This window comes from Lepisma saccharinum, chromosome 17 (assembly GCF_977018435.1).
Source record: "Lepisma saccharinum chromosome 17, izLepSacc3.1, whole genome shotgun sequence".
NCBI classification, from domain to species: domain Eukaryota; kingdom Metazoa; phylum Arthropoda; class Insecta; order Zygentoma; family Lepismatidae; genus Lepisma; species Lepisma saccharinum.
In genome coordinates, this window is record NC_139245.1 from 21,720,679 (window position 1) to 21,832,236 (window position 111,558).

General features: G+C 37.6%; 2 protein-coding genes across 2 annotated transcripts; one reads left to right on the plus strand and one right to left on the minus strand.

The window, feature by feature from the left end:
• Positions 1–14,887: 14,887 nt before the first annotated feature.
• Cog4 (conserved oligomeric Golgi complex subunit 4) lies at positions 14,888–30,761 on the minus strand. Its single transcript, XM_083139086.1, has 12 exons — positions 30,482–30,761; positions 27,598–27,795; positions 26,986–27,163; positions 25,290–25,483; positions 23,702–23,858; positions 22,802–23,055; positions 20,797–21,044; positions 20,124–20,346; positions 18,650–18,916; positions 17,633–17,818; positions 17,202–17,422; positions 14,888–16,490 (listed from the first exon to the last, which is right to left on the minus strand). The coding sequence occupies exons 1-12, from the start codon at positions 30,572–30,574 to the stop codon at positions 16,448–16,450; spliced, it is 2,262 nt and encodes a 753-aa protein (XP_082995212.1). The 5' UTR covers positions 30,575–30,761; the 3' UTR covers positions 14,888–16,447.
• A 288-nt stretch (positions 30,762–31,049) lies between these two features.
• On the plus strand, positions 31,050–96,707 carry Glg1 (Golgi apparatus protein 1). Its single transcript, XM_083139087.1, has 18 exons — positions 31,050–31,412; positions 38,285–38,323; positions 69,915–70,214; positions 72,991–73,230; positions 75,951–76,131; positions 76,576–76,796; positions 77,663–77,784; positions 78,854–79,118; positions 80,208–80,377; positions 81,216–81,333; positions 82,220–82,428; positions 82,925–83,132; positions 84,214–84,399; positions 85,281–85,481; positions 90,123–90,242; positions 90,403–90,637; positions 90,992–91,098; positions 93,950–96,707. Exons 1-18 carry the CDS (start codon positions 31,098–31,100, stop codon positions 94,115–94,117), a joined length of 3,405 nt encoding a protein of 1,134 aa, XP_082995213.1. The 5' UTR covers positions 31,050–31,097; the 3' UTR covers positions 94,118–96,707.
• The last annotated feature ends 14,851 nt before the right edge of the window (positions 96,708–111,558 follow it).

The following is a 111,558-nucleotide window of genomic DNA, read 5'->3' on the forward strand; positions in this document are numbered from 1 at the left end:
CGTTGTGATTGCATTTTTGCTTTCAGAAACAAATATGATGTTCAAATGTATTATGTCTCTTGTTATAAATCTAGGATGTTCCGAAAAGACACTTAAGTCACAAAGTGCGATTTTCTGTTGCTTCGGACTGAATCATTTAAAGAAAATATTACAAGCAAGTATGACTTTATATAAGGCATGTGTAATGATTCTAAACAGTGATGATCCAACATGTAAATTTATCTCATATCTGTAATGTTTGCTATTAAAAGAGACGGCAAACTGCAATTTTCCACGAACAGCCTACAATTGTTGCCAATGTCAGATATTTTCTTGATTGTCATATTTTTTGGCCACGTGTCAGGACGTCGTTAAGGGGAACCCGGAAGGGGTGGCATAGTCCTCCGAAGCGTCGCCATGGCCGCACCTTAAAATTTTTCGTGGGTTAGAGCAAAACATGTACAGTTCGAGTTTAAAACGGTAGCTCTCGGTACTGTTTGTGGAACTTTAAAATAAATAACATAAATATTTAGTAAATGTGTGTGTACATTAGGGATACAGTCAATGCCAAAACAGACCGATATTTCAATAAGAAACCTTAGCACGGACATTGCGCCACATTTAATCGGTGGCATTTCCTTATCCGGTGGAATTTTGTCCGCAGCTACAAGTGTCATCACCACGTGCCTTTACCCTTTCTTCTCGGTTCCTTCAAAGGTCAAATGAACTGCGTCATGCAAGAAATGTGCAGTCTAAATTTTCACTGTTTTGTCTCCTTCAAAGGCTTGTCGGCTACTGTACTTTCCCCTTTCCCCGTCGCGGATAATGTAAAGATACAAATAACAATAAGCATCCAACGCGTCCATCTTTAAGACCCATCCTTGCTTTCCCCATTTTCAACTTATATACAGGGTGTTTCAAAAATAATCAGTAATATTTAAAAAGGCTATATATTTTTTTATTTATCAAACCAGGAACTTGGAATTGCTTTTAAAATACACAGCTATACATACATTTTTACATAAAAAATGTTTATAAGTGCTCAATGTGACCCCCCTTGGACGCAGCATATGTCCATACGGTAGGAGAATTCGTCCCATAGAGATGCGAGCATGTCTGGAGTCACTGCTGCCACTGGTGCTGTGATCCGATTTCTCAGTTCATCCACAGCAGTCGGAAGTGGAGGCACATAAACAGTGTCCTTAATGTACCCCACCAAAAAAATTACACACAGTGAGGTAGGGCGACCTAGGAGGCAATGCATGCAATTCTCCTCATGGTTTGGACCCTTACCGCCTATCCATCGTTGAGGAAGTGTTTTGTTCAAGAATCTTCGAACATCCCGGTGCTAATGCGGTGGAGTTTCATCCAGTTGGAAAATGAAGTCATTGGAATCAAGCTGTAACTGTGGGAAAAGCCAGTTCTCACCATACTGCCACCGAAATTCACGCTGCACTGTTGTAACAGATTCACACATTTCAAAGAGCAGTACACAGAAAGCTTTTTGTTGCGACGTCGCCATCTTGTTGAATCTGATACGAGCGGGAAGGGGGGGGGGGCACTACTGCTACCTGCCGGCAATCATGTGAAACTCACGAATATCCTGTTCCTAACAGTACGTTGTTCGATGTGTTATTAGCGAACGGTTACTGAGTTAAATGACTTCGAAATCGGATGATTCTTTTTTAAACAGGGTGTATTTATTATTTTCATCAAGGGGGTGGGACAATTTTGTATCTATACAAATCATTAAAGAAGCAACAGTGATTAATTCCATAAACTAATGACGAACAGAAATTAACAAACTGAAATTTAAAAAGTTCTTATTATTAAAGAAAATTGATTTACACGCAAAAGAGAAAGAAGAAAAATACAGTCTATTAGTTTTCTAGCAATTATAAGGCCAACCAACAGCATACCACGTGCCGCTTTCTATATACAAAATGTCAACGCGCCGTGGGTTCGGCACCCCTGTCCTAGAACAAAACAATTTTCAATCTAATTAATGAAGTGAAAGGCTTATTTTATATCTGTGTATATAGGTATATATCCCCAGGATTCTTGCCAGGAGTGGGGAAGCAGTTTTTTAAACAAACATTGCCCCGCCACAAAATTGCTTGGATTTGAAATTCTGTAGTTTCATTGAAATGAAATTAAACCTGTGAAGTATGTAATTTCCATCTAACATTCACTTTCAAGAGGGCGTAGCCCTCCTCTCCCCCTCCGGACTTTCATGTGTGTGTTCATCATAATATAAACAACACTCTTACTCCATTAAGTAAGAGAATTGAACGTTGAATGAAAATAAATGTATAAACTGCGCAGTGCTTTAACAAATTTCCACTTTCTTAAAAAAAAGTTACATAAACTGTGGAAATAAGTGTTCGAAAAATCGCAAATCTCCGATTCACTTTCACCCGGAAGCGGCTCGCTCGCTTGCTCATTGAAGCGAAGCGAGTCTCCGCGATTTTTTCTTTTCTTTCTCACTCCCTTCGGGTAACGGAAAGACGACAAAAAAACGAAAGCAAAGGAAGAAGAATAGACAAACAGCACATTGGTGGAGCCTCGGTGATCGACCTCCCCACTCTCTCGGCAACATTAGCTCGCTCGGGGAATGCTGGGTAAATTAACTGTACTTGGAAGCACTGCTCCAGGGAAGTTCCCGCTAGCGTTCATATTTTTTCCGCATATAATGACGATATGTGATGATACTCATTTTCGTTTTTATTCTTCAAACGAATCATCTAAAATATATTAACATTCTTTCTATTACTCAAACGTTAGGAAGTGTGTGAAATAACGGGGTGATTCTCCCCGTAAAAAAAAAAAAAAAAAAGCTTTTTTCCCCTGCCAGGTATGCTTTCATTCCCCGCAAAGAAAATGGGATTGAATGCATAGAATATATAATTTCTTAATTATGTAACAAACACAATTGAAAAACCATTTGTGTCCATCTAATCATCACAGATTTCCCTGTCGAAAAGTATACAGCCTCGTGGATTAAAAAAGGCCACAATTCTATTCTGAAACTGACCTACTTTACTGAGCAAGCTGATTTGCATTTCAGTTTTCATAGTGATATCAGCATAGTGCTGATATTTTCTAAGTATTATTGATTGATTGATTGAGTTGGTGTTTTAAGTTCGCTTTATGCACAGAAAGGCTAATCGGGAGTGGACCTACAGTTTAAAGTGGGATCCGGACCACTATGTGCGTCCAACGGGTATCGAACCCGGGACCCCTTGATTACAAAGCGGCGACGCTACCACTGCGCCATCTGTTACATTGTTCACAAGAAACTAATAGGTACAGGGAGGTTATTTCAGTCGTTTACCGTGACAGCGCCGGCCGCTCAGCAGCCCCTTCATGCAACAGGTCCCGGCAAATTCATTGCAGGAAGTCCGTAACAGAAACAGCTTGTTTTGTAATGTTTCCACTTTTCACAATTACAGTTACAATTACAATTGAAATAAGCACGTACCTTGTCGCAAGGATGCTGGAAGAGGTGTCCCCCCAAATACAAATATTTCTGACATCTAATCTTAGATGAGACATCGATACTTTATCCTCAGTTGACAGAAAGGGAAGACAGCATCCCAGCGTATAAAGCAAACCGAAAGCGTAAAATGATATTTAAAAGTAATAATAATGGTCACTAATATCCTGTGTTATAAGAGATGTTGAAAATGACCTCCTGCAACAGCAATACAACACGTTAGGACATTAGGTTTGAACTTGGCAATAGCAATTTTGTCAAGTTTGCGGTGTTACTAGTTCGATATCTCTTTTTTTGTGTGTGTAGGTTTGACTTTTCTTCTTCATTTGGTTCTACAACCCTATGTGAGACTTGAGTGCACATCTTTTCCAATTCTTTATCTTCATTGTTCTAAGATATTCTAGCACACCATCTTCCCACTTAATTTGTGGTCTTGTTGAGATTTGTTTCCACGAGTTCATTTTCTTTGTTACTCTGTTTTGTTACATTCTTTATATGTGCCAAGTCCAAGCAATTCCTCTATCATTTATTTCTTTTGCAATATTGTTGTGTTTAATTAAGCATAGGTCGCTACTGGCTTTACAATGGTATTATACTTGGAATGTTCTAATAGATGTTTTATTCCCTGCAGCAACTCTCTTCTTTATTTCTTCGTCTATGGCATTATTTTGGTTTACAATTACTCCAAGATATTTGAATCAGGGCTCGAAATGGGATTTTTCACGAAACGGAACGCTTTACTTTCGTTAAAATGGTGTTGTATCTTGTCTCCGATTACGACAGTGAACGGGAAGGTTCCAGATATTATTAAAGAACCGGAACGTCATTGCGGTACATTTCGACCCCTGATTTGAATGAATTTACATTTACTATTTCTGTCCCTTCTATTAAATTGTTCTGATTTCCTAGACCTGCGGAGTCACTTACAAAAAAATCCCGCTTATGCAACCTTCAGTTTGGGTCATATGCGTTGGTGTGTTGCATATTACAGCAGGCGCGACTTCTTGTAAATAAGCTCCAGATTCGGTGCACATCGTGTTTGTGTGATTACCATAGATGAAAGAGTAAGATAGTAGTGACATCACACTTCCAGAGAAAATACATTTTTACGTCTTCTCTGTCCTTCATTGCGAGATTAACGACAGTCGACACGTGATCTGAAGGTGCTTTAAAAAGCACGTCAGGGTTGGGGGAAACGACATTGCTCGCGCGGTAAATCCGCAATTTGTCGCTTTTATTGGAATTACGCGCTCCTTCCTTCCAAAACGGACGCGTTTATCGCTTCTCGTCAATGACATTTTGCTTCCTTTCCTTTTCGGCGGATGCCGATGATGTCACCTCAGCTACCGCTCTGTTCAAGAAGTTCGAAATGGCGAACTCGTTCGGTTCAGCCGCCGAAGAAAAACCCCGGAGCGGAAGAAAACAATTTGTTGCTTCCTGCCTTGCAAACATCCTCGGCAGGAATGCTCCGTTTGCTGGGCCTTCTGGGAATACCTGGAGGTAGTTGACGTGCTCCCCCTTTTTTTTTCTCTCGCACGTTTGCACGGAGATCTAATTTTAGATATTCGTGCTAAAGACGTTTCGGTTCTTTCATTCCAATGAGTAATCTTCCAACTCTGAATTGTACATTACAAACATTTGTTGATCTGTGTGTTCGCAACAAAGCAAGTAGGCCTATTTCCCTTATTAGGAGTAATTTTTCAGCCACTTTTGGCTAATTGCGAGGATGAATGACAATGATAACTTGATGAAATTGATGAAGCGCAAAGAAACACCAGCGCTCATGCTGGGACTCGAACTTGGATTCTTCGGTGGCAAGACCCCTTGAGACAGCACAAGCAAGTGATTCAGTACTAAAATAAGAAGTGTCGGAAAGACGCGAATAATATATTCATGATGAGAAAAAAAAATACTCTTGGTACATAAATCTATACTTTACAAGCAATAAAAAATCGGTATAACTACTCTAAAAATTATTATCAGCTAGAAATCATTTACGTAGAAATTTTTCAGCGAGAAATGCAAGCTCGACCAGGACTCGAACCCGGGTCTCTGGCATACCGTGCCGTTGCTCTAATCACTTTTTTTAAAAAAGGAAATACCCCCTACACGGAGGTATCCCCCACCATTCACACTTTTACGGTTTTCAATTGTTACATTTTCTTTGTTTCTTATCATCTGGACAAACACAAATACCCACGCCTTACCCGGGACTCGAACCCGGAACCCCTGGCGTTGGAGCGCGCTCTGCTAACCACTTCGCCACGAAGGTCGACCACTGAGCTACCGAGCCGGCCTGGCCTCACCTGATATTTCGCTATCGCTGTTTTACCTGCGTGGAATCGTCTCTGCCAGTGCTACTGCAAAGGGATCTGCTGCCTTATACACCATTGTAAATGTTATTGTGATATAAAATAGTTTGTTATTTCTTATCACAATTTATTTTATAATAATAATAATAATAAAAAATGCTGTTATTTAGCACGCGAGGTTACTCTGCCACCTAAAGCCCTGTCTGTATCCACATTGATAACAGCACACGTAAGCAATAAAGGCATAGAAGTACAGAAAGGAACAGCGATTTCATAAAACAAAAGAAAAACATATCGGTCACATAAAGCTACCTTTAAACATACACAGTGTTACAAACGACAACAATAATAGTGGTATTTCAAGAATTTCCGGTGAAAGTGAATTCCAGTAACTTCTTTTGAAATATAGAAATATTTACACACATGGAAATCAGAAAAGGCTAAATACGAGTATTTACAACCAGAGAGGGTATGCAGCATTCAAAGGGGGAATTCCCCGTCACCACCCAGATACTAATTGCATAATAATAATAATAATAATAATAATAATAATAATAATACAGACATGGGAATACAGTGTTGATTTATAAAGATGGATTTTGAAAGGGGGTTTGGGTGGCTACAGCCCCGGACCTCCATATGCATAGGTGTATCCACTGGGGAAAATGCTTTGAAAAGGACCACAAGATGAAGTTGGAATTAGGCACTGGAAACTTACGTGGAAATAATACATATAAAAATAATACATGTAAAAAATACATAATCATGGACGCCCAGGAAGGGAAAAGCAAGGTATTTTTTTTTCTGAATGGGTAGACGAGGTATATCCCCCCCCCCCCCCATAACACTGTTGCCCTCTAAAAAACACCTCTCCTTCAATTTGAAGTTAACATTTTCCTGGAACGCCCTTATAATAATGAACACTTTTAGCTTGACATTTTCTCCAGGGGGGCGTGGTCCCCTTTTCGCACGCCCATGAACATAACAAGTGTGGAACGTGACAAATTTTCAGTCCGGGGTTGGAAGGGATTTCATTAACTTTTCTTGAAGCATTGGGATATCATATTCATGTATAAATACCTAAAGTTAGCACCCGAGGGGGAGCGGATTTCCCCTCATTTGCCTTCAAATACTATCCTGTGTATCCTTACCCCCCCAATTTTTTAGATGTACTAAGGTTTAGAAGCTAATGGTATTTTTGTTAACTCTTGGGACACGAGGAGTAAAGTAATGAGTATTTTTTTTATTTCACAAATGTAACCGTTATCAAAATAGTACATTTTTATGGAAAAGAAAAATTTTCCATTCTGCCCCCACCTCCCACTGAATAACTCGGCCTGTTAATATAATAATTATACTGTGCAGCTTCATTTCCCGCGATTCTAACACGAAGGAATGACGCAATATTACGTCAACACATCGCTTTGTGTTCATTCGATTGTTTGATACCTCATTCCTAAGCTTCGAACAGGTTACAATTCGGGGAAAGGGTAGTGCGGAATGTGCGATACCAGGAATTAGAATGTTTTGGATCTTTGCCCTATAACTGCACATGAACTTATCAGTTCTGAACGGAAAGCGGTCATCAAGTTTTTTTTTTCTTCCTGAGGAAGTTTTCACTTTGTCGTAACTCACTTGATAAATTGCATTATTTAAATGTCAGTGAATACGAATTCTTTTCCTATAGGTCACGTACATGATTCTAAGTATTTGTTAACATGGTCAGTCGAGACGTCCGTTGCAAAATAATTACTCCCTCCTCCTTGCATTTTCAAATATTGGGAAAACGCAGATTTCCAATTACTTATGTTCAGGGTGGTATTTATGAATTTTCCAGTGGGGGGATTCTACTGACTGTCTAGAGACAACATGATATAGCTAATGCTTTTGATTGATTGATGTATGTAGGAGGAGAGGTGTTGACTCCCACCCCCAGAAATCTAGTCTGGGACATACCTTTTGGGGATATGAATCGAATTTGAACATAACTTTAGGGGGTGGGCGAATCAAAAATTTTTCTACGACCCCATAAAAATAGCGCCCAAGACTACTTTGTTAAATTACGGTTACATTTGCGAAATCACAAAAATTACTCATTAACTTGCTTAACCCAAGTCCCATTAGCTTCTTAATTTTGAAAATTTGTTAGGTAGGCAAGTGAAGTGCCCCCGCCAAGTTACGCCCAATTAGTCAGGGAGGGACTTGTTCAATACAAGACAAAATAGCTATTACCGCTACTACACATCTAACACCAATCATTGTGTACGTAATTTCAAAAATTCCACGTAGCTGTCTTTGTGTAGGGTTCCACTTATAGAAATACGGACGCTATGTGGCGACAAGTTCTAGTCACGTGACAACTCATTTGTAACTTTCACATTGGAGGGTGACATTTGTGTACAAATGAAAGGGAAGAGGAGAGAGAGGTGGTCTTCAATCCTAGCCACATGCTTGACAGTTCCAGGTATATGGAGGCGCTTGAGGTCACATCTGCGTTTGCCAAATGGAGCTTCGCGTTGTCTGACAGAAAAGTGTTGCAATTGGATTGCGAAGTGGGGAAAATTAACTAAATTGCCAATAATTTGTTGTTTCCCCCAGGGATAAAATTTGTCAAGCAGAGAGGGGGACGGACACAAGTATCCAGAAGGGGGAATTCCCCCTCATCTTCCCTACAAATACCACCTTGCTTATGTTTTAAATAATTCCGAAAAGGATTACGCAAAAGAAAAGCAAAAAATCAAGAGTTGAATTATTTCTTCCCAGCCTTGTTTTTCCCTTCTGCAACGCTAGTGTGACATGATATAAAATAAGAGCGTATGGGGGAGGACAAGATGGGCCGCAACCCGCATGGAAAATAAATATCGGGCTCAAATTAAATATTTCCTGGACACTACTGTATAATTTCCTTTTCAGCCTGTTAAATTTGAGTTTATATTTATTATTTGATATATATAAAAATGGATGTATGTTTATATGTATGTTTGATTGATTGATAGATTTAGTTTATTTTACTTCGCGTTTTGTGCCTCTTGGCTAATTTGCGAAGATGGGGATGAGTGATGAAATTGATGAATGGACATTCACAAACAACCAAGCCCGACCGGGATTCGAACCCGGGACCCTTGGCGTCGCAGCGCGATGTGCTAACCACTCGGCCACAGGGTCGGTCCTTTATATGTATGTTTGTTCCGACATAACTCTCAAACGTCTGGAGCGATTTCAACCAAACTTGGTACGCATATCACTTAAAATCTGGAAAGAAACACTGTGGGGGTAAGACACCCCTATGGGTGGGGGTGGGAAGGGAACATAAGATAGTATTCTGTTGCGTGGCATTTCCGTGTGTCATATCCTGCAAGTTATGTTTCCCGTTACTCAGCACAGCAAATTTGGTTGCCTACCCAGAAGGTGCGAATTTTTCGGGGTCGCTAAGATGAATAGTGACACTCCCAATGCCGTTCAACTCCAAGTTTATCATCTATTGGCATGGGTGTGAAAAATCACCTACATAGATTAGTGTCGAATCCATAGTTTTCTAAGTCGCTAAGCTAATTGGTGACATTCACGATGACCAAACTTGGTACACATATGACTAGAGCCCGGAAGTTTGGCAAAATGCCTCTTTTTATCTACTGCATATCTTGATAACATTTTCCGGATATACGTTTTTTATGTTGTTTCGAATGTTTTAGAAGCCTTTTCATTTTGCCTATTTGGGACCCCACTGCCTATTTTTAATTATAATGCCTTTTTTTGCCTTTTTCAATGAAATTTCACCATTTTTTTTAAAAAAATGTGTATATAAATTATTTTTCTCCCAAAATACGTTGTTGGCATTTATTTTTCTTCCGTTTATTATGTGAATAATTTTCGCCTTATTTAAGTAATATTGAACTCATGCATGTTTCAACATTGCTGAAGGAGAAAAGTGTGAGAAAAATGTATTTCATGCTCAGTTAGGATATTGCCTTTCGGTTAACATTTCCTTGTGCATGATTGACTGCTGAAGTGGACAGGTTGATTTCGAACACAAAGAAGATATTTCTGAAATCTCCCTCTCGAACCCGAAAATTTAATAAAGTTGCATCTGATCTTAGTTTACCTCCACAACCAGTCTTGACCAGATATGGAACCTGGATATCTGCAGCTATATATTATGCTAACAACCTTGAAAAAATTAGTGAGGTGATAGATGCTCTTCCAGAAAATGAAGCGGCTTCAATTCGTGAAGTGAAAAAACTCCTGTGCTATTCAAGTTTATTTTTGCACATTATGGTGCATTCCCAGAGACAATTACAATTATAGCATCCATGAAAATCTACGAGGAATCTATGCAGCAGATGATGGAAGTGCCAGGAGAAAAGGGATCAGCTGTTGCGGAAAAGTGCAAACGGGTAGTGAGTGCAAATGAGGACTTGAAACAATTGAAAACAATTTGTGAAATTCTAAAAGGTGAAAATGCTGTTAACGAAATGAGTCCAGCTACATTAGCTTGTTTTATGTATGCTCCAATAACTTCTGTCGAAGTAGAAAGATCATTTTCTATTATGAGAAACATAACAGACGACTATCAATGAATGTTGAGAACTTAAAAAACACCTTGTAGTTAGTTATGTGCAATCAAGACGGAAAAATTAAAATGCTCTTCCCAATGTAGATCTTAACATTTTGCCAGAAATTATAGATAAAAGTAAGCGACTTCCAAATGTGCCTTTTTTTTACATTTTTAGTGCCTATTTTCCACATTATAAATGCCTTTTTGACTGCCTATTTTAATGAAAATAAATGCCTGAACTTCCGGGCTCTACATATGACGTACAATCTGGAAAGAAATACTGTGGGGCTAAGACACCCATGACAAGTAAAAAAAACGCTGGGTAATCAGCTAGTTACAAAAAAGACTGGTTCAGATTATTTCAGGAATGCGATGACTCCTTGAGTTTTTTGTTTTTTTTAGGGGGAGAGTGAACCCTGCTTGCCCTCTCCCCTCCCATCTAGAATTTTTTTTTGCCGACTTCAATGATAAAATGTAAACGTTTTACTTTCTACTTCCAGCTAGGGAATGGCCTTCTCTTCCAAGATTTTATGATTAGCTAAAATATTAGATGAGAAATTATTTTATCATTTATCCTCATCACTGTCATTAACCAATAGAGGCATGAAAGGCAACATTAGAAGTGTCTTCTCCACAGCAGCAGCGCCAGGGGGACGCGAGGGGGTAATTCCTCCGCACCCCCTAGGTTAAACTGAAAACACTAACCCAGAGTATATTATGCCATGTCGTCATATTGAGCACATTGAATGTTAGGTACTGAAGTAAGGCTGTTATTATTGTATGCAACAGGCAAACACTAAAAGAGATGCCGATGCCAGATATACCGACTTTTCTGTACTGGCAGCAACCTCTATAAAGATGAGCGGCCATTTTTTCGTCAGCATTGTTGTTAGGAATTTTTCCATCTGTGTTTCTTCAAGTGGTCTGTTCGTGGTTTTTGATAATATGCTTAGGCTATATTTTTTTTGCATTGTTGATAAACGATTTATTTTTCACCTACTTGTTCTTCCTCGTACTGGAGCAATCATTTCAGCTGCTTTCAAGGTATCACCAGGTCGTGGCGAGTTGTAACATGCATGAAATGTAGTTTTCTTGCTAATACGCTCTATGTATTTGTTCCACGTAACATGTCTACTAAACGTACAATTTCAGGCTTTTTCGAAAACAGTTAGGAAGAGGCCCAATGTTCACAAATAAATTTTTCAGTTCGTTGTTGGGGATAGTGCGGCAGAAGGGATTCTAACGAAGACGAAGTTGCTGTGCACTTCGCGTTTTGTCCTGACGTGGCAGATGGAAGGTACATATTATGTACTATGTAGAATGTACTGTGTATTTTATACCTCCATTGCTTACATTGAAAAGGCTCAAAAATTGTGTTCTTCAAGGAAGTATAATTACTTTTTTGTATTTCACTGCATAGTTCAATAAGACTGTAATTTGTATCTGAATGTTTACACTGTATGGTCACTTTCTTGGGTTTAAGACAATACATATCATCATGGATGTCCTGGGGGAGGGCAAGGGGGGGGCGAAGGCTTCCTGGAAAATGAATGCCACTCTAAAGTTATATATTTCACACGTACAATTTAGTTTCAGTCAATAATTTATGTCAATCAGTGTCGGCGATTAGGGGTGTTGTTGCCCCCTACCCCCCCCCCCCCTATTTGCTATTTTGGCTCTGCACTATGCTAAACCTTATCTACAAAGGGAAAGTAAACTGTCCTTGTCCCCCCCCCCCAAAGTTTTGCCACCTTGCTCACCCAGTTTTGAAGGGTTGCCTGCCTGTTTTATGTTTTCCTTATTTTCAGCATCGTACCCCCTAAATTCCTTTTGGCACTCCTACATGATTAATTATGACGCCGCCCCTGCTTCTCCAAGGCCGTAGTGACACGTGGGCCTACCAGTGTTTCTTAGGGCAAAAATCTGAGTTATTTTTATACCGTTATTGTAATGTTATTTCTAGGCGTACATACTTTCACATTGAATAAAGTATTGTAAAGTTTGGATGAACCAAATTTTATAAACATGATAAATGTTAGTCTTCTGCTGTATGAAATGAATGAATAAATATATTCAATTTGGTTACGTACTTTATTGTACAGTAAATATGAAATATTAATTGAATAAAACAGTGTGGTGCAGGAAAGAACAGCCCACCTCCACCCAGACGACTCCCGTCTCATCTGGCACTAGGGCCTCCCTGATGGTGCAGTGGTCATGTCGGTGCCTTGTAATCAAGGGGTCCCGGGTTTGATACCCGGTGGAGGCATATGCACAGTGGTTCGGATCCCACTTTAAACCATAGGTCCAGTCCCGATTAGCCTTACTGTGCATAAAGTGGACTTAAAACACCAACTCAAACCAAGCTCATCTGGCACTAGATAGGTGTCTGCGGTCATGTCTTGTTTGCTGGAAATAAATTTTGTAGTGGCAGTGTACTGAAGTGGTCAATTTGTGGCAGTGCACCTGAAGCAATGACGTTGCAAGAAAGAATTGCAATAGTGGAAGAGTACATGTAAACAGGCTTCATCAAAGAAACAGGGAAAAATTTTGCGGGCATTTCCTGTGGACAGCCAGCTAAAAGAAGCATCCAGAAGTTAGTAAAAAATGGCGCACAACGGGTTCTGTTCGTAATGCAACCAAGAATAGAGACCCTTGTGTACGCAAGCCCCGGACTTTAGTTGTTGTTGTTCTTTATGACAGATGAAGCATGGTTCCATTTGTCAGGTCATGTTAATTCACTCAACATACACTACTGATCATCAGAAAGCCCCACATGCTGCATAATCAACCTCTCCATGATGAGAGAGAAAGTTTGTGTTCGGTGCACAACTCTAATATTGAACTGAAGTTGAACACTGAAAATGTGATATGGAGAATCGATGCCATGACATTGCAAGTGTGTTCATGAACATGCTGAAATTGGCACAGACCTGAATTGATGCACACGGATATCACCAAACCTGTTTATTTTTCTCCTCAGCACATAGTGAAGTCGTTTTGGTAGAGATGGGCTACTTTTTTTTTTGCAACAGTCTGTATTACACAACTCTTTCAACACAATTATATCGGTATTTACAGATTTCAGTTTCACATAATAAAATTCACTGTTCCTTGTAATTCACTTTGGAACTCAAATTCATCAGATAAGGACGATACGCTGATGACACCATAGTCATATACAAAAAACCTGAAGAGATCAACCTGTTGTTGGAAAAACTAGATAGCATCCACCCCAGACTAAAATTCACCATATAACATGAAAAGCAGGGCAAAATCAATTTCTTGGACCTCAACATCAGTTTTCAGAAAACCAGATGCAGGCAACCAATATATCCATGCACTTACCCAACCATCCACCCAAGCAAGAGGCCAACGTATGGCTAAACTTCTTCCGAAGAGCCTTCTCCTACTGTTCCAGAGAAGAAGGCCTGAGGGACGAGATAGCAACCATCATGGAACTGGCACTAAAACATGGATATACTGAATGTCAACTCCCCATATGGTGCAGCAAAGCTGAAATCCAAGTCAGACAACCCGCTCCAGCATTGCAATGAGGTCCCAGTAACAAAGCCAAGTGGTTTGCCTTTCCCTACCATCCTACCACTTCGAACCACCTTACCAAAGCCCTCTGGCCCCTACAACATCCAAATAGCACACAAACCAACCTCCAAAATAGCTGACCAACTAAACAAACATAAATGGTACTTCCTCTCCCCCCCTCAACAATCCAGCGTCTATGATGCTAAATGCAAATGTAAGGCTCATTACATCGGCAGATCCATCAGGCCCATCTGTGAGAGAATTCAGCAGCACCTATCAAATGCAAAAACTGCCCAACCCACCACTGGACTTGCCAAGCATATCAAATTCCACAACCATAACATTGAGAAAGTACATGTCAAATACAAAGCACACACCCTCATAGACACAAAAATTAAAGAAACACACATCATCATGCACTACAACCATGAACTGAACATAGATAGTGGACAGGCACACCACGCCTGGCTTCAGTTACTTCGGTAATTAACACTGGTGAACAGCAGACGGCATATATGCAGACATACAGGCGACAGCAGCACACCTAGTGGCGATTTAGGAAAAAACAACAGAAACGCTCCAAGCAACAACACAACGAATTCCCACGAGGATGGTGGCAGTGGCTACCGAAATTAATAGAAAATAATGTAAAACAGCTTCGCGGAATACGTAGTACCTTAATATTACCGAATCTCTCATTCCCATAGTATGAATAAAAAAGTTGTTACTTTATGTTTTTACAACTTGTTCTTCCTTTTATACTCACCTATCGAAAAGGGCCCATGATACTTGCAATGCTACTGATCTGCCTACACTTTCATTTTTATTTCTCAATCTGAAGATGTAGAAATGTGATTCACTTACTCATTCCCCCCCCCCCCCCACACAAAGTGAATATTACATAATACACATATTACTGGCAAATCATATGGATAAAAAAAGTAATTATTCCAATCAATCTCCTTACTGTGTAATACATATAAAAATCCAAGAAAATTCACAAATCTGGATTTATTCTTGTAAAATAAATACACTTGAATTAACAAATTCATCTCAACTGAAACTGACAAGCTCTCAGTTACGAATTATTTTCTTTCCATTTTTCCCAGGACATACTCATGCAACTTGTTACCTGGAAAGTTTGGCTCAACTTATGATGTCTAGTTGTTATAAATAGGCATTCTGCTGCTGAAGTATTGGCATCTCCATTTAATACTGCATTACAATCCATTCTCAAACAGGCAAGTTAAAATTACTTATGCTACACATATCTTTGTGTAATATTAGTCATATTCTTGAATATATCAATGCACAAAATATTGTTTCAGTATGCACAGAGGTGTACAATGCATTGAAGAACTGAAGATGCGAATCACTCACTCACAATGCAAAATAATAATTACTTCTCCCATAGTTTACGGCTGTTACAAGCATAAAAACACAGTTTTTATTATGACGTTTTGGGAGAAAAAACTTCCTTCATCAGACATTTATTTTTAATTTGATTTAAAATACAGTCATAGCAATGGGGCAAATATAAAAAAAAGAACAGTTATACAATGGATCTTGTCAATGCTACATTGTTGTTAACAAAGCAACTTAACTGTGAAACAAGCAGTCTGTTTAGTTAATATTTTATTACTATTGTTTTAGATTAAGATTTTTATCAAATTTTAATTGTAGATCCAAAACATCATCAGGCAATTCAAAATCATATTATCTTTTACACAGATTCCTGATGTCTTCCATTACATTAAATTTTAAAGATGGTCGCTTACCCCACTTGTGAAAAAGGAAACTCCACAGTGGGTATATGTTGCCATTCTCATTAATCATTTCTTCCAGTATTATCTTCTTCACAAGTGGGGTAAGGCATCAGAAATCTGTGTAAAAGAGAAGATGACTTTGAAATGCCTGATGATATTTTGGATCTCTAATTAAAATTTGGTAAAAAATTTCATCTAAAAAAATAGTAATCAAATAATAACAAAAACAGACTGCTTGTTTCACAGTTAAGTTGCTTTGTTAACAACACTGTAGCATTGACAAGATCCATTGTATAACTGCTTCTTTTTTGTTGAATTTACCCCATTGTTATAACTGTATCTTTAATCAAACTAAAAATAAATATCTGATAAAGGAAGTGTGTGTTCTCCCAAAACATGACAACAAAAACTGTGTTTTTATGCTTGTAACAGCCATAAACTACAGGAGAAATAATTCTACAATGCAAGCAATGTATATATGCAAGAAGAAAAATTACTTTCATTTTCATGTTCTTCCACTAACAGAATCAATATCCTGAATATAACTTTGATCTATTCTTGATGGCAGATGCACAAGTATGGAATAAGAATATAATATCAAGTGTCACAAGAAGGCAAAGTTATCACTGTTTAAAATTCAACATGCAATCAGAGTTTTGTATCATAAGTGGTGTTAAACCTTGAGTAACAATAATCATCACATTATTGCACTTTCAAAACAACACATAGTCCATTGTAATATGGGTTACTTTGGTCCCATTCTTCAAGTCATTATCCTTCATAGCTACCACGCCCCTCACAGCTTCAAACGTTTGATGTCCTCATTTCGGAAATCAACCCTGCAAATATGAAGGAAGTTCTGGTTAAAAACAAAACAAAGTACTACATACTTATACATAATACTTAAACAGTAAATATTGTTATGTTTCTCATTCACACTGATTCAGAGACAATCAGCTGAATTTTCTTTGGGTTCAAAATAAGCACAAATTACAGTGTTCCTGCAATACCAGAAATCTAGACCTATCTAAAAAGTTGCTTTTTACTGTGTAACGAGTCACTTAACTTTGTGCATAAATCTTATACTCTGACTTCAATACCTACTTCTTGTATTAGTATTTATCACAGGGATTTGGCATGCATGCAGCCATTTTAAAAATAAGATTGTTTTCTTTGTAATAGTTATACCATGAAGTAATCACACACAAGATTTAAAAAAACAACTATTTTTAATAGCATGTTTACTGTGATAGCATGGACAATTTTACAAAGAATTCCATTTTTTTGCCTTGCTCTCCCAACAACCAACAAAGTCATTGGTGATATATTGCAACACTATAAAATATAGAAAAATGCGTAAACAGGATTGTCTCGCCTATATTGTACGTACATCTTTGAATATAGATCCCTTGCATTATTATTATTGAATGGAAAAAGGGAAAAACTAATGTCATAACTAAGGATTATTTTTATAAAAATCGTGACTGTTAAGACTTGAAATAATCGAAAGCCTTCCACTCTTGAGAAATATATTTGATTGCCATTCATACCTCAACATCATCACCTGCCGCACTTCCGTTGGAGTAAGGCGCCAAGTCAATGGGCCGGAATTAGCTCCCCAGTAGTCCATGATTTCTGAAACCTTCTCCAAGTTCAGGATTGTTGCTATTTGCGTCAGACGTGCAAATTTGTCCCTTATGGACCACGTTGTCATGTTAGTTAGGTAACTAACAAGTGCACGGACTTCTTTATCAAACAGCAGGCCTCCTAACTGAAAGGAAGGAGAAAACACAATAAGGAAGTGTATTTGCAATGTTATTTTATGTTTTTATGATTTGCGGAACAACTTCTTTACAGAAATTATTAGTTTTACGCAGCGAGTTCTCGAAAGCATTTTCAAGTCATTTTGAGTTTTTTTTAGGTTGAAGATTAAGTTAGAATGACTTAATGTTACATATGTGGTTAAAATTTCCACACTCACCCTATTGAAAGTTGTTTTCAAGACCACCTTCTCCAGCTGTGTAGTGACTTCAGTTGTGAGGATGGTAACCAAGGCATCATAGTTGCTGGAGCTTAAGGCATCTTTGAAGGACATCAACAGGCTGTTAAGATTCATTATTAGGCTCTGCACAAAAGGCTGATTGGCTTCATAGTTTGAAAAGTCCTCCTGTTGGAAAGAAATTGGTACAATGTACATACATGTTGGATACACAGAATCATATGTTATCTGTTCCTGTTCATTTCTTGTGAATCAGAATTGTGTTTAACTACAAGAAATTGTTTTTTTTATAAATTTTCGGTAATCACTGTCTTCCTTGTCTTCAGATGTATGTCTACTCACTAAGTATTAAATTCACGTTACAGGACTTTAGATGCAGCAAGATATTAATAAACACATTATATGTAGGTAGGTATCTGTGCAACAGTTCATTTCATTCAATTAACTTCAATGACTACTGTCACCATTTACATAAGTTCCGATGTGGAAGGTGACAGCAGTCACTGAAATTAATCAAATGAAAGAAATCATTATGAAGATACATAAGTACATTTTAAGTTTATATTAATAAGTATTAAATGTGGATTCTGCAGTGAATTTTGTTTATGTATGTAAAAAAAATAGATGTACAGACACGATTCTTTATTACACAATACAATATATGTTCATTATAGTTCTTTCAGGTTTGTATACAAAATCACTGAAAAATATTGTACACAAAGGCACACTTAGCATTCATACTTTCTTTGCTAAGGGTATAAGTTATGGAGAAAACAAGAAAGTGAAATTACTTGTAACACATTTGACATTTGTATCAAAACACATCTTCACATTCAGTGTCATTCTACCACATGCACTTTGATTGTCAAAACATAATCTTGACAATTTATTCCAGAAAACTTGCAATTATTGTTTTGTTATGTTACTAGTGCAGCCATTCTATTCCATTTCATCATAAATGCCATTTATTATGTAAGGTATTTCATCTGCAATTCTCACCTCAGTGATATCATGGCTCACAGACAGGAAAACATCCACCCACGGATTAACCCGAGGCTTGACGGCGCTCGAGCACAGTTGCTGCAGACCATAGTCGACCACACTCTTTAAGCTGCTGGTGACCGTGGAGAATCCTGAAAGACAACTCTCGACTTTGCCCTTCTCGTGTTCACTCATTGAAGAGAGAGCTCGTGGAATTTCATCCTTCAAGCTTCTCTTCAATGTATCGATGTATTCAGTGCTCACATCAGCATTGTTTAAGTAGGCCTGGAAGTACATATAATTGTTGTCATTAACTTAATGTTCAACCATCTCCACATATCAAATTTGAGTGTCATTCCAATGCTGTAGAGTCAAATTGAAATACATGTGCACAAAATTATATTTATTGAACATAAAAATTAGCAGCATGTCTCTTTTTCATTCTTTATAATATATTGAATGAATCACTGAGCCCCACCAGGTGGTTTGATGTGAACATTTGAGCACAATGCCAAATTATATATAAAAAAATTGAAATTATATGCATTATATATATTTTTTACAATACATGTTCCTTTTTTTACGTAGTGCATCCTTATACTATTTCAATGGTTATTTATTGTCTTCAGAAGATTCATTTACAATCCAAGATCACAAATTATCCATGAACAGTCACTTCTGTTAGGTGGATCTGGTCCTGGTTATGACACATATTTATGCATTTTATTATTATGTTACGTGCACACAGACACACATGATTGGATCATCTAATAACAACAAATTATGTGCCATGAGTGGAATATATATTCACTCTAAATATATGAATGATGTCCACAGAAGGCACAAGTTTTGCATAATCAAAATGCTGTGACAATTTTGCTACAAAATTACAGCGAAAAATGCAGTCTCGAAAAGGAATCGAGCCTGGGTGTCTGGCATACCATGCCATTGCTCTTCCAACTGAGGTACCAAGCCACAAGTGGTTTCGCCTGATTTTTCGCTCTTGCTGTTTTACCTGCATGGAATTGCCTTCGTTGGTGCTACCACAATGGAATCTGACATCATTGAAACACTGTTGATGTTGATGGTGTAAAAGCAGGTAAAACATTAAGAGCAAAAAATCTTGCAAAAGAAGGGCTGATAATGTATACATTATATTGGGTTGCATCCTAATTGCAATTATGAGATACATATCAAATTCGAATCGACAGGTCACTTATCTTTCTCAAAAACCAGTAAAGACAAGTCACAGATTGTAACACTGCTATAAAAATATATGGATGGAACAGAATCTATCATCTACTAAGTATAACTGTTAAGAGTTTCTTTTGAATATCCATATGGTTATTTTTTTTTTTATGCAAAAGTAGTGAAGTAGCAAGTAGCACACCGGGCTAGCCGTAGCAAAACTACTTTTTGGTTAATGTAGCAAATATATATTTCCCTTCAACAAAACACAGTAAAACAGCATTAAATTTAGGTAACTACTTACTAAAAACATTAACCGTGTTTGTTCAGAATCTGAGGTTTGCAGTTTTCCCTGCTGGAAGGAAGACTGTAAGGCATTGTAGGCCTGGGTGAGGTCCAGGTAGCCTGAAGGGTAGCCTTGCCTCAGTTGCTGCCGCAACACAGCGCAATAATCTGACTCAAGAAGACCACAGGCATTGTTAATCACAGCACACACACCATCTATGCTGGAGCTGGAACATGCTCTTCTGTAATTTGCAAAGGAGAGGAATTAGTATTAACACACTCAATGTTAACACAATTAAGCCTTGTTTCCATGTTAGAAAAACACTAAAGCTGATGACCAAGGCAGTATTTATTTACGTAAAAAACACTTTACATGTGATGTTTCCATCCTATATCAGGGTCTTCTTCAGACTAAGAACCAAACGCAAATGAAAAACAGATCAAATGAGATCATATGAACACACAGTACAGGGTCTACACACAAAGCATGTGAAGTGTCTGTCCTTATCCGAGATTTTTCCTCCAGGTATTCCTGCCTGTGACATCTCCTGACATATAACTGCAAGATGATTAACAGGCACCTAGCGAGTGTCTTGTACCATCATAGTGGACGTTAAATGGTCACCAACTTTTATTCGTACGTGAACAAATTGTCACATGCCATTCAAATATAGCACCAACTATAAACTTACCTAATGCATTTTCTCACTATAAAGAAAACATCATCCACCATGCTAGATGTTGTAGAACCTTCATCCAGGGAGTCCATATCAACTGCTTTCTTTACGCTCTCCTCCATGAAGTACTGCTCCAGAAGGAGGTAGCTCCCCAGGAGTTCCTGCATCATGTGACACAACTCACTCTCAGACAACAACACTTCGAGTTCCGACAATCGTATCTTGCGAGTTTCAACATCCTGAATTCCCACTTCCAAATCATTCTGCAATCAAATTTTTCAGAAAATAATCAATATATGAGAAAATCCCAACTTCCTTACTGATGTTAATATTTCAAAATTAATGGATTTAGTTTAAAGGGGGATCAGAACCATTATGTGCCTCCACAGGGTATCAAACTTGGTACCCCTTGATTACAAGGTGATAACATTATAACTATACCATCAGGTAGGTCCTCAAAATTACTGGAATGTGAAGAATAATATGAGGGCCATATTTCTTGTAGTGGCAACACTGTTGGTATACGCTTGGCAGTTGTTCCTGGGACAAAAGACGATCAGGTCTTGTTTAGTCTTGTACTATGGATCGTGTGTAGGTGTTTGGTGCTGAATAGTACTGTTGTGTGGTAGTTAGAAGACGTTAAACTGAAGTGTGTGTATAATACCGCCCTCAACAATGTTGATGTGGTCTCTTGGACCTAAGAGCAGGGTGCAAATGGACACGAAGGTAACTGATGTAATAGTCTGCATTCACTGTAACACCTTGTTGAACAAAATGTGCAAGGATAACTCCTTCAGTTCATTTGCTAATTCACTACATGTTCAACGCCGATCATTCTCCAGCAATCTGCAAAGTGCATCAAGATGGTGTGGATCTGTTGCCATGCAAGGATGACCGCCAGCATGTTCTTTCGCCACTTTCAAGTGACTTGGCCCATCTGGCAACAGTACGATATGGTAAAGCGTGGTCCCCACATGCCTCGCATAAGCCCTTGTGAATTTGCTGTGCATTCCTTCCACGTGCAACCTGAAATTTAATGAATATTCGCTGTTCGTCATGCATGAACATTGTTCACGGCAGTATTATACACACACTTCACATTAACGTCTTCTAACTACCACACAACAGTACTATTCAGCACCAAACACCTACACATGATCCGTAGTACAAGACTACACAAGACCAGGTCGTCTTTTGTCCCAGCGACAACTGACAAGCGTATACCAACAGTGTTGCCACTACAAGAAAAATGGCTCTCGTACATATGGTTATATCAGAAATAGGTAAACACCACAAATATATAATAAAACCTACTGAGGCACTAAGAATTGACTAAAAGTACACAGAACTTTATTTTATTTCACCAAAATAAATTTATGAAGCAGTTGAAATCTATGTTTTAGGTATAATATAGTTATTATATGCAGGTACAGAGTTTTATGTAGATATTTCTTGTTCAATATGACAGGGCCTCAACTACATATTACCACATGCTTTTCATTTATTTCTGTTCATGGACAGAACCTGATTGGTTGATTATTTTTTCAAATAGAAACTGTAAGAATGCAATAAAAAGCATACCAATTAAAATATTATATGTCTCACTTTACCTATATGAATTAAATAACAAGAATTAACAAATAAATTATGGAACTACAATTACTTATGAGTTTATAGTTGTTACTGAATGTCCATGTAACCACAGCCATTGTATGTTGCAAGACAACCACCACATATGTTGGGAAGTATCGCTGTTTTGGTTTGCATGGTGTGTTCGAGTATGTCATAACATTTTAGCAAAAAAATGCTCATCCACTTTAATTAGATGTAAGAACTAAAGATCTGAGGAAACCCCGACAGGGTACATTAAATATTAATTTAATTTATAGTTTTATTTTTGGGAGATCATAGAATTCTTCTTTACAAAGAAAAATTTAACTGAGAATTGTATTTTGCTTCAAATAATATCTGGCATGGCAACACGGTGGGCCAAAACATGCTACAACGCACATAAACTTGCCGTTATTCTTCTTCTAATGAATCGTATATAAAGTTCTGCTCTTGAGTGCATTATTGTTAACTCTCCCAATAAAAGGTCCAAGTCCTTTGGATCCAGCTTCTCTATAGGTTTGTACACACTCCTCATTAACTCATTCACTTGCTGGACTTTCCTGTCAAACTGGCGGTTGTTGGAGAACTCTACCAGCACCCTCTTTGATTGGCGATCACACTCCTTTTGAAGGTATGCCACTACAGTTATCATTCTTCCGGGTCCTGCCAACAACAAAAATTTAGGTAAGGAAACTTCAGTTCTATTTATGAATTTTTTGTATTGAAAGAACACACATCCTAAAAGTGAGGTATTTTACCCATATATGTATTCACTTTTCTAATCCGCATATCAACAAATCTGTACATCTCTTTAAAAAATAAAATACTACTAATAATGATGACAACATAGGTAATTGTGTTTCAGTTTCCTTCCGTAACTAATCTAGAAATGTTGACTCAAAAGCAGTTACCTAAATGTGGTATTTTAAGTGATATTGTAATGAAAATAATCTACATTTCCTGCCTTTTACATTTTAGGAAACTATAATATCTAATGTCTATGTCGCTTTGGAAATTTTATATTGAAAAATTCAGTAATCAAAAAATTTGTTTCAAGTTCACTTTATGAACACACAAGTTAATTAAATTAAACTGTAGGGCTAATGGTATGGCATGACATGCCTCCACCGGAGACCCATTGACTACCAAATGACAGCTTTACCATTATGCCATCAGGGAGGTGCTTGAAAAATAATATTAGTGGACATGAACAAACTAGTCAAGTGTATCAATTTTTAATAATCATATCCACTAGTTACTCAATGCATTGGAAATGTAGTGATTATTATTAACTTAAATTACTTCTTACCATAGTATGTTTCCACAAGAGGTTGATGAATTTCAATGACTCGTGCAATACCCTCGAACAATAAAGTAAGCGTGTCTGCATAGATAATATTTGCTCTTTTGTCAGTGTGGTTGGTTTCCAGTGCTTGCTTAAGGTTTTGCTGTGCAGTTTCAGCTAACTGAAAGGAAAAATCATGTAAATGGAAGTTCTCAACCTTAATCTGCTGTTGAAACAAAATACAGTGGAATCCTGATTTTACAGTTTCTCACCTTACACATTCAATCTTCAAGTAGAGCAAAACAATATAAAATTTTCATAGGCGTGCGCAGACCCTCTGATTAAGGGGGCAAAAGCCTTGATGAGAGTTCAGTGGGAGAAAGAAAAACCTCATTCCATCTCACTGTTTTATTGCATTGATGGACACTAAACAGGGGGCATATATGGTGTGTGTCCAGACGCACCGAAAATCACTCTATTAGTCTAATAGCATTAGAAGAATTCCAGCTTCCATGGCAAAAATGATCTCTGTTCCCTACCCCTTTATTTTCTTTCTCTGTGGTTCAAACTAATTTGCACATAAACATGTTTTCGTGCAGCAGATTCAAAACAACTACACATAATTTATCCATTTAAAATGTGTGACCAATTTATTCTGCGACCACATAGGTGTAACACACCTAGGCTAACGAATAAGACGTGTGGGTCTTAATAACAAGTAATTTGCTGGAGAACGAAGTGATATAGTCCAATTACATAGGAAACAAACCCACCGTAGTTGCTTGAAACTTTCGTCGGCTTGAAAATACTTTATTTTTTAAAGATAATAAATTGTTTAATAACGGTAATAATATTTCTCTACACTAAATTTCTAAGTGAGAGTATTAGGAGGGGCAATTGCCCCCCCATGTGCACACCTATGAAAATTTTCCTGGGTTTTAATTTTTTCACCTAAAATTGAGGTTCCACTCTAAGGGATTTTACTTTCCACATACACTATACAGGGTGTTCAAGAAAGGTGCCCTAGATTATATTACATAGTACATATTACCCCTAGATATATATTCATATTTATTTATTAGAACGTATGTATCTACTTATTTACATTAAAACATACTTGTGAGCTTTACATTATGTTACAGTACATCGTTTGCCAAGTACATGCACCCACATGTTTCTCAGCACTGTGACCTTCACAGCAGGGATGCCAACCATGAAAACTAAATCATTCCCAAGCAACAAAATACAGCTAATTTTCAACTTGGCCGCACCAGGATACATGGTAAGGGGACTTCTCGAACACACTGTATATTTGTACACTGTCCATAATTTCATGACGGGGAACTATATTTCTGCGGACTCAATGATTATTACAACCACCGTGTGTGAATCTGCACTAACGATATTTGCACCCTTCAACTTATACATGGACAGAAATCCCTTAGCAATAAGAAGAGTTAATTTGAGTGAGCAAATGATGATAAGCAATGTCTTGACAATAACTTTATAGGGCACTCAGCACACACAAAGATAAGACTCATCAGTAAGAATAATAATAGAGTAACAACGAATAACAGGTAAAAAGCACACGGTGCAAATTGTATTGCAATACCTTTGTACAAAGATAAAGAGAAAATTTGCCAAGTCCTTCATCGTGCATTCCTAGTAGAGGGAATATCTTAAAGAATCGCTCCACCGATGCAAGGTCTTCTGCTCGGACTGCATCCTCAAATTTGTGAGTGACCACTCCTCTCAGCTGGCTGGCCGCACTCTGAAGCAGGGAGAAGGAACTATCCACACTGCTACCTGGAAGAAGCACAAAATGAGATAATCCACATTTCATTCTCTTTTTAGGGTGCGTTCCTAGACCTCTCCTTTACTTGTTACTGTTTCATACCATACTGACTAATCCCCTTCACAACTTCTTTCTGTTATGTGACACATGACTTTTTTGGTATTTGAGAAATTTCCAATTGGTGGAAATTCCAGTAACTTCTTTCAAAATATATGGATTTTATACATAATTTACCCCAAGAAGCTAAAAAAAACAAAACAGATTGCAACTAGAGAGGGGAGGGGGATATCCTTTCATGCACTAACGTATTACAATATCTAGGGTACATAAATACAATGAAACAACTTTACAAAGTTATTTTTTGATGTAACTGTTTGCAATAGAAAATCAAACAAGGCATCAAACTAAATAAAAATTCTGGAAGTTTTATTCCCACTTGGCATGCTCATGCTGCTTTGCCAGGATCGCTAGTATGGCAAAATGGCGAGTGACTAGCAGAAGGCATATTGTGTGTTCAGTCGGTGAGTACTGATTCAATCACAATGGTGCAAATACATTTCTGCATCAGTTTCAGTAGTTTTCCACCATCTTGGAAAAACACGTGGTTTTCTGGTACAGCTGCAGCTCACAACTTGCACGGTGAGTGGATTTTTGTTGCGTTCTTGCGAATTACTTCCCTAATTCTGTTCACAGACTCATGGGGTACATGCGACCGCCCTGTGTTCTTCCCTTTACACACAGACCTAATCTCCTCAAATTGTTTGTACCGATGGTAGATGTTCTTCTGAGATGGTTGTTTACTATCAAAATGTATGCAGAAATGTCTTTTAACCATTGTCATCGAATCAACCTTCACTAGCCCGAACACACAATATAACTTCTGTAGGTTACTTGCCATTTTGCAACACTAACATTCCCAAAACTGCATAAACATGCCAGGTGGGAATGAAACTTCCCAATTTGTTGTTTATATTGATGCCTTTTTTGATTAAAGACATATTTCAAACAGTTTGCAATCTAACGCAACCGAAGACAATATATTTAGAAAATTTGTCACCTAAGCATGTTGTATGTAAGAAACAATGTCCAAATCATGCAATAATGACAACTCTTTGCACGATTGTTGTGTAAGTGGAAAGTTTATATGCACACTTAATGTGCAAAATAGGGACAATAAGGCATTCTATTCAGGTCTGTAAAATTTGTAATATGAAATTGTAATATGAAATGTATATTTTCTAATAGCTCTGAACATAACCAGTCATGCTTTACAAACTTCCATGACAGTATTACATCAGTAAACCCACTTCTTCAACATAATACTTCCAAAATAACTACTTGACTGATGTGATCCTAAGTACAATATCCAACATTACTTTTAAAACAACGCCATTTCACCATAACTAATAAATTGTACAGATATATTAGGAAAAGTCCTCAATTTGTCTGCTTGCGAGATGATAAAGCAATATTTAACCAACCACTGCCATATTCAACCAAGCAACATGCTTACCTTCGGCTACATCATCTGCTGTCTGCTTAAGCAAAGTTTCATCCATGGAGAGAAACCGGTGGACGTGAGCTGCTGCCTTCTCATAGTCCTCATTGCGAAGAGCTGTTTGCACACCTTCACTGCACAGTTGCAAATCCAACAAATCATGTACTCTCTGTTGGCACTCAGAGACCCTACTCTGTACAAAAGGATGAAGAAAAAACTTTGTAAAATTAAGCTGAGCTAGTCACTTGTATTCTTGTATTTCAACTTAGAGGATCTTGAATGCAAAAAGAATATTACATGTAATACATCACATTTCATGACCTTACCTAATCAAATTGACTGTATATTTAATGATGATATCACATGGAAATAATTTTCAAAATGTGTCTTTGAGACATTTTAAATATATATCTCTTTCTCAACACTTCATTAAAAGCAAAGAGAAATTGAAGCTAATTCTATTTCCTTAAACCCTGCTTTGAAATTTTAGCAATCTTACACAACTTTCTATCTGAACACCATCCTCTTACTGTAAGATTATGACAGTGAATATAAAATAGCATGGATGTGGTGTATTAGCAGACAAGCATGACAATACGGGATGGTACAGGAATCAACTTCAATTACCTTCGCTAAGTCAAGCTGGCGAACTTTTGCACTGACATTCTCTGCCAACTTGGCAGTGAAAGCAATCATTTCTGCCAGTTGCTGTGCATCTGAATGGACAATCTGCAGATTTGGCAGTGCTTTTGTGATGCTTCTCAGTTTTGCTTCTAAGTGACATTGTCTCCCAAGAAGGGCATCCAACCTGTTATTCAAGTCGTCCTGCAAAGTAAAAGAGTTGTGCATACATTAACAACCTATGTTACCTTAAAGTATGAAGATGAATTTCAGGGAGTTATTGAAAGTCACACTATGCTTATGGGTTATGATTTACATATATAATAAATAACTTCTGAAATTTCAATATGAAAGGGAAACAAAATCTAGCTCTATGGTCAGAGTTAGTTACAACATGGAATCAGAATTAGTTACAACATGGTAGTACATCTTAGTCTACAGGTGAAATGCACATCTACTATAAGTAGGAAAACTATGTAATAACTTTTGTAATTTTACATGGAAATGAAACAAAAATATTACAATTAAAAAATTGGAGCGAATTTAGAATACCGGAAGTATCTTCAATTGCTTTCAAATTTGGAATACTCACTAATTTTGGCCTCATAATCACGAATCTGCAGTTAAAACTTGGCGGTCACGTCTAGAAATTGCAAAAGAAGTCTAAAAAAAGTAGGTCCGTGAACGAAGTAAACACCCTTGATTTATGAAGAAAACAACGGTATGACTTGAGATGACCGGACCCCTCTCCGATTTTCTTGATATTTGACATAGTCACTAATTGAGGCCTCCTAATCACGAATCTGAAGTTAAAATTTGTCGGAAACTTCTAGAAATTGCGAACCATTGGCACGCCTCATGAACCATTGGCACTAGCCCCGCGAACCATTGGCACATGGTTAGGTTAGGCAAACATAGTTAAAATTTTGTGTCGTGGTATTATCAGGATCTAGAAATTGCAAATAATTGTGAACCATTGACGCTAGCCTCACGAACCATTGGCACATGGTTAGGTTAGGCAAACATAGTTAAAATTTGGTGTCATGGTAGTATCAGGAATATATATATTTGCTGGTGAAACAAAAAAATTCACAAAAATCGACGGTTTCCATTCCGAAAACTAACACCTTATTTTCGCTTATTTTGCAATTTCTAGACGTTTCCGACAAATTTTAACTTCAGATTCGTGATTAGGAGGCCTCAATTAGTAAGTATGCCAAATATGAAGAAAATTGGAGAGGGGTCCGGTCATCTCAAGTCGTTCCAAAACAACTATTTTTTTGCAATGATTAGTGTTTCAAAACTATATAGCTATATAGGCAAAATACATGGCAGATGATACTGAGAAACCTCGATCTCCAACCAACGGTCATGCGCAGTTCGTGCTCTCTCAGAAGCCGCAGCAGAAGCCAGAAGGCACTGTCCTCGCGTGAGGCCCAGCTGGTTCCTTACTTCCAGTGTTGCCTTGTGAGGTTCAAGTTTGAAGCGCATTCGTTACATATTCAATCTTCTCTGCTGAATAATTTTTGTGCCGAACTTCTTGGCATAAATGCAAAATTGGGCAGAGAAGGATGAGTAGAAATGAATGAAAGCTGGAAATAGAGGTGATGAATTAAAATAAAAGAAATACATTACTAAAATAATTCGAGCATGCATTCAGACTTTTTCTTTAAAGATGGAAACACTTCGGATATGTGAAAGTAAAAGAATGCCGCGATCTTAGACAAGAAAGGAAGATGTGACAAACCCTGTCGGTGTCAATGTTTCAAGTTTGTAAGTTTTCGAAGTGCTTTCATAGTTGTTGCAAAGTATTGATGCTCCGAAGGATGGACTATGTTACGTCATTTGATGCAGTGTAGGTGTTGCCGTCTGCGCAGGTAAGAAATGACCGCTAAAATGCATACAATTAACGGAAATAAATTTTCTCGTCTGTTGAAAGAAAATTAGAGATAAAGCGTGTGCTGGTCGACCAACTCCAAATTTGAAGATAGAAAAAGCTGTAGCATTTCAATGAAAGGGTCTCAGGTTTCTAGTACGCACATGCCATTGATTGCCATTTCTCTTTAATAATTGTAGGACCATTGTGTTTAGTCGTTTTATAATTGCAGGCATGGACGTCCGAAGGGGAAAAGGGGCCACACCCGCCTGGAAAATTAATGTCAACCTAAGACTGTTTATTACACACATATAATTTCATTTCAGTAACAGTAATTTATGATAAGTATTATAAAGGCGTTGCAGGGACCGAAGGAGAGATTTTTGACAGAACAACACTATTACAGGGAAAAATGTGCCTCGTTTGTCCCCCCTCGAAAAAAAATGATCTTGCTTCCCATTAGTGTTGCCCACAAGACGAGACTTTGGCCTGTCTCGGCTCGGGACACATGATCAATCTCATCTCGAATTTTTAAAAGCCTGTCCCGTGGGCAACACTACTTCCAATCCCTGTAACAAATCCTGAGGACGTCCATGATTTTCTAATGAGACCCGAAATTTATTTCATAGAGGCACAATTTATTGTACTTAGTTTTAGTCCTAAATTTATTCGCACACCTCTACTATGAAACCTCATTCTATAAAAAAATCATGTACCAATCCTTTAACCCCCCCCCCCCCCGATCCATTTGTTTCGAGAAGAAAGTTTTTTGCGGAAACTGAATATATGTCATATGACTTCGGTGAACCCCCAGGAAAGTAATGCACGAGCCGCGCCTGACGTACAATATGTTTTCCAAACATGCAACGGGACTTGCAACGTGTACTGTCTACGTACGGCTATTGACAACATTAGAAGTGGTGAAAAGTTCAAGGAAAATGCCATAGATTAATAAACCTTTATGAATGTAAACGAGCTTAGGGCAACATGTATTAATACAGTTATAATTCACACCTCTCTTGTAGTCAGTTTGTCATATGCAGCTTGAACTTCTTCCACGGTGGTTGGATTTTGTTCGCTGCTCTTAGTACTCACACTTGTCATCATTATGGACACTTTTTAATTTAAACACACACTTGAATCCATTTACTGGTAATATCTGTTCATATAATTTTTACGGTACACTACAAAGTAATCTTTCCGAAGGGAGAGATAAGGCGGCTTTCTCCTATTTATGTCTTGACTGACATTTCAGTTCAACATCTTACACATTTACATTATACATAATAACGTTATTCATGGTGTACAAAATATACTTTAGAGTGACAGCGGTATAGTTAATGTTGTAAATACTTCTTCTCGAACAAGAGATTAAGTAGATGCAATATATTTGAAAAAGTTATTATTTCCGCGTATATATAAAACTTAATGTTCTGTGAACAATTTAAACTATTATGAGTATATCGCAATCATTTCAGATGTATAATAGCGTACTGAGCTGAGCACGAGGAAAATCTTTCGACTTTACTTGTCTTGTTACGATATCTTTCGATTCGATAGCTGTATGCGCAAGCAAGGGGAGGAGTTCAACAGGACGGCAGACGGACACAAGAAAAGGCACAAGTACTGAATGTTATTGTTAGGTTCGTGCAAATGTGAAGTAAAGATGATACGGACAAACGTTTTAATTTTTATATTATTCATCGCATGCATGCAAGTGTTTGCCTACGGTCCTGTAGATAGCAATGCAAAACACAGACCAGATGAAAGTAATAGAGGCTCTGTAAACATTGATAAATCCAAGCGGAGCTTTCAACAATCCCGAGTATCAAAAAAATTAATTGATGAAGAAAATTGTGTAGAAGACATTAACAGATTATGTGCGAACAGAGGACGATTAAGTGATAATTTAGTTGTCTTGGAATGCCTTCAATCGTATATGAAGGTGAGAATATTTCTATTTCTAGTTGTACTCTATGTAGTTTTAATTTTAAAGTATACAAAGACTTGATTGCACTTGTCTAGCTGCCTTCATTTTAGCACACGGCTGTTAATTCACAATGTTGTAGTACATTAGCAAATTAATCAAACTTTGAAAGATACATAGAAATAAGACTGTATTTTGAATTTGTCTAGTTTATTTTCCTATAATTAATCATTCTAATCGTTATGGGTAAAACAACCAAGCCGGTACTATTAATAATATGACTGGAAGTATTAATTGAAAATATTGTTGTATATTTATGAAACATGATCTTAACTCTGTGTTAGGGGTGCTCCTTCCACGTAGTGCACCCAATAGTCAACCTCACTTCCACATAGTACACCCTGGACTGCAGACTAACGAGGGTCTGGCGACTGGCCCCATGGCCAGTATAATTTTGTTTGTTTTGTCCTTATTTGTGCTGAATGCTCCTTTACAGCCTCAGCTTTTAACGAAAGTCAGAATATTTTATGATTTTAGTTCTGCAACGTTAGAGTTGTGTCCATTTCTTCATACAAACAAAAATATGAACTTCAAAAAAGTTGATTATATTTTTACGGTACCAGTTTCATAGATTGGAGGCACATTAAAATTGCATATTTTGTGTTTCGCATGGTTCGTACTTACCAATTGTGTATTGCAGAACATAGTTCAAGGTGCCATTATGCTTTTTACATGAAAACAAACTCAATTTTTCACATTCTGAGTGCTTTTTTTTATACCTTTCTTTGCTTCCGGAACATACAATATGGCGGGCACATCTTGACTCAAGTTGTGGGTATGCAGTGTTCAACCTTCTTCACCGAAAAATACCTACTATCGTGTTCGTCACCGGTGGAAATTATACATTATGCACGGGTAGCTGACGGATAGCCCCACGAACCATACACAGATAGCCCAATGAACCATTATGCACGGTAGCTGACTGATAACCCCACAAACCATTCACGGATAGCCCCACGAACCATTTCCGATAAGGTTAGGTTTGGTAATGTTAGGCAAGCATAGTAAAAAAAAAAAAAGGGGGGGCATTGAAATACTGACAGGGGCTTACTTCATCAAAAGTACGCAGCATCCGGTTGTCATAGGGCAAGCAAATGAAAGCAATGGCAATTGTGCATCGGTGAGATATTTATCTTGAAAAATACATGATTTACCATTCAAATATATTCCACGATGAAAGAAAATACCTCGACCGAACATTGTAAACCTTGGAGAAACTCATTTCCGTAAGTAGTTTCTTGTGTAAAATTGAAGAAATGTGTCTCCGATGTATGAAACTGTTGTTTTTATTTCTTACAGTAAATTGTGTGTTCTGTATTTTTTGTAATTTACAAGGTGCACATTTTGTGTGATATGAAATATCTTTACACATGAAAACATGTATTACGTAGCTGCATGAATTCAAATATGTTTCATAATGTAACATGCTGATTTGACTTTTCTTTTCCTTTTTAAAGATGTTTTTAGCATATTTTATGTATTACCATCAATTTGTAAATGGGTACGACTTAAGATGACCGGACCCCTCTGCGATTTTCTACATATTTGGCATACTCACTAATTGAGGCCTCCTAATCACGAATCTGAAGTTAAAAGTTGTCGGAAATGTCTAGAAATTGCAAAATAAGTGAAAATAAGTCGTTAGTTTTCGGAATGCAAACCGTTGATTTTCGCGAAATTTTTTGTTTCACAAGGAAATATAGGCCTATATATATTCCTGATACTACCACGACACCAAATTTTAAGTATGTTTGCCTAACCTAACCACACGTGAATGGTTCGTTAGGCTTGTGTCAATGGTTTGCAATAATTTTGCAATTTCTAGATCCTGATACTATCACAATGCCAAATTTTAACTATGTTTACCTAACCGAAACTAACCTAACCACACCTCAATGGTTCGTGGGGCTAGCATCAATGGTTCACAATTATTTTGCAATTTCTAGACGTTTCCGACAAATTTTAACTTCAGATTCGTCATTAGCAGGCCTCAATTAGTAAGTATGTCAATTATGAAGAACATCAGAGAGGTGTCTGGTCATCTTAAGTCATACCTGTAAATGTTATGTTATTGCAGAGCTCTACGAGATGACACATATGTGAGAATTGCTGAAACATTATCCATTACATTAGCAATGATCAGGGTTAGTTGCCCCCCAAGAAGTGTGTAGAGAAACATTGCACAAGTATTTATTGTACTCCTAAATCATACATTCCATGTGCCAGCAGGATCTAGCTCATAAATGGTTATTACATGTCTGAATTTCATTTTTATATGGTGGCAATAACAAAACTTCCAGTTAATATGTTTAAACAAGTATCAATGTGTATAGCTGGGATATATTCAAAAGTAGTGCACTCATGAGGATGCTGCAATCTGTTACTCAACTTTTATAGGTGCTGTCACCTGTTGACAGTCTTGCAACTTGCAACACAAGGATTCCCCTGCCTGATATATATGAATCTGCTACCATATTGGGAGCAATTACAGAATTGCTTTCAAATTTGGCATACTCACTAATTTTAGCGTCCTAATCACGAATCTGCAGTTAAAAATTGGCAGTCACGTCTAGAAAATGAGAAATAAGTAGAAATAAAGGGGTCCATGAACGAAGGAAACAACAATTTTTTCCAATGATTAAAATAAACTATGTTTATGAATACCCTGAATTTGAACTATGCTTGCCTAACCTAACCTTACGTGAATGGTTTGTGGGACAAGTATGTTTTCCACATTTACTGAAGACACCATATTGTCACATGTAAAGCAACGCTCCATGGAACGGATAGCGAACTTCACTTGTTCACATCATCAAACATGGCGACCATTAGTGTATCGACAATCATAGCGGTAATGTATGCATGGTATTTCGCATTTTCTAGACGTGCCAATTTTAACTGCAGGTTCGTGATTTCGAGGTCAAAATTAGTGAGTACCAAATTTCAAAGCAATCTGAGATACTTCCGGTATTCTGTACTTGTACCCCATATTGTCATTTTAGTGCACTTTTCATGAAAAACTCTTTAATATAAAGCATCGTATGCATGAAAAATTTTCTGTTGTGGTGTCTTACTGCACAAGCAAAATAGATGTGTAAAATAGCAAGTTCAGTTGAGATTTCATGTATGTATGTCAGCCATATCAGACAGTGGTTCTAATTAATAGATCTTTTGTTTCGCTGTGTTTGGCCCAGATTCCGATTGTTTAATTCTGATTTCATCATGGTACTCGGGCAATTTTTTCATTATATTTATGTCTGTTAACACATACTTTGAAGTTATTAGTAATTACTTACTGCATGTTTGCTTGAGAATGGTTTTTCACTATATGATTCTTCTCTTGCAACCACCCATTTGTTTACCGTCGTCTTGGTCAGAGATTGCTGCTGCCATCTAGGTCACGTGTGTGGTGTGATGGGGTTCCATAGTTAGTTTTGGGCTCTTAGTATTAAAATAATGTCTATAAATGTTTTCATGGTTAGGTTAGACAGGTCATGTTTAGGACTTTTGTTAAACTTTCAATCTCCGTGAAACATTTCTAACTCGTTTATTCCATGGTTTTTAATATTCGTACTTACCGATTCTGCATGGCGAAAGATTGTTTAACATGGAGTTTTGCTTTTTAAACGAAAATAATTTCCATTTTCGACATATCAAGTAAGTATTCTTCGTTGTTTTTTCGAACATTTCATTAAAATACCTTGTATGACGAATTATGCATGGATAGCCCCACGAACCATGCATGGCAAGGTTAGGTTAGGTTAGCTTAGGTAAGGCAAATATAGTTAAAATTGTTAATCAACATCAGAAAAATTCAATATAATTCATGTCAGTATAACATATATTCTGTTTTTCCTTTTTTTTCACATCATTCAATGTTGCACATTTACTTGTAATGCTTGGTACCTGCTTGCATAAAAAATTCGATCACACAGCTACAAAACCACGTGGTTGGAAATATTGACCGGGGGTTATGTCATCAAACGCACGGAACATCTGATTCACGTAGTGGAAGGTAATGGAGGCAAGAGCTTTTGTGCATCAGAGAGACATTAATGTCAAAAAATACATGATTTACCAGCCGAATAAATTGAACGAAGGGAGAAAAGAATTCCATGACTTTTCTTAAGTCTACAGAAACTCAGTTCCATAAGTACTTTCTCCTGTAAAATTGAAGAAATAAGTTTCCCGGAGATTTAAATTTTACTGGACTTTTAGCATTACAATACTCTTCGAATTGCAAACACTGCTAATTACTTTCAGCGAGCTTCAGTTTCCTACACAACGATTTCCACACTTCTGTGATACTTTCTCTTTCTTCTGTTAATGAAAAATGCCTTGTTGGTGGGAAGCACGGTTGCTTGTGTAAGGTACTTTTTACTTCTTTTTTTCACCAATAAATTGCATTTTTTGAAACCTCAAACAGTGGCAATTACTTTCACCTAGGTTCAAATTTACTGTAACAACCATTTCTACAATATTGGAATACTTCGTCTATCTTGTATGAAACTTTGAAAAAATCATTAAACATTTGGAACCATTATCCTGTGTTCCATCGTCTGCAACACAGTGATTAGTGTAAAATGCTGTGAAGGCTGTAGTCATGGTTTTAATCTTGGGTGAGCTATGGATGTTTCTTTGAATTTGTTCCTTTATCTTTTTCATGAATTGATCACACTGATTAACCTAGGAGATTTATTTTTAAAATAACCAACTTGCTAATAACACTTTTGAAGTATACCAATGAGTGCACTTGATAGAGAACTGAGTGCTTTTATTCCATGCACGGCACATTCATGTGGTGTTCATTCTATAGTGCGTCTCAACCTTAAAAGTCAGTATGGGTTAAATGGAGCGCCGCGTTGACAGATCAACAAACTGAGGCACATCGAGTCGCTAATGATTGCGACAAATTTACTTCCTTAATATCGTACAGGAAATCTTCAAAATCTATGTATTTGATGCATTTTGGTAAAAACTATAGTTACCTCAAGATTTGCATGTAAAAGTTTATATTTCGATGTAACTATTTAGTACTATTTTACATTTGCATTATATGTATAACTATTATGCGTTCTTTACCTCGAAGTTTACCAATACTGCATCTTTTTCCAGCTTCTCTATCCATTATTAAACGCCGGACCCTGTGGCCGAGTGGTTAGCACATTGCGCTGCAGCGCGAAGGGTTCCGGGTTCGAATCCCGCTCGGGCTTGAGTTGTTTGTGAATGTCCATTCATCATTTCATCACTCATCCCCATCACTGTTTGAAATTTATGACTTTCACATTTTGTAAATTTTGTAACATCTGGCAACGCAGCGGTAGTAGAGAAGGACAGAGCTATTGGGAAAACTCATGTATTAGAGAGAGAGAGGGAAGTACTCCCATTTACTTCCATATTGACTTTTAAGGTTGGGACAGTCTATAGTGTAACATAATCACATTTTATTCTATCTTTTGTAGGGCTGAGCCGATACCGATACTTGAATAATTCCAGTTTAATTATGTGCTAGTTACTGAGTCATAACAACTCATCACATTATATTAATGACATTTACTAACTCCCAAATTGTTCTCATGTAGCAAATTTAGAACTTTAAAATGTTTTGTGACATTTTATGCAAACTTCTTACTAGACCCAGAAGATGCAAAAAAGAAAAGGAACTTTTTGAAATGTTGCATGCAGGTGTGTATATTCTAGGCTATATCTAAAGCCTACGTTAAAATACTGAAATAATCGGCTAGCAAATCTGACTGATGCTTCACTCTCACATGACGACCATGGGGAAAAGTGCTAGTGTATGGTTGTCTTTGCATTAACCTATCACCAGGCTTCTTCTGAAGAGTCTTTCAACCCATGACGTACTTGTGGTGGCTTGCAGCACCAAGCACTGGACAGTGAAGGCTCCATTTCGTCCCGGAGGTAGGCCCTCAGTGGAAATACGAAACTCGCTAAATCACTGAAAAAAAATGTAAAACGTATTTCCATGTTGACAAGAAATTTACGTAAACGTTTGTATGAGGATAAAATTGCTTCATAACTAAATTATGTGGATGATGACAAGCTGTATTATTCACTGTACCCATGTAAAAGATATACAGTACATCTGTGTGGTATTACTCAAATTCAACAGATAGATTGCTATTGCTAATATAAGCCCAAAGTAGCCAGAATATTGGGGGAATACTTGGTCATGTTTAGAGGTAGACCAGGGAATGCTTGTGTGAATCAACATGGAGACAATGCAGTAGGCGAGGGTGCCAAGCTAGGGGGATGCTTCATGAAAATTACATCACCCCCCCCCCCCCCCCCAACCCTTTGAGCACTGCTAGTCTCTTTTCCAGTTCCATGAATTTCATCACGTACGAGCATTATAAATTCATCAAATTTAGTGATTTTCCCTTGAAGTTGGCACTCTGCTTCTCCTTGGAATTCCACTTCCAGTTTTGCTATTTGGAACATTTAGATGACATCAGCCATGTTGCCAGCCAAGTATGTTCACTTTAGTTTCAAACAACCTCCACTTTTCCTCACTGTCAAAATGTCAAAACCCTCATGCTTGCGAAGGGGCTCGGCATGAGACATGCCACGTTGTTTCCAACAACGCAGGTTGGTGGTTCTGTGCTCAAGGTTCAAAAAGAGGATTTAAAGTCAAACTTGTCGTGACTGAGTTCCTTGTGTTGTGTAGCATGTTGACCATGGAAGGGAAGGTTATTTTTAAAAATTTCCAGTGACAGAGTCCACGTTGTGCTGTGTTATTCTGTGTAGTTTACATTTGTGTAATGGCTTTAATTTTTTTTATTGTACCATATTATTTTTCTTAATTGCAGGCAGGCTATGATGCAGGCATCAGCCTTGGTTGTCAGAATGTAAGTATTGAAATTTCATGGTAATGTGAGGGGTTCAAGCATAATCGTATATGTTACATGGAAATAACTGCTTTGTTTGCATGTAGATAATACATACTTCTAAACTGGTTGGAGAATGATCGGCGAGAGAGCCAGTTTTGGCTAGGCAGTGGAATTTACGGGTGTAATAATTCCATTTTCCGTAAGGAAAGATGCCAGATCTGGCAAAATTATCATAAAAAATACAATTCGTACATTTTAAAACCGGCCCCGAGCACAAATATGAGCAATGTTACAATATAGTGATCTGTGCATTTAGTGTCTTACAACAAATGTTGGAAATGACGTCCTTCATGCAGGATACACTTGTCCAGACGGTTTGCCATATTCCTAGCAACCTTATGGAGTACTTCTGCAGTGATATTCTGAATAACCCTGTCGCCTGATGAAGCGTGGTTCCACCTGAACGGCTATGTCAATTCGAAAAATTACGGAACATAGAGCACCGAAAATCCACACATCTTTGTTGAGTCTCCCCTCCATCTGAGAAAGTTGGTGTATGGTGTGCCATATCAAGGTGACGCATAATAGGTCCCATCTTCTTTGAAACCACAGTGGACAGTGAGATTTACCAAGACATTATTATGCAGTTTGTTGCAATGTTGGAACCTGATGAACGAATTTGCTGGTTTCAACAGGATGGTGCAACTTCTCATACGTCTAAACTATGGCGACGTTGAGGGACAGGGTTATTTCACAAGGACTATGGCCCGCCAGATCTCCTAATCTCTCAAGTCCAGACTCTTCCTATGTTGTTTTTTTTTTAAAACAAACTGTTTACAGACATAATCCACACACCTTAGGAGAGCTAAAGCATCACATCACTGTTGCCATTCAGAAGATCACAATATTGTAACATTTATCATATTTGTGCTCGGGGCTGGTTTTAAAATGTATGCACTGTAGTAGTCTATAAGTAAATTTTATCTGAAAAAAAAAAAATCGCTCTGTTTATTTGGTTTCCCAATATTAATTGGAATGTACTTATGTATGGATGCATACAGAAAGGTTTTAAGTTAAGGTCAAAACCAAGGGTGCACCCTAAAGTGTAGTGTGATGTCATATTTGCAGGTCATTATGAGTCTTGGGCATAATATACAGTGTGGTGCATATTGTCTCTACCAATGGCTGTTGGTAACCCTGTCCGCAGGTGTTTGTCCAGTATTTCCATCTGGGGGTGGGGCATATTTACAGAGTATTGAGGCAATTTGGAGCAGTGTTGAGGGTGTGTGGATAAATCACTGCCTGTCTGCAGTGCAATCCAGAATGCTAAGGCAGCAGCAAGGCTCGCAATCAGTTTGCTATGGAATATTGGGTGCTTCAGACACGAACAAGGTGTCTACCAGTCTGGAAATCCTGGAAAAGTCGGGGAATTTACTTTTTCTGGAAAAGCCATGGAAATATCAGCGAAATTTACTGTGTTTCTGAGAAAACTTTTTTTGTAGTAGCTAGTGCACTGGAAGTAGTTTTTTCAGTGAAGCAATGAGACAAGCAAGATGTTTAAAATTTGTGGAAGAGACACTTTATTTCAGTGTGGTATTCTGAGTATTACTGGTAGTGATAGTTTTAGTAGAAATTGCATATTAAATACTCTAGGAGAAGGGGCCATATTTTGAACTAATTTCAAGTAGAAATCTACCATGCCATTTGCCACTTTCTTGTTTCAATTTTTAGGTTGAATTTCGTCGATATTAGGATTATTTATTTATTTACTTACTCAGAGTTTCAGATACAGTCTTATTTGTCCATTTTACACTGAAACAACATAATGTAGAAACAAAGATAACGAAAGATAAAAACAATAACACGATGGGATAGATTACTAAAGTTTACTGTAATTATGATTTATTTATGCCATATGTGTTATGATTTTTTACAAGTATAATTCTTTGTTTGCCATTAGTCAAGATGGGGCAAGTAATACGTAAAAGCTAACCCCTATCTAACTGTCAATTTCTCTTCAGTTTCCTTATTAATGCTAACATTTGAAGTTAATATTCTAAAAACTTGGTTAAGGGGGATTCTAAGTCTGGTCCTTAGCTAAAATGCAGTGACCTTCTTAATCACATGTTAAGTACATGAATTGTCATAGTGACTTGCTCTGGAAAATTTTGGTTCTTGGTTTTCTTTGTTCAGAATTGTAGACACCCTGATGAACCACCGGAGTTCAGCATTGACTTTGTAAAGAAAGAAGAAATCCTGAATTAATCAAGGAATTCTTATTTCTTTCTATGGAGTGTCACACAAATGTTTTTGATGAATAACAAATTAACAGCTAACAATGCATGCAATATTTTATGAAATAATCTTCATATGGAGTGCAATGTATGTAGTGTAAGAGTTTCTTTTCCATACCAAGTAGGATTTGTGATAGAGCATATGTGTTTTAAGAGAGAATTTCTACTTCTGTCATGGATGTCCGCAGGATTTTTTTCTGGGGGAAGGGGACAGGTGATGCATGTTGACCCCCTCATGTACATGCCTTCAATTTGAAGTTACCATGTTCCTGCAAATGAAATTATATGTGTGAAATATATAATTTTACGTTGAAATTCAATTTCAGAGATGTGTCCCCTCCCCCTTTCCCTCGACTTTCCTTTTGGATATCCTTGATTTATATGGTATTTTTTTACACTGTAGTTGAGATGTAAATAACCATATTATTAGTAATTTATTTATTTGATTTTTCTTGGTTATGAAGTTGTTGATCTGGTCATTTGAATTCTGATTAGATCTTTTCTACTAAAAACTGTGGAAATTAGAGGGAAAAGTCCTGAATATCAATTTATATAGAGTCCCCAGGGTGGCTACTCACCTGGAATTATATGTGAATTTTTGGCTCCGGGAATTATTTGTGAATTCTGTGTGAATTTGGCATTTAAAAAATGGCAACTTTTATTGATATGAGGGCTATTTTTTTTCAACCTCCGATAGGGCATGAGATCAAAACCACAGTGAATAGCAAAATGGGTTTATTGACAAAAGTTACATACATATATAATCTACTTTTCAACATAATCACCAAGAAGATTCAGACACTTATACCGATGCACCAGCTTTCCAATACCCTCTGCAAAAAAAGGTGCCACCTGTCTGTTGAGCCAGGTCTGCACGGTGTCCCGAAGCTCGTCATTGGTGTGGAAGCGCCATCCTCCCAACCACTTCTTCATCACTGGGAAATGATGGATGTCACTCGGTGTCAGGTCTGGGCTCTAGGTAAAGTCTTCGGACTGTTCCGAAATCGTGAACCGATGCCTCTTTTGAACCACTTGATCCACACACTGCATGAGTTCATCTGAGCTTGCCACAGACATCTGTCCCTGACCACCTTCATCATGAACGTCCATTTGGCCATTTTGAAATTTCCTGAACCATTCGCGAACCACGCCGTAACTCAGAAAGTTTTCACCGTACACATGGCTCATTTGATGGTGGATTTCCGCTGTATTGTGTCCCTCTGCCTGTAGAAATCGTATCACAACTATGCACCTCACACTTGGCGGTAGAGTCGGTTGTAGCAGACATCTCTACGCGTCCATCACTCAGCTTCAACTGAAGCTTTGGCCTTGGCAGTGGTGGTGGTAGTGGAAAGGAGGACGTCAATTGTGCTGTGTGGCACCCCGCTTCCTAGCACTTCATGGGCCACCTGGCGGTGCTATCAAAAGTTGAAAAAAAATAGCCCTCATACAAATCCAATTGAGTTTATAGCCTACATATTTATAAATGCCCTGAGGCAAGTGTTTCACAGTTTAGCTTCTATTTTTATGAAGGAGGAAAAGAAAGCTGCGTGGAAAATAAATTAGAATTCTCTCAATCTGTTTACTTTGTTAGTGTTCTTTGCAAAACAATCTATCTGACAGATGGAAGTTTATTGAGATATCTTGAATTTCAATTAGGTAAATGTGAGTTTGAAATTCTTGTATAACAAACAATTTTTCATACATTAGTATATCCCGTAACATTTGTGACTTTTTTGTAGATGTATTTCAAGTCTTGAGTATGTGAAATGGCAAATGTAAACTCCAGACCTTAAATTAAATATTTGAAATATATATATTAATGGAATTGAATCAGAATATTTGGATACATTGGAATCACAAAGACCCTTTATATTGGTGTGTGTGCTTGGGTGGGGGTTGGGGGGGTGAGAGGCGTTAATGAAAACATCTTCTTGTAGCCTTGAATTTTTGGAAAGTTCGCCTTGAAAACTGGGAATTATAATTGAATTTTATAATGGTCCTAGAGTGGCAACCCTGTTCCCAAAGTCAATGGTGACACGACTAATGTAATATTCAGGTGCATAGTTTATCTTCTGCATGGTAAGGGTGTTTCATGAAGTGCGCAGTTTTTGAAAATGCAATAACTCAGCCAAAATTGCATGAAAGTTGACTTTTTTATTATTATTATTTTTCCACATTCACTACGATTTAATAATTTAAAAGTGAAAAGAGTCCGGCATATGCCCGTATGCGATTTAGAAGTGAAAAATGATGTCTGGCATATGTCCACCTCCGTTTTGTAAGCAGGCAGTAACTCGATCTGCGAAGTTCACGATGACTCTTGTGCAGATGTCTCTGTCGATTGAACCAATTACCTGTTGGATTTCCCTCTTCAATTCGGGGATTGTTTGAGGTTTGTTCATGTACACTTGTGACTTCACATAACCCCATAAAAAGAAATCACATGGGGTGAGGTCACAAGACCTCGGAGGCCACTCCTGGTCACCACGAAGTGAGATCACGCGGGCAGGAAACTTTTCTTGCAGTAAGGTTATTGTCTCAGATGTGTGGCAGGTAGCCCCTTCCTGCTGAAACCACATACTCACGGTATCCAGTTCATCCAGAGCAGGCCACACAAAATTTCTGATCATGTCCCGATAACGAGGACCATTTACTGTAACTGCATTTTTGTTCCTATCTTCAAAAAAGAAGGGGCCAATCACACCTCCTGACCAAAATCTCAAACAATCCCCGAACAGAGTTACTGCCTGCTTACAGAGGTGGACATATGCCACACATCATTTTTCACTTTTAAATCGCATACGGGCATATGCCGGACACTTTTCACTTTTAAATTATTAAATCATAGTGAATGTGTAAAATAATGATAAAAAATGTCAACTTTCATGCAATTTTGGCTGAGTTATTGCATTTTCAAAAACTGCGCACTTTATGAAACACCCTTATTAGCTATTTACACAAAAGTATGTGCTGGCAAACAACATAATGTAGTGCCCTGGTTGAAGAAAATCACTTTGTATGAAACTTTCAAATCATCATGTTTTGTCAAAAATCATATATATGATGCAAAATGCTTACAAAACTTTATGGGAGAGGTCTGGACTATTAAACCCTCCCCTTAAGGGCACGAGGGAAGGGTTTCCTCTGGACCCTCCTCTCTGGGCCTGCTGTGAACACTGTTGCCAACATAGTTCTTTTAGAGGCAGGTCTGGCTCTTTCAAGCACTTATTTGACTGTGAACTGGGGCGCCCGCCCCACTATGGTGCCATCACTGACTCTGGCCCACGTAGACCAAGTTTTGCCATAAATATACATTTTGCATGTGATATTGTTATATTGGCAGCATCGCCCCACCCCCTCTTACCTCCCCAGCTACTTTTATTATAATGCCGTGGCAGATGTGAAGATGACATAATATTGCTATCCGGGAGTACTTAATTTACGATTTCATATGACCATCGGTAGATTATTTAGAAGGGTGAAGCTGCCAATTCTAGACGGAAAACTAAGAATAACTTGTCATCACTTCAAAGTTAATGGTAATAGCAGCGGCACCTGCCCCTTTCAACGCCTAACATTACCCTAGGAGGCACTTTATCGAGCCTTTGAAAATCCAGCTCCTTGAAAGTCAGTTTTTAACTCCATTTAAGGTTATTTTAGCTCTTTAATGTGCACCAGGTTTGGCAACACGGCTGCGGAGAGGAGTTGTATGCCGGAGTAAAACATTGCGATTATGGGAGCATTATCTTTGTTTTCTCGTGAATATCAAACATCCAGTGCCGTAGAAAAGTACACGAACGGAAAAAGGATACGTTGAAAAAAGTTTTTGTAGTTGGAAGCGTCGAAACTTCCATTTGATTAGTCGTAAATTGAAGTTGAAGTTGATTCGCCGTAAGGAATACATCAGATTCTGTAAGCACTTATTCGTCATATTTTTTACACATCGTATCTCGCTTAATAATAAACTTAAGGAATGCTTCCACTTGCAACATAGGGAGAAATTCATACTCTCAAATTCTGCTGGGGTTTTCTTTAGTAGCAGTGCCCATTCCGACAATATTGAAATACATGTACAGTCAATGGCAAAGATAGTGGTAGGCAAATTGTCCATCACTATTTTCATTACTTTTTTATTCTACATCCTGTGTTGTTTATGTTGGTTCCAAACAGGTATTGCCCTCTGCTTATTGACGTATTTATTTCAATTTATTGTTATCACGTTGTGTAATACAGACCGGATGAAAATGGTGGTGGACAATTCGCCTACTGTTTCTTTCGGCGTTGGGTGTACAATGGTGCGAAATTGTCACTCCTCCCCTTAAATCTTAAATACGGCATGTGCCATATCTTATTGCCAGTGTGCTAGAGGAGCAACTGTACCACATCAATCGGATAAATTACTCTGATTTCAGTCTGTTCCTTAATATGAAGCTTCAGCTACTTTCAACTCTAGGATATCACATTTCGTAGGCCAGAATTACGCAAAGTTAGACACTGAAATGCAATTAAGCTTTTAGCTAGGTGTCTGTGCCTGAGGGGGTAACAAGGGGTACACCCTCCGGTGGACCAAACTTCCCCTTGAAGACAAGAAAAAGTAGATAAGTAATATGTATTCTTGTGTGGTATTTAGGATGTATTGAATGTAACTGCCCCCCTCTAGCAATACGTGGTTTGACCTTCTGGAATAGGTGTTTCTTTGCGAGTGTCCACCTGATCACCAGTCATACTCAGTGGCGGCGATTGGGTCCCAAAACCGGGAGGCAAGATGCCAAAACTAGGGGGGCAAGGACAGTATATTTCCTTTGTATATATGATTTAGCATAGTGCGGGGGCAAAAGTGGCGAAAACTGGGGGCGGGGCAACTGCCCCACTAATCGCCGCCACTGTCATACTTATCGTCGTGATTAGCAAAAGAGTGGCATAAAGGGACGCCAAATAAGAAAGCTTGAAATACATATATCGTTCTTACATTATTGTTAAATTTTCTGAAATGATTCCGATTTTATGTGTTTGTGTTGGAAGAGAGGTTGCTAAAGTTTACACCCCCTCCCCCTCTCTTATAAATACTGCTCAGCATGGTTTCCTTCCAGGCAGCTCTTGCCTGATCAATCTTTCAGTGTTACTTTCTCCAGGGTGGCGACAGACCTGGAAAACCGGGAAAAGTCAGGGAATTTGAGGTGTCAAAAAAAGTCAGGGAATTTCGTCTTCATTGAATTCGAACACTCTTTTGACGAAAATTGTTATAACTCGGGCACTATGGGAGCAATCTACTTCGGATAAGTTTTGTTTTTCAGCTAAAGCATCATAGCATGCAACCGTATACAATTCAGAACACCGGACCGAAAAGGGGGGTTTTGGGGGCGCGACCCCCGAATTTCAATAAAAAAAACAATAAAAATCTGGAGTTTGCCTCCTCTTCTCCCGCTATTTGTTAAGAAGGCGCGAAATTTAGTATTCCTTTCAAAGAATGGACATTTTTCAAGAGAATGAAACATGTTCCATGTTCTTGGGTGCAATACAAGTTGAATAATAAGCCAAAATGTAATTTTTTTTTTTTTACGAAAATAAGGTAATTTGTATTTTTGGAGGAAATTTGTTAGAACTCGCGCACTATGAGAGCAATATACTTCGGATAAGTTTTGTTTTGCAGCTAAAACATCATTTTTTCTTGTCCGTATGGGAGTAGTAAGGGGACTTGTCAACAGATGGAGGGGATACGAGCGGGTGGGGCCGTCCGATAGTTATCGGACGTCGTAGTCAGGCATTTTGTTGGGCAAACTGAAGGAACATGGAAACAAATAAGTTCCATTGATACATACAATTTTTGTCGAATATCTCCACCCGACAGAGTATCTCACTACAACATGCGACAGAAATTGCATTGACTGCAACATCCAACAAAAAGCGCATGCATAAACAAGAAGAGCTTTAGACTGCAAATATGCTGCTGGAATTTTATTACTCTTCTGGCTCACTTTGCCTTATTTAATGTAGCAGTGCTTACAAATGTTTTCTTTCATCATCCTGACGTATTACTGGTTTCGCACAAGTTAACATACGTTTACAATGACATTGCACTATTCTTATATATCAAGAAAAATCCAGCTAAATGGGATTTATATTGAATACTATCACGAAAAAGTGAAACACAAATCTGCATTGATGAACGTTATAAGAATTGGCAAGTGCATGCTCCCAACCTCAAATTTACCGCAACACTAGTATTGCAATGAAATTAACGCCACTCTCTGTCCTGTCTCTTTAAACTCGTGAGAGATGGTCACTAATCTCTCACTGAGTAAGGTTAATGTCCAATATTATGAAATAAATTACTAATAATAAATATGTAAATATTTTAATATCATACTCGTATTTACTCGAATTATTCAATCATAAAAGCAAATCACTTTCTTCAAGAATTGACTTTTCTCTGCCAGCCCTCCTAAATTTTCACTTTCCATCTACTGATTTATACGAGGGGTGGTCAGAAAGTAATTTCCAATTAATAGGGACATTGATTTTTTGCAAACGCCACAACCGTGAAAAATGGTAATTGCTGCGAAGTTATGTTTAGAAATGTGCAGTGATGTCTGGACACATATTTCGCCCGTTCGAAATATCGAAGTAATGCGAATTGTTGGTGTTTTTAGCGATTTTTTAAAAGAAATGTCATAAAACAACTAAAACAACGAAAAATTCCATGAAATCCAACATTCTTGACTTTTCTAGGCCATGTTTGTGTACATAGAATATGCAAGATTTTCAACATTTTATTCAAGAGTAAACTATAGAGTTATACGTACATGGAATATTTCCGACAGCCACATTAAATCATGTATTTCCCACGATTTTTTCAACTTCTATCAAAACCATTTGCATCACAGAGCAAAGTGGCAGGGTTCTAACAGGAGATCGCGTGCGTATCTACAGTCACACGGGAGCCACATGTTCGTATTTGTCGCGCGAGCTGTTTTTTGAATTACCAAGCTACGTGTGCACCATCGGCATTTGTCGAGCGAGAAATAATGGAGCTCAGTCGTTAGGGCGTCTGACTACCATGCGAGAAACCCAGGGTCGATCCCCTGCGGGGGAGAACCGGGTTGTTTTCCACCTATTCAAACTGCTCCGGCACCCACCCAGCATCATATGAAGCTGGTACCTTGAGGTTACTTTGAGGGATAAAGGTAGCCATGGTGCTGATCACATCACCCCTACCTTCAACCGTGATCAAGAAAGTGTGGGGCTCTAACTCCACACCCCTACTATACACCTTTATGGAAAAGTTCAGGAGAGCACTTTACTTTTACTTCCTCAAAAATCTGTTCCAACATATCAAATTGTCACGAAAATGCGTAGACCATGTGACCTACAATTTAAAATAATAGTTTAAAAGCACAATGGAGTATTAAGTTTCGGTATATTTGGCAGGAAAATGTTCTAAAACAAAAACGCGAATTTTGGGAAACATAACACTAACAAGTCAAAAAAAGATAGTGCCAAATTTTGGTACCATACTAAAACGGCTGCATTTCAACTGTACCAGATTACAGCTACATTCCACTTCTTCCTGCCTGCATGTGTGTGTGTCGCTCTCCGACCACTAGTGCTTGGAGCTTTTTTCAGCACTCCCCTCGTATATGAACTTTCAGAAGCTTATATTATTAGTTTTTCTGTGTGGTTAGGTAAATCAGGTACCTATACAATGCTATTCTATAAATTTCTTGCGTTAAATTTCTAATAGGCAACCTACATACCCTTTTCGTCAGCATTAATGGTATAACTGCATGTTGTCAGTTTCACAGTACTTCACTTGGATATACTGTACTGAAGCAGAAACCCCATTGATACGAGGGTCACTATTTATATTTTGAGCCTTGGCAACACTGATTGAAGTTAGGCGCGATTTGACGTTTGCACGGAATCGTCTGGCATTATTGATCATAACGTACTTCAAATGTTTTGTCAATAGCTTGATTTGTGTTGTTTATGTTGCCTTGGAGATTGCGCGACAACAATAAAATGGAATTAACTCGTGAACATTTTCGTGCGATGATTTTTTTACGATTTTCGACGTGGATTATCAAGACAAGAGTGCATCGATCAACTTACTTCCACATTTGGCGATGGAGCCCCATCCTTTGCCACTGTGAAACGCTGGTATAACGAATTTAGTCATGGCCGCCATTCGCTCACCGACGAGATTTGCGAAGGTCGTCCAAAATCAGTTGTTGTTCAAGAAAACATTGATGCTGTGCAAAACCTAATACTGCAATATCGTCATGTGACATACTGTGAGATTGAGGCAACCATAGGCATTAGTTCCACCAGCATATAAAAAATATTACATGATCATTTAGCTGTGAGAAAGGTATGTTCTCGTTGGATCCCACACAATTTGACAAAAATTCAAAAAGACGCTCGCGTCAATTGGTGCAAACAAATGCTCAATAAATGCAATCGTGGTGCTTCAAAAGACGTATATAAGATTGTAACAGGTGACGAATCATGGATATACGAGGGGGGGCTGGAAAGTTCGTGAAATCACCCAGAAGGAATACAGCTGGAACAACCATTTTAATACATTTTTCAAGGTATTCCCCCCGAAGCTCAATACACGTTTCACAACAATGTTTCAACATTTGTAACCCTTTCAAATAGAAGGTTTTGTCCTGCCATGCAAAACAGCCCTCCACCTCCTCAACCAGTGCCTCTTCGGACGGAAAATGTGTGCCCTTGAGATGTTTTTTGAGGTTTGGAAAGAGGTGATAGTCGGATGGGGCGATATCAGGGGAATAGGGTGGGTGGGGTACACAGGTAAAGCCCAGATCCGCCAGCAATTGCATGGTTTGATGGGCCTTGTGCGAGGGCGGATTGTCCTGGAGAAATTGCACACCACGGCTCACTTTTCCCCGACGTTTTTCCTTCAGAGCCGCCTTCAATTCAATCAAATATTGGGAATAAACAGCAGCACTGATGTTTTCACCCTGTTTAAGATATTTTATGAGGATGACACAGTCCTTATCCCAAAAGACCGATGCCAGAACCTTCCCTGCTGACCTTTGACTTCGGAACTTTTTCGGTCGAGGAGACCCACTGTGGCGCATCTCCATGGGTTGCTTTTTAGTCTGTGGATCATAATGGTGAATACATGTTTCATCTTCAGTCACCAGACAGCGCAAAAAATCATAAGGGTGTTGAAATTTGCGCATGATCTCCCGTGGCTTCTGCACTCGTGTTCTCTTCTGGTCAGCATTCAGACATTTTGGGTTCCATTTCGCACTGAGCTTCCGCATGTCCAGATACTCTGATATTATGACACCCACACACTCACGCAATATCCCCAGATACGCAGCAATGGTTTTGGTGGATATGCGCTTATCCTCCATGAACATGTCGTGCACTTTGACAATGTTTTCCCTAGTCACTGCACTTGCAGGCCTGCCAGAGCGGGGTTCATCTTCAGTCTCACCATGTCCAGTCCTAAAACGCCTCACCCATTTGGCTACTGTTGTATATCCTGGGGCATGTTCCCCCAAAGTCTCATGCAAAGTTTTATGGATATCCATGGGGGATTTGTCTTGCAACACGAAAAACTTGATGACACTGCGAAGCTCATTCTTCTCAAATTTCCTTAGGTCCTCCGCCATCTCTTCTTACTGAACGTGAAACAAAAAAAATAACAATGACAAAAGGATCATATGCAGGATAAGAGGTTTACAATATATGCTCTTTCTAATGGCTACAACAATTTGTTTCAATTTTTATTTCTTCTGGGTGATTTCATGAACTTTCCAGCCCCCCCTCGTATGCATATGAGCCAGAACATAAACAGCAGTCGACCGTATGGGTGTTTCAAGATGAACCCAATCCAACAAAAGTTGTTCGTGCTCGAAGCACATCGAAACAAATGGTCGCCTGTTTTTTTCGGGAAAACTGGTCATGTGGCAACTGTGCCTTTAGAGGAACGTAGAACGGTCAACTCTGAATGGTACACAACAATTTGTTTGCCAGAGGTCTTTGATCAAATACGGAAAACAAACAAACGCCGTCGGATCATTGTTCATCAAGACAATGTCAGCTGTCACACATCTCGTCTAACAACCGACTTTATGAACAGTCAAAAAATCGAATTGATGGGTCATCCGCCGAACAGTCCTGATTTGACACCCAATGACTTCTTCTTGTTCCCGAATGTCAAGAATAAATTGCGTGGACAACGATTTTCGTCGGCGGAAGATGCCGTTGATGCGTTCAAAAACCATATTATGGAGGTGTCTCAAGAAGATTGGAAAAACTGCTTTGACAAATGGTTCGAACGAATGCAAAAGTGTATTGACCATAAAGGAGAATACTTCGAAAAACAATAAAGCAGTTTTCAATGCCAAATTCCTGTTTTTTCATTGTTAGGCTCAAAATATAAATAGTGACCCTCGTAATGTAAGGAAATATGACACTTTATTTTGTTCGATTCAATTGTTTCACTTATATGCAAGAGTTAAGTTGTTTGCTTTACAGAGAAGAGAGAAGTATCTTTATGCATTGAAAAATTAGTCCGCACTCATGGTTCTTGTAAGCAGAGGGTTCCAAACCTCAGTGGAAATATCAACATATAGTACCGAGAATGTATAAGGAGACTTATAAATTACAAATTGTATTTCTTAATCAATCACTCTTCACTCTTATCTCATTTAGTCGTAACTTTAAAAATAATCGAATATTTTATTTTAAACTTACTGCATATGACAAATTTCCATGATCCTTCCCTAGCTTGTGAATTGTAATAATTTTCCAAATTCACTATTTTGCAGTTTGAATTCAAATCATAGAGAATAGAGAAATTAAGTCAATTTCATAGAAGATGATATTGGTACTTAACAAAACCATACGTGGATCTGTATGAGTTTATTATTTCCATTTTGCAAAAATATTGATTTAGTTTAGTTTGTAATTGTCAGGGAAAAATGTAAATTTTGTCCTGGAAAACCTGGAAAAGTCAGGGAATTTAATTTCTGCTTGTTTGTAGCCACCCTGTTTCTCATGCTACTCACCAATTTCTACTAATTCCCAGCTTGACGTTATATATTTGGACATTTCAAAAGCTTTCGATAAATCATAATCTTCTTCATAAATTACAATCCAGATTTAACATCCATGTGAAATTTCTATCCTTACTACAAAACTATTTGCATGCACGAGAGCAACGTGTTATCCTTCCTGGCACCTCTTCCAGCTTTCTTTCTGTTTTGTCTGGAGTCCCCGAAGGGAGCGTCTTAGGCCCACTTTTGTTCCTTCTTTACATGGATGATCTCCCCGATAGACTGTCCTCTCTCCCTATAAATATACTTCTGTTTTCCGATGACTAAACTCTTCACAGAACTCTCATCAGAACACGATGCTTTAATCTTACAGCAAGCTCTTACAGAACTCCTTGTGTGGTGTCGTTAGTGGAAACTTGAATTGAATCCTCAGAAATGCTCCTGCCTCACCATTTTCCTAAAAAGGAACAAACTCGATTCTGCTTATTATCTTGAAGAAAATCCCATCAAAGAAGTTTCCCCACAAAAGATCTTGGAGTTATCATCGATGAGAAACTAAACTTTAAGGAGCACATTACAAACACTGAAATCCAACACCAATCATCCATCAGCATATTTTTCAAATTCGTTATCTCCCCTATTTTTGAATACTGCTCTCCTATCTGCACCATGGCTTCTAAAACTAATCTCTCCCGGATTGATTCTGTTCTCAACTTTTTCCTCGGCATTGCTCGTCATAGAATACCTTCTCTGAGGCTTGAGCTGGTGGTGTTTTAAGTTCACTTTATGCACAGTAAGGCTAATCGGGACTGGACCTACAGTTTAAAGTGGGATCCGAACCACTTGTGCCTCCACCGGGTATCGAACCCGGGACCCCTCGATTACAAGGTAATGACGCTACCACTGCGCCATGGGGGAGGCCCCACCTTCTCTGAGGCACCTTCACAAAACACGTATTATGTCTGTCTTAAATGTCCAACCATCATACACTCGTCGCGAATTAGCAGACATGAAATTTTTGCACAAGATCATGAATTACAAAATTAAATCCGAATTTCTGCTCAACAAATTTCATGTACGAGTGCCCGCAAACCCGCAACGTAAAGCTCTTTCACAATCCCACCACAAGGCTCTTCCTTCTACAGCAGTCTCTTTTCTACAGGTTTCCTCGCTCATATAATAACCTGCCTCCATATGTAGACATATTCTTGCCAGAGCAAAGTTTTAGAAAATTGTTAACGATGTATGTATACTCGTAATTTTGATTTGTTTTCTGTGCCATCCTGTACTCTATTTGTTGTTATTATTATTGTTTTCCTGTTATTGTTTTAGTGTAAAATCGTCATTCAGTCATGGGCGTCCGGAAGGGGGGCCGTGCCCCCCCTGGAAAATGAAAATCAACCAAAAATTATGTATTTCGCACAGAAAATTTCATTTTAGCCACAATAATATGTGTTAATTATTGCATGAACACCATAAATTCAAATTTAAGCAATGTTTTTTTAGGGAATAACACTCTTTTGGGGGGAAATGTGACTTGTTTGCCCCCCCTGGAAAAAAGTACCTTCCTTCCCCTCCCTGAAAAAATCCTGCGGACGTCCATGCATTCAGTACTGTATCTGAAACTTTAGGTAAAATAAATGAATAAAAATGAAGTAGAGGAAGGTTTGCCATTTCTGTGCTCACTGAATCTTTCATGAGCTTTTGTGGATGCAAAGTTATTCTCGCCTCACACAGAAGAAGATGATGCGACCTAATAGTGGAAACCAAACAATGCAAATAGCCTATGTTAATTTTATCGTGTGACAACCCTCGTGAGAGCGAATTCGGAATGATTTGCGTTACGTATAGAAAAGTATTCTCCAGTTATCAAAGGGCCTCCCCGATGGCGCAGTGAAAGTTAGAATGTTCCTGCAGTCTCCCTTATAATAACAATTAATATAAATTAATGTGAATGAAATTATGTGTGTGAGTTATTTTAGGCTAACATTTCTTTTCTTTTCTTTATATTCCTTTCCGGACGTCCATGGGAATTATCATAAAAGTTCATTGCAACTTGTAAGGCAGGCCGTTTCTGTTCCTTTTATCAATACGACTTACCTGTGTTATCAGCAAAAACCAGTTTGAAGGAACGAGATTTTTGTTCCACGTTGCTTCCAACGTGTATTCTCAGAATTCACTCACGTCATTAGCTCTTATGTCCATGTCTTTCACTGAACGAACTGGTTCATGAACATTCGATATTCAGGGCTCACGAGTGTGCTTAAGTCCAAATTTAGCCTTTGATGGACAAAAAGATTTGTGCCGTCATTTAAAATCTGCTCTCCGTAAATGAAGGCATTTATTATCTCGGCGATAGTTCACATTTTCATCTACCCTTCTTTCCATATATGTACCTACTTAGTTACGGGTGAAATAATTTCCACAATATGCACCGTAAAATGCCAAGTGAAAATGGTACGGATGGTCTGGTAAAAATCGAGACAAGAAGAAGACTGGAATGACATATACCTGATTATTTTATTTATAGTACATAGAAAGTCAGTCCATTAGTGACAATTGTGAGTGTTTTGAGAAAGTCAGTCCATTAGTGATAATTGTAAGTGTTTTGCGTGGTTGCATACATATTTAGGATATGTAGTTGTGAGCTCGTAGTTTAGATTGATTGATTTGTTGTTTTAAGTCCACTTTATGCACAGAAAGGCTAATCGGGACTGGACCTACAGTTTAAAGTGGGATCCGAATTACTTGTGCCTCCATCGGGTATCGAACCCGGGACCCCTTGATTACAAGGCAACGACGCTACCACTGCACCATCGGGGAGGCCCTCGTATTTCAGAAGTTGATTATTAAGCTAGATACGATCTGGAAAAAAATATGGTGAATAATTATTTAGACTCCCGTGTATTCCTTGTGGACAAACAACTTCAACTTCAATTTACGGATAATCAAATGGAAGTTACTTTTCCTAACACAAACAAAGTGTTCAACCTGGCCTGCTCTAGCTGATGTGTTTTTCTACGCCATCGGAAGTTTGATGAGAACAAGTAAAATAATACTCCCATAAGCGCAATACTAAGTATTCTCCTCCTTGAAATTCCAGAAATGGCCCTTTTTTATTTCATAACAAATTTTATATACCTGTCATCTTCAGTTATCAATATGGTATGCGAAATATCAACTTTATATTTGTTCTACTAATAAGAAGGAATCACAATAATCACTACAATACCGAAGTGAATAAACTTTAATAAACCAGTTATGTATGGAAAAAGCTACAGAATTATTCAATTGCTAATGAGTGGCTTATCCTATTTAGAAACCCTCGTTCCACTCATAAATTTTGCCACATGAATCAGCCGAAAATGTCAACAGAATCTTTAGATGAAGCTGAAGTAATGAAAAAGAAGTTATGTCATGAAGTATCCAGAAGACGATTTTGTTAGTTTGTTTTTAAGCCCACTTTTATGCTCAGATAGGCTAATCGGGGCTATACCTACAGTTTAACGTGTAGTCCGAACCAGTGTGCATTGTGCTTGCACCAGAGGAGAGGGGAGTCGTTATGCCATTGGGGAAAAAATACACAGAAAAACTCGCACCAAACGTGTCATTTTATCACCACAGAAGATGCGTTCATTTTAAGAGGGTGATTCCCCGAGACAAATATTTGAGACTTTCAGAAAACAACGTCATTGTTCACGGAATCTGCTGCCTTGATCCACTAATGAAACGCTGTGCAATTGAAACTACCACCTCAACTTTCTAAGGGGTATGAACTAATGAAACTCCAGTTTTGGAAGAGTAAGTTGTGGTTGATTTGTTTTATTTTAAGTAATTTTTCTGCTAATTTTGATAATGACGGCGATATGGTTCAATGGTGATTAGATGAAAGTAACGAAGGGGCGAAAACAAACACATGCTGACACTCAAAATACAAACCCTCATAACTTATTACTTTGACAGTGGTTTTAGGCGCCAGGGACTCGTTGCTCTGAAAGAATAACGTTTCCAGGGTATGCTGCACAGGATAGAGGTTGGCATTCTAGTGTGTTCGAAATGGTCACGCCATACAACCCAAGTCATCTATGAAAAATAGATGGAGTATTACTGGTACGGTGATCAACTTCGACGAATTCCTTGTGTCCTAAATCATTTTGTTACCTCAAAAAATACGTTCATGTAACCATACGTGTATTGCTTCTCCCACATTAGTAACATGGCAGTTCAGAAAACAAATAGCAACTTAGCTAATAATCTCTTCAATTCTGAACAGATTTTTCAATCTTACTTGTTTATTACTTATGAGTGATATTTTGTCAAAATAGCCTTTCATTAGCCTAGGAATACTTCATGGACAATGAACAAAGAATTGGTTTTCCGTGTGTGTTTTAAATCATTCCTAATAAGACGTTCATTTTAATCCAAACATTCAGTGACGGCGATTAGGAGGAGTCCCCCCGCCACATTTTGCCACTTTTCCCCCCAGCACTATGGCCTTTTTATGATAAGCCTTTTCTACCAAGAAAACGTATATTGTCCTTCAAATGTTGGCACCCAATCGCCTCTACTACAAACATTCAGATAGATTTGTCAGTTGTACAAACATTGTAAGCTAAGAAAAGTTACCCCCAAGGAGTAAGAAAACTTAGTCAAAAACTCATACGATGAAAATACTATGCTCAGGAACATGTATTTAAATTACGAGAAACTTCGCGATTGTCTACCATCGCACTTTCTATCATTGTCGCCGAATACATAAAATTAAGTATGTGCCTTGTATTTGCAACACAAGCTTATTATTATTATTGTTTCACTGTATTAACATGCATCAAAGAATGTGATTAGCGCATGGGTAAACACTTCCTTGAAATAATTGTGTCCATCAGAGACAAAGCGGAAGGAAATGGAACAAGATGCGAGAATAGATTAGAAAAGAATAAAGAGGAAAACAAGAAAAGGAAAGGGAAAAGAAGTAAGAGGAAATTCGGGAGTGTAAGTGAGGGGGATACATACATACGTCTTACATACACATATATACTATATATGGATTTACATTTATACTGCCCACCATAATCTATCAATATGGAGCTTCTGCCCACCCGGTCGAAAATTTCTGGCGTCGCCCCTGCTTGCATGCAATCTTCGTTGAGTTTCGTGTCACAAAATGCTATTCTTTTCCTTACTCGAAAACTGCGTACACTCCATCGTTGCATGTAACAGGTGCAAGCGAAGAGCGTACCAACAGATGAGGGAATGAGATAGCGCTTTCCTCCAGAACATCCGTTTGTAGAAAAACATAGACGTACTTCAACTTACATATCCATATCAGCAAAACATAGACGTACTTCAGCTTACATATTCATATCAGCACATTTTGTAGCGAGGGGATTGTTCTTAGAAACTGAGAGGATTGTCAAACCGTTCCGGGATACTGTTTCCACAAATTATCACGGCACGGTCCGTGACACATGCTAAAAGACTATGAAAGGTAAGAATTTAGGAAATTGACAAATTGTTTTGGTCTCAAGCCTTCGGATAATTAACCTATCGCAAGCACTGGAAAGCCTGAGTATATAACAGACACCGACATCACGTTAAGCAAATACGGCCTTGGTATTTGCATAGACAGTCCAATGTTTGTCGTCTGTGTCTCCTGCTAAGCGCCCCCACCTCCTTAACGTTTGTCAGTGTTGATCCCCCCATATCTTTTGCCTTTACAGAAAGCCACGAAGTAAAAAGTTACAGATATTAAACAAATTTATCTCAACACGTTCTTATTATCACAGACCTATAAGAAAACTATTTTTTCCACGTAGTATATCCGGCCTCTTTGGCGGCTACGACGCCAGTGGTCTCGGGTTCGAATTCCTGCCTGGGCATGCGTGTCCCTTCATCAATTTAATCATATTACTCATTCTCATCTTCGCGATTAGCCAAAAGTAGCAGAAAAGCGAAGTAAAATAGATCAGTCAATCAAACCACGTAGTATAAATGGTTAAGTTGAAGACTCCACCATTGTAAGTAACGAAGTAAATGAAATGAAAATATTTTGAAAGAGGTAAGCATGGTCAAGGATTTGGAATAACTGATAATTCGTTGATTCATTTGACTGATAAATGCATACCCTGTATACAGATTTCTAAAATAGTGATGAAATATTTTCCGATATCCTGATTTGATACTGGAAAGAGCTTGTAAAGAAAGTAAATGCTTGATCGATATTTATTCACTTTTGCAGCTATGTTTAGAGGGGAATGTTTAGGTTGACAAATGTATGCCCGGTATTTTTTTATTATTATTATTTTGTGTTCATACTGCAAGACGTGGATGAACTTCAGACATCAAATGAGATATTCATATTCGTCGTTGATTTTTTTGTTAGCAATGAGTACATAATTTTCTCGCAAGGTACCAGTCACAGCACGGGCGTCGATTAGAGAGGGACAGGGGGACGCGTCCTTAATAAATCTGAAAAATTTATATTTAATATGCAAGATATTGGTTCTTCTTGTAGCTGATCAGTGGTGATTCATTCATTCTTAGTTTTGGACATTTAACCATTTTTAAATACCAACGTTTCGGAGCCTGATTGTGCCTCCGTCTTCAGGGTAGTGTGTAATCTACTAAATCATACTTCAATCCTTGAGGATGGTGTCTATATAGAGAGTGAGAATAAATGGTTGCCTTGGAGGATTTGTTCGATACCCGGTGGAGGCATAAGTGGTTCGGATCCCACTTTAAACTGTAGGTCCAGTCTCAATTAGCCTTACTGTGCATAAAGTGGACTTAAAACAACAAATCAACCAACCAACCAACCAAGCCTTGGAGGATTATTTTTACCCTGAAGACGGAGGCAGAATCAGCCTCCGAAACGTTGAAATTTTAAAAATAACACACTGGTTAAAAGTCCAAAACTAAGAATCAAGATATTGGTGTATTATGCACGCAGTTATGAGTCGTAAACTACTAGCACATGTTTGCACGAGCATGCATATTTATACAGGGTGTCATTATAATGGCGCCCACGGACCACAGATTCGTATAGAGGACATCAAAACAAATTCTCGGTAACATTTTTCTTGTTGGTGTGTCGATTCGACGTTACAGCCGTTCAAAAAAGACCCATTTGCCGCCTGGATGCTGGCAACCCAACACAACATTTGATCGTATCTGTGACGTCATTTCCTGCGGCGAAACAGCGCACGGCAGGATTGCAAGGAACACACAAATTTTATGAAAAATTACAAACTTTCAACCACATTATTAGCTGTAAAACGAAGCAAGAAACGCGTCCAGAAGATCGAACATCGTAGTCTTATGAGCCAGAAGATCAGCAGTCATCTCAGGGGAAGGGGAAAGTGAACCAACGATATGCCCGACCCTGTGGCCGAGTGGTTAGCACATCGCGCTGCGACGCCAAGGGTCCCGGGTTCGAATCCCGGTCGGGCTTGGTTGTTTGTGAATGTCCATTCATCAATTTCATCATTTCATCACTCATCCACATCTTCGCAAATTAGCCAAGAGGCACAAAACGCGAAGTAAAATAAACTAAATCAATCAATCATGAACCAACGATATGAGAAATGGTAAAAAAACGTATTCATAATAAAGTGTCAATATCGGATTTTATCTCAGTCTACATGTCAAATATCAACAATAATAATTTTTATTGGACTTCCAGCTTACATGTGGCTGTTTACACATGTCAAATATTTGCAAATCTCGTTGCAAGGTTGATATCTACAGGTTTGTGTCCATATGCCTTGTGATACTTTTGTGCTGATAACGGAAGTATCCGAGGTTCACGTTGTTATATTACGGCTAAAACACGTACAACCACAGTAACAATGTAATGATGAATCAGTAGCGAATATACTGCCCTGTTCACAGTTGCAAACTATTACATGTGAACCCGGTGAAAGATATAAAACACAGTCGTCGGAGAGCTTGTATTACTACTACTTATATCCCTGTATTTTCAACCATTTTGCCACTTGCCTATGATGGCCTGAATATACATACATTATATTATGTGTTGCTTACCTTTGGAATTTTGAGTTCTTTCATTTCTATTTTGTCATCTGTTGAGTGTGTCACAGACAACTAGTATCAGAAGGACGAAGTGGATAGACTAGATTGTAGATGCCAACTTAGTAACTAGACTTGCAAATATTTCACGTGTAGGCTGAGACAAAATTCGATATGACCACTTCCACTTGAATTCTGTTATCTTTCTACCATTTTTCGTATCGTTTGTTTACTTCCTGTTAGGTTACAGAACTTTACGGTACATAATGTGGCTGATTGTAGCTATGTCATTTTTCATTGAATATGTGTGTTCCTGGCAACCCTGGAACGCATCGCTTCACGACGGGATATGACGTCACAAATGCAATCAAATGTTGTGTGTGGTTGCCAGCATTCAGGTGGCAAAACGGGCTTTTTTGAACGACTGTAGCGCTGAAAAGATGCACCAACGAGAAAAATGTTACTGAGAAAAGTTGTTTGTTTTCATGTACTCTATACGTTTCCGTGGTCCGTGGGCGCCATTAAAATGACACCCTGTATAATATCAGGCAGCGATCTGGGTGCAGGAACGTAGGAACTTATTTTGGAGTGGAAACAAGGGGCGAGGGGCTGATGTCAAGAGACTGAATAATATGTATGTAAGCATATTTTATTCTGAGAAACCTCTACCGTTTCCAAGATCAACTACCTGCAGAATGTAAACTTAGACTAGTTCAATCTTTAATTTTTCCACTATTTGATTATTGTGACACTGTGTATGGGTCCAAACTTGCGAAAAAATTCGGTGCAGAAAAATTCAAATCACACAAAATGCATGCATCAGATGTACTTTTGACCTGGATAAACGCTATCACATCCTTCCCATCTTAAACAGATATAATATTTTAACAATGGCCAACAGGAGGCTACTGCACTATCTATCTTTCATTCATGATCTGCAAACTGAACGTAAACCCGCGTACTTATATGAAAAATTATGTAATCGCAACACAATTCACAGACACGGGACACGTCGTCACAACGAACTTGACATTCCTCACCAGTCGACTACGCTATATAGCTCATCCTTTTCTATATCTGCCCCGAAAGCATGGAATGCTCTAACAAAAAATGTTAAATCCATAAAACTCAATAAGAGTTTCAAAATTAAATTGAAAGAAATGCTTCTAGAGGAACAGCAGCAGAACAGTAGCACATACTAGAAGTGAACTGGCACTCAACAAACGACAAAACACTCATATTATATAACTGTAACTATTGGAATTTTATTAATATCTTCAAATTATTATTATTATTATAATAATTATTTACTTAAATGCACCTTATGTTAACATTCACATTTATATTTTTTCTTGTCACATTTGTATTTTTTTATTTTTTAATATTTTCTTGTTCTTTCACGTTTATATTATCTTATGACTAATATTACTGAAATGAGAATATTCGTAATTGTAGGTAATGTGAATTTTTTAATTTCTCTTTAGTGTAATCAAGCTTTCCATCTGTACTCATATATTATCATATTATATTATATATACTTATATTTTCTTATCTAGCTCATAACAAGGGTTAGGTGGCAGAGCAGCCTAAGGCTGAACCTCGCCCGCTAAATAAAGGAATTATTGTTATTATTATTTTTAAGATTCTGATCCTCAATTTATCATCATTGTTATGCCTTTCAAAATGAAACTTCATAACACTAAAAACCGAGAGGCAGAGCATGTATGTTATGAAGGCAAGTACTAAAGGATCTCGTCTCGTCCGTGGCGGAGTGGTTAGCGCAGCGCGCTACTACGCCAGGCGTTCCGGGTTCGAATCCAGGCTTTGGTATGGGTGTTTGTGAGTACTGTCCCTTCATCAGTTTCATCATATCATCTCTCATCCCATCTTCGCGATTAGCCAAAGGTGGCATCTAAGCGAAGTAAAATAAACTAAATCAATCAATCGTCGCTAGGGTGTTAGGGGTTACTTACCCTTCCTAGACACCCAATTGTGGACTTCACTTCCACGTAGTACACCTAGGATTACATTTTGTAGACTAGCGAGGCTCTAGCGTCTGGTCTCTCAACCAGTAAAATCCTCTGTGCGACTTGTGCTGTGTGCTGTCCATGTGTGTTCGCGATTGTCCTTTCATCAATATCATCATATCAGCATTCATCCTCACCTTCGATATTAGCCAAAAGTGACAGAAAAGGGAAATAAAAGTCAATCATCTCGTCGCTTTTTTTTTTTTTTTAAAAAAAAGTCTCGATTTTTTTTAACCTCGAACTTTTTTTGCCGAGAGGGCTCAACATCACTATATTTTTTTCCAGTTCGAATGTGTGGTTCAAGGACATCTACCCAGCTCCGCGCTCCCCTCTTTCTCACTCTCACTCCTATGCATTCCCCGTGCAGCACCCAATGAACAGGCAGAAGGCGTGTGTTGGTTGTGTTTGGAGGGGAACAGGCGACTGCGTGGGGAGACGATGCCGTGACCTTGAAGCGCAGTTTGGAAATGAAAGCAGTATAGTCACTTACCCTCCATGAGTTCATGCAATGCAGTTGGGTATAAAAAAGAAGACATTTAAACTTAAGCTGTCGTCTGCGCCTCCCTTCTTCTCCGCTGGGGTACACTTGTGTTTATTACTCACGCGACCGCACCTGTACGTACAAAACCTGGTTCACTTCGAAAACTCGAAACAGAACCAGCGAATTCGCAGGGAGTTAATTGAAAGATACACTTGATTTGCAGACTTCAGTGCGGTTCTTATCTACAAATCGATCTTTGGGTCACGTGAAGATAAGTTGGAAGAAATGCAGTCTGATTTGTTTTGGGGACGCGACTGGAGGGGGGCAAGAAGGCTATCTTGTCCCCACGATGACGACTTGGGGCGGGGGGAGGGTAGACGCCCCCGATTCCGACGCCCCTGTTTCTGTGCTATCGGTAGACCTAAGCATTTATATTCCACCAGCGATATCGGCTGATATGTTCTCGTAATTCAGGTATCTGCTAGGTATACAAAATGTCGACTGTTGCTTCCCCTCGCGTCAGCACGAAGAATTTCTTTATCTGACAAAAGTAGCTTTTGCTACCAATTAGTCACAAAGAATTATAAAATATTCTCTGGAATATAAACGTAAATTTTCTTCGCTATCATAAAAACTAATACATCGCGGAAGTAGATCATTCTTGATCATTGTCCTTATCAGAGTTGTAATTTGCTTACATGAGGCCCTTATTAGCAACACAGGTGGTTTGCGCTAGTATCACATTCTGCAGCTGCATGTTGCCATTTTCGAGTATTTCGTGATGAAGAAGGAAATTCGGGACACTAATAGAATATCAGCTTCAACTTTGTTTATCAAACATTCGTGGCGGCTTTTCATTGGGTGGACGAACGGTCAACAATCGAGTCTCGTTACCGCTGTTCTTTGGCCAGTGAGGCGAGAGTGGTACTATTTCTTTCGAATAGTTCCGCAATGCTATCACGATCTGGCGTTTAGAGGGTTCGGCAAACATTAGGAATACGCATACGCAGTATCGCCAGTGATAAGAAGACGTATCTTTATGCAGTATTTCGTTCAGCACGGAACAAGCATATTCAAATAAAATGTACAGGCAGATTGATCGTCTGGAAGCAATGAACTCGGGAAGTGAGTGAGCTATATCGAAAATCGAATATGCAAAATATTATATCGTCATCGCAAGATCTATTTTTCCCGCGTGGTCATTATCCTGCACCGGCTCGAGTTTCACCAGACAGTTTCTTCGCTTGTTCTGGTTGCAGCTTCTACTTGCCCCGTTCTCTGACCCAGCTGCGTCTGCAGCCAGGCCAGGAAGTGAGAAGCGTAGATTGGATGCCGAGAATATTTTGTTGGGTGCCAAAATATGAAAGAATGCACATTTAGAGTTCAATTGCAAAGTTATCTGGGGGCGGTAGGAAGGAATGATCTCCCATGCTCCCCCGTTTTTGTTCGGAAGGATGCTATTTTTAGAGGAAATGCCCATGAGGATGTTCACAGTGCTCAATTGTTGAAGAATGACTGGGAATGAGGAAGGAGAGGATTCATTCCCCCTGTCAACCTCCCTGTTGGTCGTAATCCCATTACGCGACAAAAGCATATCCGTCAGTCTTGTAACAAATAAAATTTTGCAGCTAAATTATAGTCTCGCCCTGACTAGCCATTTTGCCACAATTCATGGGTTAAAAGGAAGTGAATTAAACTTAACACGACTTGTATAATAGTTGTGGTAAAATAACTACATATTCCGCGTCATTTTGTGCTTCAGGTTGTAATATTATTCGCGATAACACCGACAAACGTTTGTTGCCATAAAGTGATGTGGATAAAATAGTATGCTAGGCACATTTTTATGCATACTAATTCGCGAAATAACGAGCATTTCACAATTTTATAGCGAAAAATACCGCGAAAATCTGAAATTTTGTAACTACGTGAGTATTCTGATTCGATAATAACCTGACAATTTTCAGGAAGGGGAAAGTTTTGTTACGTAAATGTATAGTATTGTGGTAGTAGCTTTTCTAAGCATTTCCGAAAGTGGGTAGGTTTATCTAACTTTCTATGCATGACTCACCCCCCCCCCCCTCTCTTCGGAAGTATTAAAATGATTGAGCCGCGTGGGAAATAACGATAGAACTGACGATAATACACATATATAAATTCGTTCATTATATTGACTTCATAAGAAAGACTGAATCAGTGTTTATTGCTACGAAAAATCCAGAAATACGTTAAATTAAGGGCATGCGATACAATTTCCAAGGGAGTCTTCCCAAGCCCTTCCGTCCATGGCACTGTGCCAACTTAGCTCTCTTGGAGCCAGATCTAGCTCTTTCCTGCACTCTAGCCGGACCCTGTGGCCGAGTGGTTAGCACATCGTGCTGCGACGCCAAGGGTCCCGGGTTCGAATCCCGCTCGGGCTTGGTTGTTTGCGAATGTCCATTCATCAATTTCATCACTCATCCCCATCTTCACAAATTAGCCAAGAGGCACAAAACGCGAAGTAAAATAAACTAAATCAATCAATCAAGCTTTCGTGCACTCGTTCGGCTGTGAACTGGGACGCCCACCCCCGTGCCCCACTATGATGCCATCTCTGGTTCCGACCCACATAGACCACCTTTCGTCATAATTATACATTTTGCACGTGACGTGATATTGTTATATTGGCTGCATCGTCCCACTCTCTCTTATCTCCCCAGCTACTTCTTTATAGTGCAATGTTTGACGTGAAATTGACATAATATTGACGTCAGGGAATTCTTTACTTTCGATTTCATACCACCATCGGTGGATTATTGAGATGGGCGATGCCGCCGGATCTAGATGTTGAAAACTAAGAATAACTTGTCATCAATTTAGAGTTAACGATAATAGCAGTGCCCCACCCCTTTGACAACTAACATTACCCTAGAAGGCACTTTATCCAGCCATCGTAAATCTAGCTCCATGAGAGTCAGTTTTAACTCCATTTAAGGTGAAATTTAGTTATTTTATGCCAATCAGGTTTGGCAACACTGCCAGGAGGCAAGGGAAAAAGCATTGATCATATGGGAGTATGATTTGATTGATTCTCTTGTGAATATAAAACTTCCGATGGAATAGAAAGAGATGTCAACGGGAAGAGGGCAGTTTGAAGATGAATTTCACCAGCGGAAAAGTCGAAACTTCCATTTGATTAGCCATAACTTGATGTTGAAGTTGATTCCCCATAAGGAATACATGGGATTCTGAAAATTATTATTCATTATATTTTTCAAACATCGTGTCCAGCTTAATAATGAACATAACAAAATGTTTGCACTTGCAACATGGAGAGAAATTCATACTCTTGGGTACACCCAGGGTTTGTTTTAGAAGCAGTGCCCATTCGGGCGATACTGAAATAAATGCACAATTGGTGCGTAAGGTATCTCCTCGCCTTAAATGAATGAAAGAAAACCAAAGGGATCATGGTTGCAAAATTTCTTAGTCATTGTCCGAATTCCCTGAAGGATTACTGACATTTTTGGGGAACGACTTTTTAATTTTCGGAGAGGATTTTCCCCCTAGGCTGACAAGTGTGTGACAGAAGCCATAGATTGTGCAGTGCCTGTTTAGTTCGCTGTGTGTAAGATGGGGGGCGTGCATTAAATGTTATCGAATGTCAAAAGGGGTGATTGCATTTGGGCATGCCAAAGGCTAGCCTGTGAAGGAAGTAGCGGAATTTGCAGGTGTATCGATGCGTACGGTCATACGGGTCTACCAGCAGTGTCGATAATCTCAGTCTACAGGAAATTCTCATCAGAATTGTGGCCGAAAGACGATACTGACGGACAAGAACCGGCGGAATGTTTCATGGCTTGTCTAAAAATCGCTTCACATCGAGGCAGGATTTCTGCAAGACACTCTCCCCCCCCCCCATCTCTAACGGAAGAATTTGACCCTGATCACAGGTAGAACTGTAAATCAGGTGCAGTCGAGACTATAACTTCTGAATTTCATCAATTTTTGACATTCGTACTTACCTATCTGCTTCGCAGAACATTCCATGAATGGTTTTTGGGGCTATCCATCCTGGAATCGGTGCGAAATTTAAACAAAAAAATTATTTTCGTTTGAAATTGTTGACTCAAATTTCCCACCATTTGAAATTTTTGACTCAAATTTCCCACAGATTCCGGGCTCCGCCCCTGGGGTAATTGACCTACCGCCCCCAACAGCTAACGTGGCCCCGCCTCCGCTCCACTCCGGCTCCCCGGCTTTTTCTATAGACTCCCTGTTAAAGGCATGTTAGAAATTGGCCGGAGTCACCTGCCCCCAAATGAGCCCCAAACTTTTAAATTTGAAGAAATCAGTTTCTAGGATATGGAAAACGTATGTGAATTTCACACAAAACACTTCCCGATGTTAGACAATACTACAGGAACTTATTTCGGTAAGTAGTTTCTTCTGTAGAAATGAAGAAATCTGTCCGACTGATAGTGAACAAGTTCTATGTTTTTTTTAGCAAGGAGCAAACAAGTTATTTTATTTTCCAAACTACACTACCAGAGGTACAGTATGTAACATTCTTATTCGTACACACGGATTTTCGAAGAAAATGCTTTAATATCTGAAAGGAAATACATTCTTTTGAAATTGTTTCTTTACAATTCAATAACTAATACCATAAAGTAAAGTGCTCCCCTGTGATTAGTACCATGCCATAAAGGCGTATAGGGGGTGATGTGATCAGCATCATGCCCCTGACCTCCTTTACCCCCCAGGTACCCATGTTATTCGATTTTGGGTGGGCACCAGGGCTGCTTCCAACTTTAAGGAAAGTTCCCGGATTTGAACCGGCCAGGGAACGAACCCGGGACCTTTAGCATGGTAGTCAGAAGCGTTACCGACTGAGCCACCGCTCCCACTAATACCATTAGGAACATAAAATCTTACCCAAATTCTGTATAACCAATGACAATAATAAATTAAATGAAACTGAAAGAGAAACATGCCATTTTTTGTACAACTTTTCTATTCGTACACTTAATAATATAAAAGAAAAAAGTATATTCAGAGCAAATTGACTGACAGTTTTAATACTTTGATGCATATCCTTTGGCTTTAATTACTGCTTGACACCTGTTCTTCATAGAATTAACCAGTTTCCGACATGTTTCAGAGCTTATTTTATTCCACTCGGCTTGCACTACAGTTTTCAACTCTTGTTTGGACTTGACGCCTGCTTTATGGACTCACCTCTTCAAAATTGCCCATAAATGCTCAATGGGATTTAAGTCTGGACTTTGAACTGGTGTTTGTAGTAGTTTGGGCACATTCCATATTAGCCAATTCATGTTAACTCGCGCCTTATGCTGCTTACTGTCATAGTATTGTTGGAATCTGTGGATGGGCGGCATTTCCATTTTTTGGGCACTCTTCTTAACATTGTTCTTCAATATGTCCAAATAGACATATGCATCCATGATACCATCAATAAACTGGATGGTACCAACACCTTTGGACAACATACAGCCCCAAATCACTAATGACCCACCACCGTGTTTAACTGTTGGAACTGTGTTAATGTGATCATTGTCTTTATTTGATTTTCTCCTGACCCTATTTATCCCATCTGACCCGTATATATTAATCTTGGAGTCGTCTGACCATATGACACTATACCAAAATTCCTGGTTCTTGTGGATGTCCTCTTTCCCGAATGAAAGTCTATTCCTGCGATTCAGCTTATTTACATACAGCCTCTTTCGTGGTATTCTGCCATGATATCCATGCTTCCACAAGGCACGTCGGACATTTTGATCGGACATCATCTTGCCAGCAACAGTTTCTAGTAATGGTCGTAACTGAGGAACACTTAGTCGGGGGTTTTCTTGCACTCTTTTTAAAATAAAGCGTTCATCACGTTTATTCAACCATCTCTCTTTTGGTTTTGTCGGCACATTCTGTGTTGAACCTTCTTCTCTAAATTTGTTTATTATGTATTGAACTGTGGAGTGTGATTTATTGACTGTTTGTCCAATTTTTCTTAACGAATAACCTCTTAAGGGCCAAATTTATAATAACATCCTTCAGATCGGAACTAAGTTCCTTCACCTTGCCCATTTCGAACAGGCTGATAGATAGACGATAGAACTACAACAATACCTATGCCAAAATTCCGCTTGATGGTGAGCGCGCCTGCATGTTCAGACTTGTTACGAAGTTGCAAACTGCACGACATCGCCCGAATAGCGGTGGCGCTGTATGTTAGGAAGATTAAAACTCTTGCCTGTACGAATAACAATGTTGCATGAAACACTGTGTTTTTCTCTTTTCACGCAAATTATATGCTCTGTTTATACACTTTGAACATACATTTTTATTGACATTTGTTGGTGAAACGTTCATTAACATTAATTTCCAGGTACATATGAAAATGATTATATTTACTAGTAGATATGACATTTTTTCCTCGGAAATTCTATGTGTACGAATAACAATGTTACATACTGTATATCAGGCATATCTATAGCGGAACTTTCACCTTCAGTGGCATGCCCAGGATTTTCGAAAGAGGGGTGGGGTACGTATACTTTTTGAGGATGCCTGCACTGGTAACCTTGGTTGGATGAGTAGAAAAGTTGGGAGGAAGTAAATGTTGAAGCACTTCGTTAGTCACTATAGAATTATCACCCTGTGATATTAACAGTATTGACAGTTTACAAAGATCTAGAGCTAAATCCTTTCTTGCTCGCTTCACCCACATTGCAACAAACACTTATAGTTACGTCAAATTTAAACTCTACTTAAAATAGTACATCTATAAGATTTGTTCATGATGCGATACATACAGTACTAAATAATCATCAGCATTTGGAAGTAACTTTTAATGCAGTTACAAGCAATGGTTACTTTTGTGAGAAATTCAACTTGTAACTTGCTACTTTTGAAAGTAAGTCGCTGTAACAGTTACTTTTTACCATAGAAGTAACATTATCAACAGTTACTTTATGACACTTATCTTGAAAATTTGCAATGTGGTGGTGGGAAGAGCTACATTTGGCAACTCTGTTTCCAATCATGTGTCTTCTCTGGATGATAAGGTGAAAAGATTTTCATTGAATCACCTAAGGCAAGGAAGCTAGGCTTTGTTGCATGCTAAATTTAAAACATCCACAGTTTATTGCAATTGCATACAAAAAACTTCAATATGTTGGGTGAATTGCTGCATTCATTTGGAGCTTGGTAGTTGAAGTAGAAAGACGTCATTGTTGAGGAATGGAACTTGTTGAGCTTGGAATAGAAGGTAAAGAAACAGGTGTAAGTTGAATTGGTGCCACCACATGAAAAGCACCATGGCCAGCATAGGAACAATTTTTAGAATTAAAATAATTCGAGCAAAACTGACTTCTTGTTTCATCATTTTTATTTGTTGTAATAATAATTGTATAAAGACTTATATTATGTAGCAGAAACATAAATAAAAATAAATGTAAGTCTTCATATATTTATTTCATTACAATTAATAAATCATTGATTGCGTGTAATTTATTTACAAGAAAATTTTCAGCAGAAAGTAACTGTAAAAGCAACTTATTTTTCAAGTACAATTAACTTTGCAAACACTGTGAATAATAACTAATGTTAAATTTAGGAGATTGCAAACTGTAATAATCATGAAATATTCAGCGTTTTGTTGAGGTTATTACAGAGATATTGTATACTATAGTTGTGTTCATTTGTTTGTCATAGTTAAAGTTCATTTTTTCCCTACAGATTGTTTGGTCATACATGATGGACTTACTGAATGACAGCCATTTACGTGAAGCTCCCCAATATGGTTGTGGACAAACTTACAGTAACTTAGAAGAATGCAAGGATTATAGGAAGTATGGGAGCTTGTTGGCATGCCTGTTGGAAAACCGCGATAAAGTCGAGATAGATGCATGCCGACTGTATCTAATGAGAATAGAGCAAATTGCATTCAGTGACTTCAGATTTTTGATACGTTTCCAAGATGTATGCACTGCAGATGTAAACAAGTTTTCCTGTGGTCGGCTGCCATCAACAGAAAAGGTATGTGGTTTAAGGTACTTTTATTATAAAATTATATTTTTAGTTTTCCTATAGCTGAAGGCTATAGTTTTTTTCTTAATTTATTGTAGCTTCAGCTTCTTGTCATTTTACGTGCAAGTGGTATTTTAAGGGTTTTTTTTATTGCAAGAAAATAAACTTCAAGAATATAATTAATGTTCATTATTTTTTGAATATATTTGCATTTTAAAATCTTTACTTCCTATAATAAAGCTTAAGTTTCTTTGCATTTTTAGAATCTTTGTTTCTTGAAATTAAATATGGGCATTTCCATTGTGATATTTCAAAAATTTTCAGTGGGGGGGGAAGGAGGTAATTCCAGTATATGCTCTTGAAGATTATGGACATTATATATATTATACACACAGTTTCCTCCCCAAAAGCCAAAAAATATCAACCAGAAGAGGGGAATTCCCACTCTTCTCCCCTTCAAATACCATCTTGGGCAATTTCATAGTTATGGACACAACATTTCAAAACTTTGAACTTCTGTATTCTTTAAACTAATTATATCAAAGCTTAACTTTACGAAGTTAGTTTTGCCATGTAGTTTAGTCATATTTTTGGGGATTTAGGCCGTAATTATTCTTTATGAATTGATATACTCTATGTGATCAGAAGTATCCGGACACCCACCTGAAAATGAAGTACAAGTTTGGGCCGATCTCCATCGGGAACACTGGCAGTCAATATGGTGTTGGCCCACCCTTAGCCTTGATGATAGTCTTCACTCTCGCAGGCATACTTTAAATCAGGTGGCGGAAGGTTTCCCTGGGAATGGCAGGACATTCCTCGCGGAGTGCCAAAATGAGGAGAGGTATGATGTGGGTCGGTGTGGTCTAACACAAAGTCTGCATTCCAAAACATCCCAGAGATGTTCTATGGGATTCAAATCAGGACTCTCCGCAGACCAGTCCATTAGTGGGATGTTGTTGTCAAACTACTCCGCCACAAGCCCTGCAGTATGGACGGGTGCTCGGTCGTGTTGAAAGACACAATGGTCATCCCCAAACTGGTCTTCGACGGTAGGCAGCATGAAAGCGGTTAAAATGTCAATGTAAGCTTGTGCCAAACCCCCTCCAGGAGAAACATGACCACACTGTAACCCCGCCACCCCCGAATTTCATTGTCGGAACTATATAGGCTGGTACATACCTACACCCTACCATCAGATCGCCACATTGTGTACCGTGATCCATCACTCCACACAACAGTTTTCCACTGTTCTATGGTCCAGTTTTGACGCTCCTTGCACCATGCGAGGCAGCGTTTGGCATTTGCCTGTGATGTTTGGCTTATGGGCAGCTGCTCGGCCATGGAAACCAAGTTGCCGCACCTCACGCCAAACAGTCATGGTGCTTGAAGTAGATCCTGATGCAGTTCGGAATTCCTGTGTGATTGTAGCGATGGATGATTAGCCTGTACGACCCTCTTCAATACTAGACGGTCTCTGAAGGTCAACATGGGAGGTCGGCCTGCATGCTTTTGGGTTGTACACGTCCCTTCATGTTTCCACTTCACTATATCATCGGAAACAGTTGATCTAGGGATGTTTAGGAAGGTGGAAATTTCACGCACAGACTTCTTACACAAGTGGCACCCAACCACCTGATCACGTTGAAAGTCCGTGAGTTCCTCAGAACGTCCTATACTGCTGTCTGCAGACTACTGAGATCGCTGACCATGTGTTCCACACAGTAGATGACAGTACTGTATCGCCCTCTATGATAAACACACGTTTCGCAGAGTGTCTGGATACTTTTGATCACATAGAGTAAATTTTACTGTTACAGATGTAGCTCACAAAACATAACACATACACACACTTAACAACTGTCATATTTCTGGGAGATGAACAGACAAACTAGAAAACTTCTGATATGCAAAGAAGGAAAAAAGACTGTAATTATGAGTTGTGGTTTCACATTGTGGTTTCACCTTTCATGGAATTATCCTTTCTACATTCACAAAACTGTAGCTTATGAATCTGTACCTTGTAATTTAAGAAAGAAACCAGATATCACGAAAACACAAGGGATATATTAAATTACTCAAGTAAAAACACAATCGCAAAAATAAGATGTTAAAAAAGTATGTCTTGAAATGTGAATTCCCTACGTACAGATTTCAAACTACTTCGAACAGGTGTTCTCGGGTTACCAGCCAGGATAAATTGGCGTTAACTTCCAACGTTTAGAATGACATTCCCTGAAGATGAGAGAAATGTATGAATTCGAAATGGCTGGTAACCCGAGAACCCCTGTTCGAATCACGTCGCTAGGGAAGCTACAATTCCTCTTATAGATTTCAAACCAATTAATCATTTTCAGAACTAATTTCGGAATAATACATGAACTTGTATGTTCATGAAAAGTATCATGTAAAAGGTTGCAATTTACTCTTTGAAACTACTCATCTGTAGATCTGTAGGTAGTGTAAAGTCTTGTCAAGGTATGGTTATTTCATTGTGCTTGTCCATTCCTCCATTTCATTTACGTATAATGTCAGTCACAATTAACCCAATGATGTGGTAAGTAGTTTTAAATAAACAAAAAATACAAAAACATCCTTTTCAGTGATATGATTATTTTTTTTCTTGGTGTTTATATATGGTCTTGAATTTATTCCATGGTTGCCATTTAAGCCATGCAATATAATTTTTGTTACATTTATAATGTAGAGCCACTGGCTGAACTTCGCCCATGAATAAAGAATTTCTAATTCTAATTCTAATCTATGAATTTTCTCTTGTATGTAGTTTTCACAAGGAAGGACTCTTTCATGTCTTCAAGAGCATATAAAGGAGTTGAATGCCACCTGCAGAAATGAGGTGCTTCACTTGTCGGAACTTCAGGCAGATGACTTCAGGTTTGACCGTCAGTTGTTCTTTTCCTGCATGGAAGACAGGCAACGGTTCTGTCCTGATGTGTCTCCAGGAAGCGGCAAAGTTTATAAATGCCTAATGCAGCACAAGTTGGAAACAACAATGACTGAAAAGGTTAGCAAGTCCCTTTTTTCTATTGCTTATAGGAATGATGGGGTATATTTTGTATGCTTTCCCAAAGCTCTAGAGTATTCAAATTATAGGTGAGATTAAGTTTGTGATTTCTGTTGATACTGTTTGAAGTTTTTGTAAATGTATGTAACTATACCATAGGTAAAGTTTTCTTCATTAGTTTATTAGTTAATCATAGTATTAAAAATCCTTCATCTTGCTTTATTTGTGAGGTAACACCTAATGACAGAAGAAAAAGTAGGTGAATTGTTCATCAACATTTCCGGTCTGTTTCCCTGTGATGATCATGAATTGAAATAAAAACATCAATAAGCAGAGGATAACATCCGATTTGCATTAACAGAATTCCATCTCTTGAAACAACACAAGATGTGGAATAAATAATAATGATAATAGTGATGGACAATTTGCCTATTATTAACTTTGCTCTTGGTTGTACCTGGATTCCAGATAGGTATACTCTATTCCTTAAATTAGGAATACATAGTACATCTCCTGTGTGTGCCTAATTTAAGGAATTCACATCTCTACGATGGGAGGAACAAGCCAATGCCTACATCTACAGTGTTTCAATGGCAACAGATCCCGTTGCGGTAGCACTAAAAGAGACTATTCCACACAGGTAAAACAGAGTGACAGCGAAAAATTCAGGTGAAGCCAGGCTGGTTTGGTAGCTCAGTGATAGAGCAATGGTACGGTATGCCAGAGACCTAGGTTCGAGTCCTGGTTGAGCCTGCAATTTTTGCTGAAATATCTAGGATGTATAGTCTAGTATCGGAAATTCACTTTGTACAATGCAAATATAATGATATATATATATATATATATATATATATATATATATAATGATATCAGAATCTATTAAGTCTCAAGTCTTAACTATTAGTTTTTGCTTAAAGTTATTTTGTGTATGGTGGTTTAGTATCTTCTTTTTCTTATCTATCAGGTTTTGAAGCTAGACATCAACATTTGTTTAATTTTCAAATAATGTGTAACATTTAACAGTTGGGCTGAAAAGTTCGTAGGCTAACATAGTAAAAAATATTTTTTTGACAAAATTCGATTTTATTATTCAATATAGTTGCCTTCGAGGGCGATACAACGATTATAGCGGTCATACAATTTTTCGATGCCATTTTTATAGTACGATTTCTCTTTAGCCTCAAAATAGGCCTCAGTTTCGGCGATTACCTCTTCATCAGTGCTAAATTTCTTTCCAGCGAGCATTCTTTTAAGGTCTGCAAACAGGAAAAAGTCACTTGGGGCCAGATCTGGAGAATATGGTGGATGGGGAAGCAATTCGTAGTCTAATTCATATAATTTTGTCATCGTTTTCATTGATTTGTGACACGGTGCATTGTCTTGATGAAACAGCACTTTTTTCTTCTTCAAATGGGGCCGTTTTTTCGTGATTTCATCCTTTAAACGCTCCAACAACGCTATGTAATAATCGCTGTTGATGGTCTGGCCCTTTTTGAGGTAATCGATGAATATAATACCATGCGCATCCCAGAAAAATGATGCCATAACCTTGCCAGCCGACTGTTGCGTTTTTCCACGCTTTGTATTCGGTTAATCACGTGCAGTCCACTCGGCTGACTGTCGATTGGACTCTGGAGTGTAGTTATGGAGCCATGTTTCATCCATTGTAATATATCGACGGAAAAATTCGTGTTTATTACGGTTGAATATCGCTAAACATTGCTCCGAATCATCAAAACGTTGTTGCTTTTGATCGATTGTGAGCACACGCGGCACCCATTTTGCACACAGCTTTCGCATGTTCAAATATTCATGCACAATATGTCCAACACGTTCCTTTGATATTTTTAAAGTCTCAGCTATCTCGATCAACTTCACTTTACGATCATTTAAAATTATTTTGTGGACTTTTTTGATGTTTTCGTCGGTAACAGCCTCTTTGGGGCGTCCACTGCGTGCATCGTCTTCGATGCTCATTTCGCCTCGTTTAAATTTAGCAAACCACTTCTCAACGGTTGATTTTCCTAGTGCAGAGTCCGAATAATGTTTATCAAGCCAAGCCTTGACTTCAACAGTATTTTTTTTCGCCAAAAAGCAATGCTTTATTAACACACGAAATTCTTTTTTATCCATTTTTTCACAATAACAAAAGCTGCTTCACTCACAATGCTATATCTCACGAACTAATTATCCGGCAGCTGTGAAATGTATACACGTATCTTTTGAAGGTTAGTACTAAGTAAAAATCACATGGATTTAATTCTAGTAACGCCATCTATGAGTCAGCCTACGAACTTTTCAGCCCAACTGTTAGGTGCCAAATCTAGCATACATGGAAACATAGTTTGAATTCATTCTTTTCACCAAGTTTTGGTTTACACACAAAATTGAGAGGATGCCAATGAAGTATAAAATTCACTTGGTGAAACAAATGCAAGTGAAATTAGCTGTTGTAATCTGAAAATGTAAGCATGGTGGAAAATTTGCATGTTATCTTCAGTCTTTTAATACAGGATCATGGATTGAAGAATAAAAAATGCAGACTGACAAAAAAATGCAACTTGAAACCACCGACTTCAAGCAGTGATGTATAATGAAACAGAAGTGAAAAATTATTTTAAGGATCTTATGATTTGTATGTTTTATTGTTGTTAATCTTTTCACATCAGTCATATTTTGACATGTCACTAAATGTCTAATATTTTGAATGTCTTTTGCAGTGCAGGGTGCAGCTTGCTCGCAGGCAAGCACTGATAGCCCAGGACTACAAAGTTAGCAAAGGACTAGCCAGATCATGCAAAGAGGATATAAAGCAGTACAAGTGTCGACGGAATATTTCCAGTGACAAAGAGGTCAGATTGGCACAGTTACTGCTCTGTCTGGAAGGTGCAATTAGAAATGGTAAGTTTTTAATTTTTGCAATTAGGCATTATTTTTTCACCTGTGCTTCATACCATTAATACCACCTTAGTTCTGTACTACACACCTCACTGTATCGTATGATAAAAACCTCTGTTCATACTTTTATTTTATGACACACACAGGAATTGTAATAACTCGTTAAAAATTTGTCTGGTGTATCCAGTAATATATATTGTGGAGAGTCCAGGAATTGGCTTGATAGCTCAGTAGTAGAATGCTGGTATTTAATTCCAGATATCTAGGTTCCACCCTTGGTAAAGATACAGTTTTCACTAACTCATCACTCGTAATATCCCAGTAGATATACTCAGTAAGTTACAATGAATTTTTAAATTATATATATTGTGTTCCACATTTTATTTGTTCATTGGAACATCAACTGCCACCTGAATATAATTTTTATTTATATTTTTTTCCTTAAAGGAAGTAAGGTTGAAGTTGATTGCCAAGTTGAAATGGTGGAGCATCGGAGGCTTCTGATGGAAGACTACCGTTTGTCTCCTGAAATAGTCTCCAGCTGTTCCGAGAGCATTAACAAATTCTGCAGAGGTCTTGAAATAGGAGGGAGAACCATCCATTGCTTAATGGAACATGCCAGGACTAAACGAAGGAAAAGCAGAATTGATCCATCATGTCAAAGAGCTGTATGTATTTAGAGCAGAGTTTGATGAAATGGTACTCCTTGATAATTCAGATGTTGTGATCTGCACAACAATTTATTTAATAAAAAGTAATAAAAGGAGAGGCTTTACTTGTGTAACTGTGAAAGTTATATTTTAGATGTATATTTGACATCAAATGTGGATAAATTAAGTAGCATTATTATTAGGGCTGAGCTGATGTATTGGTATCAGGAAGTATCACTTGGACTTCATTTACAAATACTTTTCTGATATTTTTGTTTATCACAGGATCTGCAAAAATACCATGCAACATTTTTGCAGAGTCAATTATCCTGGAAATTATGCAAAAATTTGAAGTTTTAATTAATTTCTCACTAACATTGTGTCAAAATGGAATTTGCGTTTACATGCTAGTCATTTTAATATTATGATTTAATTCTCAAATATTTTAAAGCAATTTGGTGCATATAATTAGAGTAGAGTACTTGCTCAATAATATTAATCAGTATTTTGAGCAACTTTTAATTGTTTCAATTTTGAAGCATTGGTATCAAAAAGTATTGACATTGCTACAGGTTCAAAGTGGTATTGACTCATTCATCATTATATATGTATACAGTATAGTTATTTTCTGTAATCCTCCATGTTTTAATATTTCACATAAAGGTCGTTATCAGGTAAAAGTGCTGCATTTTTTGGTAAATGAATTATGAAATAATTTTGAAACTGTAATAATTTTGCTTTATAAACTGGGTCAGTCTCTTAACTCCTCTTTTTACTACTGATTTCTGGCTGCTAGAAATCTCTGTGAATTATGTCAATCAAGCAGTATAGCACATGTAATTAGAAATCAATTATTCTCAAGTCAAATAACTGTGTATTTCCAGCTGGAGCTCCTTGTGAAGGAAGTGGATGCCGGGGAAGACTGGAGGGTGGACCCTGTCCTGCATGAGGCCTGTAGGCCAGTAGTTGATGCCGTTTGCCAAGATGTTAGAGGTGGAGATGCCAGGTGTGTTTTTTTGTTGTTGTGACAAGTAGAGGTACTTGCAATGGTCACAATTACCTTACAAGGCATTTTTGCATGTTAAGCTAATCATTCATGGGTGTGCATTATCATTATGGACAGGGTATAAATGCAAAGATTAGTTGATAGTTGATGGCCGAGCATATTGAGTTCTGGTCTCAATTTCACCACCAACAGTCTCAGCTTTGAGTCCTGGCATTGAAATTCTGTTGTGAGTATCTGCAGAGTGTCAGTTTCCAGTAAGCCCCGCAAACTTTGGCTACCTGGCTGCACTTCACCCTGTTCTGAATACCTCCGCAGCTAACTCTGTTGTTGTATGCTGCATGGATCAGAAGACACACAAGTACGATATGTACTCAGTACTTTAATAACTATAATACACTACAAATATACAACAGACTCTACAATACAAGACAATGTACTGGGTAATATAACTGCTAGTTCTGCTGTAAATTATGCATCTACATTTTGAAACTTGAAACTGCACATGAGTGTCAGTCCTTACTGTGAAGACTTTTCTTCTGATGACTGCATGCCTATGTTCATGTGAGCCCAGCTTTTAAGAGGTTCCCGAACTTCTTGTGTGTGTGTATTAGTTCCCATGCTTCAAGTTTACAGGAGTTTCTGTAGGTTTCTACACTCTCACAAATTATAGAATCATTTTACACTGAATAATGATAATAAAAAAAATAAAGAAAAAACATATCCACTGTTCACTGAACGGTATCCTTCATGAATTCCATCGAATGATCATTCATCCTCATCATTGCAATTAGCCTCAAAAGAGCAGAAAGCAATGTAAACTGTGAAGAATACAAAAACAATTAAAATCGTACACATTCACCACACACAGATGTTTTAATCTCACACATGTCCAATATTGAATATGTATGGAAGAATAACACATTTGTTTTGAAAATACTCTTAACTTACATATTAAGAGTTGGACTGCACGTTTTATTCAAGTGCAAGTGCATTTAAATGTGATGTTCTGTTGACTTCTTCGCATGTGTTTGTCTGTTATATAAAATTTCCGTATACATGTTTTCGACAGAGTGTTGTCGTGCCTCATGGACAAAATTGGAAGCGACCACATGACAGAAGCTTGCGAGTCGGCCCTCCTCCAGATCCAGTACTTCGTGGCAAGAGATTTCAAGCTGGATCCACAGCTGTATCGCCAGTGCCACGAGGATGCAGTAAGGTTTTGCCACGCCAAGAAAGGTTGGAACGATCCAGAAGGTCAGATGGACCCTGAAAGGGGTCCACTGGTCCTACCATGCTTGTACAGATACGCATACCATCCACAAAAGGAATATCAGGTATGATTCTGCTATCATCACATTTAATTACTAAACTCATTGTTTATTTTTCTGCAGTGTGTCTGTTTCAGAATAGTTGCTGTTACTGCTCGTCATAACTTGCAATAAATAAACATTATATTTCTTAGATTGGTAATGTTTCAATACTCCCATGGTATTTTTTTTCCAAGTCATGTAACTGATATTTACTACAAATACAGTTACATAACTTTACATTCTACAACCAATAATTTTTATGTTACTTCTGAATGTACGTAAAAGATAAGCATTGTTACTTGCAGCAAAGTTACATAACTTTAAAGAAATACCTTGGGAGCATTAAAATTATACCAATCTAATAAATATAATTGTAATAGTGAGGATGAAGTGAGAAAGAGCAATATACAAGCTGACATTGACTTTCAAGCATCACTGCAAATGATTTCTGGAAAACAAATATAGAAAGGTAGATCTGTGGAAAGACAGAAAATTGAATGTAAAATTTAGCCAGTATCAAACCAATGAGAACAGCAACTTGTATGTAACTTATAGGGTATAAGTAAATCATATGGTTTATTTATCCCCAGGAGCCCTTTCCTTCATTATCACATGTAAGACACAACTTCATATTGTATTTGCTTCTGACAGAAGACAACTACAGTCACTCGAGACCTTCTACCTCATTGTTTCTGACTGAGAGGTGCCCTAAGTAGATGTAAATGAGAAATCATTTTCCAACCACAGTTGACTCACCTTGTCTGGATTACTATCATATTCTCTTTCATAGTATAAACCCATTTTTCACACACTCCATCACCCAACACTCATGATATTATTATATTGGGTCTTTCTTCCTTTCCATATATATTTGCTTGCATTCTGTAGACATCACAATAGATACAATTGATTAAATGATAAATAGCCTAAGTTTCGATACTCAATAAGAACCGTAGGGTTTTTATACGAAACAAAACTTTTTCTTTCTTTGTTGATGCCTGGACTAAACTTGCTTAAAGTTAATACTGTAATTAGCACTGAATATCCATGATGAAATACTGTAATAAGAATAAGTTATTATTTAAAATTCAATTGTTGCATCTTACTTGACAGCTTAAATCAAGTTGCCTTCAAGAAATTCGTCGAGTAATGCGCCAGAGAGCAATTGGTGTGGATCTCCATCCTGAAATTGAAGAGGTTTGTCTAGAAGAGTTAACAAATTTTTGCCTTTCGAAAACTGGCAAAGGAGAAGAAATGGTCTGCCTACAGGATAATCTAGAGCAGTAAGTGAAGGGAAAATTGAAACTAAAATTGCATGAAATAAGTAGTGTTCAGCAAGCATTGTGGCATTAAAGGTTATAGTGTGTGGTTCTTATTGCACATAAATTATTTCTTAGATGAAGAATGTTACTCTACCTATAGGCACTGCATTTGTAAATAAAACGGTCACACACATGTGATGTACACTTAAGTTGGATCTGATGAGAATCAGATCTTGTGAATGTCACCAATTTTTTCTGATATTTGCATTGAACCGCATAAATAAAAAAGTTTGCTAGTATTCTGTCACTTTTATTGTGGTAATAAATAATTATTGTAGGACAAAGGTGAATTTCTTCATTGTCTTACCTGTCCTCTATATTTTGCATACCTGCTGTTGGTGTTTCTTAATGTTGGCTTGTAAGATGATGCTTCTTTCAGTATATAACATGAGAGTACTTGTACGTCAGTGGGCCTCCCTGATGGCATGGTGCTAACATCATTGCCTTGTAGGGCCCCAGGTTCGATGCCCAGATGAGGCACATAGTGGTTCCGGATCCCAATTTAAACTGAAAGTCCAGTCCTGTGTAGCCTTTCTATGCATAAAGTGCACAAAACTTTTAAATCAGAATTATTATGATCACAAATTGGTTTAAAAATTTGTAGAACAGATACAAAAAGTATTCTGGAAAATAGCCATGTCAATCATAATTTAGTAGAAGGATAAGAAATTCTTCCATTTCTGATTTTCAGTGAATTTTTGTGAAATATAACCACGGTCTCCAGAAACTTTACCAAAAAGATTATTGGGACATTTATGTGAATGTGAGTTGTACAGAATAGCAATTTGTGTTTTGACAGGCTTGAAACTGAATGTAAAGCTGCAGTGACAAACTATACAGAAGAGGAAGCAGAACACATTGAACTCAACCCTATCATTATGACCTTCTGTCGGAGGATTATGGAGAAGCATTGTGAGGTATTGGTTCTTTTCATAAAATTAATTAGTGTATAGCAGCTTTCATTTCTTGCTGCAATTTTCCTTGTTTTCTGATTACTTAATAGTTGAAAATCATGAACTTTGCAGCTATATAAATCCAGAGGGCAGCTTTACCATTCTTTAAAACCTTAATTACTCTTCTTGTGCTTGGTTATTATAACACTAATTATTCTCCCAACAATAGTTTAGTGAATGTGCATCACAGGCAGCCACTTTGTTCTGTTGAATATGTGTGGAGTGGTCAGGAGGAGCATGGTACTATAACAGTTACAAAATGTCTAGCTTGTAGGTAGAAAGCTACTTTTTGTCACTGCTATGTTGAAGATTAGACATTTGAAATTGCGCACTACTATTAACGACACCACCACATCAGTAATATTTTCAACTCCATTATCAGAGATACCATGCAAATGAAAATGCCATGATATAATTCTTGTTCATTGTAGTAAGAAGTACTTACATCTGTAGCAAAGCTAGTTTTATTTTGTAGCTTTCTGATCACTGTGTGGATGTGATCTAATTTTCAATATTTAGCTAATTACATCACCCCCACCTTCGGCCATGATGAAGAAAGTGTGGGGCCCTAACTGCACACCTCCTATGTGCCTTAATGGCGTGGTGCAAAGCACAGAGTACAGAGGAGCACTTTACTTTTTTGGTTTATCTTGCTTTTAAATGATATAATTGATGCACAGATTTGGGAGTTGAAAATTTAAATAAATAGAGTTACATTGTTGTGGTAGGCAGTTTCTGGTACAATCATCATTTTGTTCTAATTTGTTCGCAATTAGCCAAATGTAGCAGAATTGCAAAGTAAAATATATCAAAACAATTTTGTTACAATTTGTTTTATTTTCTTCCACAGGTTGAATTGAAGGAGGGAAGAGATGAAGGGGACATAATGGAGTGCTTGATAGAACATAAGAACGAGCCAACGGTCAGAGAAGATCATAAGTGCAGAGCTGCAGTTGAACATTTCCAACTAATATCTTTGAAGGATTATCATTTCACCTTTAAATTTAAAGAAGCTTGCACACCTTTTGTAATAAGATACTGCCCAAAATTAAAAACAAAGTAAGTGCTTTGAGTAAATATATTACCATGCCAATTGAATTTTTTATAATATGCATTATTAACTCAGGAAATTGCCAATACCTTTACCAATTGAATATTTCTATAAATAAGATGTAATTTTGTTCAAAATGCTGCCATTTTGGTGTTGTTTTAATGAACATATTAACTAGAGTATATGAATTACACTTTATGTTCAGAAAAACAACAAAATTGGAGAAATTTGCCCTTAGTTCCAGCACTGCTTCAAAATCTACAATGAAAGCCTTGACCTTGAGAAGAAGAACTTAAATTATTATTTTCTTCAAATTGATACATAAACAAAATTGACAACATTGTTCCCCCCTCCCCCCTCACACACGCACAATGACCAGGTTTACTTGAACACTCTCCTACAGCTCACTAGATGTGGATATTCTTTTTGATAAACTGTCTCTGCATGTATTATTCTTAGATACCAATGTATCATGAGGTATTTCAATAAACTTTATTTTTTCAGGACTGATGTTATAGTTTGCTTAAGTGAAATAGTAAGAAATGATACTCTGACTGGACAAAAGCATAAGATATACAAGGATTGCCGCCAACAGTTAAGAGCCCAGCTATTTCAACAGAGAGAAAATATTGATTTTGATCCCAAACTCAAGAAGGCATGCTTGAGTGATATCAAAAATCTTTGTTCTGATATCACCCCAGGGTCTGCTCAGGTATTTAATTCTCTCCTTTATATAGCTCGTGTATTTTTAGTTAATATTAATGTCAGGTCTGTGGTAATGATAATATTTTTACCAATAAGAAGGTAATACTTATGGGTGCCTAAAAAATGTTCACTATCCGTGGGAGGCTTAAGGTGCTTTAGGAGCTCTATTTGTGTTATAAAATCTTCTCTTTGTGTAAATGTTTTATTAATAAATTCCATATGTATCAAATGAGATGGCAAAGTAGGATTTTTCTATTTCTTTCAAATGTATGTCTAATTTTACAAAAATGTTCTGATTGAATTTGTTTCTGATAGTTCCAGATTGTTTGAAACAATCAGTTTATTTTCTAGGTGCACAAAACCACCAAAAAACATTCAAATGTTAAATTGTTGCCTTCCAAGTTATCAGCCAGCATGGTTTTCATTTCCAGTACACAATTTCAGGATTACATTGCTTCTTAAAATGTCACTGATCTGCATACTTCCATGTCTCAAACTCTTAAATGTCTTGATGATCTCGATTTCATCATTTTAAGTTAATCATTTACATTTATTATATCTTAATGCATCATGCCACACACTTCATAAGATAGAAACAGTAGCTATTTTTAAGGCAATGTGTTGCAACATGAAAATCAAATAAAATTGCATGGTTGCCATCAAGTCATCACAACTACTGCATGACAATAAACATTCTGCCAATTATTGCAATACTGTTAACTCCAAGTTTCATGATTGCCATTTTTTTTCTCATGCTGTCCTTTATTTGAAGCTTTAAATTGGTGCTGGGATGTAGTTTTCAGTGTCTGCATCTGTCATTGAGTGTGTCCATTGTTGAGAAGTAATTCCTTCATGTACTCGCATGCCTTCCTGCTGGCGAATTGAATATTATGTTATTTAGAGTTATCCGTTAGAAGTTTCACTGTATTACACTACATTACATTCTGTTCCAGGAAAGATTTTACCTGCATTTCGGTAAATGCTAAAATTGCACAGATTGTAGTAAATAAAAACGAAAATTTATAAATTGTCACTAACTTCTCCAAAATATCTCTTACAACATAAACATGTTATTATTTCGTCCTTAGGTGCTGATGTGTTTGCAATCCAAAAGATACAAGCTGAGTAAACCTTGTCATCATGCAATCTTCAATGTGGAGAAACAGGAGCTTCAGGACAGTGCTACGGACTATGCATTGATCACCGCATGCAAGCACATGATTCGCCAGTTCTGTCATGATGAAGAGCAATCCAATGCCCTTGAATGCCTCAAGGTTTGTACTGCATAAGGTTGTCAAGGAGCTAGGATAATCGTCAGATGGGGTTGAAAATAGCAACTTGCAACCAGAGAGAAGGATAGAATGAAGTCATGGGATAAGTATCCACTGACAAAAGTTTGAGTGAATTTATAATGTAGTGCCATTGCAATTAAGATACTTTCACTTGAGTAAATATAATAATTTATGTAGAAAGAGCTGACCTCCATGGCAGAGTGGTTAGCACAGTGCACTACTATGCCAGGGACCCCAGGTTAAAATCCCAGCATTCTTTGTATGTGTCCCTTCATCAATTTAATCATATCATCACTCATCCTCATCTTTGTAATTAGCCAAAAATGGCAGAATGGCAAAGTAAAATAAACTAAATCAGTCAATCAATCTGTAGAAAGAATATCTTGATCAGAATAAATCCATATGTATTTAACTTGAAAAGCTAAAACAAATCACAGCACCAAAAATGTATTTAAATATTATAGCTCTGTTCTTTCAGATATTTCCAATAGAGAGATTTATTTATTTCCAGAAAGATCCAGTAATTTTAAGACCTATTTAAAAGTTGCATAATTATTTAACGCATTGCGTACAAATAATCCAATGTAGTAATTGTTTCAGATGAGAATTCATAGTTCAGGTTGAAGATCATAGGTATCAATGACATTAAAGCTCTTCTAAAAATGATTGTAGAAAAACTAGAAAACATGATTGTTTAGGCAATTAGTCATGTTTATGCATGATTCAGTGTTAAAAATAATATTTTACACTTGCTTCAGTATGATTTTCCCATTTTCTTCCCATTTCTTATTAAGCATAAATCATTTATTTTAAACTATGCTGCACGTGACAACCATTGCAATTGAGTATTCATATTTTTTCAGAGGTACAAAGACGATCAAAGTTTTGATTCCAAATGTAAGCTGATAGTGGTGAAGAGGATGATAGAGCAAAACAAAGATTACCGTTTCAGTGTTGCCCTGCAGAAAGCTTGCAACCCTGACATCTCGAAGTTCTGCACGGCTGTGATTGCATATGAGAACCAGGATGTGGAGCTAGAAGGAAAAGTAATACAGTGTTTAAAGGTACAGGGGTTCACACAACTTTTACATAAACTCAATTGTATCTATAAGAATCAAAAAGTGATTTGTTTCCACTTTTATCATCATTTGTGGCACATGTTTGCTTGAACACAATATTTCCACTGTTTCAGTTATCAGGTTAGACTGTAATTATGACAGTGAAAATTTTGCATTAACAAGAAATTATGTGCCAGAAATAACATTAAAAGTAGAAACTAATCACTTGTATTATTTATTCTTAACAATGTTGGCAAAAGGTGTAAGCTAAACTTGAGTTAACAATTTCTGTAGTCATTCACCCAGATAAGATATAGTTACTTATTCAGAATGAGCTTTTTTTTCTGAAATTTTGATACCTAAGATTAGTGTAAAAGAAGCCACAAATTTATAATTTTATATTAGAGAAACTTGATGAAAGAACTGAATCTTTAATTCATGATGGATGTGGTGAATGCTGTTTAAGTATTACCTATGAAGTTTTGTGTTTTTTCACGTTGCACAATTGGACAGTTATTTGCGATTAATTTGCCTTCATTCACTAAGGATATGGTGTCTGGAGTGGAGATGACAAACTCCACTTCGGATGCTGTACCCTTATTGAATGAAGGCAATGAGCAAATTAATTGGAAATAACTACAGGAAAACCTCGTTAATACGAAGTTCAAGGGACCAAAAAATGTCAACTTCGAATTAAACGACTTCGAGTTATCCAAACTTTTCAATATGGCACCTTTTTTTCAGGTGTAAATAAAGTCTAGTATAAATTACCCCCACAACGGATGTTTTATACTTGGTGGTAGCTCAGAAAATAAGCTTTATATGTACTATATAATAATATTGTACGTTTTAAAGAAAGTGTAAAAAATGTTACACAAAATGAGAACACTGAGCTTACGTGGACACAAAGATTCCAAGGAGACAGTTAACACCATTTATCCTGCCTGTTATACAACCGGTTATGCACATGATGTATGTTGTGGCGTTTTCTTTTAATTGTGCAAAGTCGTTGCTCTTCCACGAAATTCTTACAATTTTAGTTCATAAGAAACCAGTTTGCACGGAGACCTACGGAAAGGAAAAAAATATTCGTTTATTGCAAGAAGTGAAACTCAGAAGAATCTTGACTGTAGTCACACTAGCGCGAGCAAGAGACGGGAGATAATCGGACAGAAAGAATATTGGATTTTATGTGCGTTCACTAGAACATTGTCCGTTACAGGATTAACTGGTAAGAGAAGAGAACACAACCTTTCCCATGCACCAAAAAAAAAAAAAAAAAAATTGGGGCTGTAAATTTGTTCTGGTTCGGCTGTCTAGAACACCGTAAAAAAAAGTTTTCTTTGCTTCAGTTAACTTCATATTCACCCCCCCCCCTCCCCCTTTGCAGGGATCAGACCAAACTCTTCCTCAACTTGCATTGTAATCCACTCTGAAAAAGTAAACACACAACTTGCGATCTGTTTGCACTGAATGTGTATCCTAGGACACATTAAACAGTGCCGCACTCGATAATCACTCTGGTTTGGATACCACTTTAAACTGTATATTTAGTCCCGCTTAGCTCATCAGCATAAAATGAACTCAAAACAAGCTTTACGAAACTTGCGTATTTTCAGATTAATCGAAAATTTATTGTAGGATTCAAGAGTATTCTGGAGGTCAAACACTCGCTCCGCCAAAACTTTTCCTCTCAAATCAAAAGAGCTTTGTGAGATTCAAAACAATGACGCTTATTCCTTTGCACTGGATGAGTTATTGCCATTATGGGCAAGCACAGCTTTCCAGATGCTAGACTAAACACTGGCGCCAGCTGCAGCGTAAACACAATGAGACCAGCTGGAAGTTAGAGCAGCAGGTGGCAGAAGGGAAATCATCTGCATTTTAAAGATAACGCAGTTGTCGAAGACCGAACTTTTATCAGCAGTGTGAAAAAAAAAAAGATCCTTGCATTACGTTTTACCATGCAACAGACAATAATACGGGCAATATTTCCTATGCAGACAGCTGCATTCAAACAAGAAAAAGGGACCTGAATTCTGCAATTATCACATTACCATGCACACCTGGCAGATAATGAGCTGTTGTAGGAAAAGGAAGGGGGTCACTTTTCTTTTACTTACCTTGCGGTTTTTGTTCGTTTTGAAGAAGGTATTCAGAACTGGTTGCTTTTTTTTTTAGAAGGAGCTCGTGTGCGCACACGAGCAAGAAAATCTTGGCCGAAAGAATTAGCAAGGGACCCCCCCCCCCCCTGTTTGCTGATAGAAAAAGGGGAGAAGTCACAGCCAACAGAACACTGTTTTGGCAAATTTTATGACCGGCACAGTTGGGAAACGTATGAAGCGGGAAACTGGAGTTGCAACATACGTAAGATCGACGTCAACTTTTGCGGGAAACCTAGATGACAACGCATTAAACGGGTTGATGATATTTAGTTGGCCTATGTGGCTTTGATTATCTGTAATAGTTTCCCTTTTTATATGAAGTTCTACAGGGCACAAAGAACACACTTTTAATGAAAGTGGTTACCGGAAGTTGTCGGCTACCAGGCCAAAAGTTGCTCGCTCATGGGAAATTGCTGAATCTCGAGCTCAGAGCTAGACAGATGGGTGAGACTTCCAAGCGCCATGCATCTTGTATTTTGGAACATTCCTGCGATCTTATCTCGCATTTCTCATCTAGCACTGGTGAATTATTCCCAAGGTGGTGCATTCAGCGGGAAAAGAGCTTGACCTGCCATGCACATTGACAAAGAATGTCAATGTCCAGTGGGCATTTCGGGCTGCTTCCCTCGAGTTGTCAGCAGCTCTTAGGACAAGGAAACATGTCAAGATCCAGTTAAAATAACGTCCAAGCTCTCTCCACATTTGATCTTCTCTTGTCGGCTTATGCAGGTGTCTACTTCGAATTAAGCGAAACCAGTTTTGCGGAAGGGTCTTGTAAACAACTTCGTATTAAAAGTTATCCGTATTTCGATTTATCAGTACTGAAATACATTATAAATCCTATCTTATCAGCTGGAGAATGGGAAGAACTTCGGATTAAAGGGTACTTCGTATTAACCAGTATCGTATTAACGAGGTTTTCCTGTATCCAATTGTGCAACGCAGAAACACAAAACTTCATGTAGTTAATAATTAACCTTCATAGTTTCAAATTAGGGATAGGCTGATATGAATTCTTCACTGATACTAAAAAAGGTGCTCATATAAGATTTGCCAGTAGCCAATATTCTGCCAATCCATGAATGTTGCATGAAGTCCATGACAGGGTTTTGCCTGGGAAGAAAAACTTTGTATTTGCAACTATTTTACAAGACCAGGACACCTGTATTGTACATTTATATTTATAAAAAGTAACAACGTAGCAGGATTATGACTTCAGTTACAGGCTCTTTACATAGATAGCTCAGTATAAAAATTGTGGATTTATTGATAAACTAATACACAAAATCTCTTTGTACCTATTGACATGTCCATTCCCTGTAATAAAATGGTTCAGTTCTGTACTTGGTTCATTGGGTGTTAAATCAGCCAAAAATAGTTCGTCATAGGCCTCTTTTGCATTAACGTATTTAAGTCAAAAACATGCCTTCCTAGTGGTTTCTAATCAAGGGCCTGAGTTCAACACCCTGATTGCTAATATAAATATTCAATAAGTACTAGGTAAATCAAAAAGTAAAGGCAATTTTCACATAAGATCTTTATTTCCACACAAGAAGAAGAACTACATATGTCACTTTTCCACACATGCCCCCTGCATGGCAATGCACTTTTGCTATCGTGCAATCAGCTTCTGTATCCCGTCCGCAAAGAAGGTTTTTGTTTGCTCACGAAGCCACGTCTGCACCGCCTGCTGGACCTCGTCATCTGACCTGAACCGACAACCACGAACAAACTTTTTAGTACACTAATTCACTATTGCATATGCTGATCCGAAACTTATGTTGAAGAGTTCCGCCACTTGTGCTATTGTGATTTTTCGATCGTCCCTGATAATGGTATCCACCCGTTGGACGTTTTCTTCTGGGCATCCACTTTGACTTTCGTCCGTTACACTTATGCATCCCGCTTTAAAGCGGTCCACCCACTCGTACACATTTTTCATTGAGTCATGGTGCTTGCTCCATACTGCGCTAACAGCTGACGGTGGATGTCTGCTAGTTTGACTCCCTCCGACCACAGAAAGCGCAATACGGCATGCTATTCCTTGATTGTGCATTTGTGGAGTGGTGCATCCATACGTGTGACTTTTTTGCTCCGCGACACTCGACTAAATGGGGCAGTGATACTCCTACTTCCACGTCACTCCAAGTATACACGTGGTGACGTCAGACACACCCAGTCTTCGTTTATTCCTGCGAGAACTCAAAATTGCCGTTAGTTTTTGATTTACCCTAATAATTTTACTGAGATGCTCTTATCTGATTGATCAGTCACATTCCTGCTTTGTATTTTATTCCCAATTTTTTCAAGTCTGCATGTCCATCAATTTTCATATATCAAATTGCACTTTCTTTTATCTGTCACATTAATGTTACAGAATGTGTACATAGATATTCAGTTATTACTTTATGTGTGTGTGTTCAATATAATTGGAAATGTGCTGAACAAATTATAATATGCAAATATTCTTTAATTCTTGTAGGACAAATTCCGTGAGAAGAGGCTGAGGGTGGAGTGTGAGCATCAGATAACAACGATCATCAGGGAGTCTGCATTAGACTACAGGCTCAATTCATATCTTTCTAAAATGTGTAAAAGTGAGGTAAGCATCATATTTATAAGGTTTTATGCACATTATACAGTAGATACATGTGTTTTTGTGTGTTTTTTGCCTGTATAGAGAGAAAATTTGTCATAAAAAATTTGCAGAATGCACGAAAGAATGGCATGTGAATATTTCTTATCAATTCAATTCCTTTCAGATTCAACGTTTGTGTAATGTTGAAGAAACTGCATCTGAAGGATCTGGTGCTGTTGAAGAATGCCTGAAAACAGCTTTGAACGAAGAAAAAATATTAAACAAAGAATGCAAAATGGAAGTGGCCAATATAATTGAAGAATCAAAAGTTGACATTCATACCGATCCTTTATTGTACCGTGCTTGTGCGGTTGATGTTAAGAAGTTCTGCAACGAGATACCTCAAGGCAATGGAAGACGTAAGTATTTTGCTTTGATTACTGGAAAACTATAACAAATAATGCTGTCAAGAATTAAAATGGTAGGTCTGGTACCATACCATGTTCTAAATTGATGAAATACATAATTATAAATTTATCAAAGGTGCACATGAAAGTACAGGATTAAATATTAAATAAAAGATTGTTTTCAAAGTTGCATTTAAAATATAATTTCATGTGAGAAATGCAACATGACATTGCTGAAAATTGAAAACATTATTTTTAATTTTCCATAGCCAGATTGGGTTCTTAATCACAGTAGAGCCGATACTGTATTTTGTATGAATATAGAATATTATTGCTCAATGGGTGTTTATTTCTATTTTGTTGCAGATATCAAGTGTTTGCAGCTTGTCTTACAAGATGAAACTAAATCTTTGCAACCTGAGTGTCAAAAGAAATTGAGTGATAGAATAAAAATGTACAAAATAGCACAAGTGGTATGTACTATCTTGGATGTTAGGCATTATTTATTTATTTATTTATTTATATATTTATTTATACATACTCCCCATAACAGAGCTATTGCTTCACTTACAACGGGGGTTTACAAGTAAATGAATGTACATAGTACATAATATTCATATACATATACATAAACAAACATAAATATTATCATATACAGGCACATAAACCAATTACATACACACAACACAATGCAACGCATTACAAATTTTTTGACAAAATACTAATTAAAAATAAATTGTTTAATAACAGATACATAATTTTTTTGAGACAGCAAAATCAATCGATTATTAGTTGACTTAGAAGTAAAATTCTTTGTAGCTGATGAGGGGTGATTGATTCATGTTGAGTTTTTGGGACTTTTAACCACTGTTCAAGTTTTCTATGTACCTGCATTTCAGACTGGTTCTTTCTCGGTTCTTAGGGTAGTGTGCTTGTCTCTACCTAGTCATCAGACTGTAGTCCCCGCATAAATGTGGTGTTTGGGGCAGGCGGTGATATGATATAAACCAGGTACCTAGGAGGATTATGTTTCAGTAGCCGAGGCTTCACCTCATCTGGTGGTCTGGGTAAGGCCTGTGTTGAAATGTTAAAATGCCAGGGAGGATTATCTTTGCATTGGCCCAGGCTCCACCATGTCAGAAGTTAGTAGTTGACACTGGAAGTAATCAATGTGAAAATTTGTTAAATCTCCTTTGGTGCTGCTTACGTTCAACTGTCGGTTAATTAATGGTTGTGGGCATACAGTTCTCCCAGTGTATGTGCTACACTGTTCCTCGTTTGTATGCTGACTGGCCAAAGCAAGGTTGGGGAGCTCTCTTTTGAAACATAGTTATATAGAAACGAAAAGTAAAAATTGTCAATTTCCTTTATGTATAAATTTGTGCAAAATAGTTTCAGATGATTAGGGGAACAAATTTTATCTCATTATCTGTTGCATTTGATTTTTCAATTATTTCTATGTAATTTTTCAATGCTGTTTTCAAATATGAAACTGGTTTTCCCATATATGCTATAGTTATCATGCAATTTGAAACTTTTACTTTTGCAAAATAGGACACCCATTGGTATTTACATTGGGGATAAGTGGACAGTAACGCTTAATTTACACTAACCATGCACTAAAACACCTTTGATTGATTCATTGAGTGTGCTTTAAGTCCACTTTATGTATAGAAAGACTAATTGGGACTGGGCCCACAGTTTAAAGTGGGATCCGGCCACTGTGTGTCTCGACCAGGTATCAAACCAAGGACTCCTTGATTACAAGGTGACAACGTTACCACTACGTCATTGGTGAGGCCCTAAAACACCTGTTTTTTTTGTTTTTCATATCTGATCATGGCTTCTTCACTTGGACATTGGAAAGCAGCTGAGTGTTAGCATCCAGGCTGCAAGAAAAAATGATATTGCACGGATAAGCAAAAGTGTCATATTTCCGAAAGTGGAAGCAGATTTTTGTGGACTACTTTTCAAAAGACAAGCACTCTGTTTACTGTCATGATATCCTATGTCTTCTCACCCAATTAGGTCTTACCTCATACAGTCCAAAAAATTGTGATTATTTCTCGATGGCTCTAAGCACAGTATTATGTGTGTTCTGTTGCACAACGGGAATGTTTATGGATCAGTTCGAGTTGGTTACTCGGTGCATTTGCGAGAAGAACATAATGCCATAAAAGAGCAAGTCAAAGGTGATGGGACAAGAATATGATGGCAGACTACTGCTGTCTGCAAGATTGCCCTGAACAAGTCCACAACGCAAGAACTACAGGCACAAATTCTTGCCTGAATAGAACCTATTTCAACTTTGCATACCATTCATATCAAATTTCTTATATTACATTCTGTCTACATGTAGACATATGTGTTTTTTTGTTGTTTTTTTAAAAAACCTTAATACTCCAAAGAGTGCTTTATCTTGCCGTATTTTCAAATTGTAATGCATATTGTGAATACATGAAGAAGATCTTCACCAAGATGGTATCTAAGATGGCATCTAACTTTAAAATGTTGAATTGAATTTTGAAAAATGAATATCAAGGTGAAAAATTAAAATGTTGAATTCCAAAAAAACTAGAGCTTACAGAGAAGAACTAACCTCAGATTTGAAATCAGCGCACCAAAATTGGTGAGAACAAGTGCTGGTAAGAACGACTACGCAGATAAAATATCAAAAATTTGTAAACTGGACAGCAGTTCAACCCAGACAGTATCACTCACTCCACAGTTCAAGGCCAATTGAAGGTGCCAAGCGCATCTTGCGGTAAGAAAGGGTGGGGATGCCTTTTTGGATTTACGCATCGTCAATTAGATGAAGCCTTAGTTGTCTAGGTTAAGAAACAAATTTTAAAGGACTTGGAACAACAGTACAAAGATACACTGCCAAAACCCCATCAAAAATTTTCAAAAGGCCAAATTTATGTCCATTTAAACTCCAAATTTATACTTACATCCCCATAAATAATAACCCCTCCCAGATGGAAAATTCGGAATAAACCCCTGCATCTAGTGAAATTGTGTACAAAGATTACTGACTAAATGTGCCGTACTCTTCTGTATTTCATTTGCTTGTTTTCATCAGGTGGGAAAGTGCAAAAAATATCAATAATAGTAAGTGTCAATGTATTCATAATTGTGTTGGTGTTTGTATAAGTGGATTGCATCAGTGTTTGTATTGTGAATATACAATGTAAAAAATAGCTATTTGTTGAGTTAGTCCCCTATATTTGTTTTTTTTAACCAACCCTGCATGTCATAACATGGACATTGAGTTATTTTGCTCATGGATGTAGCAAAGAGAATTAATATTTTATTTATTTTCAGATTGTTGCGCCAAATAACTTAGCCGAACTGTATACGTCTGTGTCTCAATCCCCATCTAAAAAGTATTTCTTAGTGGTGGCCTTAACGTTAATTGGTGTTATTTTCATCCTGGGTCTTTTCTGTGGGAGAGTGTCCAGAAGAACTATGATGATGATGAAGAAGAAGTAGAGAAAATGCCAAGGAAGAAGAAAAACTAGAAATGCAATAAAGTGGCCATTAACATGATGAATGTAATATATTCTTGCATGTGTATTTTTCCTTCTGCACATGATCGTCAATGTGTAACAAAGATTATGAAATATCTTTTCTGAACTTGTAAAATTGCTGTTGAATATGCATCGATGTTCTGTCGGGTGTACAGTGAAGTGATGCACATATTTTGTGATTAAACATTGTGATAAACTGAGTTACTTGGTGTGTGCATGTGTCTGAGTGTGTGTGCGTGTTTTTGTAACATACGTGTTCTGAATGTCAGCCTTGCATTCTTGTATACAAAAATGAGAAAAGGACAGAAGACTGACCAGCTCGCAGTATGTTAGCAGCTAATGTGGACATAAAAATTTTAGTTCTCGCCTATCTCATAAGTTGTTTTTGTTAACATATATGTCTATTACAGTTCTTAATTTGTTTATCAGTTTTCATAACATAACATGTGCTCCTGATTTGTATAGTATATGGCAGAGAAATATTTTCTACCCTCTTTATATGTATAAAAGGTATTGGGTGAAAGACGGTGCGGTGCATGAATGCTTCTGAAAATATTTGTGCTGGGGAATTCCGTAGTTTAGTTACTTGTGACTGTCTTGTTTACTGCTATTTTTATATTTTTTTTCACAAGTGTAATTTTAGACAGGAGAAAAAAATGAAATAACCAGGTGAGCAAATGTAATTTATATTTAATTAAATGTTCGTTAAGCCATTCATGCATGTAGCAATATCAGTTTTCAGGTTGTCAGCCACAGTGCATATTGCACCGGGTGGATGCAATTCATAGTTATACTTATCCTAGAAAGTTTATTAGTTATGAATTTTCATTTAGTGGTATAGAACTTTATATAACTATAAAGTGGCTTGTGTTCAAGAATAAAGATGAATTTTATGGCTTTTCCTGTATATAATATTACCAATACCACACTGGACAGTCACGATATTGAGTTACAGTCGACTTAAAAAAAAAATACATATATCAAATGCAAAGTACTTTACAATTTAAAATGATGAAAATAATTTGTTGTTAATTGACAAATGTGGAGAAGTAAGTTTGTCTCCTATGAGTTTCTAAGTTCAAAATATATTGAAGAAAATATTTTTTCTATGATTAGTTATATAACATACTTTTATTCATGATTGTAAGAGGAAAGTTATTGGGAGGAGTGGAGTGCTTTTCTTCCCCCAAATTGCAGCCATGATCTTGCAACAGAAACAGAAAGTGCTGTATTAAAAAAATATGAATTCATAATTTGTACCTATTATAAACACAGCTACATTCTAGTTTGCATTCATTGCTTCATCAAGAAGTAAAATCCAAAATGTAATGCAAATTTTGATCTAAAATTGCAAAACCAGATACTGCTAAAAAATTAAGTTTGTAATTTTATATCAAAGAACCGTACACAGATTTTATTTATTTTCAAGGGATAAATGTTATACATGTTCAGTTGTGGGTGACTCGTGTCAAAGGAATATTAGATTTTTAACTCCAGGTTCTAAACCCAATGTGTGAGAGACTTGTGTGTCTACCCGTGAAGGGATTGGCCAGATCTTGATTATTTAGTACAAACATATATAACAGTCAAACCTTATGAAGATTGGCGGAACAAGTTCCCAAAACATATGATTTTGGAACAGCTGTGGTTGAAAGTCTGGTCGTCATGGTGCAAGATAAATTAAAATTTTACCCAAGGTTGGAGCAGTTTTTGGAGGTATCAGATGTGTTTTGTGATTCTCAAGGCAACATCTTTACATGTATACCATATGGAGATAGAAGCCAGCGATATCAGTAGGAAAGAGTTTCATTTTTTTTAAAAGAGATGCATATGCGTACTTTTTTAAAGTCGCTATTCATTTTGAAGTGAATATATAAAATATATGTTCATTTGTAGCATATTTGTAAAGAAAGTACATGAACATGTGCACTTGTACGAAGGAAAAGTGTTTGTACTTTGTTCTTTGTTAGACTTTGTGTGCCAGAATACCATGGTTGTATATACCAATTTAATTATTTATCTTAAATAAATTTTCAAAACAAAAATTACTCGTAATGAAGCTTCATAAAGGGTGCTGGCTGTCCAATTAATTCCTTAATATACATGCAAATGTTGGATTCCACATTCAAGTAATATTAGACTTAACAACAACTAACAAAATTGTCAATAATACTGTAATCTTGTCTAAATATTCCTACATTGTCCTTTTTACTTGAGAGTGATGTGAGGAAGACTTATAATTTAATAATTAATTAATTAAATAGTAATTCATTCTTGCCATATTTTTAATAATCATATCACCTGTATTCAGAATATTTGTCAGGATTTGTAAATGATGTAAAATTTGTATTTTGACAAGTTTTGTACAATTCTGAGTATAATTTAGATATAAATCTGTACTTATTATTGTAAGATTTAGAAACTGCAGGTAAGTGTAGTAATATCTAATGATGTTTGAAGCATTTTTAATATGTTGTCTAATTGATAGTGTGTTGAAAAAAGACACCTATTGAATGTAATGTAAAATTAATAAAGGTTTGAATATATGAAAATATTAAGTTGGAAGTTTGACTGATGTTAATTTTTGTAAAATGAATTCAACTATGTATGTGTCCATATTAACCTTTGTTCATGAAAATATGGAATATTTTTGATGCATCATTCCTCATGACAATTTTTTGCTGTGCTGTCCAAGCACATTAAGTGGGCTACTTAACTGTATCATCACTGAAGGTTCCAGATTCGAATCCTAGTCTGGGCATTTTATCAATTTCATCCAATTATCATTGTCCTCATCATGATTAGTCAAAAGACAGAGAAGAGGCGTAAAAGAAGACAAGTTAATATTTCTTACTTTGCCTGCTCTATAATAAAAGATACTCTATGGTAAAACATTTCTTACTCTGCCTCCTCTGTATTAATCTATACTCTATGGTAGGGGTTCTCAACCTTTTTGAGCCTGTGCCCCCCCCCCCTTTTGCATCCACAAATTAGTCTATGCCCCCTCCCTCTAGGCATAATGAATTATTTATGTACAAACGTTCTACTGTGCTGTTAGGGTTAATAAATCTAACTCAAATAATATTTTATAATGCTTTTATTATTACATATATTAAAAGATACGAGGCATATTTTTTAAGTAAGTACCGTTTTGATATGTACAAAAAACAAGTAAACTTTTTGTAACAATTTTATTGTTACATGAGAGACCACACTTTTATCTACTTTTCCACATAATTGCCACCAATATTAAGACACTTATCATATCGAACAACAAGCTTTTGCATTCCGTCGTCATAGAAGTTTGCTGCCTGAGTTGACAGCCACTGCAACATGGCCGTTTTGAGGCTATCGTCGTCATCGTGGCGCTGACCTCCGAGATGCTTCTTCAGTTGCAGAAACACGTGGTAGTCACTGGGCGCTAGATCGGGGCTGTATGAAGGGTGATCAAATTGTTCCCAGCCAAATGATGCGATGATATCTTGACAAGAAAAGTCCAGGTGCTACCTAAACGTTTGCTTTTGTGTGCCTCAGTTAACATTTTTGGTACCCATCGTGAGCACAATTTTCGATAGTTTAAGCGTTCGGTAACAATTTCGTAGATAACACTTCTTGAAACTTCAGGGAACTCCTCTGATAATGAAGAAATCGTGAAGCGTCTGTTCTCTTTCACTTTTTCGTCTACTTTCTGCAACAAATCGACAGTGATCACTGAGAGTTGCCCACTCCGTTCCTCGTCATGAACATTCTTTCGGCCATCTTTGAAAGCTCTTACCCATTTGCGTACCATTCCATCACTCATAATGTTTTGTCTGTACGCTTTACAAATCTGAGGGTGAATTTCAACTGCTTTCACGCCTTTAGCACTAAGAAAACGAATAACAGCGCGTATTTCACAGTCTGTGGGATTCTCAATCGACGGAGGCATTTTAAATATGCAAAATCAAATGTATACACGATGGCGTCTGTGGCTTGCCAACAGATGTAGGTACACAGTGCCTATGCACAGGACACCAACCTCAGCGCTGCAGCGGCGGAATTTCAAAACTGTACTTACTTTAAAAATACGCCTTGTACTAATACTTGTTTTGTTGATAGAACATTTTCATTAATTAAAAAAAGTGCTTAATAGGCCTACATTAAAAAGGATTCTGCCCTCACTGCAGTTAAAATTTCAAGCTACATCATTTGGTTTTATTTATAAGAACACATTGAGAGTGCTGGCACTGTTTTTCTTTCACAAGTTTTTGAATGTTTGGTTCCAACTGCGATAATGTACACCTCAGATCACTTTCAACATCTAGCCGTGCTCGGTATTTTGATTGGATCTAAGCCAGCATAGAAAACCTAGACTCGCAGAGATACATTGATGAAAACTGCATCAACAACCTTGCAGCTTCCATAGCAACTTGTGGATATACAGGAAAATAGCTTAACCAAAAATCTTCAACAGTCATGTTTGGGAAGTCCGCTTTTGCTCGTCAGCCATTCCCAAACTGTTGATTGCCTGCTCCTGAAGGGAATTTAGGTATAGGGCAATGTAAATAAGACGTGTGTGTGAATGCAGTTACATCTAGAGGTGACAGAGAACTATTAGCAGTTTCTTTTCTGAGACCTACACAAGGGGTTTGTGTTTGTCACAACTTTTTTTTTTTTTGAGGGAAGTAATTCATGTATATATTTTTCATTGCTCACCTCGCCTCCCCTGAAATTCTCCGCCTCCCCAGGTTGAGAACCCCTGCTCTATGGTAAAACATTTCTTACTTTGTCGCCTCTATATTAAACTATACTCCATGGTAAAGCATTTCTTACTTTACCACCTCTGTATTACTCTATACTCTATGGTTAACATTTTTTACTTTGCCTTTATACTAATTTATATTCTATGGTAAAACATTTCTTTCCTTGCTTCCTCTATATTAATATATACTCTATGGTACAACCATTCTTACTTTGCCTCCTCTATACTAATCTATACTCTATGGCCATTCGAAAACTGTGGTCCGCGGACCTCTGGGAGGCCACAGTGATAATCCAAGGGCACTGCAATAACAATGTAAGTTGTAAGTACTTAAAAAGCGATTATATGCAATTATAATTTTCTTTTGGTAAACTAAGAAATGATTCATACGATTCGGGCAGACTCAATTAGTAATCTAAGTAACATTTAAAAATAAAATAAAAACTATGTCTTCACTGTTGTATAACTTACATACAGTATATGTAACTCTTAAAGTGGCCAAGAGATGGCATGGAGTGTCTTCATTGGTAGTTTGGTTTGGTGCACAGCCAGTTGTGCCAGCGCAGTCAAGTGTGTCGCCTGATGCTAACAGGTCCACCGCTCGCTCTTCCACGTACTCAAACTGCAGGAATCCAGAAGTCAACAGTAATAAAGTGTAAGTATAATAGCACTTGCAGGCAATAATATGGATCGCTGGTTGAAGACAGCTTCATTGAAGTGTGCGTCTCATTCGAACAGTGATGCAACTGAGTGTGTTCTGGAAACCTCAACTGCCAGCCGGAAAACTGTTGAACAAGTACAAAAACGTCGTGAATATGACGATAAATACCTGTAAGTGGGATTTACTGTGCTGACTGTTGGATATGATGACAAGCTCCAGTGTGTGTTGTGTGGTGACGTTTTATCTAACAAGTGTATGAAACCATCGAAATTGAAACGACATCTCCAAACCATTGATAGTGTGTAGCTGGCAAGCCAGTCAACTACTTTCGCAATAAACTCGCTGAACTTCATGAAACGAAGAAAGTACTCGCAGACAGTGTTAAGGGAAGCAAGGAAAATGTAATCAAGTTTCCCTATTAATTGCAAAACGTGGCCAACCACATACCATTGGAGAGAAGCTAGTACTACCTGCATCAAAACTGATGGTAAATACTGTACTCGATGAAAAGTACTCAAAACAATTAGGTGCTATATCGTTGTCTGATAACACCGTCAAGCAAAGAATAGAAGAAATGGCAACAAATGTGCAAGATACATTGTTGGAACGAGTGAAAACTGGTGAATGCTACGCATTGCAGCTTGACGAAAGCACTGATATTTCTAACAATGCAAAGTTATTAACATTCATTTGATATGAATTTGAAAACACGATGCATGACAATTTGCTGTTTTGTTCAATCTTACCCACGCACGCGAATGCCGAAAGTATCTTTGCGGCAGTGGCGTATGCTGGTTTTAAATAGTGGGTAATCTCCGACACTTGATTCATCCACCCACTCCTGAAGTCTCCCTGCAAATTTACCTCAACATCCATACAGGATTTATGAATATATGTGTGTGAAAAATTTTACCTTATTGTTGCGACCACTGTCGAATAATTGTTGTGATTGCACTTGCAGTTAATCTACGTTTAGAATTTCAAATGATAAAACAAGAGAATATAATAAATCTATAAGAAAAAACCTGTAACAAAGAATATGAAAGGAATGCGGTAGTGAAATAAAACCCCTCAATATTAATTTAAGTGTAAAATTCAAGTTATCCCAGTACCCAGTCACTCGTGTATTCCCGATTTTTGTTTTTATACACGGAAGTTTAAGTTCAAGATCTATGGTACAAGAGATGCTACTGACCTACCTACATTAACTATTTGAAATTTCTCCGGAAAAGATCCCGTTCCAAATATTTTCGCACGCAAATATTGTATTATATCCATTCATTGCCTTTAACTTCAGTGAACACAGCACTGGCACAAATACTAAACCACTAACAGCTAAACAAATATTAAATTCTCGAATCGCTACAACACGCATTCAATTCCCTGCGCCAATCTTCTATTGTGGTTCCTTCCTGCTTGACACAGAATTAAATTCCCTATGGATGTTGAAAAATTCCCTTTCCCAGCTTTATATTCCCTGCGATGCGCGAGGTTCTATAAGTTGGAATCATTGCGTTTTTTGTTTATATATTTTACATTCAAACATCTTTTATCATTATGATCATTGTTAATCTAAAGAGGGGGGAAAAGCAACTTAAATTACCTAATATATGTGTACATATATATATAATTTATTTCTGATAGCCACCCAGCGTCGAATAACATGGGTACCTGGGGGAAACCCTGGGGGGTAAAGGCGGTCAGGGGCGTGATGCTGATCACATCACCCCCACTCATGACCGGATCAAGAAAGTGTGGGGCGTTACCCCCACACCCCCTATACGCCTTCATGGCGTGGTGCTAAGCACAGGGGAACACTTTACCTTTTTTTTTTTTAGCTTTCCCTTTTAAAAATTATTCATTTCTGTGAAAGAAGTACTCTCACTGGTTTTGAAGGCTACAAAGAAAGTAATCACGCATTTTAAAATACAAAAATGAAAAAAGTAAGCATATAAATAGTTTAATTACTTCATTAATCGATTGATTAAACTGTTATTTGACGTCGCTTTTCTACCACTTTTGGCTAATCACTACGAGTGATGATATGACATTGATGAAGGGACATTTACAAAGAACACCCATGCCTAGACCGGTATTCGAACCCTGGAGCTCTGGTGTCGTAGGGAGCTGTGCTAACACTCCGCAATGGAGGTCGGTGTAATAGTTTTTTTTTTCCTTTGACAATATCTGTTGAAATAGCAGAGATCAGGAAGACAGAAGCAAACGTAAAATGAGAATTTTCATAGAATTGGTTCGCAAATGTTGTTCAGATTTCTGTTTCTCGCGCATTTTCAGATGTATTTTCTCTTCTTTCCTTTTCAGTACGTAATTTGTGAACCCAAAACCTGTTTCCTGATAAATTTCCCTGTAAACAACACAGCTCCTACGATACAAAGGCCATCGGGGAAGAATGGCAGAAGAGGGTGCCAGACAAGGGAACGGCAAAGGCTCTGGGGTGGAGAGTGCGACCGATGGACTCTTTCCAGAAGGAGCTTACCCTTGCCACGGAATAACCGCGCCTGAGAAGCAGTGTTTCCTTCCCCTCCCGTCAAGGGTTTTAAAGGGAGCCGGTGGAATCTCACCCTGACGTCACCAGATTCCACCAGCTGGAGAAAAAGCCTCACGGACATTCCGTGGCAAACGGTTGAAAACATTCGCGTGCTGGAAGCAAAGAAATATGTGATTCAAAGATTGGTTCGGAAGAATATTGCGAAGAAATAAAAAACAACTTTTTAAAAAATTATAGCCGGGTCATCTCCGATTACCTAGGTGACCCAGAGTATACGCCGCTGCTTTGCGGTCCTCAACACATTCATGACTGTAAATGAACTTAACTGGGAGCAATGCGTTGAATTAACTACCGACGGCGCTAGAACCTTTTCTGAAAAATATAAAGGCGTAATTGCACATGTGAAGACTGTTGCCCCTCCTGTAACGGATGCATTCTTGCATCCACCGTGAAGCCCTACCAACTCACAACATGCCCCCAGAACTGGATGATGTGCTGAAAAAGCTATGAAAGTTATCAATTTCATCAAAGCCAGGCCTCTAAATTCCAGGTTATTTTCGGTGCTATGCAAGGAGATGGGGAGTGACCATGAACATTTGCTATTGCATACAGAGGTTAGGTGGTTGTCATGAGGCAAAATTGTGACCCGTTCGTTTGAACTGAGAGATGAAGTCCGGCAATTTCTTCTCGATGGGAAATGCAACTTGAAAGATGTCTTCAATGATTACTCGTGGCTTGCGAGACTTGCTTATTTGGCAGATATATTCAGTCACTTGAATGAATTAAATTCAAGTCAGTCTGCAAGAAACGCAAGTTACACTCTTCACAGTCCAAGACAAAATAGATGGAACAATAAAGAAAATGAGAGTATGGGCATGCCGAATCAGCAAAAGCGAATTTGATTCTTTCCCAACACTTCATAATTTCCTGTCTGCAAATGAAGCAATACTACCAGACAGTGTAAGTGATGCAATGATGAAACACCTGGAATTGCTAGGATCCACACACTGACAATATTTTACGCATCTGGTTGAGAAAATCTAGTGGATGAGAAATCCCTTCTTGGAAACTGAACATGAACTGCCCTCCCTTGAAGATCAACTAGCCGAAGTATCTTGTGACTCTTCTTTGAGGACACTCTATCACAACTCCTCCTTTCTGATAGTTTTCTGGATCCATGCACATCCCCTATACCCTGTCATTTCTAGAAAGGCACTACTGCATTTAATGCCTTTCACGACAAAATACCTGTTTGAGTGTACCTTTTCTGCTCACACAAATCAAAATGAAGCCCAGAAACAGAGCTAATGTAGAGGCTGATCTTTGGCTTCGAGTGACTACGCTTTGAACCAGACTTACAGTGCTTGGTCTCCGGAAAACAGCACCATCCGTCTCATTGATCCAACAACTGTACCAACTGAATTTTCTCAAGTAAGTTTCCAGATCCAGACTGTTGTAATTATTAGCCAAGTGTCACATTGTTTTTTTTTTTAATTTTTATGCATTTATGGAGTATGTTTATGTAAATGAAGTTTAATTAAACTTTATAAAGTTTAAAGGAAAGTAAATATTAGGCCTATATTATACAAATAAAATCAAACATGTTAACATTGCAAAATTCTGTCTTTTGTTTACTGAATTACATATGTTCTGTGGCTAGGGGGTCCTCGGACATGCATGCAATGTGCTGAGGGTGCCTCGGACACAAAAAGTTTGGGAAACCCTGCTCTATGGTACAACATTTCCTAGTATGCCTGTATACCATTATATACTCTCTATGGTACAAAATATCCTACTTTAACTCGATATTAGTCTATACTCTATGGTACATCTCTTACTTGACCACCTCTACATTAATCTATACTGTATGGTACAACATTTCTTACCTTGCTTCTTCTATATTAATGTATACTCTATGGTACCACAATTCTTACTTTGCCTCCTCTATACTAATCTATACTTTATGGTACAACATTTCCTAGTATGTCTCCACTATACCAATCTATAGTCTATCGTACAACATTTCTTACTTTGCTTGCTCTAAATTAATGTATACTCTATGGTACAACATTTTTTACTTTGTCTCTTTATTAATCTATACTCTATTCTACAACATTTTTAACCTTGCTTCTATATTAATCTATATTCTCTGGTAAAACATTTCTTACCTTGCCTCCTCTGTATTAATATATACTCTATGGTAAAACATTTCTTTCTTTGCCTCTATATTAATAGATACTCTATGGTAAAACATTTCTTAACCTTGCCTCCTCTGTATTAATCTATACTCTATGGTAAAACATTACTTACTTTGCCGCCTCTATTTTAATCTACACTCTATGGTAAAAATTTCTCACTTTGCCTCGTCTATACTAATTTACACTCTATGGTATAACATTTCTTACCTTGCATCTTCTATATACATCTATACTCTATGGTACAACATTTCCTACTTTGCCTCCTCTGTATTAATCTATAACTCTATAGTAAAACATTTCTTACTTTGCCGCCTCTATATTAATATATACTCTATGGTAAAACTATTCTTACTTTGCCACCTCTATATTAATCTACACACTATGGTAAAAATTTCTCACTTTGCCTCGTCTATATTAATATATACTCTATGGTACAATATTTCTTACCTTGCTCCTCTGTATTAATTTATACTCTATGGTACAACATTTCTTACCTTCCTTCCTTCTACATAAATCTATACTCTAAGGTACAACATTTCTTAATTTGCAGCCTCTATACTAATCTATACTCTATGGTAAAACATTTTTTACTATGCCTCCTCTATACTAATTTATACTCTATGGTACAACATTTCTTTGCCATCTCGGTATTAATCTATACTCTATGGTAAAACATTTCTTAAGCCCCTATCACACGGAACTGGATTTCTAGTTGGAATGCTCTAGTTGACGCTGGACTGGCTACCCATTTGCTAGTTTTCGCCTCACACGGTACTTGTTATACCGTACTTGTCGATAGTCTTTCGTTCCCATAATGGCGGCCGCGCGAGATGTAAACAACGTATCACTTCACACTTTTAAAATACTATAACTATCCAACCGAGAGGAATATCGCATCGCATTAAATGGTTTTAGGTAGAGAAGAACGGCGCTGATAAAATACATACTTTACAACGTTTACTATACCCGTATGGAAGAATATTTTAGCTTTTTCAATTGTACACATGCCTTTCGTGTTGTATGCACTCGGAAGCCACAGACAAAAAAAGGCTACTTTACAAACTCACAGAATATCTTCACATGAGCAAACTTTGCTCTGATTGGCTGTTCCACAGAATCTAGTCGAAGAAGTTAGTAGCAATTAGAACATGTCCTATTCCTCAAAACCAGTCAAGCAGTCAGCCAGGCGGCCATGATTACTACCCAGAAAGTCAGTTCATCGCCAACTAGGGCATTCCAACTAGAAATCTAGTTCCGTGTGATAGGGGCTTTACTTTGCCTCCCAGTGGCGTCTCCTGACCCTGAAGTTAAGGCGTTGTCAAAGAAGGAATGTTAACCCCTCCCCCTCTCATTTCTGTGACCCAATATTACTCATTTTCTCCGAACATTTTTGGTGTAAATTTAGAAATATTTAGAAAAACATTAAATTACAAATTATTTTAAATGAAGTAAATACTTCATTTAAAATATTAATATTTTTGAAGGGTAAGGACAAGCAAGGACTGTTTAAAGGAGAATATTAATGTTCAATACTTCGCCATACAATTAATTTTTAAAGCAGCAGTTTGCAACCAGAGGGGTTGGTGGAACTCCCATCACCCCTACAAAAATCACCGTGGACATAAGAATGACCCGTTCATTGCAAAATCGCTAAAATGCACATTCCCGGTTTTTCTCCTTACCCTTCATTTATCCTTCCAAAAAGTAAATTTTGAAAAAGCAACTGCTCATTACTTACAGTTACTTGAATTCCAGCTCTATTCTTTTTTCTTTAGAGAGAAATGCGCTGATCACCGCCTCATAAAATTTGGATTTATCCCCTTCTCTCAGCTTATAAAGTAATTCTTTTTCGATGGAGATAATTCAACTGACCACTCATTACAGAAGATCCATTGTATGTCTGGGCAATTAATTTATCCCCACACTTATATTTATCCATTATTTCAGTCACGTGACTAAAAAGAGCTCCTGCAGTTTCATCGGCGCCAATAACTTTTTTTCTGTGAGGCCGAAAAGAAACGTAACACTGTTGACACCTGATATTTTTTGCTAATGTCTGATGTTTCATCGACCATGATAGCCACAAAGTCTGTGTTTTGAATTTAATTGTAGATTTCATCTCTCAGAACATCGAAACTGAATTTATTAAATAATTTTGAATGCCTGCCGAAGTACCGCGAAAAACTGTAGAATTTAATAAATGTTCTTTTAATGAGGGATCAAACTCGGCACTGGCGATAAGGAATTCCATGTAATTGCCATTATTTAGAGATGCTGCATTTTCCTCATGGCCTCGGCAGTTCTTGCTTTGTTAAATAGTAGACGGCGTTAATCAACCTCTTTAATATTTTCCTTTTCTTTTTTACTTTTTCATTGTGTATCCAAAAGACCGTCAATTCTAGTAGGGGTGGCAACAAAACTACTAAATTTAAAGAAACTAGAAAGATGCAATTCAGACTCACTGTGTTTTTTTCACTGCAGTATTAAGATGATTCAAATCCGGATACCCTTGATAATTCCAAAACCTTTTTTAGTCGAAAGTCGGGACGGGATATTTTTTTAAATCCTGACATTCGGGACGGGAAAAATTCTCAATTTCCCGATAAAGTCGGGAAATTTTCGGGACGGGAAATGTTCGAAATTTTCCGAAGCTCTTGAAAAATCGAATTCTACACGTCATTTTCACCTTAAGTGATTGTTTTTGCATTTCTGATACAAAAACTAAGAATTTCCGATAAGTTCCAGACATTTGCAATGCCGAAAACATCGAGAATTAACAACTTTTTACAATGACCATTCGGTATTTCCCGACTGCTCGGGATCCCGAAAAAGTCGGGAAGTCATTTCCCGAAGTCGGGATCGGGACAGGAAATTTTTTTCCCGATCCCGGTGCCGACTTTTCGGGATACCGCTCTCCCGTAAGAATAATAAACATGTTCAACAGTAAAATTTATTCACCACATCACACTCGCAAAGCCAGTCTGAAATTTCATAGAGTTCTTTTCGAAAATGTCTCTCAAAACCTTCTCCAGCACCACTTTTTCCTTTAACATATTTTGACATCGTGAGATTCGGACATGGTCGACCATTGTCAATCACTTGTTTCTTCTCTGAATACGAAAGCGAAGAAAAGGAATCATTTAAATAGTTTTGCACAACACTTTCACTATTCTCCATCTTAAAATAATCACATCATTTCACACCACACGTTTAAAAAATAATGCACAACAATCACGAGCAAAACAACGCGGAACGCGGGGTGAATGAAAGCCAAACCGTTGGGAGGAAATACAACGCCTTGAGAAGCTAACCATGGTGGTGGGTGGCAGGGTGCGCATGCGCGATCATCCTATGTTTTGGCAGTGGTAAGACGTTGTATTTCCTCTCCAACGCCCTGGCAGTGCGGGACCGATCTGCCTGCCTGACAACAACTGCGCGCTGCGCCGCGTTCGTAAACTACCGGGCGCTCGAAACTGACAATTAAAGAAAAATGCTCAAAATCGTAATTTATAAAAGTACAGATACTTTCTTCTTTATTTCATTTTCCTTTGGCCGTTGACACACGACTTACACACCCAGAGAAATCGCCACTGTTGCCTCCTCTATATTAATATATACTCTACGGTAAAAAAATTCTCACTTTGTCTCTTCTATACTAATTTATACTCTATGGTACAACATTTCTTACCTTGCATATTCTATATACATCTATACTTTATGGTACAACATTTCCTATTTTGCCGCCTCTGTATTAATCTATACTCTATGGTAAAACATTTCTTACTTTGCCTCCTCTATATTAATATATACTCTATAGTAAAACATTTTTTACTTTGACTCCTCTGTATTAATATATATTCTATGGTACAACATTTCTTACCTTGACTCCTCTGTATTAATCTATACTCTATGGTAAAACATTTTTTACTTTGACTCCTCTGTATTAATATATATTCTATGGTACAACATTTCTTACCTTGCCTCCTCTGTATTAATCTATACTCTATGGTAAAACATTACTTACTTTGCCACCTCTATATTAATCTACACTCTATGGTAAAAATTTCTCACTTTGCCTCGTCTATACTAATTTTAGTCTATGGTACAACATTTCTTATCTTGCATCTTGTATATACATCTATACTCTATGGTAAAACCTTTCTAACTTTGCCTCCTGTATACTAATTTATACTCTATGGTACATTTCTTACTTGCCTCCTCTGTATATAAAACATTTCTGAGCTTGCTTCTTCTATATTAATCTAAACTCTATATACTCTTTGGTACAACATTACTTATCTTGTTTCCTCTATATTAATCTATATTCTATGGTACAACATTTCTTACTTTGCCTCCTCTATACTAATCTATACTCCATGGTACAACATTTCTTACCTTCCTTCTTCTACATAAATCTATACTCTACGGTACAACATTTCTTTGCCATCTCGGTATTAATCTATACTCTATGGTAAAACATTTCTTACTTTACCTCCTCTATATTAATATATACTCTACGGTAAAAGATTTCTTACCTTGCCTCCTCTATATTAATCTATACTCTATGGTAAAAGATTTCTTACTTTGCCGCCTCTATATTAATCTACAATTTCTCACTTTGTCTCTTCTATACTAATTTATACTCTATGGTACAATATTTCTTACCTTGCATCTTCTATATACATCTATACTTTATGGCACAACATTTCCTACTTTGCCTCCTCTGTATTAATGTATACTCTATGGTAAAACATTTCTTACTATGCCTCCTCTATACTAATTTATACTCTATGGTACAACATTTCTTTGCCATCTCGGTATTAATCTATACTCTATGGTAAAACATTTTTTACTTTGACTCCTCTGTATTATTATATCTTCTATGATACAACATTTCTTACCTTGCCTCCTCTGTATTAATCTATACTCTATGGTAAAACATTTTTTACTTTGACTCCTCTGTATTAATATATATTCTATTGTACAACATTTCTTACCTAGCCTCCTCTGTATTAATCTATACTCTATGGTAAAACATTACTTACTTTGCCTCCTAACTATTAATCTATACTCTATGGTAAAACATTACTTACTTTGTCACCTCTATATTTATCTACTATCTGTTGTAAGAATTTCTCACTTTGCCTCGTCTATACTAATTTAAAGTCTATGGTACAACATTTCTTATCTTGCATCTTGTATATACATCTATACTCTATGGTACAACATTTCCTACTTTGCCTCCTCTGTATTAATCTATACTCTATGGTAAAACATTTCTCACTTTGCCTCCTCTGTATTAATCTATACTCGATGGTAAACCTTTTCTTACTCTGCTGCCTCTATATTAATCTACACACTACGGTAAAAATTTCTCACTTTCCCCATCTATACTAATGTATACTCTATGGTGCAACATTTCTTATCTTGCATCCTCAATATAAATCTGTAGTCTATGGTACAACATTTCTTACTTTGCCTGCCTCCTCTGTATTAATCTATACTCTATGGTAAAACATTTCTTCCTTTGTCGCTGCTTTATTAATCTATACTCTATGGTAAAACCTTTTTAACTTTGCCTCCTCTATACTAATTTATACTCAATGGTACATTTCTTACTTGCCTCCTCTGTATTAATCTATACTCTATGGTACATCATTTCTTACTTTGCCTTCTCTGTACTAATCTATACTCTATGGTAGAACATTTCTGACCTTGCTTCTTCTATATTAATCTATAGTCTATGGTAAAACATATTTTACTTTGCCTTCTCTGTACTAATCTATACTCTATGGTAGAACATTTCTGACCTTGCTTCTTGTATATTAATCTATACTCTATGGTAAAGCATTTCATACCTTGCCTTCTCTGTATTTATCTATACTCTGTGTTAAACATTTCTTACTTTGCCTCCTCTATATTAATACCGTGCGTCCATTTCGATCTGCAGCCGAGAGATCGGGAGAAGCGTGGCGGGCGGCACTGACGGAGATGCCGACATTTGCGGCCTGAAATGCCCGCTTATTTTTATGGACATATGCAGACATTTATATAAATATTGTAAAACGAGCACTAACCTATGTTATAAGAGTATGGTTTTAATTTTAGTAGCTTAGTGAATGTATGTGCCGATGATTTTGACACGCCCACCTCTTGTGAAACACGGCGTAGAGGTTTGTTTGGAGAACGTTCTAACGCTGCACCAATATCATCGAGTTTTGCTTCGGTTAGAATCCGTCGTTTTTGCTTAGGTGTTTTAAAATTTAACGATACAGTTTCTCGTAATTTAAGGACAAGATGTCTAACCGTATCTCTGTGTGGAGTTGAAACGCATGGGAATTTCTGTACAAATTACCTACACACGTCTCGACACGAGTTTGTTTTCACGTAGGTACGTGTCATACATAAAAAAATCTTTGTTCTAACGTGAATCTTGCGGCTGGCATTCCAATCGTCTCACTGACACGTCACACATACACACTACAATAACACAAACAAGTAACTGCAAGTAACCAAGAATAACACTCTTGCGCACAGTACGAAATTAACACGCTCTTGGTTTACATTGCTCGCCACTATATTTACAACTCTGTCTTCATCTAGTCGCGAAGGAACAAAAAACTCGAGCTCGGAGATTTCGGATTGCAAGGAAGCTCACGAACACTATTGACTTTTAACGGTTTCTTCTACAGCGTAATCTTGATACAGTGTTGCACATTCAAAACCTCCAAACGATCCCCATCGGCACAAAACTCTTTCAAGGATATAAACTTAAGCAGGACGTTACTGGTCAAAACTATGATTAAAATGTTTTATTATCTGTGGCTCTTAACATCGTTTCTAAAGCGTATTTTTTTGTGTATATAAGAGCAGAACTTGGATGAATTACAGAAGAACTTTTGCGTGTTATAACACAGGTTAGTGATCGTTTTGCAATATTTATATAAATGTCTGCATATGTCTATAAAAATAAGCGGGCATTACAGGCCGCAAATGTCGGCATCTCCGTCAGCGCCGCCCGCCACGCTTCTCCCGATCTCTCGGCTGCAGATCGAAATGAACGCACGGTATATACTCTATGGTAAACATTTCTTTCTTGGCTGCCTCTATATTAATCTATACTCTATGGTAAAACATTTCTTACTTTGTCTCTATATTAATATATACTCTATGGTAAACATTTCTTAGCTTGCTTCCTCTATATTAATTAGCTTGTTGTACTCTATGGTTCAACATTACTTATCTTGTTTTCTCTATATTAATCTATACTCTATGGTACAACATTTCTTACTTT

Bases quoted from the DNA above. Each gene is read 5' to 3' on its own strand.
- Cog4 (XM_083139086.1), bottom strand. From the start codon at position 30,574: ATGATGACAAGTGTGAGTACTAAGAGCAGCGAACAAAATCCAACCACC. The intron at 23,859-25,289 runs GTATTGCAATAC...TTTTCCTTTCAG, and splicing joins CTCTTTATCTTTGTACAAAG to TTAGCTGAAACTGCACAGCA. The intron at 20,347-20,796 runs GTAAGTTTATAG...TGCAAATTACAG, and splicing joins ATAGTGAGAAAATGCATTAG to AAGAGCATGTTCCAGCTCCA.
- Glg1 (XM_083139087.1), top strand. From the start codon at position 31,098: ATGTTATTGTTAGGTTCGTGCAAATGTGAAGTAAAGATGATACGGACA. The intron at 38,324-69,914 runs GTAAGTATTGAA...TTTTCCCTACAG, and splicing joins TCAGCCTTGGTTGTCAGAAT to ATTGTTTGGTCATACATGAT. The intron at 91,099-93,949 runs GTATGTACTATC...ATTTATTTTCAG, and splicing joins TGTACAAAATAGCACAAGTG to ATTGTTGCGCCAAATAACTT.